Source organism: Hoplias malabaricus, chromosome 11 (assembly GCF_029633855.1).
Source record: "Hoplias malabaricus isolate fHopMal1 chromosome 11, fHopMal1.hap1, whole genome shotgun sequence".
NCBI lineage: Eukaryota > Metazoa > Chordata > Actinopteri > Characiformes > Erythrinidae > Hoplias > Hoplias malabaricus.
The window spans coordinates 7336560-7440277 of NC_089810.1; the positions used below are offsets into that span (position 1 = coordinate 7336560).

General features: G+C 43.1%; 2 protein-coding genes and 1 long non-coding RNA gene across 4 annotated transcripts; 1 reads left to right on the plus strand and 2 right to left on the minus strand.

Moving 5' to 3' along the window:
* The first annotated feature begins 17410 nt into the window (after positions 1-17410).
* Positions 17411-35037, plus strand: rgma (repulsive guidance molecule BMP co-receptor a). Its single transcript, XM_066684857.1, has 4 exons — positions 17411-17874; positions 22510-22625; positions 27780-28294; positions 31608-35037. Exons 1-4 carry the CDS (start codon positions 17861-17863, stop codon positions 32310-32312), a joined length of 1350 nt encoding a protein of 449 aa, XP_066540954.1. The 5' UTR covers positions 17411-17860; the 3' UTR covers positions 32313-35037.
* Positions 35038-36935: 1898 nt separating this feature from the next.
* Positions 36936-78923, minus strand: chd2 (chromodomain helicase DNA binding protein 2). Of its 2 annotated transcripts, XM_066684409.1 has the most exons (39): positions 78413-78923; positions 77925-78040; positions 69600-69840; positions 66685-66771; positions 64870-64931; positions 63629-63754; positions 63061-63219; positions 62367-62503; positions 61506-61731; positions 60406-60506; positions 60234-60275; positions 59019-59188; positions 58568-58692; positions 57706-57922; positions 57528-57617; positions 56835-57025; positions 55752-55940; positions 55493-55652; positions 54506-54658; positions 53986-54057; positions 53440-53589; positions 53216-53364; positions 51910-52006; positions 51697-51789; positions 50093-50263; positions 48279-48454; positions 48147-48188; positions 47899-48038; positions 47676-47814; positions 46390-46540; positions 46179-46301; positions 45840-45962; positions 45526-45666; positions 45249-45365; positions 43420-43598; positions 40922-41021; positions 40641-40839; positions 40235-40484; positions 36936-38841 (listed from the first exon to the last, which is right to left on the minus strand). In XM_066684409.1, exons 2-39 carry the CDS (start codon positions 77984-77986, stop codon positions 38505-38507), a joined length of 5487 nt encoding a protein of 1828 aa, XP_066540506.1. In that variant the 5' UTR covers positions 77987-78040; positions 78413-78923; the 3' UTR covers positions 36936-38504. The 2 variants fall into 2 exon arrangements, with proteins under 2 accessions (XP_066540506.1, XP_066540507.1); XM_066684410.1 differs by lacking the exon at positions 63629-63754 and having other exon boundaries at positions 77925-78923.
* A 994-nt stretch (positions 78924-79917) lies between these two features.
* Positions 79918-89516, minus strand: LOC136709518 (uncharacterized). The gene is made up of 5 exons (XR_010804505.1): positions 89339-89516; positions 87792-87850; positions 87621-87677; positions 82750-82803; positions 79918-80193 (listed from the first exon to the last, which is right to left on the minus strand). It is a non-coding gene; the product is annotated as an uncharacterized lncRNA (long non-coding RNA).
* Between the last annotated feature and the right edge of the window lie 14202 nt (positions 89517-103718).

The following is a 103718-nucleotide window of genomic DNA, read 5'->3' on the forward strand; positions in this document are numbered from 1 at the left end:
CCTGTCTGTAATATTCTCACCTGTCCGTAACATTCTCACCTGTCTGTAACATTCTCACCTGTTTGTAACAGTCTCACCTGTCGGTAACATTCTCACCTGTCGGTAGCATTCTCACCTGACGGTAACAGTCTCACCTGTCGGTAGCATTCTCACCTGTCAGTAACATTCTCACCTGTCTGTAATATTCTCACCTGTCTGTAACAGTCTCACCTGTCTGTAACATTCACACCTGTCGGTAACATTCTCACCTGTTTGTAACAGTCTCACCTGTCAGTAGCATTCTCACCTGTCGGTAACATTCTCACCTGTTGGTAGCATTCTCACCTGTCGGTAACATTCTCACCTGTCTGTAACATTCTCACCTGTTTGTAACAGTCTCACCTGTCAGTAACATTCTCACCTGTCGGTAACAGTCTCACCTGTCAATAACATTCTCACCTGTCTGTAACAGTCTCACCTGTTGGTAACAGTCTCACCTGTCGGTAACATTCTCACCTGTCGGTAACATTCTCACCTCGCGGTAACAGTCTCACCTCGCGGTAACATTTGCACACCACTTTAGGCATTAGTTCTTCAAATTTTATACATTATATATGCTATACATTTTTTCTATACATATTATTCTATACATTTTATAATTAGTTAGTAAACTTTAAGATATCTCTAAATTTCTATCCTTTTCTAACCTGCTGCTTCCATCTTCTTTTTTCACACACTTGTACTTGTTTTAAGTTTGTCATGCATTGCCAGATGAACAGGCATTCGGAGGCATAAACTGAAGTGTGTAAATGTGTTAGTGAACACAAATAATAAACAACTAGAACAAAGACATTAGCCCTGAGTTTAACAGAGACAGAGCTTAATCAGGCACATTAGGAAGCATCTGTGAGCTCAGTGTGGGCGTGGCTGAGGGAGACAAAAGGGAAAACAAACACAAGGCAAACACAAAACAACATGGTAATAACCGAAAACACAGAACCAGAACAAGACAGTGATTTTTAAAAATGTAAATAAAACAAATGATATAATATCAAAATATGTTATCTTTTAATTCCAGAAATATATATATATCACTATACAGATATTTCACGCATTTCTGAATTTCTAAACTTATATCATCTGCTTAACTTTGAATATCTTCTGCAGCTTCCGCAAAACTCCCAAATAAACTCCCATTAAAATTATTTTGCCGAGTGGTGATAAATATAACAACTGCAATGTAGAAGGGTTCGCTACACAGTGATTCAGCAGAAAGTATAATGGGTTACGGCCTGCTCCTCTCTCCATGAAAAACAAATACTAATCGAATCAGACGTAGACCACTTTTATGCTGGATTCTTTGTGTATGTTTGTGTAATGGTGTATGTTTTATTCAGTAGGACCCTGCACACATTTTAATTACATTAGGACTTTCACGAACATGAGCGTTACGAGCTTGCAGCTGTCAGCACTAACGAATTTAAATGGCATTGACATGTTATGTGCTCTAAATTCAGGACGGCTTTTAGTGTTCCCATTCAGAAACGTGGCACTAAATAATCAGTGTGTGTGTGTGTACTTTCTCTAAGCAGGCGCATTCAAGTGCCTAGAGTCTGTTGCTTGTTTGTGCTTTGGTTTATCCTCGATATCAATGACTCTCTTGGAGACCACATACTAGCACCCAGTGACTCATTAAAGAGGACATTATTTAAAAATCCCTTGTTCAGTGCCTGTGCACATCAAAGTATGGATCTGGAGCCCACCAACCCACACACTGTGAAACAACACCACCCAGATTTCCTGTGTGCTCCCTATATATATGCTGTTGATATGAAGCACAGTGTATGACATGTGCTACATAAATAAGCTCGCCTTGCCTTGCCTCGCCTCATACACTGAGCTTTCTATATGTTAAAAAAATAATACATAGCCGCCCTCCATCCAAGGGCACTGATCCACCTTCATAACGAGCCTGGTGCACCGTTCAAAGCGGCTGCCATCTCCTATCTGCCCTCCAGAGGAGCTGTGAAGAGATGGTGAAGGGCTGATAATTGGCTTGCAGCTGTAGTAACTTTAGCTGGGTGGCTCTCGCCCCTTTAGTAGCTGGATACTAGAAAGGCTACAGATACTCGCCGCCACAGCTGTGCACACAAGCCCACTCCACAGGACCTTCCTCCAGTCCAACAACACGGCCATTAGACGCTAGAAACAAAGACAGACAAAACGCGAGGGGGTGGGGAGAGCCCCCTCACATGAATCACAGCCTTGTTGCTTGTTTTTTCTCTTTCTAATCTCTGCTCGCCAGATGTCTGACCATCAGATCGCTGGTTTGGGACGAAATGACCGCTCACTGCCAACTAGAAGGTGGACAGGAGTTGGTCTATTTCCATTGTCTGGGTGTGTGACTAACCTGCGTTCTCCTGTTGGAAAAGCGCCTTAGAAATCTCACTGATAAAATGATGAGTTTGTATCTCATCAAATCTTCACATTGGAGAGCCCTTAGCAGAAGAGTGAATGTAAACAGGGACACAAACTCTGTGCCAGAGAGCAGAGGGATCACTGTGCTATTTAAAACTGCACTTTTACTTTGTGTATTAGCATTTAAGTATTATTTAATATTCTTCTTTGTAAATTGACAAATGTCATTTCATTAAAAAAAAAAAAAAAAGCTAAAATTGGAGCCGTGTGGAAAGTGAAGAGTTTATTGGGCGCTGCATTGGTTCTGAGCTCCAGAGCTGCAGAAGACTGTGATGGTTTTGTTCTGTTTTTGGGGACAATACTGTGTCCACTGTTTGAATGGAATTTGATTTGAATGATTTAAAGATGGCGGTTTCAGTGTTATATATAACCATTGTTTTGTTGTTGTATTTTTTTTCATTTCACTGTTTTCATTCATTCATTGTCTGTAACTCTTATCCAGTTCAGGGCAGCGGTGGGTCTGGACCGTGGGAGGAAACCAGAGCATCTTGAGGAAACCCACACAGACACAGGGAGAACACAGACAGTCACCCGGAGCAGGACTCAAACCCGCAGCACCACCATGCGTCTTTAACTAATTTACCTCTTTAACTAATTTTATAAAGCATTTTGAATTACTGTGTATATGAAAAGTGCAATATAAATAAACTTGACTTTCCTTCCTAATATCATATCGTCGCTGTCCAATTAAAAACATGCATCTCCCAAAATAGTAACTTCACAGGAAAACGACAAAAACCTTGTTAACTTTTAATAGAAGTGAATGTAAAAAGAATTCAGAGTAAATTTGGAGCGTTTCTATTGGTCGTTCATCATGAAGTTTACACACAGTGTGAAGGACAGCTGCTGTGTTCAAATGATGCAGTAACTACACACCCACACACACGGAGATATGGGTTTTTAACTGGACAGAGACAGCACTGCTGGACATAAAGGGTATGTGTGTGTCTCATGATCTGCATTTGCATTATGCTAATTACAGCTATTATGAAGAGCATCTTCAACATGTAGTGCACCATTACCCTGCGCTCCATGAGGGACCTCGAACTTGAGGCTCTGCCAGATCCTCCATACAGAAAATACATTTGGTTGTAGACACAGCTGCCTGTTGCCATGGCAACAAAGCCCCGACTGGACAGAGAGTCATCGGTGAAGACATCTTCACGCCATGAGTTGAATCTCTGAGTGAGATCCCCGACGTGTCACTCCATCACAGGCCTGTCCTGAACTAAACAAGCCACTAAACATGTCCTTAAATATCTGGACACCTGCTCGTCCGACACTTCTTCTGGAAATACTTTAAACAAGACATAGGAACATTCTTGTGAGGATTTGATGGCACTCTGACGTGGTGGTGGTGTGTTAGTGTGTGTTGTGCTGGTGTAGAGTGGATCAGACACAGCAGTGCTGCTGGAGTTTTTAAACCCCTCAGTGTCTGGTCTGAGAACAGTCCACCGACCAAAAACATCCAGCCGACAGCGTCCCGTGTCACTGATGAAGGACTAGAGGACGAGCGACACACACTGTGCAGCGACAGATGAGCTACTGTCTCTGACTCTACATCTACAAGGTGGACCAACGAGGGAGGAGTGTCTCACAGAGTGGACAGAGAGTGGACACAGGGTTTAAAAACTCCAGCAGCACTGCTGTGTCTGATCCACTCTACACCAGCACAACACACACTAACACACCACCACCACGTCAGTGTCACTGCAGCGATGAGAACGACCCACCACCACATCACACCTGCTCTGTGGGGGTCCTGAGCGTTGAGGAACAGGGGGAAAGGGGGCAAACAAAGTATGCAGAGCAACAGGTGCACTACAGGGTCAGTGGAGCTGAGAGAATGGACAGTGAGTGCAGATTATTTTAATGTTACGGCATTTAAAAAAGCAGTCGTCTGGGTCTCTATCACCTTCAGAAACTTTGCAGTCGTTCACCACTCTCTTGTCCATTTGCAGTGCAACTAAGGCACGTCTGCACCGCGGAGCAGCCCTTTTCAATTTGATCGTCCCCCATTTTGCCTCCGGGATAAATTGTAATTGCTGACCGCGCTCCTTTGCTTCTCTCTGAAATGCATGAGGGGAATTATTCGGGGCATTTAACGCAGGACAAATTGATACGTCTGCATAAGAAGCAGCTAGCCTTTCCTTCCCCTGCGTTCAGAGGGAGACTGTTTATGTAATGAGGCTCTAAACTTTCCACTCCAATCTGCCTGCTTTAAAGGCCTGTGCTCTCCCTCCACGCTCCTTCAGGCTGATTCTGATGAAGTCTGACAATAATCGCAGCCCTCAGGCCTGCCCAGCGACGTGCCGTAAAAAGCTCTGGACAGCTCTTCACTCAGGGACAAGCTGCAACACACCCTTAATTGCCTTGATCACAACCCTATCGAGCGCTGTCCTGTGGGTTTGAGAAGTTTCTAGAAGTCTGTCACGGTACACTGCAGTATTCAAATGTAATTAAAAGGGATGTCAAATGACTAAACAAGGACACAATGTGTCATGGGTGTTAAGCACTGAGGAGTAGCCCTTGTGGGATATTTTGGTTAATGTGAGGGAGCGAGTGAGAGAATGTGTGAATGAGTTGTGAGGCCGTTCCACATTTGGAAAATGGGATTTATCGCATTGTGTAGTTAAATGTGATTAATTGTGCAAAAACTGCATGAACAAACTGGACGCAGCGTTCACAATTCTGGAGATCTACTGTTCTCACAGCAAAACAAACACCTCCTAACATCAGTTTTTAAGGTGAAGCTGTGTGAGTAAGAAGTGACTGTATCTTTTAAGGCGGAGCTATGTTTGTGAGTAAGAAGCGACTGTATCTTTTAAGGTGGAGCAGTGTGTGTGAGTAAGAAGTGACTGTATCTTTTAAAGTGGAGCAGTGTGTGTGAGTAAGAAGCGACTGTATCTTTTAAGGTGGAGCGGTATGTGTGAGTAAGAAGCGACTGTATCTTTTAAGGTGGAGCGGTGTGTGTGAGTAAGAAGCGACTGTATCTTTTAAGGTGGAGTGGTGTGTGTGAGTAAGAAGCGACTGTATCTTTTAATGTGGAGCGGTGTGTGTGAGTAAGAAGCGACTGCATCTTTTAATGTGGAGCGGTGTGTGTGAGTAAGAAGCGACTGTATCTTTTAAGGTGGAGCAGTGTGTGTGAGTAAGAAGCGACTGTATCTTTTAATGTGGAGCGGTGTGTGTGAGTAAGAAGCGACTGCATCTTTTAAGGTGGAGCGGTGTGTGTGAGTAAGAAGCGACTGTATCTTTTAAGGTGGAGTGGTGTGTGTGAGTAAGAAGCGACTGTATCTTTTAATGTGGAGCGGTGTGTGTGAGTAAGAAGCGACTGCATCTTTTAAGGTGGAGCGGTGTGTGTGAGTAAGAAGCGACTCTATCTTTTATTGTGGAGCGGTGTGTGTGAGTAAGAAGTGACTGTATATTTTAAGGTGGAGCAGTGTGTGAGTAACAAGCTACTGTATCTTTTAAGGTGGAGCGGTGTGTGTGAGTAAGAAGCGACTGTATCTTTTAAGGTGGAGTGGTGTGTGTGAGTAAGAAGCGACTGTATCTTTTAATGTGGAGCGGTGTGTGTGAGTAAGAAGCGACTGCATCTTTTAAGGTGGAGCGGTGTGTGTGAGTAGGAAGCGACTGTATCTTTTAAGGTGGAGCGGTGTGTGTGAGTAAGAAGTGACTGTATATTTTAAGGTGGAGCAGTGTGTGAGTAACAAGCTACTGTATCTTTTAAGGTGGAGCGGTGTGTGTGAGTAAGAAGCGACTGTATCTTTTAAGGTGGAGTGGTGTGTGTGAGTAAGAAGCGACTGTATCTTTTAATGTGGAGCGGTGTGTGTGAGTAAGAAGCGACTGCATCTTTTAAGGTGGAGCGGTGTGTGTGAGTAGGAAGCGACTGTATCTTTTAAGGTGGAGCGGTGTGTGTGAGTAAGAAGCGACTGCATCTTTTAATGTGGAGCGGTGTGTGTGAGTAGGAAGCGACTGCATCTTTTAAGGTGGAGCGGTGTGTGTGAGTAAGAAGTGACTGTATATTTTAAGGTGGAGCAGTGTGTGAGTAACAAGCTACTGTATCTTTTAAGGTGGAGCGGTGTGTGTGAGTAAAAAGCGACTGTATCTTTTAAGGTGGAGCGGTGTGTGTGAGTAAAAAGCGACTGTATCTTTTAAGGTAGAGCGGTGTGTGTGAGTAAGAAGCGACTGTATCTTTTAATGTGGAGCGGTGTGTGTGAGTAAGAAGCGACTGTATCTTTTAATGTGGAGCGGTGTGTGTGAGTAAGAAGCGACTGTATCTTTTAAGGTGGAGCGGTGTGTGTGAGTAAGAAGTGACTGTATCTTTTAAGGTGGAGCAGTGTGTGTGAGTAAGAAGCGACTGTATCTTTTAATGTGGAGCGGTGTGTGTGAGTAAGAAGCGACTGTATCTTTAAAGGTGGAGCAGTGTGTGTGAGTGAGAAGCGACTGTATCTTTTAATGTGGAGCGGTGTGTGTGAGTAAGAAGCGACTGTATCCTTTAAAGTGGAGTGGTGTGTGTGTGAGTAAGAAGCGACTGCATCTTTTAATGTGGAGCGCTGTGTGTGAGTAAGAAGCGACTGTATCTTTTAAGGTGGAGCGCTGTGTGTGAGTAAGAAGCGACTGTATCTTTTAAGGTAGAGCGCTGTGTGTGAGTAAGAAGCGACTGTATCTTTTAAGGTGGAGTAGTGTGTGTGTGAGTAAGAAGCGACTGTGTCTTTTAAGGTGGAGTGGTGTGTGTGAGTAAGAAGCGACTGTATCTTTTAAGGTGGAGCGGTGCGTGTGAGTAAGAAGCGACTGTATCTTTTAAGGTGGAGCGGTGCATGTGAGTAAGAAGCGACTGTATCTTTTAAGGTGGAGCAGTGTGGGTGAGTAAGAAGTGACTGCATCTTTTAAGGTGGAGCGGTGTGTGTGAGTAAGAAGCGACTGCATCTTTTAAGATGGAGCGGTGTGTGTGAGTAAGAAGCGACTGTATCTTTTAAGGTGGAGCGGTGTGTGTGAGTAAGAAGCGACTGTATCTTTTAACGTGGAGCGGTGTGTGTGAGTAACAAGCGACTGTATCTTTTAAGGTGGAGCGGTGTGTGTGAGTAAGAAGCGACTGTATCTTTTAATGTGGAGCGGTGTGTGTGAGTAAGAAGCGACTGTATCTTTTAATGTGGAGCGGTGTGTGTGAGTAAGAAGCGACTGTATCGTTTAATGTGGAGCGGTGTGTGTGAGTAAGAAGCGACTGTATCTTTTAAGGTTAAGATAAGGTTAAGACTGTATCTTTTTAGCTAAACAGAGAGCAGTAAATGGCGAAGACACATTCTCTGAATCATACAAAAAAACACATACTGGATTAAAACTGTGAACATTGACCTAAAGCGCCATGTGATCTCCAGAGTGCACACAGCCTCTATTTGCCATCACCAATGAGTGGTGAAAGCAGCTGTGGTTTCTGGGATTGTAGCCACCTCAGTCTCACACTGGTTCATTATGCTAGGTGCTGCACACTGAACACAATCCAACCTTCAACAATCAACCACAACATTAAAACCACCTCCTTGTTTCTGCACTCACTGTCCATTTGATCAGCTCCCCTCATCTCACTCGCTGTGTTCTTCTACAAGTAGAGACTAGAGTCCATCTGAGATGGTGAAACTCCAGCAGCACTGCTGTGTCTGATCCACTCTACACCAGCACAACACACACTAACACACCACCACCACGTCAGTGTCACTGCAGCTCTGACAATGATCCACCACCACATCATATGCTTTTCATACTGAAGATTTACATAATATACGTAACCTGAATTAACAACATTCCTCTCTCTGTGCCACTGTCAGGAAATGACACAAAGGCTGGTCTCAGCTGAGAGACTTTCTAAGGAACACTTTCTCTATGAGCTGTGAGAAAGAAAGCAAATTACAGTGTTCTTTTATTGTAAACGCTAGCTGTGACTCCTGAGGTTTAAAGGATTGGTGAACTGTCTTTTTATCTGCTCTCTGTTTGCTCCCAGGGTCATGTATTTCATTTGGAGTTTGATTAGGGAGGAAATTACAGGCTGGAGTGTGTAAGCTGGGGTGACAGCAGCGCTGCACAATGATGGCTTCTTTCCTTTCTAATCCCACAGACGCTCCTGATGCATAATGCATGTCTAATCAGATATCTACAGAGGTTCTTAGCACACAGAAACTGAGTGTGTGTGTGTGTGTGTGTTATATATGTATATATATATATATATATATATATATATATATATATATATATATATGCACACACAAACAAATCTCCTCACAGACCCAATGCGAGGATTGAACCCAGGACCAGACATTGTGTCAGATGAGTATCTCAGGGTACAGTCTGAAAAATAAATTTTTGCTGTTCAAAGTAAAGCATGTATTGCCACAATATAACTTTACAAGAGCAGGGACAAACCTTCTCAACCTTCACTGGAAGTCAAAGTCGATTTTATTCCAAGTAAATTTGGAGCGTTTCTATTGGTCCATTTGTTATGAAATTTACACACAGTGTGAAGGACAGCTGTGGTGTTCAAATGACGTAGAAAACTAAACATCCACAACACGGGGATACATGTTTTCCTTTGGAAAGAGATGATGTACAGAATATAACAAGTAGATACTGGCTGTAACCCCAACATTGAGAATAATCCTCTACATCTACCACCTGGTCTCAATGTTAAATGTACATATATACACCCGGGGGAAACCCACACAGACACAGGAAGAACACACCACACTCCTCACAGAGATTCACCCGGAGGAAACCCACGCAGACACAGGGAGAACACACCACACTCCTCACAGAGAGTCACCCGGAGGAAACCCACGCAGACACAGAGAGAACACACCACACTCCTCACAGACAGTCACTCAGAGCAGCACCCTGGAGCTGTGACAGAGACACTACCTGCTGCCCCACTGTGTCGCCCTGGTTCTCCAAATACCGTGTTCTCGAGTGTATGAAAGCACAATGATATCAATCCAAATCTCAGTTCAGACCGACTCTTTCCCCTTTCTTTCTTTAGTTTTTTATAGGGCGACGAAGCCCTTTATACGAGGCAAAAATGTCATCAAGATTACCCCAGTATCCTGACACATTTAAATCAGACTGTTCAGTAACACAGACCAGACACCTTCACACATCCCCCACCATATTATACAGTCTGCACTGGCTGTGTAACACGTGACCTATTGTCTACAGAATACTACACTTTCCTTTCTGTAGCGTAGTTTAGATGTGGGGCACCTGCATCTCTGCCAGTGTGTAGACCTGTATATTCTAGCGGAGCACATTGGGCGATACGTGAAGACACAAACCCCAAAGGCCTTCCACATGCTTTCCACATGCTTTAATACAGGTGGAGATGCAGGGTCATCTATTGATTTAAGGCCGTTCTAACCTTCTGCTCAGCAGCACTGTCACCGACCAAAAGCCCCTCGCTCTTCCCCTCAATGGAGATGTTAGTTCAGGTCTGAGATCTTCAAAAGAAATCATCTACAGCCGTTTGCCTCGGGCCGGTCAAGCTGACAGCAGTGTGAGGGGGTGGGGGGTTTGAACGATTTCCTCTCGCCGTATCGATTACACACAGATCCTCGAGGCATCGTCCTTGTCTGGGGGGCTTTGGACGCACAAATGGCAGCTGTAAATAATGAATGAACGAGGCTGTGCTTTGTGTACACGCGCCGTTCAGAGGGGGGAGTTTATGACGATCACGAGAGATAATGAGGCAACCATATCCCTGTATTTACACACACAGTCCTACCTGAGTAATTACAGTCAGCTGACATCCAGCGTCGAGGGCTGACTGGATGCATAATGCATGAGGTCTTAAAGGAGAGCGGGGATTATCCTGTACTCGTCTTTGCTGTGGGAGAGACAGATAAATGAGGGGGGCTTATTTCAGTTGGCACAGCAACCACAGGTGGGGGTGTTCTTCACAGCAAAGGCCTGGCGCACTTGTCTTAACTCTGTCTGAAGGAAGTAAGAAAGCGCCGTGGTGTTATTTCTCGGCTTCTGTTGCTGAATCACCACAGCAGCAGGAGATGCCAGGCAAGAGCTTGTTGGAGATCGTTAGGGTGATAAATTAGGGTGCACTTTTCAGGGATGATCAGCGTTTCAACACCACGGTACGCCTCAAAAATAAAGCTTTACTATGCGATGTTTACAGAGAGTCTGTAAACACTCCGTCATTTCACACCGTACAATTAAAAGTGCCTACAATACACTGACAAAAAAGCAAGGGTGTTAATACCTGGATTGTCCTCTTTCTGTTGCCATAGCAGCATCTACTCTTTTGGGAGGGGTTTACATGCTGAGTGCACCTTTTTGTTACAAAAACAAATTTTAAAAATATTATTTCGTTTAAACTCAGAAGAATGATTCTCCACAACAGTGTTAGTCATTCTCTAAACTCTCTGATGCAAAACCATTCGTTCATTCATTCATTCATTCATTCATTCATCTTCTCTTACCACTTCATCCTGGTCAGGTCTGCGGTGGGTCCAGAGCCTACCCCAGAAACATTGGATGCAAGAAAGAAACACACCCTGTACAGAGCATCATACACTCACTTTGTCACTCACACACACACACACACCCCATTATGGACAGTTTCACACACTCACTTAGTCACACTCACACACACACACACACACACACACACACACACGTGGACAGTTTCACACACTACCTCAGTCACTCACTCACACACACACGCACACACACACGTGGGCAGTTTCACACAGTCACCCAGTCACACTCACACACACACACACACACACGTGGACAGTTTCATACACTCACTCAGTCACACTCACACACACACACACTCTTTCTCTCTCTCACACACACACACACACACACACACACACACACGTGGACAGTTTCATATACTCACTCAGTCACACTCTCTCTCACACACACACACACACACACACGTGGACAGTTTCACACAATCACCCAGTCACTCACACACACACACTCTCACACACATGGACAGTTTCACACACTCAGTCACACTCACACACACACGCACGGTGGGCGGCACTGTGGCTTGGTGGTTAGCACGTTCGCCTCCCAGCACTGGGATCTTGGGTTCAAGTCCCATCTGGTTGGAGTTTCCATGTTCTCCCCGTGTCTGCGTGGGTTTCCTCCGGGGGCTCCGGTTTCCTCCCACAGTCCAAAAACATGGAGTGAATTGGCTTCTGTAATAACTGTCCTGGTTTGTGAGTTAATGAGTGTCTGTTTGTGTGAGTGAATGTGTGTGTGCCCAGATATGGATTGGCACTCTGTCCTGGGGGAAATCCTAGTGCCCGATGCAGTCCTCCAGGTGGACGGTTGTTTCTGGTCGAGAGTACGGTGTGCGCGTTTGGCTGCCGCTTCTCACCAGTGTGTGTGTGTAAATTGAGTGTTCTGAGCAGTGTAGATTGTAAAGTGTCCTTTGGTATCTAGAAAGGCGCTATATAAGTGTAACGATAACTAACTAGCTAACTAACACACACACACACACACACGTGGACAGTTTCACACACTCAGTCACTCACACACACACACACACACACTCAGTCACACTCACGTGGACAGTTTCACACAGTCACCCAGTCACTCTCTCACACACACACACACACACACACACCACTGTGGACAGTTTCACACACTCAGTCACTCACACACACACACACACACACTCAGTCACACTCACGTGGACAGTTTCACACAGTCACCCAGTCACTCTCTCACACACACACACACACACACACACCACTGTGGACAGTTTCACACACTCAGTCACTCACACACACACACACACACACACTCAGTCACACTCACGTGGACAGTTTCACACAGTCACCCAGTCACTCTCTCACACACACACACACACACACACACACACACACACACACCACTGTGGACAGTTTCACACACTCACCCAGTCACTCACACACACACACCTGTGGACGGTTTCACACACTCACTCCACCAACCAACACATGTTTTTGGACTGTGGGAGGAAACCCACTCAGACACAGAGAGAACACCCCACACTCTTCACAGACAGTGACCCGAGGACAGGAGCCCACCCAGGACCCGAGCCCCTGCAGCATCACGGTGTAAACAATTCCTTTCCCTCCTTTAGACCAGCGAGCCGTGTTTTCACCTGATTTTAACTCTCAGAGGTTAATGCCTGCCTCGACTCTGTTTGCTTCACCGTCCTGTGCATACAAATCACTGGAATGTCCCTGGAGCGAAAAGAAAGCGCTGTCAGAGAATGTCAACGAACCTGAACTCATCAGTTCTGTCTTCAGCCGAGTTACGAGGAGCGACGAATCGACAGTGATGAGAAACAGGAATATAAAAAAACAGATGAGCTGCGTTCTGTGTCAGGAGCCTTAAACAACATGCAGCGTCCAATCTCCAACAGTGTGAGTGTGGATTCAGATCTCAGAACGATGGACTGGCCACCCCTGTGCCCAACCTTCAACAATCACTCATAACATTACATTTCAGTGTGTTGCAGTGCTGCTGGAGTTTTTTAAACCCCTCAGTGTCTGGACTGAGAACAGTCCACCGACCCAAAAACATCCAGCCGACAGCGTCCTGTGTCACTGATGAAGGACTAGAGGACGAGCGACACACACTGTGCAGCGACAGATGAGCTACTGTCTCTGACTCTACATCTACAAGGTGGACCAACGAGGGAGGAGTGTCTCACAGAGTGGACAGAGAGTGGACACAGGGTTTAAAAACTCCAGCAGCACTGCTGTGTCTGATCCACTCTACACCAGCACAACACACACTAACACACCACCACCACGTCAGTGTCACTGCAGCGCTGAGAATGATCCACCACCACATCACACCTGCTCTGTGGGGGTCCTGAGCGCTGAAGAACAAAGGGGGGGAAAGGGGGTGATATAAAGTATGCAGAGCAACAGGCAGACTACAGTCTGTAACTGTAGAACTACAAGGTGCTCCTGTGTGGTGAGACACTGTGTGGAAGAATGAATGATCATTAAAATATATCGATAATGCTCACACCATGTCAATACCCATGGAGGTCAGATGTAACTCTCCAGGCTAAAGTAATGGATTCAGAGCAATGAATACATGGATTGGATATGTGCATAATAATACTGTATATTTTAATGGGACGCCTTCTGCATGTGAATGGGCCTGACACGCTTATTCTTTTCTCCTTTGTTGTTATTCCAGCCTCCCGTCCCTCCCTCGTTACTGTTGACTGTGCGCCACTGACAAGGTGACACTCACAAACCAGTGACTCTTCTCAAGCCATGTGCACTTCATTATAACCGGCTGGAGCTGCAATGAAGATAACATGGCGACGGCGCTGTTTAATTCTCCCAGCCACTGTTTGGAGAGCTTAGTATGGATATTCACAGACACACACACTGATGCTGATAAGTCCGTGCCTTCACAAAGAGGCAGAGCGCCAAGCTAGCCATTCTCTAAGCTTATCTACCTAATTACACTGCGCACAATGGAACTCAGATAAAGCCTCTTTGATCGCGTCGCCGGCATTGTTGTGGATTTCCTTCCAACGTGTGAGTAAACTCGGGATCGTAGCGGCCTTAAAAGCGGTCCCCCAGTGCTGGAGGTTCATAAAATAAACATCTGACGGAGTCAAGCGGCCTTTCACGAGGCTGTGCTCGATCCTCCGCCTTTTCATAAAGCAAATTGGAAAATAAATGGTTGTGCCCAGATCAGGAGCATGTGATATGGCTCTGTAATTATTAGCTGCAGTGCTCTACTCTCTCCCTGACACCGTCAGCCTCAGACAAATCCCAATTTCACTTTCAGCTGCTATTATAGAGGCCTGGCTTTTAACGCACGACTAGACCCGCCGAGCCGTACGTAATGGATTAAATGAAACATAATGAGATTGGCCTTGTCACTGTTCTGTGCTGAAGGCAAATGAAAGGAAATCACAGGGTGCAGAGATGGTGTGTGCGTTTATTGATTTCTGCTCCGTGGTGTGACACGACCGATCGTATCGGTTTTTGAATCGTAAATAATGACCACGGAACTGCTCAGGTCCACTTTCCAACCGTAGACGACATTGTAGACAAACATAGCTTTAAATCCCTGACAAAGAGCCCTTAAAGGTGATGTTCACAATTTCAATCTAACGTTTAATGCAGTCGGTTTGTGCCGGAAAAAGAGCTAATGTGTTTACGAAGCCCCAGTGTCTGTAAACGGGAAAAAAAAAAAAAAAAAAAGGGTCTCGGTTCGGTATGCTAGGCCTTCTCTCTCTCTGCTCTTGTTTAGACGGCAGAGACTCGTTCAAATGGTGAAAATCATTAAAAGAAATTAGGATATTGCTATGTTCCTGCTCCAAATGTGGTAATATTGACTTATTTTTGCTGTTACAGTTACATTACTTAAGGTGGAACTGACTCTAAATTCAGGAGAGCGCTAACTGCATGAAAGTAAACGCAGAGCGAAAGTGCTACAAAACTAAACAGCTCGAGTTACAACTTAGAGATCAGCTAAACTTTCGATTTTCCCTTGAATGCACCGTTCCACCTTAAAAGACATGAAGCTTCTGAATGTAAACAAATCAGAGAGAACAGCAGTTCCCCAAAATCATCAAAGATGCATTAAAGCAGAGGCCATCCACCTTTCAGGAGCTATTTCTGGAGAATGTATAAATCAGAAAAACAGAGCATGACAATGAAAAAGTTAATAAAACACATAAAAAGAATATGATACATAACAACCACGCAAAACCTGGTAGACTATCAAAATGGCCACCATCAGATAAACAGCACTTACCTCTTATCTCTCTCTCAAAAGTGAGAGCTGTAAGAGATAAGGTGTGCATTCTCTTCTGACCTAAACACATCCAGAAATGTTTGTCTGGACTTACACTGGTGCAGAGTGTACAGAGTTTATAAACCCTGAGAATAGCCCACTAAACCAACAGTGACCTCTGGGCGTTGTCCTGTGTCATTGATGAAGGACTAGAGGACGAGCGACACACACTGTGCAGCGACAGACGAGCTACTGTCTCTGACTTTACATCTACAAGGTGGACCAACGAGGAAGGAGTGTCTCACAGAGTGGACAGAGAGTGGACACAGGGTTTAAACTCCAGCAGCACTGCTGTGTCTGATCCACTCTACACCAGCACAACACACACTAACACACCACCACCACGTCAGTGTCACTGCAGCGCTGAGAATGATCCACCACCACATCACACCTGCTCTGTGGGGGTCCTGAGCGTTGAACAACAGGAGGGAAATGGGGCTAATGAAGTATGCAGAGCAACATATACACTACCGTGAGTTATTGTAGAAACAGTGCTCCCGAATTGTCAGTGAAGCCTACTCTATCCCATTCGACACACAAACATCATCCAAACGTGTGTGTGTGTGTGTGTATCAACTGAGTGCGGCTCTTTAGTGGGCTTTCTCCATGTGCCCTTACGACCCCCTCCTTTCCTCCGCCCTCCAGCTGTGTTTGAGGTGGAGGTCTAGCCCCCGGTTCCCTCTGAAGCCATTCTCTTCACACCAGGGTGGAAGCTGCTCCCAGGGAAGCTGCCAGATTAATGTGAATGCAGTTCATCTCATTCATCCATCACGGCCCTGCCAGAGGTCCTACTGCTGACAGGAATAACACGCTAACTCCCAAACCATGATACGGAATATGGTTTAGTGCTGGGAGAGAGCATGGGCAATAAGCAATAATCGATCAGAGCCTGAAAGAGTGGGTGAATATGTTTTTCAAAAAAATGAGCAATTTAGGTTGTGTTTGAGCATGAATCCATCAAATTTGAGCGCATCGGCCCAAAACAGATGTGTGTGTGAGGTTTGATGTGCAGTGCTCCTTTGTACAGATCCGTGCAGTCAGAATGTTTAATAACGTTGTTTATGGGAAGCAGATATTGTCTGATGTAACATCATTTTTTTAAAGCGTTCTCGTACAAATTCATAGCATGGAATTGTTATAAAAATTCAGTGCGATGCCTGAGAAAGGGTTGAGATACGGTTTTGCTCCAGAACATTTTATTAATTCATTCACAGCAGTGATAAATGGAGGGTGAAGGCAAAATAGTCCCCAGATAATATCTTCTATACCACAGTAACCAAAAGTAACAGTAGCGCATGCCGTGCTCATGTCATACTTTGGACCTGCATGGTTGTATTTTCAAAAGAATGTGGAACAATTCAGACACACGTTACTGCTACAGACGAAGGAGCCATGACCTTAAAGGTTCATGATGAATTAGTTTGAAATGATGCATCACTTAATGTTCTTAGTGAAACGTCTGTGACCTGCTTTGGTCCAAACCCCACGAGCCCCACAGCAGTGTTCTCCCCCTGTGTAAACAGCCCCTGTTCAGAACGCACCTGTTCCTTTAAATGATAACGAGCCGCTCGCTGTTCACCCCGACCCCGAGCGCACAGCAGTGAGGAGCGAGGAGCAGAAGCTCTGGTCTTTAGCCGTTTTCGCTCTATTCTCTTTCTTCTCTGTTTTTACTCAGTGCTCTTATTATCCACACTCATTGTGTCTGTTTTGTTGAGTTAAACCTCGTCTTTGTGCTCTCACATAAACGCAGGTCCTGCGCTGTGATTGGACAGACTCAGACGAGGGGGCGGGGCCATTCTAAAGTCACTGCACTTGACGTCAGAAGCAGAGCAGAATCACATCTCGTTTTCTGATGTAGGCAGCACACAGGAAACTGACCAGGGGTTCTTGTTTTACAGTGTGTGGGTTGGAAGTCACTGTAAATAATCAACTGAATGTGCACATACAATGAACAATCTAAAATGCATATATAGTCCAATATATCTTTTACACACGTTTTATAACGTTGTACTCTCAAGCGAGGTCTCCCAGTGGCCCGTGTGTGTGTGTGTGTGCGTGCGCGAGGGGTCTGAGGCGGCGTCACACAGCGCCCCTCATTATGTCTCACACTTTCTACCGACGAGCCATTTCCCACCAGCGAGGGGGAGGAACCGAGCCGCGCCATCAGCAGCGCTTCACTCTCTCTTTCCTTCCCCAAAGTCTCAGCGCCACACCGCAGCGGAGATGAGGGAGAAACGGGGGGACGACTTTTCCTCACCGTCCACGACCTCATGAAGACAACCGAGGGACAGAGAGAGAAACAAAGAGAGAGAGAGACAGAACACACGCGGCTTCACACGGAGACACCCAGCGCCTTCCTCCTCAACTCTCAGAGACTTTTCTCAGCGGAGGGGAAACGCACACACAGCCCTCTCCATTTTCTGGAGGAGCCGGCGGAGAGGACGCGATGCGGGGTCCACGGCGGTGTCTCCCCCCGAGTTAACCGCGCTCCTTCGGGATTTATTGATCCGGCTGAGCTCGGTTTCGCTTTAAAGAAGCCCGGATTCCCTCTCTTAACTCACGGAGGAGCTCCATGCATTTCCACAGGTCCGTGCTCGTCTCTCTTTTCTCATTGTTAGTCTCAGGGTCGGAGACAGCATTCGGTTCCAACCCGGCCCGTAAGGGTTAATGACGGTTAATAACGTGTAATTAGGTTTAAATACGATTTAACGAAGCCGTCTGCAAACACCTGTGCGGAGCCCTTGCGGTGACATCTCTTCAAAATCGTATTAAAGCGTGGGAACAACTTAATTATATGTGTATACGAATTAAAAATGTGTGGGAATAAATTAACAATAACGTAAACGTCTTAATAATAGGTGAGAACAGCTTAATAATTTGTGCGCACGGTTTATAAATATAGCGATAATTAATAGGAAAAAGACACCCTTCCCAGTCCTTGTTGTCGTTCAGCTCTAAATATCTCGACTCCACCCTTGTTAAATTAAATCGTTCGCACGCCTTAATTGGACGGATGTCACCAGCAGGGCTCCAGATGCTGATTAAAATAACAATATAAAACACTATGGAGCCCTGCTGGTGGCATCCCTTGGAAATAAAAGTAAAGAATGAAATGACCCAATAATGGGTGCAGATGTCTTATTAATGTGTGGGAACAAATTAATAAAGTGTGCAAACGATTTAATAATGCACACAAATGTCTTAATACTGGGATATAATTATATCATTTAATAAAAATTGGGAGTGTCCTGATAACGCTTAGGAAGAATTAATAATGCGTGCAAATGTCTTAATGTGTGGGAAAGCGTGGGAGTGAGATATTTAACGAGTGGGAACAAGATCTGATTCAAAGTTGTCATAAATATCTAGATCACATGCATTCATTGGTTCACACACAGTCATCGTTCCCGACTTCACCTTCAGGGCTCTGTAGATTATTAATATAAATCATATCATGATATGATTAAAGTGTGAGAATGACTTAATAACGGAAGGAAATGAAGATCCGAATAGATGAGTATGTGTAGGAATGACTAAGACAGGCCTGGGAACGAGACATTACAATACACACTGAAGATCTTGTGCCCATGCTTTATGAAAACTAATTATGACGGGATGTCAACAGCAGGGCTCCGTACACTCCAGCCCAAAAACGCTGCTCCAAACAGATCCGATTCCAATGTGAACGCTTGTAGCTGTATCGTGTGAGGTGTCGACCCGGTCAGTCACGTCTCTGTGTTCCTGGGTCTGGAACCGGGTCGGATTAGCGACACTGCTGTTGTCGCTATGGTGCTGTTTCTTGCCAGTGACATTACTTCTTCATTAAATAAGGTGTGGGAACAAATTAATGTGTGATTTTATTACGCCGTCCCCACACTTTATGATGTATCCGAACTACTTAATAATGTGGGAACAACAAAATAATTGCATAGGAACATCCTAATTAATAACGTGTGAATACAAATGATTGACGTGTGAACAAACAGGAACAAGACCCCCTTCCCAAGGCTTAGTGTTGTTCCCATTGTTTAAACATGGGGTTCATACACATTATTAAGTTGTTTGCAAGTGGTTTGAAAAAAAGACGTCACCAGAGGGGCTCGGTGGACACTGACTGAAGGAACGTGACTTTCATATGAAAAACTATAAGTCTCTGCTGGTGACATCCGTTCATAATTAAATTAAAGAGTGCAAACGACTTAATGTTGTGTGGGAACAAATAAATAATGCATTGCAATGGGAACAACTCCCATGCACTAAATCTCTAACTCCAGGCCGCTGCAGCTCGGCTGTAGTGATAACCCCGGGAGCGGCCGAGGAGCGGCCTGTTATCTCTGGTGGTCGTGGGAGTGTGTGAGGCTGCAGGCCGAGACGTCAGTGTCAGGTGTTGATCTGCTTCACTTTAAAAGGTTTGAAGGCACGGGAAAAGCAGAGAGGGGTCAGAAGTGTGCAGCGTAAATTAGTAAAGAGCTGTGCTAATCCTCACAGGGCCATGAGCATAGAGCTGACCTCCACAGTTCAAGCGCCATCTACTGGACACTTGTGTTTTTACAGGATGCTCGTGTGGGTTTTGGGAAACCTCATTAACTCTCGGATCTCTAAACCTTATAGTGTTATATAGTGATGACAACGTTGTGGTGGTGGGTTGTGTTTAGAGCTGCGTGGTCAGTCACTCTCTCAGTCACCAGGAGAGAGGAGCTGATAAACGTTGGATTTAGGAGGAGCACTGTCTTTAAAGGGATATTGTGGATGTGTAGACTGCAGGTGTGTACGTCTGTGGTCTGTGGCGTACAAAGAAAGGAATGGTATAGAATAATATCACACTGTAAAGGGCTGATTATTGACCTTCAAACTCATATCAGCCGCCAAAACAACGGCCTGGATTCATGGATATAAAGTCCAAGTCCCAGAACCCTGTTGAATGGACCCTAGATGACAGGGGGGGGTATCAGGTCCAGTGCTCATGGGCTGTTTGATACTGTTTGATTCTCAGATTACCCGCTGTAGAACACAGTTCCTTATAAGATGGCCTAATAAACCTACTCCGTATTGAAATAATCACATGGTCCCTAATCCCCTGGAGAGTTAACAGGTAGCTAACGCAACCTCCCTTTACTAAAGGTATCTTTACTACACATGATAATGTAATATTCCCCTGTCCTGAGCTCACAATACAATCATCTCTATGCAGCAGTTAACATGCAGGACTATTGACGATCCCTTAATTTATAGTCTTTAAGGTGTCATATTGTCCCTCTTCTCCACAGTGGAACACAGTTCTGTTTCTTAATGAAACGTCTGTGTCCTGCTTTGGTCCAAACCCCACGAGCCCCACAGCAGTGTTCTCCCCCTGTGTAAACAGCCCCTGTTCAGAACGCACCTGTTCCTTTAAATGATAACGAGCCGCTCGCTGTTCACCCCGCCCCCGAGCGCACAGCAGTGAGGAGCGAGGAGCAGAAACTCTGGTTTTTAGCCGTTTTTACTCAGTTCTTTCTTCTCCGTTTTTACTCAGTGTTCCGCACTCATTGTGTCTGTTTTGCTGCGTTTAACCTCGTATTTGCGCTCTCATGTAAACGCTGTGCGCTCTGATTGGACAGATTCAGACGAGGGGGGGCGGGGCCATTCTAAAGTCTCTGCACTTGGCGTCAGAAGTGGAGCTGAATCAGAACAGCTCGTTTTACCCCGTGTTTTTGTATTTCGCTGGAAAGCAGTGTTGAGATGGCTTTGAGATGCTTGCTGTAACCACATCAGTTCGAGAAATAAATAATGCAGATCAATTAACGCACAGACTGGATTTTCACACAGAGAAGGAAGCCGAGTGTTTAGACGGGTCGCTGTAAGTTCTGTTAAAGCCACAGGAGGCAGTCAGCCCACTTTGCTGGTTGCCAGTTTGTAAACACGGCGGTTTATTGGGTTCTCCTCGACTAATGGTCCTAGTATTCAAAACCTGTGGGACAACACTGGAGCATCACTGGAGGAAAAGGACCGCCCTGATCTATGGATTCCTTCGCGTTAGCTTGTCTGTTCCTGTACGTTCATCTGTGGACGCTGCAGAGTGACGGCGGAATGAGTTTCATTTGGGTTCAGCTGTGTCCTGGGGTCAGTTTGTTTGAAAATCTTGATTAAACACAGGAATGAACATGAATATAAGTCGTAGGACTGTAGAGGTCGTGGGGGTCATTCTGTCTGCCGTTTAAACAGATCTCCAACGCGGTAGTTTTCCTGTAGAGGTGTCTTCACTCGTTAATGCTGTAATAAGTCAATCAATATCACACTAATTAGTAACTAATACAATAATAACAATAACAATGAGAAACCATCAACATACAACAATAATAAAAATAGACGATGTATATAAGGAACTAAAATTATTATTATTTTTTAAATTAATTTAAAAAATACATCCCTAAAGACCCCAAGAAGAACATTTATTAAGTGTGTATTTGTGTGTGTTCTCATTGAAGGAAACGCTGGGTAAAACTGCTGAGAAACTCACGCACTGTGTGTGTATACATACCGACATTAAAATGGCCTCCTTTTTCTACATTTAAAATCCACTGAGTGCATTTTGTGGCAATGGAAACAATATAAATAAATATAAATTGTATGTTGTCACACTGCTTTTTATATATTTATTATTTACATTTTTTATTGCTACATGTAGGTGTTTATTTGTTTTATCTAAATAATTAAACATGAATTTCGCTCTCATGACGTAATGAAAACCTGCAGAACCAAGGCTTTTTAAGGCTATGGTAATTGTGTAACGCCTCAATGTTGACTTTTCTGAACCAAAAAAATGCATTACGAATTTTCCACTAATATTCCAAACTGTTAAAGTTGAGAAGTGATGTCCCACTGAGCTCTGAAACTTTCCCTGGTGTCCAGAACATGCTCATTAGCCGTGTCTAGACCGCTGCTATCTTCAGGATCTAGGTTCAGTCCTCCAGCGCGGTGCAGCCGTGAGGGAGAGTGGTTTTTTAAAGCGAAGCAGTCAGTCATTTGAGCCCGCCGAGAGTGGGAGGGGGCAGTGCTTGTTCATTGGCTCTGCTGGAGCTTTATAAACACGCTGAGGAATTTCACCGAGGAGACGTGACCACACTGCAGCACTGTCCCACACTGGAGGCATGCTTTCGGAGCTTTCTTCGCAGGGAACAGCTCTCCGACCTGGAGCCAGTCGTCTAATAACCGGCCTTTCTTCACCTTGCTGTTTGTGAGCAGGGAGAGGAGAGCAGCGCTGCCCCGTGCTGGATGGATGGTTATGGGGAAAGGAGTGCGAGCCTCGGCGCTGGAAGTCGCCAAGACCCTCTTCGTGTGTCTCTGCTTCTTCCCGGCGGGTGAGTGCCTTCTCTGGAGGCTAAAACCAGACCCCTTTCTTCTCCTTTACAGAGCTGAGGGTGTTCACGTTGGCTTCGGGTGCAGACACTGTGCCTCATGCTGTCTGCGGAGAACAAGGGAGTACAGGAGGGCTCCTGCTCAAATGGCTGCCTACTCTCCTACATAGTGCTTGCTGTGTGTTTTGAAAGTATGGCTTCCACACTCAGAGTTCACCAAATGCTAGGGACAAAGTCTTTTAGCTAATGGTGTGTGTGTATTAGCCATTGTTGGATATGTAAAGTGCAGATTCTGTGCCCTGCAGTGTGCACTAAATAGGGAGTTCGGTGCCAATTTGAGACTGAGCCTAGTCTTCAACAGTTGTGTGTTGTTTTCACATGTCCAGGGCTGTCTACCCGAGCACCTTCAGCTTTATCTGTGCATTCAGACACTACACTACACACATCCTTAGTGCTGCTCTGTGAGAGCGACATTCAAAAGCAGGCGAGGACACGAAATGTGAGACAAGCTTTTAGAGCTGAGACGTGTCCCACAAAGCAAGATTTTTCAGTTTGACCCGAAAACCCAAGACTGAGAGTTGCCCAGTTCTTACGTCCCCTACGTCCCTCACCTCTGGGCTAAACTTCGCTGAAGTCCTGCTCCTTGGACAACACCCCCACCCCCTTACCCCCAGTCTACAAATGGTGGCTTACAACACACAATAAAACCCTGTAAACCACTCCAGTTGAAAGGCTTTGCCTTGGTTTGCAGGGATTCAGAGCTGTCTGTTGAATAGTGGGCTTCTGCATTCCTCCACTGCTGTTTTGTTTGGGGGAGGGGGAGGTCTGGACTCTTCATCACAATCCTCCATTTCAAACCGTTCTGTTCCTTTCCAAAAAAGCCAAGCAGAACCTGCTATCAGTTTGGGTTTTAGTTTGAAACAGGCAGAGCACTAACACCGTGTGGCTCATGGAGCCTGAGTGGGGCTGAGGGGTCTGTCCTTCATGTGTAATCAGCCCTCACACCTTATCACAGCGCCAGTGATGAGACTTCACACCAAACAAAAGCCTCTCACACCAGCGATAGCCGTTGATGTTGGAGATGAGTTTATTACTGTATATCAGAGCCGTGATAAACACCCGGTTTGAGGGGGAGGGTGTGAAGAGAGGGTGGCACTAACAGGCAGTAACTGGAAACTAAAGAAGCCCTTAAGACCATGTTAATAAACATATATATGATATAAAATCATAATCACTGACCAGAATTAACCCCCACAGTCTGTGTGACACTTGAACACAATCACACACCAAATAAACACAGAGCAGGGCTCGAAAACAGAGACGAAGAAGCGACATTACCAGCGACATTAGAAACATATATCCCACCTGGAGTGTATTTACAGCACTTTGTCAGTGACAACAAACAACAAGAAAAATAATCCTTCGTTAACCATAATCGAGGTAAAATGTTTAACTAATCGTGATATAGGTGTGTGCTCATATCGCACAGCACTGGACACATCCCCGGCTCCACAGCAGCTACGGTGACGTGTGGGATCTTCAGGAAAATCCATTAGGTGCTGCGTAACCTTCAGGACAACGTCAAATAACGCAGGATATAATTAAACTGCACTCTCTCCAGGGTAATCCTTCAGCTCTGTAGCGAAGGGAAAGTTCCCCCCTCATTATTGCTTTTCAAAAACCCTGACCACATCTTATGTAGCAGGTATTATACCCCTGTGGCAGCCCCTGAAATCCTATACATGTTTGAAATTGCATTTGCCTTTGATTGTAGGCCTTTTTTTCTGTGGTGAGCAGGTGGCTATCTTATATCCAGTTTGACCTGTGGGATGGTGAGAGCTCCTCTCTGTTCTGCCCTCTGGTCCTGGAGCCAGTTTCTCTCCGGAGATCCTGTTTCTTTAAAAAAGCCGTCGTTAAACCCCCGCAGCCCCCCAAACACCCCACCCCACTCCCCCACTCCGCTGGCCTGCACGCCTGATGAAACTCTACCTAATCCCTTTACACAGGGCTAATTTATGACTCTGCTGGTCTCTTCTCAATGGCAAATTGCATTGTCTTCATTCAAAGCCCTGAGACCACCCCCTCCCCCCTTTACAAACACACACACACACACATCCAAACCTCTGCCCCCTTCCGTTAAACCCAGCAGTGAATTCTTTAAGAGGAGCATTTGTCCTCCCCTTTTGAGGGGGGGTGGTTGACACCCGCTGTGTTTTTACTCACAAAGCCCCCCTGGAAATCCGCTTAGCAATGCAGAAGAGGGCAGAGTGGGGGTGTGGGTGTGTGTGAATATGCGGGAGGATGATTAGCTCCCATAACCTGTCCTGCTAATTCAGGGTCCGTGGAGGACCGTAAATAAAAACCCAACGTACTTTAATCTTTAATCCCCGGCATCCATCAAAACCTCTTTCTGTGTGCGAACGCATGGTGAGGTAATCAAGTCTCAGATGATGCCGTAGAGCGCAGTGATCTCAGTTTAAATACCTGTTGCGTTAGTTATTTCATATCGCACTAGTCCGGGGACTGCTTTAACGCAGACGTAATTAGACGTCGTTGGCCCGGTCGCTGATCCTGATTGATTGATGAGTTCAGTGCTGATGTTTTCCTTAGATTATAGATTACAGCGGACCGATTTCGGTGTAAGAGCACTTACTCTTGGTGGATGTTGGCAGAACAGAGCGTCTTGGGGGCAAGCTTTCACTGGAATGTTTGCTTTTTCCATACTCTTAACTGCGTTTGCACGATGAGGCCCACAGTTCGCTCAGAAACTGCACAACAGCAAGAGATTGTGACCAGGTTAGTGGCATAAAATATGAAGTGCGTAAATAAACAGAGTGTGTGTGTGTGTGGGGGGGGGGGGGGGGGGTACAGTGAAGTCTTACAATCCTTGACACAATCTAATGCAAGAAAGTGTATTAAGACGAATTAGAAAGTTGGGTACTTACATTAACACAGTCTTAGACGGCTGCAGGACGGCAACATTCATGAAGGGAGTGAAGTTAGAAATGGGTCCACTTTAGAGGTGGGCGATATGGCCCTAAAATAACATCACGATATTTCAGGGTTTTTTTATTTATTTTTTTTTTCGCGATAATGATTTTCTTGGTGATATGAACAATAAAAATACTTGTATTAATTTTAAGAACACACTAATGCAACCATTTTAAATTAAATACATTTAAAATATAGTAATAGCATTACATGGTTTTATTAATTAAAAAGCTTTATTTTATTACAAATGTAACAGTTTCAAATATGACAAAGTGACAAAAGAAATCAATCAACATTTTGCTTATTTTGTAAACAACAGTAATTTACCAAGATTCAGATTTTGTATAAAATAATGTCGCATAAAAATGTAGCACACAGTGTAGTGTGAGAATAAACAGCAAAAGGAAACAATTATACAAAAAGTAACTTCACAGTAAATAACAAAACAAACACAGAATAGTGCTGAGTCATTATGCAAATAGTCAGAATATCACCGTTATCACGATATTGATTTTTTATCGTTTAAAAGAATATGACGATATTATCACGAACGATACGATACGGCACAGCCCAAGTCTGAAATCATATCACGGAATTATTCCAGGCAACACAGCAGCTGTTCTTCACTGTGTGATAATGTCATGAAGAATCGACCAATAGAAACGCTCCAAAACTACTCTGAATAAAATCTTTTTACACTGACTTCCATTGAAAGTTAAGGGTTCTTTCCTTCTCCTGTGAAGTTGCTACTTTGGGAGATACCTGTTTAAAGAGGGTCCCACCCCCACCCCTACTCCCCCCTGTCATTTGAACTATGTAAATGAGCTGAATACAGACATAAAAGAGTAGATGAATTTAAATCTAAATCTGTAAGAACAGATCACAATAGACTGAAAGCTGTAACAATAGATTTATTCCATCAATTGTGGAGTTTACCATGGTGCACAATTACTATTTAAAAGTCTGCAGTTTTAATTCCAGCCTGCGTTCCGAAGAACAGTGTCTTGTGTTGTAAACGAGGACGTGTCGCTTCTGTAACAGAGTGCGGCCAGTCAGGGGCAACAGGACAACAGGGGGCGCTGTAACCAGGTCATAAGTAAATGTAAACATGCTTTTGTTTTCATTGCACAGTGTATATGAAAAGTGTCGGCATGTCACAATAATTACGTTAGCAACTTATCAAACACACGTAGACATTTCTTAAATCTCGCCCATTCTGTTTACTGCCGTGTTTGTTTACGTTAAATAAAAAAAATATTATTTATGCTGTGTTTATTTAAACCTTTGTTTTATCCCAATTCTAGTATTTTAATATCGGAAGTATATTTAGCTAATAATAAATAATATTTGCTAAAATTTCACGGTTCTTTAAAGGACTGTATTGCATTATTATGCTGTTATACTATCATAATATCAGAGGCTTAAAACGACAGTAATATAATTTATCACATTTATTTATAGGACAATATATCTATGTTAAAAAAACCCTGCATTTAACCAACCACACACACACACACACAGGAAGCAGTTGGATGTTTGGTGACTTTTGCGAGGGCACCTCAAACGTGGATGTTGAGAGTGGAGACAGTGCTGTTCCTACACTCCTCCCATCCCCAGTTTTCCTGCCGGTCGAAGGCATCAATCCCACTGACCTTCTGGACCCAAGCAGGTTCCCTAACCATTACCCCCACAACGTTGGCTCTGAAAGAGGCAGGCTCTGTGAATCACCAGGGTGGGATTCGAACCCACACAATCCCCCCACACTAAACATTGCACTTATGCTCCTCTACGATCAGGGGTTTTAATCTTGTGGCTGATTGGTAGTTATTACACTGACCAGTCACTGGTTTATGAACACCTACATGGTATCTGCACTCACTGTCCATTTGACCGGCTCCTTACCTGCTCTGTGGGGTCCTGGCCATTGAAAAACGATGAAAAAAGAATTTTTTCTTTTTTTCAGCAGCGCTGAAAAAAAGCTGATGAAATGGAGGACGAATGTATCGTGGAGTGTATGTTAGGTGTATTTTATTTATATTCTGTTATACTGTGAATACATCAGTACTGTGATTATGGGTACATCTGGATCAGGTCTAAATGTATAAATGAGGTGTGTCTGGGTGCTCATGTCCCCCCTCTCTCTCTCTCTCTCTCTCTCTCTCTCAGTCACTCTGCAGTGTAAGATCCTCAAGTGCAACTCCGAGTTCTGGGCGTCCTCTCCGACTTCAGGTCCCAAGGAGGAGTTCTGCACGGCGCTACGAGCCTACAGCAGCTGTGTCCGCCGTACGGCCCGCACCTGCCGAGGCGACCTGACCTACCACTCTGCTCAGCATGGCATCGAGGACCTCATGACCCAGCACAACTGCTCGAAGGAAAGCCCCACGGCGTCCCCCCGTGCCCGCACCCCACCACCCCCGGTCCAGCTGCCGCCCACTGATGGCAACGTGGCCTCGGACGGCCCCGAGGTGTGCCACTACGAGCGTAGCCTCCCGCGCCACACCGCACCTCCTAACTACACCCACTGTGGCTTTTTTGGAGACCCACATCTGCGCACATTCAACGACGACTTCCAGACGTGCAAAGTGGAGGGCGCATGGCCGCTCATTCACAACAAGTACCTGTCCGTGCAGGTCACCAACACGCCGGTTCTGCCAGGCTCTGCGGCCACAGCTACCAGCAAGGTGAGTGCCAACACTACTGCTGTAGCCCCTTTGTCTGAGTCTGTCCAATCATAGCGCTGGACCCACGTTTATGTGAGAGCGAATAGAAAGAAGAAAGATAACCGAGCGAAAACAGCTAAAAAACCAGAGCTTCTGCTCCTTGCTCCTCACTGCTGTGCGCTCGGGGTCGGGGTGAACAGCGAGCGGCTCGTTATCATTTAAAGGAACAGGTGCGTTCTGAACAGGGGCTGTTTACACAGGGGGAGAACACTGCTGTGGGGCTCGTGGGGTTTCAGTAAGGACCTGAGAACTGTCCCTTTGTGGAGACTTTAAAAATGAACAAAAGTATAGTCCAGTAACAGCAGCAGTAGGTTGGCTACTTAAATGGGTTGATAAGACACTACTTAACTCAAATTAGTTACTGGTGAACAGCTGTGTGTTTACTGTGTGTTGGATGAGGTCAGTGTGCGTGTTAAAGACTTCTACGTTAAAAACTGATGTTGTAAATAGTGTTGAAATGCTATAAAATACTGGTTTTCATCGATGGATGCACGTGTAGCTATGACACTATTTAGATTTTAGAAATGTAAACCAATTGACCTGATTTCCAAACATTACAGTGTTCACACAGCTGCAGTTGGACTTCAGCAGTGAGTGGGTTAATGGTGTGAACGTGGCTTGGTCAGCAGAGCAGACGGAGTTTGTGAGTGCAGGGTCTGGATAGTATTTGGATCTGTTCCCCAGCAGATGAAGCTGCGATAAACAGAACAATTGATGAGGCCTCGATAAGGCTTTTTTTTTTTCCCTAGCAGGGAATGCCACCAGCGAAAGTGTGCTAATAACTCTGAACGTTACCAAGCTCCAACCCTCATGCTCGTGTCTTGTATTTTTTATTATTTATTTTTTAATTCTGCCAAGACCAATGTTACTATATCTGTGGCGGTCGTCACAATTGTTTGCATGTGCATTAAGGGCCTTGTTGTTTCAACTAAGTGCTCAGTCCATGCAGGAAACGGCAGATATTTTCTCCGCATTAGCTGGCCCCCGTACCTCATAAATTATCATTGTTTTGCTTTACGGTACATTGGATGGGGGCACGGAGCCGCCTTGGACTCGTCCAGCTGTCGGACCCCGAGGTGAAGGCGCAGAACCGGGAGTCTGAGTGCGTCAGTGCCGGCGGCTAGTTCATTTGTTTTTTAGGACATCCACATCCAATCGCAGCTGGAATCGCGCGACCGCTGGCCGCGTTGCTCCCATGTTGTCCCTTGTATGACTTGTTGTCTTAGCAGGACGGCAGGAAAGGGAAGCATAAGAGAACATTTTTGGCTGAGGCCACATTTAGAAACAGACCAATTTTCCTTCATCAAGATCCGCTAATGATGCACCATTAAGTCGATTGACCACAGCTCGTTTTTGGAGAGGGCTGCGGGGGATGGGGATAATGACATTTCGGTTAAGTTGTGCTCGGAAACAAATGGCAGGTTTGGAGGCGGCTCAGGCCTCGACAAAAGGTAGAACGAGACTGTGGGCAGATGCCACCTGTGCAAACAAAGACGTTGCTGTTTATTGATCGGCCCCTTTTGCCTTAACTAGCCTCCTGCTGCACCGTGGACAACTGGTCAGCGCTGGAGGCTTACAAGTGTGATTGCAGAGTTATTTGGGTGTCAGCCTCACACTTCCCTACCCCACCACACTCAAAGAGATAAACACACACACACACACACAGGATCTGCAGTCCTGGGGTCACATGGTGACAACAGCCCTCTGCACCCTCCTAATGAAAGCAACGCTAAGCAGAGCCAGAGTCAGAAGCAGCCCTCCCTAATTAGCCCCAGTGCAGGCTGGGCGCTCTCTGGCCTGGCGCGAGTCCATTCCCTGGAGCCGACTCGAGGGTTCACAGGCCGGCCCCCAGCGCCATGAATGGATCGCCTTTGTGTCTGCACACTGAGGCCTGCTGTAACAGACTGGGAGCTGTGTTTCTCCCAAGTGCGTTTACATTGGGCCCCCCCCCCCCCTCCGCCTGGTGAGCAGTGGCTTAAAATTTTGACATTACAGAGTGGGCTGGGGGTTGTGTGTGTGTGTGTGTGTGAGAGCATTTACGCTGCACAAGCTGGTGGTTTTCGTTGAAGCCATGACACAAAAACAAGACTCCAATTTCTCGCCATATGCAGCAGAGCTGTGGGATTCACTTAAAACCCAGTGAGGTCCAGTTCCTAAACGTCGCCTCAGTGAAGGATCTGGGCTTAAACTTCACATCGCTGCTCTTGATTAATGCCCCGCCTTGGGACTTAGTAAGAGCCCCTGGTTTAGAACTGACCACAGGAAGAATGACACTCGCTTTTCAGCATTACGTTTCCTGAACTGGCCACACAGGGTCAACAATCAGTTTGACTGGCTCAGCCGAGTGAAGCTACTGCTACTGCAGTAAACAATAACGCTTCATGGATATATTCTTATAAATGGCCACCAAATCCTCAAATTAAATTTATTTTTATATTTCTGATGGAAGAAACCTTGGGGACCCATCCTCCTCCATCACTCCAGGTCCAGATGTTGTTGATGTCCACAAAAGGACATTAAAAGAAGTAGACTTGATGTTCTCTGGCTCTGTCTGTGGCTGGTTTGATGTAACTGACTCATCTTAAACGTAAATAGTTATCAGAGAAAGAGCTGTATGTATATAACGCTAACCGGGAACATATTTGCATGTGTTGAGCTGTACATTTACAAGATGTATCAGTTATGTATCATATTTGCATTTACCTTGTTCCTCTATTCTTGAGCACTTTATTGTTCCAGAGCATGTTGCTGGACTTGACCTGCAGCTTTCTTTATCAGATGACAGATGTTTTACATATATCCATAGTATTTTACCAAAGTGCTTTTCAGTCACAGTGATGTTTTCTAATAGTTAATCTTCTCCACGTGGGAGCACAGTTCCGTTCTAAATCAAACGTCTCCCCCTGTGTAACAGCCCTGTTCCTTTAAATGATAATGAGCCGCTCGCTGTTCACCCCGACCCCGAGCGCACAGCAGTGAGGAGCGAGGAGCAGAAGCTCTGGTTTTTAGTTGTTTTCGCCCAGTTCCATTTCTTCTCAGTTCTTGTTTTCTCCGTTTTTACTCGGTGCTCTTTGTGTATGTTTTGCTGAGTTTAACCTCGTCTTTGCACTCTCACATAAACACGGGTCCAGCACTGTGATTGGACAGAATCAGATGAGGAGGCGGGACGATTCTAAAGTCTCTATCATATGTTCTTTTAAAACATGCATGTGCCTACTCTACTTTACAAACTTCATCTTCAAACGATCTGCTCACAGTCTTTTCTCTTTTTCAGTTGACAATTATCTTCAAGAACTTCCAGGAATGCGTGGATCAGAAGATGTATCACGCCGAGACGGACGAGCTCCCAGCGGCATTTGCTGATGGATCCAAGAATGGAGGTGATCGACATGGAGCCAACACCCTTCGTGTGGTGGAGAAGGTTCCTGGCCAGCACGTGGAGATCCAGGCGCGCTACATCGGTACCACCATCGTGGTCCGACAAGTGGGCCGCTATCTCACGTTTGCCGTGCGGATGCCGGAGGAAGTGGTGAACTCTGTGGAGGACCAGGAGAATCAGGACCTTTATTTGTGCTTGCATGGCTGCCCTGCCAACCAGCGCATCGACTTCAAGACCTTCCGGGCCAGGGCCACCGAGAGCCACGGCTTGACAAGAGCCAGTCCCGAGGGTCCTTCCCACGGCTTCACCTACCAGTCAGCCATGGCCAAGTGCAAAGAGCGCCTCCCGGTGGAGGACCTTTACTTCCACTCTTGTGTTTTTGATCTGTTCTCCTCTGGGGACATCAACTTCAGCCTGGCTGCCTATTACGCCTTTGAGGATGTTAAAATGCTGCACTCCAATAAGGAGAAGCACCACATCTTCGAAAGGGATACAGGCATGTTTAACTCCACCCCTAAGCTGTCTAGCTTTGGCTTTCTGATGCTTCTGAACCTTGTGGCCGTTTCCCTGTGGACGGAATTATGTTGCTCTTGTCTGTAGTTGTGCGTGGCTGTCTTATTTCATCTCATGATTGTCAGAAAGCTTTGTGTTTGCGGGAACACGGCTTTCTCCATTGTAGCGTCCAGAGGCTGAACCCGAGGGCTTCCAGTCTCGTGTGTGTCTTCACACCCACCCCAGCCATGGACTCATCTGTGTGTTGTCATTGAGCGGACATCCTCTGAGCCAAAGCAGAAGCAGCTGTGGAGCGACGAAGGATTTCATCCCACAGGTCTCAGGACTGCTCTGGGACAGACACAGGAGCTTCTGGAGGCTTGAAGCGGGATTAAAAACCTGCAGACTCCTGCTTTCTGCCCGTCCCTCGTTCCCACCAAATGCAAGAAGCTGCTGGGGCTGAGGGCAGAGAGTCGAATGCTCCCCTTGCAGAAAGATTGAGAGTTTGGAGTCGTCCTCCAAGCTGTCTGCTGCCAAGAAGAGAGACCTTCGATGCACCTTCTGGAACAGGACTAGGAGACATGACATGAGCTTTTATTAACCTCTGTTGAAGAGGGAATTCTGCAGGAGCTCCTCGTCTTTGATGAGGCTCCAGCTTTTTCTGGAAGACTCCCCTCAGCCAAAGCAGTGTCATATCAGTGAGTCGCGTCGTCTGTGTTGGGATTAACGGGCCACAACGGCGCGTCTTTCTTGTCGTATGTGTGCGAGTGTGTGCTGTGTGCGTTGGTGAGCTGGTGAAGTGTTAGTGTGTGTCCTTGGGAGCTGTAGGAGTTTAGGGAAATACTTCTGAATGTTTTTATAATGCACCCAGAGTCCTGTTTTGCTCTGGCGTGGTGGTCCATGGGTCACCAAGGAGATATTCTTGCCGGCCGACAGCATTGCCAGGCAAGCTTTAAGTCCCATGTCGCCGTCTCTGTGTCAGTCAGTGTCCAGTAGATTTCAAGCCCACCTCAGTGCTGAGGCATCACAATCCGGAGAATATTTAAAACCTTGTCCGGTGTTGTATTGGCTGTCCGAGTTCATTTGGACTCTGTTTGATTTCACTCCTGAACACAGCCCAGAATTAATTTGAGGGCACATAGCTGAGCAAGTCTCCCAACCGATGTGTTTACTGCATAAATGCCATTGTTTAGATGGGAAAGCTTGTAGCGGTCCAAGCCATACATTTGGCGCAGGATTAGAGGGACTTGTGTTGAGCACATGTTCTTCGGAGGGAAAAATAAAATCCAGCTCAGCTGGCAACTCCACAGCCATGAACATGTAGCAGAGGTGGAGCTGCCTTGCCAAGAGGCCAAAGTTTGGCGAAAGAGATGGGACCTACAAACCCCCCACAGGCCGAGCCATCCGTCATCTTGACTGCTCTTTAAAGAACAAAGCCTCGCTCTACTTTTTCGAAACGGGGTGTCGACGTGGCTGCGCTGTAGGGCCTGTTTCTAACTCTCTGTAGATCTGTGAATTTACGGCAGCGGCCTTTTGCCAAAAGAGCGAGCCCTGGTGCCAGCGATTTCCCCGAACAGCTGAATTCTCCCACTGCGCCCCTCGTGGGACGTTTGCGGTTCGCTCAAGCATTTGGATTCAAACCAGACGGCCTGGTTGTGTATAATACTGGAAGGTGCTGCTAAACTAGGACGGGGCGGACCGACTTTTCCAGGGCAGGGGGGCACAGGAACATGCACCGTGTGTTTCCTGTGACGGGGGTTGAGCGAGGAGTGGTCTTCACCTATTGCTAAGATTTTTCTGGATGAACAAATACACACAAGAACACCACCACTAGTTTTGAGGGGGGTTATATATATATATTTTTTTTTTACTGGATGGTTTTCCAGGTCTCATTGTTGCAGTTCTCAGAAACACGAATGATTTTTTAACAGTTCTACTGTATTAGGGTTATTTATAACATTTTAAACCATAGTGCATCAGCTTTAGCCCCCACAAGTCCAGCGCCTCAGAGAGTACATCACCTACTTTCATCGGCTCCAATGGTGTTTCGCTTCAGGATATTCCTGTCCTATAAGACATAACATCGCCATTTCTTCTCAACAACTGTCGAATGTGTTCCTTAACAGTGTTTTGTGGGTTTTTTTTTTATTTGAGCTCAACGAATGGACTTCAACACCGTAACTTATTCCTACACTGTAAAAGCTGCGCAGGCCTGGTGCAGTTCGTTCAAGACTTTCAACGAAATCCTCAAACAAAATACGCAGAGGCGTCCGACCTTGTGTTTGTGTGCTCGGTGTCGTCAGTTCTCTATAGCTCAGACTCTGTAATGTGAGTTGTACATATGTTTGTGAGGTGTTGATTTTGGCCAAGTTTGTGTTTGTGAATTTTTAAAATCCTACTTCACTTTTGGATGTGAGTGGACTCTGCGAATGTTAGCCTACCTTTTGTTACAAAGGGAAACCGTGTACATGAACACCTCAAACACCACCACCAACATCGGCAGCAGTGCCCTAAAGACCCGAGCGCGTTCGCTAACTCAAAGACGTGAGATACCGTGCCGTTCTGTGGTGTTTGTGTTCATTACAAAAAGCACTTTATGTTTTTTATGCTCTTCTAGCTCTTATTTGGTCGAACTTGATTGTGAATAGAAATTGATCTCACTTGTAATGTTACGGTACAAAACGAGTGAATGAAAAGGTTGAATTGTATTAATGTTGGAACGGGAGAAGCCAGAGAGATCAAACTGGTTTTGTATGTAGGATTTAAAAGGTGCCGTGTCACCTGTAAATACTGTAAATTATTTATTGAAGAACAACAACAACAAAAAAATACAAATAAAAGTGTCTTGTTGAACTGTTTTGGACCTGTGCCTCCTGAGATGTGTTCATGTGCTTGGCATTCTTTAAGCAAAGTTCACCTTCACTCAGTTATTACATTAGCGCCCCCTACTGGCCTTTACACAGCACTACACTACTCCCTCTGATATAAAAGCATCTGTAAAGGGGGCTATGGCTTGAAACTACCATCTAATGTGTCACGTTAACTACATTTACGTTAATATTTAGGGGACAGTAAGTTGCCCAAGTTGTTTTCCTCACGTGAGCCAGATAGGCCCAAAATTAAGGACTGTCCTATGGGGATTACCACTTTGTTCAGTCCAGGGGTGTATTCCACAAAGCAGGATTTCTCAGTAAGCTGGATAACTTGAGCACAAAATCAAGCCTGCCCAGTAGGAAAATAACAAAGTGTAATACTCACCTCCCAGGTTCTACACTCACACTGACCCCACGGGAGCACTGTAGTTCTACAATTACTGACTGGTCTACCTGCAGCTCTGCATACTTTACCCTCCTTTCACCCTGTTCTCCAATGGTCAGGACCCCCACACAGCCGTGGATCAGACACAGCAGTGCTGCTGGAGATTTTATAACCCCTCAGTGTCTGGAATGAGAACAGTCCACCGACCAAAAACATCCAGCCGACTGGTTCCTGTGTCACTGATGAAGGACTATAGTTGCAGTGTGTGTTTCATACACTCACCCAGTCTCTTTCACACTCACGCTCACCTGTGGATAGTTTCATACACTCACCCAATCTGTCTCTCTCTTTCTCTCACACACACACACACACACACACACCTGTGTGACACACAGGGATGCAAAGGGGTGGAAAATTTCTGATAAATTTCCAGTAAATAACCAGTAACTTTCCATGGGAACTTTAGTTCAGGAACTTTGGAAATTCCAAAATGTCCATGGAAATTTGGGGGACTTTGGTGATTTATTGGAATTAAGAGGAAATATTGGATAATTTAAAATAACTATATCATACATTATCATCAATGTACCGTTTTTTATGTCAACAGCAGAAGCATGGAGGCATAACAATACAAATAACTGACACATCAACACGTGGCATTCTTCTGTTGAATAAATGAATAAATAAGTGTAAAAACACTAAAGCTAATGGTCTTCAAAATGTAAAATAAATAAATAATACACATTAATTATTGGTTACAGAAATCTGTTGAGGCAAAAAAAAAAACAAAAAAAAAAACAAGTAGCTAGCCTTGGTAAACTAACCTCTTGCTAGCCTGCTATCCTTGGTAAGCTAACCTCTTGCTAGCCCTGGTAAGCTAACCTCTTGCTAGCCTTGGTGAGCTAACCTCTTGCTATCCTTGGTAAGCTAACCTCTTGCTAGCCTTGGTAAGCTAACCTCTTGCTAGCCTTGGTAAGCTAGTCTCTTGGATGCAATTACTCATTGAGCTTTTCTTATAGCAGATAGCAACTGTGAGATTACACCTTGATTTAATAGTAGTTTAAATGTTTCAATGCTTTTACTGTCAATAAAAATACGAACCTCATGAAAACTTACCTGACTTTAGGTGGTGCTGTGGTCCAAATGTGTGCTTTCAGTGATGGAGGAATTAACAGTGCAGGGGTGGTCTCAGTAGTCCTTCAGTGTATTGTGACTGGGATTGAGGAGTTTTAGCCAAGATTATGCTTCAGTATATTTTTTTTACCAACTATATGCAAGTTTTTCACCTTTAGCTTTGAATATTCCCATTTTATTCCCATTAATTTCTCATGGTAAATTTCCCAACATCACTAAAGACATCAGTTACACTGCTGTAGGATCAGATCCAGCTGCGGTGATCATTTTTAATGTTAGACTCGACACACACCTGAAGGGTTCATCACTGCAGGGGCATGAAAAAGCACAGACACGCTGCATGATGTAGGAAAGTTTAATACATACAGATCTATAAACAGTATTTACAGCACAGTTCATTCCAACAGTGGCTTCTTTTTTTTTCCACAAATATAAATTACTTTAACAGGCTGGCCTCGAAGAATGAACACAGGTCCGTGAAGTGGAGGCTGCAGCCACAAGGGGGAGGGAGAAAGGAGAGGTCCTGTCTCCTCATAACGCATCCCCAGTTCCTCTGAGGAAGAAGAATCCTCCTCCCTCCTGATGCGGCCGGCCGAACCGTTCCTCATCGGCACGTCGTCTTCACTCCGACTTCCTTCACATCATCACAGCCTAATACTGCACAGTCTGTGGTTAAAGACCACGCAAATACTCCACCGGAGAGTCCTCAGACACGAGAATAAGGCACAGATGGAGGGAAACAAAAAAGAAAACCTGACCGATCTCATTCAACAGCGCTCCAGTCTGGGGTTTGGCTCTGGACGCCGCTGAACCAAAAATAGCTGGATGTTCCCGCTTCCTTCTGTTCCAACACTCACAGCGCCAGTCTGTCCGTTTATATACGTCAAACATTTCCAACATGTCACTACACTCACACAAAGGGAGAAATAATAATAATAATAATAACAAAGAACATTGTCCATCGTTTTACTCTGAACAGCTGGAGACGTGTAGAGTCAAATACTTCTAGTGCAATACCAAGGTCCCCATCGTGTAGCGTATGAGCTCATCATTAGCGTCATTTCACTTACCGACACGACTGGAGAAGATTAACAATACATCTTAAAACTATAAAAAAATATAGCTTCTGGGCTTTACTTAGCTAGTGTTCTGACAGTAAGGTCCATACTGACCCTGAAGTTGTGTCCAGCTTTTGAAGAGCAGTAATCTGTGCTGTTCACTGCAGTGACACTCTTATTCACAATGATTTCATGAGACCAAAAACAGGCAAACACACACACACACACACACACATTTAGTCACAACCGTTTTTCCTATGAGCATGATGCAAGAGCAGGCACAACCCCCCAACCCCCAGGTATCGACCAAACGATGGCTGAAAAAAAGATAAACGTGGATTAAAAGCTAAAGGTGCGGAGGAAGATTCTTTATCCTCATAAAGACGTTCATGGACTGATCCTTTTATTCTGCACAAAAGAAAACGAAAAAGAAAAGAAAAGGAAATAGACATCAAAGCGACGTCCGCTTCGGGAATAAACCCTTTTCTACTAATGAGTCTCCGAAACAAAAAAGAGGGCCGAAGACATGAGGCACTTTCAAGCTTCAAACTCGGTCGTACTTCAAAGGCTTCACGAAGTTCATTCATGTTGTAGAGTAGTCCACAGGACTAACTGGGATTCTGCCGTTCCTTTTTCACGTTTACACATCCCGACCGCACCTTCCATTACGTCCAGGAGCAGCTCAGTATCGGATCTTCTTTTATTTAGTTATTTTTTTTAACTCTAAAGCAGGGGATTTGTTGGTGGCTGGTCAAGACGGCCCAGTCTCGCCCGTTAGAGCCAGAAGGTGTCGTCCCTGCAGTGTCCACTCCGCAGCGTGGACCGTCCCTGAAGGAGGGACTCACCTAAATCACGTCTTCCTGTAGTTCCAGTTGGCTTCTGGACTGGGTTTGAGCTCCGCAGTCCTCTCCAGGGGCGAGAGGGACTCCAGGGGGGATTTCTGAGCTTGGGGCGAGCGGGGGTCTATGAGCGGAGGGGGTTTGTCTGGGTGAAACGGCCGGAAGTGGTCAGGGCCTGCTGGACCATGGTTCCCCGGGGTGCCCCTGTGATCAGGCATCCTCCTGAAGTCCTGAGAGTAACCTCCTCCTCCTCCTCCTCCACCACCACCTCCTCCACCTCCTCCTCCACCCTGGTGGTAGTTCGGGGAGCGGTACTCGTCCGATCGCCTCCTTTTGGAATCCGGGTGTCTGAGGACAAAACAATGAAGGTGATAAAACTTTTGCCCTCCCTTTTGCCCCTTTCACACATGCACACTGACCCAGAGATGTTCCAGAGTTGTCCCGGAGGAGCTGTGTGTGTGAACGAGACCACCTGCAACATTCGTCCCGGACATTACCCAGACTTTATCCTCCTAGCGCCCTGGTAAAGACTCTGGGTAAAGCCTGAGTCAGTTCATGTGGGAACAGAGTGGGAAATGTTTTGGAGTTTCTCCTGCACACGCTATACAGGCGCTACGCCACGACTAAAGCACACATATGATCTCCCACGGCAAAAGTGCCTCGGACTCAGAAAATATCCTGCTGTGCACTGCATACTTATTTTACTTTAAAGTTTAGATCAATAAAGTGTTATCTTATGTGCGAACGGACTGCTCTGGCACATCTCCGGACCTGAGACTCCGGACTTTCTCAGAAGTTCATATGTGAATGAGGCAACAGAACGTTTTTCGAAAAAGTATCCTGCTGCTGGATTCGTCGATGATGTGCAGGTTTATCTTTTCTAGGTTCAGATAAAGGTCTGTTTGATTTAGCAATTTTCCAAAGTTGACGCTGTGGGGCTCCCAGTGCGACGATACGAGACGCAGGGAGCTCTTGACCAAGCGGAAAACACTGACGAGTTTGGAATGAGGATGTGTTGCCTGTGTACAGCTGGATGCGTTTCATTTAATTTGACTGATTCTCAACCATTTTTCATTTAATTCATTTTTTCTTACCGGAACCAACCCTGTAACAGGTTTCCAACTAATCATCAGCGAACACATACCGATAATTATTTTCACGTGGATAAAGGCATATTCACATTATTTAAATTAGGCGAGATTGGCCTAATGTGCATGTGGTGATCTACTGATCGATTGTGACCAACGCGTTACTGATCTCAGCAAAACAACATGCTCAAAAAAAAAAACTCTTTATACGGCTTTGTCCTTCACTTTGGGAGTAAACCTCAGTCCACAAGGAAATCTGAAATTCAGTGCATACACATCAGAATTCATCAAGAATCCAGTCAGTTTTCTGCGTTAACTTTCATCAACACAGGGACTCTAGAGGGCATAAATATCACTGTGATGCTTAATTGAGATGTAACAGGGAGAACAGAGCCTCTGTCTTTGCAAATCTGCTCTCAGCACTGCAGAATCTGCACTATGTCAACTTTTGGTGGAGATTATGTAGCCACCCCATCCCTCCTGGACCCCGTAGATGTCAAAAAAGGGCTGTAAAAGTGAAATACACTCTGTAACTCTAAGGGGAGCCTAGTGTTCTTGCCTAGTGTTGCTTTAATAGCACGGAAAAGTAAGTTCATCGTAGGTTTATGATTAGGAATGGTCCTCAGTTCATACGCACTGCTGCGTGTTCTTACCGATCGTAGTAATCCCGGTGCCCCCGGTGGTCTCGGTCGTTGCCGTACTGGTCGTAGGGCCGTTTACGAGGAGAGCCGGTGTTGCGGTAGCCTCCAGGGTTGCGGTACGAGTCCCCGTGTGGACGGCGGTCGCCGTAGTGGTGGTCCTTGTACCTGTGAGGCTCGTAGGGGTGATGGCGGTCGCTTTGCCAGGACTGGTTACTGTTACCTGGGTAGTTGTATTTACGGTCCCTCTGCCATTCTCCCCGATCTACAGGACACCACACACAAATACATAGCAATGTTAGTGCAGGGGAAAGAGGTACAGTCTCACCAGAAAAACACCTGTAACCTATAAACCCACTGAGCCCTGGTCCACAGATACTCTCAGGATATTAACACAAGAAACAAGCCCAGCTCCTCTCACCGTCGTTGGGGAAGTGTCTCTTGTTGGACTGGCTGTAGGGCTCGCGATGGTGTGAGTGTGACGAGGGCCCACCGGGGTGGTTCTGAGTAGGGTGGGGCTTGGATGAAGACTGCGTCCCAGTGGAATCCCGGCTCGATCCAGAGGGTTCGGGTCGGAAGGGTTTCTTCCGGCTGGGGTCATCTTTCTTCTTATGTTCTTTCTGAGAGCAACACACACAGGGGTCGCGTAAGAAATTGAGGAGATTCTCAGAGAATAAACAGCCTTCTCTTCGCTACACTTACCTCCTCCTCCTGAGATCGCTTCTTCTGAGCCATCTTATACAGCTTGTGCAGCTTCCTGGCTCCGAACTCGGTGAACTTAGACACGAAGATCCAGAGATTTCTAAAAGGAAGGAGAAAATGGAATGAGTGGATTTAACTCCCAGAAGAATCAGAAGCAAAATCTTCTCAAAAAAGAAGTCGTCAATATGTCAGATACAAACATGTCCTAATTCAATAACTATTAGAAACAGCACAAAAAACCCAGAGTGGATTCACATGACACACAATGTTACATTAGGATGTGTCCTTATCTTCAGAGTGCAGAATTGACATGTGAGATGTTTATTGTTTTGCGTACTGATCTCTAAGCAGCGTTTAGCACAGGCTGTGACATCACGGCTGACACTACGTGACTGCAGTGAATCCTAAGCAACCTTTTACTGAATATTCATGAATTCAAAACAGAGGGAATATAAGCCACAGCACAAACAGTAAACACAGAGGGGAAATACCCAGGACGCTGCAGGAACCGTAAACTTATTCTGGAAGCTACTGCTTTGCTTTGCATTTGAGAAATGTGTTAAATTTTGTGGCAGTGTTTGAGTTTCTGAACAAGTCTCTGGACCTGGTCCTTACACAATTTACTCCATCCAGCTCCTAATTCAGAGCAGGAATTGTCTCACCTTGTGACTGTGAGATCGGATTAAATTCACTGAGAGCATGCATTAACGCAGCCCACATTAAGTTACCATCTAACTATCGTCTAACACTAGTCTCTCAGGATGCAATCCAAATCGCCCCCTACTCCCTGCACCATGAATTAGGTGAGCTACAAAATAATATATTTTTATTCACAAAAAATAAAGCATAGCGTCACATGAGGAAGAATGAAATGCTAAAAAAAATAAAGCACAAAACATTAAACTTAAAGGAGCAATCTGTAGGATATTTACTGCACTTAATCTATGATCACGCCCTGGACATTTTCTGACTAAGGAAACAGTCAAAGCTAAAGCACTGCTATTTCTGAGAGCACTGCTGAAGCAGTAAATTCTCTTTAAGAAGTGCCCAGTCCAGGGCGGAGCCCTGTGATCCCACCCTCCGAGGTCCTGCCTGTGTCCCGCCCTCTGTCCAATCACATTACAGTCCAAACCCGTGTGGCAAGGTCTACAAACAGAGTCTCAGCCATGAAATGACCAAGTGAACAGAGCTAATGTTATATTTTATCAGACACAAAAAGCCCCACTGCCCTTCTACAACAACTCTCCAGGACCAGACCAGAGTGAAATGAGAGGAAATGTTGTCCCTGTGTTTGAAAAGTGGAGGTAGTTTAAATGCAGCAACACCACAGAACAGAGCCAGAGCTGGATAATTTCCTCCTGAACAGGTAACACCTAATCATTTCTGAAAAAAATATAATAGTACAGACGCCTATGAATAGGTTAAAAGGAGTAAAGGCCATAGTTTTTTTTTTTTTAAATACAAAGAAAGTGAGGCATAGCGATGTGTGAAAGGGGTCACGACTGTGATTTTTGTTTTATTCGAAGAAGGTGAATAACAACATGATTGAAAAGTGTAAATACCTTTGTTTGTTTTAAAGAAATTGATGCAGATTCATGTGTTCCTCCATGGTGTGTGTTTAAACTAAGAACTAAAAATTGTGTTTGAAAAGCCTTGCGTATTTAAGGTGGAATTGAGAAATCAAGCTTGGGAGTACAGAGCAAATATAAGCGTTTTTATAGGAAGTAGATTTTTTAGGTGATTTTGTTTTTAAACGAATAAAATGGGGAATAAACGAGTTTCAAAACGAGTTTTGTTTATAAACCTATCACTAACTTCGGCTCTTAAGGTGGAACAGAGAATTCAAGAACCTGGCGAGTAACACTCGTAAACCGACACGTACGGTGGAACAACATGTTTGAGTGCGAAATTGTGGATACACCCTGCCTCTTAAACAACATTTAAGGTGCAAAGGAAAATGGATAAGTAACACCAGCCATGTCTAGTCGAAATATTTAAGGTGGATTTGGACAGAAAAGACTTGTAAATGCAGGGAAATGGCGGCCGCATGTTCACATTTTTGTAGGTAGATGTTTTAGTGAAAGGCTTTTCTGTGTAGATATGCTGATTATGGCACATTCTTCTTAGCGATTACGGCCCAAGTTCTTAAACTTGTCTCTTGTTCGTCCAGTTTTCTTCAAACTCGCAACTAGTTTGAACTTCACAACTGAGGAGGAGAGGGAGGAGCTAGACGGCTCTCTCCACTGTCTGAAACTGTATTATAGTTCTGATTTTAAACGCTTGGCCTTAGTATTACAGATGGCTCCTTTAATATAATCTTACAGGGAAAAAGACGGAGAAAATGAAACATATCGTCGCATATACATTTTATTTATAATATTTTTTTTTTCGGAAATATTGATTTTAAAAAACAAATAAGCGGGGACTTTAAATCCTGGCTAATCTTTACACCCCCATACTTTCAGAGACAGTTGTGTGTGTGTGTGTGTGTTTGAGACCTGCGCCACGTCTTGACGTGCTCAGGATCGCTGTAGGCTTTAAGGCACTCAGTGATGCGGTCGCCGATCTTCAGCAGACAGGCTCTGGTGTGCTGCAGCTGTTCCTGCACTGACAGGCCTTCGTCTGGCTTATCCAACTGCTTCAGAGCCTTCTTCACCGGCCTCATCCTCTCCTTACACTGGATGCACACACACACAGAGAAATTTTGTGAGTTACAATTACAAAACCAGGACTACACACTGTGTTGCTTGTTAAGCAGCTTGCAAAAAAAAAAAAAAAAACGCAGAGGGCTACGATACCAAAGTGAACACAAACAGAGCATCGCATTTTTAATCTGCGCTGTCATCAGCAATACCAGGAATTACAGATGTGTGCTCATCAAGGCTTTTGTGTGATTAAACAAACATTGTGAGCCAGAAGAAAACAGGCCAAATATAATCAAGATCATGTACTTTTACTTTCAAAAAAACATCTGTATGCACTTTACAAATCATAAATAAATAAATGACTAAATTCTGTGCAAGTTTGTACAGGCACAGAGCGCTCCAGGGGACAGGGATTCACGATGATATCAGAACCACATGAGTATCGTCCCCTGTTTGCTTTAAAAATCACACAGGCTTCAGGCTAAAGTTTACATTTGAGCGGTGTGTCAGACAGATAGGAGATGACTTGTTTTGCGTACAGTGGAAAAGCACAAGCTTTACATGGTGTGCTACAGCGTTAAAGTCAAGGTGAGATGGCAATACAACAAATTAATCAATAATATTACACAGAAATATCAGCAACAACACTGCACTAGCTCACAGTCCGTACTCTGAACAACTCAGAGTCGACTCCTCACCACAGAAACATGGGCAGGAAGCGTGTGTTTGGTTTTTCTACCAATGATCATGAGCCCTTTCCCTGAAACGTCACAGACACGAGTCTGGGGGTCCCATACGCTGAGGAGGCTGATGTAACAGACGTTCGAGGCATTTCATGCCAGACCCGTTCAAGTATCTCACTGAATATCAAACAGGATTCATCCAAGTGCTGTATGTGACCGATGAGGCTGTCCCTCAAGGCACATTGTGGGACGCTCGCCTGGACCGAATAACGGCAGGAAAAGTGATGTCAAACCTAAAGCCTTAAAGTTAACTTTACACAAAACAGAGCGAAATGGATCTGAATCAATTTAATCTGACTCTGACTCATTTAAATGGACAGCTCCTAAGAATCAGTTCAAGAAAATGAGTCAAACTCTTTTGAAACGCTGGCTTTTCACCATCCAATCAAATCTCGAGGGATGAAATCACGTCCCGCTCACGTTAATTCCAGTCCGATCGTCCTGTTTATTAGGGAAATATATGAAGCATTTTCATTTGCAGTCATCCTTTAAAACAGCATCGCTGTCCAATTTTAAAACATGCATCTCCTAAAATAGTAACTTTACAGGAGAAGGACAACCCTTCTTAACTTTCAGTGGAGGTCCATGTATAAAGATTGTATTCAGATTAATTTTGGAGCATTTCTATTGGTCCATTCCTCATTAAATTTACACACAGCGAGGAGGACAGCTACGGTGTTCAAATGATGTAGCAAACTAAAACATCTACACACACGGAGATACGTGTTTTTAACTGGACAGCGGTGATATGCATTCTGTATGCTTTCATTTTACTGAACTGGTAACTCTATAGAAGTAGGCAGACACAGTCTTGTTTCTACGTGTTATAAATGACCTGGCACTGGCGCTTACAGATATAAAACTATCCAATACTGCACACTGCCCCAGAACAGCAGAGAATAAGACTGATACGAGTAAACCTGAGAGCAAGAGACTCACGATGCTGAAGGTCTCCTGGTCCAGCTCATCATCCTCCTCCCCAATTGGGACAGGCTCGCTGCCGGCTGTAATGTGCACCGGGCCCTGAGACTTCTTCCCTTTGCCTCCTGGTTTAGCCTGAAAAAAACACTCATATCAATGTCACAAACACATTACTGTATTCATATGTCTGCTTCAGTCCTCAGAGCATAATCACTACAGACAGAAACCCGGCACTTCAGACACATGTCGAGGAAATGTTCCTCGCTGACACCACACCCCAGGAACACAAAGCTACCTTATCCTTCTTCAGCTTGGAGCGCTTTTTGTCCTTGTCGCCCTCCTTCTCTTTCTTCTGAGTTCCCTGCTTCTCTTTGTTCTCCTTGTTGTCCTTCTTCTTCTGTTTCTTCTTAGAGGGGGATTTTTCTGCTCCGTCGTCCTGGAAGAGACACACAAACACAGGGAATGGTTCCCATGAGAAACGTGAGCCGCCTGGTGCACGGGGTTTCTCCTGGAGGTCAGCGGAGCTTGCTCTGAAAACAACCGCAGTGTTTTCGTTTGTGTTTCCGTTCTGATGTGGATTTGATGCGCTGTCTGCGTCGGGAAACGTACCTTCACTTCCCCGTCCTCCGAAGGGAGATCAGACAGACGAGGAGAGGAGATTTCATTGGCCAGCTCCTCTTTCGGGGCCTTGTTCTCCTTCTTCACTCGTGGTTTCCTCTTCTTTACTTTGGCCTGGAAGAGAGCAGGCCACCACTGAGTCAATGCCACAAACCAAACTAAGGCTCACGAACACCACAAACCTGTAAAGCTGTGCATTGTATGGATAGCGCTTAAGCAGAAATCACTCATCAGAAGAGAGAGATGTCTACAAATGTTTGGACTGACGGTGTCTACGGTTCATCGGTTTGACCGCCGTCCTCAGAAGACGACCAGCACAGTTACACTCACCTCCTCTCCGGCTTTGGAGACATCTTTGTTCTCTATATCCTTCTTCAGCGTCTTCAACAAGTAGTCCGCCCTCATCTGCAGCTGTTTGCCTTGTGGTTTCTTGCTAGGGTCATCAGGGAGGATCTGTACGGGTCAGTGGGACAGTGTTAGCGCATGAAACTGCAGAAACCAACTTTATAAGCTCCTCAAACTCATCAGAGACTGGACACACCTTTTCTGAAAGCTTAAGATCGGGATCGGTCTTGATCAGGTCCCAGTTGCCGTAGCCGTGCTCATAGATGCCCAACAGCAGCTGTGTGTCATCGTGGATGTCCCAGTCCACGTCAAAGTGAGGGATTTTCACACGGCATGTCAGCTGGAATCTAGAGAGTCGAACAGGTGAAATATTAGCAATTTATTTACTGTAATTCATTTGTATCCAGTCCCCCACCACACACAAAGCTGCAAACACTAGGAGGGTGTGAATAAGCACCGAGAAGTGTGATGTCTGCTGATACGTCGTCACTGGACAGCCCAACAGACTGGAGGAGAGCGCCAACTGCCCAGGTCTGTCACATCAGCCAGCCATTTGTTTCTGGCATCAAAAAGTAAGGGCATACCACCCACACAGAAAGAGCAAGGCCAGCTGTGTACCTCTGTGTGTATGTACTGCTGGTTATAATTACGCCATTGTGTGTTAATGCCAGAGGACTATGATGTAAAGAGAGAGAGAGTTCTCCACGACACAAAGGAGGGAGATAAAGGGATGTAAATTTGAAAAGGAAGCTGAGAAGAAGTAAGAGTGAAGTACATGCGCGCTGTGAATATTGCAGCCCTCTCTACAAGGTCCGAAATGCAAAAGTGAGCTATGTTCTTCCTTCGTGTGAACAGGGCTTCATTACAGCCTTCATAACAACGACGACACACAGCAGGTAAAAGTGGCCCATATCCGTTCTGTGAGAACAGCACGAATCACACTGAACCTGACTTTTTTTAACATCAGATTCGAGCCACTTTCTCATGTGATGTTGAGATCTGATCTGTGGAAATGCGCCAGATCGGAATTCATGTCACATTTACGTAACTCCAGCCGTTGGGGATGATCTCGGACTCCAGACCAAAGCGTTTTCATTTTCGCTCGAGGTTTTTAGAAGGTGGAAACGTCCTGGTCAAAGCATTTACGTTTTAATAAAAATACTAATATAGGGAAATGAAAAGCTTGTTCCTGTCTCTCATTTATGAGAAAATAAAACTTGTGGACATTTGTATGTGTTTTACACGCAGTTCTTTGTCAGTTTTGAAGCTGTATAAATGTGGATCATGGAAATATTAAAACTTCCTTCATTCAGAAATAAAAGTGCTTTGTATGAAACCGACGGATGTTTTCTCCTTTCTCTAGGTCACTTTATGTGGACAGTGTGAACAGCAGAGAACAGTGTGAACGTGGCGTAAGGCTGCATCAGGAAACCAGAAGTGACGTATTAATAAAAAGGCTTTAATGCAGGAGCTTGTACGTACTTGTTCCTCTCTGAGGGGTTGGAGGGCACGGATTTATGAAGAGATTCAAACTCTTCCTCGTGCTGGATGATGGACTTGGCATTGACCTGAACCCCGGAGATCTTGATATTGATGCCACGTCTTTTCCCAGGACCTTTGGCTGAAGAGTGAACAAACGGCAACGTTAGAACAAAAGCAGAGGCCTCAGGGTCTGATCTATCCCTCCAATCCTCCTCACACACACCTTCTGTGGGGTTCTCCTTCATTTGCTCCTCATGCTCTTGTATTGCAGTGACACATGTGGTGTGGACCAGCTCTCCCAGTCTCTTTAGGTCTGCTATGGACTTGTCCACCAACTCGGAGTCTCGCGCTATGGCCTCCAGCCTGGAGAGAGGACACAAAGCCAAGAGTCAGCGTGGCTGTTCAAATGTACAAGCAGCTATCAGTCATGAGCTCTTAAGCTGGTTTGTTCTGTAGTGTTTCAGTTGATACCTCTCAAGTGGAGCTCCAAATTTCTTGTAAGCCTTTATGAACCTACAAACAAAAGCAAATTTTATTTCAATGAAACATCTGTGTTACAACTAAACACATGATAAATCAGTCGTGGCGGAGTGTGAGCGATACCTGCGGATTTCTGCGTCAGTGAAGCCCTCCACGTTGTTCTTGCGCGCACGTGGCCGGCCTCTCCGCTTCGGCTTCTTGTCGTCCTCACTGTCGTCCGTCTCACTCTCTGAGCCCGAGGAGCGATTCTTGAGTTTGAGCTTGGAGCCGACGTCGCTGTCACTGTCGTTGGCCTGTGCCTGAGGAGCACAACACAAGATCTATCACACCTTCTGAGGGGAAACCCAGACGCATTTCAGGCCAAATCTGATACTTCTGGCTCAGTTACAGCGCTGGCGTGTGTCGTGAGGCGCGGACACGGTCAAATCTCCAAATCGGACCCATGTAAAGTGGAGCTGTGGCTGAGTTGAGGCAGCACTGTCAAATGTGGTCCGTAAGAGAACAGCACGTATATCTCTACCCTTAGTTATGGGTCATGTTCCTGGTGTTTCATTTACTCTTGGACTCTGAGAAATTGAGGACTAGGAACCACCCTCTGTGTGTGTGTGTGTGTGTGTGTGAGAGAGAGGGAGAGAGAGAGAGACATCAACTACAGTGTTAAGACATAAGCTGAAAGCAAGTTATTGCACTTTTGTGTCACTAGGGTTTTCATTTCTTTGTGTGTGTGTGTGTATGAGTGTGTGTGTGTGAGTGAGTGAGTGTGTGTGTGTGTATGAGAGTGTGTGTGAGAGGTTGTGTGCGTTTGTGTGCGTGTGCGCGTGTGTGTATGTGTGTTTGTGAGAGAGTGTGTGTGTATGTGTGTTTGTGAGAGAGAGAGTGTGTGTGTGTGTGAGAGTGAGAGAGAGAGAGTGTGTGTGTGAGTGAGTGAGTGTGTGTGTGTATGAGAGTGTGTGTGAGAGGTTGTGTGCGTTTGTGTGCGTGTGTGCGTGTGTGTATGTGTGTTTGTGAGAGAGTGTGTGTGTATGTGTGTTTGTGAGAGAGAGTGTGTGTGTGTGTATGAGAGTGTGTGTGAGAGGTTGTGTGTTTGTGTGTGTGTGTGTGACAGAGAGAGAGAGAGTGTGTGTGTGTGTATGTGTGTTTGTGAGAGAGAGTGTGTATGTGTGTTTGTGAGAGAGTGTGTGTGTGCGTGTGTGAGAGGAGAGAGTGAGTGAGTGTGAGAGAGAGAGAGAGTTTTATCTGTTCTGTGTGATTACATTTACTAATCACTGCTTTTGATAATAGTTCTTCACAAGGAGGTAAACATATGGCACCAGCGTAATCAGCCTCTCGAACCTGCAGCAGCAATGTTCTGACACATTACTGAATGGGTTTCTCACCAAAAACCAAACCAGCTTTTAACGGCATCAAACTGGAGGACCTTGTGAGGAAGGCTCCTCTTCGATGCTCCAATATTAAATCACCTCCATCTCAAAGGAAGTGTAACGAGTGTGTGGTTTAGCGCATGCACAGGACCGATAACGCTGGGGAACCTGCTGTGCCATAAAACTCACAAACTCATTACCTTATGATGCCGTAGACCTCACACAGACACACACACCTAGCACAAAGCTATAAACTCTAATGAGTCATTACTGTCTGGGAACAAAAACGCAAGTGAGAAAAAAGCCTTAGGGCGCACTTCACGTTTCCATTTGCTGCATAAACACATCCATAACATCGCTAGTAAAACGGTTGTGTTCACATTAGTGTCTCAAACCAAGACAGTCCCAATCCAGTTTATGATAATGAGGTTAAAAACACTGAGCACTGACAGAAAGACATCGCCCTACACCCTCAGGTCTGCAGCATTCATTACTGTGTTACAGGTGAGGGAACCGCAGCTGGAGAACCGATCTAAAACTCAGAACCCACTCGTGTGAAGGTTTTCAGAAGCTTACTTTCTTATTGGAGCTCCTGCTCCTGGGCAGCATGTAGATGTCCTCCATCTCCTTCTGCTTCTCCTCTTCCTCCACCTTCCGTCGCTGGTCCTCGGGGATGATGTCATCCCAGTCCCTTATGGGTTTCTCCTCCAGATCCGGAGTGCTCTCGTCCATGGTGAAGTTGGCCACCTGCCCGGACACACACACACACACACACACACACACACACACACACCCCTCAGTTCTCTTAGGCCGTAATCATAATAAATCCCCATCTGCATTGTTACTGCATTTGTCACCCACTGTATAAAGCTTAATTCTGGAGTGATTCTGACGCCCCAATGATTTCTAACAAGGCATTTGTAATTTCTAGTAAACATTACTGATTAAAGCAACAGTAGGTGAGATTTGGGATGCTCCTTGGCTCCCCCTACAGCTGCAGAATATAATGTACAGCAGTGACCTGAAATCAAATGGGGAGACACTCCTCCAGAAGGCACACAGTACAGTTTCTGGAGTGCCGAGTGAAGAGTAACAAAGTCAGAGGCTCTGTCCTCCCTTTTACAGCTCAGTGGAGCACCACAATGAATTTGAAACTGTAATTTTAAAAGTAAATTACTACATACTGTTGCTTATACCTTCCGCTGAATGTGCTCCAAAATATATTCTGAGTGCCTTGTCACTCAGAGAGAGAGAGAGAGAGAGAGAGAGAGAGAGCTGTTCTGTTGTTAACCACTGTTTTATTCTTTTTATTCACAAGGAGGGAAAACTGACGGCAGAAAACAGCAGAGGAAGAAAGCTGGTGAACCTTAAAGCCCACAGTAACATCCTGAAATTTATTTAACTCTGAAGAGTCTGGTGAAACACAGCTAAATGTGTTTTTTTTGGCTGTTTAGTAAACCGTTTCCCCCCAATATAGAGCTACATAGTCTGCTTCATGTTTATCTACTAAAGAGCCGCAGAAACAATCTCTAGTGAGATAAGAATACACCCACAGACACGCCCCCTGTAAGATAGACATGCCTCCTATTTTTAATTGGCTCACAGTAAGATAGAACCACCTCTTTTTAATTGGCTCACAGTAAGATAAACACGCCTCCTCTATTTAATTGGCTCACAGTAAAATAGACACGCCTCCTCTATTTAATTGTCTCACAGTAAGATAAACACGCCTCCTCTATTTAATTGGCTCACAGTAAAATAGACACGCCTCCTCTATTTAATTGGTTCACAGTAAGAGACACGCCTCCTCTTTTAATTGGCTCACAGTAAAATAGACACGCCTCCCCCTTTTAATTGGCTCACAGTAAGATAGACACTCCTCCTCTATTTAATTGGCTCACAGTAAGATAAACACGCCTCCTCTATTTAATTGGCTCACAGTAAAATAGACACGTCCCTGCTTTTTAATTGGCTCACAGTAAGATAGACACGCCTCCTCTATTTAATTGGCTCACAGTAAAATAGACACGTCCCTGCTTTTTAATTGGCTCACAGTAAGTTGGAAACGCACCACTCTTTCACTGGCCCAAACGTTAGTCACAAACAGAGAAATCTATTCTCATTTCAAAGAATTTTAATCTCAGACATGGGGCGTGCGACTGTTAAACTCTGGTAACTACCTTAAACTGTGACAGGAGCTCATCAGTGGCACTGGAACCTTGGTCACTCTCTCTGGTCTCAGCCAGACGCAAGATCTCATCAATGTCCATCTCCTTCAAAACAAAGCACATTGTTTTATTTTAAAAAAATCTACTACACAGCAAACCTTCCAAAGAAACGTCACCCAAAACCTGCTAAAGGACGAGCTCAGGGAAGTGGAGAATAAAAAATACCTGTGGTTCTGACTCCTCCCCCTCAGGCTCTTTAAAAAGCTCTTCTGCTCCAAACTTCAAAATCGCCGTGAGCTCCTCCTTGTTGAAAGGGTTGGAACTGGAAACAGTGGTTCAGTTACAGTTAGTGACTACACATCTACACAAGGTTTCATTACACAAGGAATACACAAATCTACAGGGAGCTCCAACTGAAATAGGGCCGATCAATTTGGGGGAAATATCTTACTTTTGTTTCTTTTTTTTTTTGACCAAAACTCTCTGGCGCTCGTGTAGAGCCCTACACTGAATATAATTGTGGTTGTAGTCATATACACTGCACAGATTTTAGTTTTCTGTGACTTCTGTGATATATAACTCTTCTAACACAGAAGCTTCACTGACATTTAGACATTGTTCTAGATAATACAGGTTCTAATTAAAATGGCAGCCTTTGAAGTTTGAAAATTGCACACTTTTAAATTGTGACTGTGATATATCAGGTGTACAAAAGAGTTTAACCCATTTTTTGTGTTACCTGTGATTGTTATGGTAAAATAATAAATTACTGCCGTTATTCGCCAGCTTCTTCAACTCTCTGTTCCACCTTAAGAGCTGAAGATAGCGGTAACTTCTCAAAGTGTTTGAAAGTCTCAGGTCATGGAGAGTTTTGGAAGTCTGGTAAAATCTATCATCATCTCTATTCGCATGGTCCCTTCATGGCTGAAGGACGCCAAGTTTGTGGACCTGGCAACCCAGTGGGTTTGGACTGTAATGTGATTGGACAGAGGGCGGGATCTCTGTCATTAGAACACCAATAGAGCTCCGCTGGGGAATGGGATCATCTCAAAGAGAGCATCGTCGCTGTCCAATTAAAAACGTGTATCTCCCAAAATAGCAACTTTACAGCAGAAGGAAAAAACATTAGCTTTCAGAGGAATTGAATGTAAAAAGATTTCATTTTGAGTAATTTTGGAGCATTTCTATTGGTCCATGAAAGTTTCACAAAGTGTGAGACAGTTGCAGTGTTCAAATGATGTAAACTAAAAATTGACATAAATGGAGGTACATGTTTTTAATTGGACAGAAATCATATACTGCTTCAGCAGTGCTCTCAGGGAACACAGCGCTTCAACTTAGCCCCGTCTCGTTAATCTATGATCACACAGAAAGTACAGTAAACAAATTACAGACTGCTCCTTTAATACCTTGTTTATGGGTTGTATTTCATTAAACAATATGCAACCATTACCGTAAAATAAGAAAAGAGCTGCTTACTTATACACCTAAAAAATAAGATTCATCTTTCAGTCCCTTACTGAAAACTTACTTTGAAGTTCCTGAACTGTTATCCAGTACTGTTCGCCCAGTGGTGTCCATTCTCTGAATGACAAGATGGTCTAGAACCATCTTCTTCTTTGCCCTTTCAATAATGTCCTCCTCTACAGTCCCTTTCGTGACAAGACGGTAAATATTGACCTAAAGAAAGAAGAAAACATTACTCCAGCTCATTCTCATCAGAGCAGTACCCTTCTGGAGGAACACGGCACTTACCTGTTTCTTCTGGCCTATCCTATGGGCTCTGGCCTGGGCCTGAAGGTCATTCTGCGGGTTCCAGTCAGAATCAAAGATGACCACTGTGTCCGCTGAGGCTAGATTGATGCCCAGGCCTCCGGCGCGAGTGGACAGGAGGAAACAGAAGTCCTGCAATGGGTGAAGAGTGGAACTGAGGAACTCAAGGCGACTTTCAAAACATGAAATGAACGCTAGCTGTTTTCGCTCAGTTGCCTTTCTTCTCCGTTCTGATTCGGTGGTCTTATTTCTCCGCGCTGTGATTGGACAGACTCAGACATGGGGGCGGGGCAATTCTAAAGTCTCTGCACTTGGCATCAAAAGCAGAGCAGAATCAGCCCTTTTTATTTTTTTTAAATGATATGTGTAGTTCATGCAGGGTGCTATTTAGAATGTGGTCAATACACTACAATGCGTTACGTGAAGACAAAATCCATGATTAAAATATGAACGCCATGGATTCCTAGGCGCTAGTTTCAGTTGCAGAGACGTCCACGCCCTCACAGCTGTGAAGATTTTGGTACATACCTCAGAACCCTCAGCATTAAAGTGGTCCAGTGCCTGTTTCCGGATCTCTCCTTTAATGGAACCGTCCAAACGCTACGGGAAGAAGTGGAGAAAAATAGAAAAACGAGGTTAAGGCTGATGACTTGTCTTGAGTATCCGTGTCCTATACGCTGCATGCCCCCAATCTGCGAATAACTGTTTGTTTTTGAGAGCAGCTGGTTATTTCTCCTAATGCAGCACTGAGAGACATGTTGTCCAAGACAGAACGCATCGAAAAATAACCGGTAGATAAAAATAGAGGCAGGACACCAGCGCTCTGAGCCAAGATACCACTGCAGCTCTGACACCCGAGTCCAGCTCCAAACAGTCCCACCAACACGCTGAACTTCTCACACAGTCAAAACAAACTAAACTAACAAGCACAGAGCTTTAAATACAGATGGGAACCAAGCAGAAGGAAATCAATAAATAATACCACTCTCAGTTACTCCTCACTCTATACTACGACGAATACTGTGTGTGAGAGAGATCTGGAACATACCTGGAATGGATAGCGTTTGATGGTCAGGTAGTCAGCCAGGATGTCCAGCATACGGACCATCTGAGAGAAGATGAGCACGCGATTGCCCCGTTCCCTCAGCCGGGTCAGGAGTTTATCCAGGAGGACGAGCTTCCCACTGCCCCGCACCATTGTCTGGACCAGAGGAAGAATGCATTCCTTAGTCTTGCGTGTGATATAATGATCTGATCGTCCCTCCACAAACTCAATATCAGGACATCCACAGATTACAGTGACGCTGATTAAAATCATACAGGAGTGTGTTCAGAGAATGGCTGTGGATGGGTCAGTTTTGAGGTGTTCTCAAATGAAGGGACGTGAGCCCAGATCGAGGCGATAGACTGAAAACTCCATTAGTCTGCAGCATAACTGTGGCTAACAACAGCTAAAAAACACAAAGCTTGTGTGAAAACAGCACCACTTTTCTGAGCGTGTCGCTGAGAGTAAATGGAATAAATGGTGGAGTGTGATGCCCGGTTGTAGAGGCAGCACTGGATGATCTGTAAGAGTGACCAGGCTGCAGATATTTCTTTTTTTTGTGTGTCCTCACACATCTGTAGTTTTCTTTATTTTGGAACACAGCTGGAAAACGACACCCATCCCACTGTTTGTGACTGAGCTGATTTGTAGACATGTCAGATGTCATGCATCCTGACACACACCATCATTTTTGTGTGTGTGTGTGTGTCAGGATGTTTAACACTTTTGGGCGATTACACCATTGTCAATCAAAGGTGAATCAATGTTAATGTAATTAATCCCAAGTCAGACACTCTCAGAGTCTCATCTGTTAAAGTTGCAGCACTCAAATCTAATGGCATTATGGGTTTACACAACCTCCACCAACAGCTTTGCTACTCCTCAGTTCCATCTGTGCTCTGTAGTCCAGTAAAAGCATAAGAGCAAATACGGATACAGCTAAAAACAACAAAGTGCCTTAGCAGTCCTCTTCAATGCTGCAGCACCCACCTGCAAACGCTCCACAGGAGTCTCAAAGTCCTCCTCTGAAAGCTTGATGAGGAAGCTGTGGTTACAGCACTTCTTCAGCTCCATGACGATGTTGAGGAAGCCCGAGGAGCTGCCCCTGTTGCCTTTGGAAAGGGCTTTATAATTCCTCGTGAGAATCCACCTTTAACGACAGATCAGATTCAGAGCCACAGAGATAACAGTTTACATCTCTGAAGTGTCTCAAAACGACCCTCGTCATCAGACGTAGAACAGGACCTACTTGTAGAACTGTTTCTGCTGCGCGGACATGTCCACTCTCAGGATCTGCTCCACTTTGGCCGGCAGGGATTTCTCCACGTCTTTCTTGACCCGGCGCAGCAGGAAGGGCTCCAGCACTTTGTGGAGACTCTGGTATCCGTTTTCCCTTCCTTTACCGTGTTCGTCCTCAAAGTCCTCCCAGGACTCAAACCTGAAGACGAGAAAAAGAGAAAGAGTAAGCAACAGCACAAACGTGCTTCAGGATCTGATTTTCAAAAACCCAAGCCGATCTGTTTTTTTCTAAAACTGGCACCGATTATAAAGACTATTTATGACACACTGAGCTCAGATGTTGATGCCTTATTTTCAGGCTCCTGCTCTGAAACTCATCATCACTTGGTTCCAGTTTAGTGCTGATATCTTGCTTCATTAATAGAAAAAAAAAAAAAACTGCTTGTGTAACAATCAACAGAGCTGTCTACACTGTGTGAAACGTGGTGCGTTGTGTTTGACAGATGCTCTGTTTATGTATTTAATATTGTGCTGTGGTCAGGCCTCATGCTAAAACTAGTCAAATATAGATCAATGAGAGCTGACTGACCCTTCCTCTTATTTTTCACAGGATATTAACCAAAGTCAGACTGCTAGTGAAATTCCAAGGTAATCATACCTCTATTATTTTCAGATCAATGTTACGGACAATGCATAATGGTTAGACAAGAGGGCTTAGGACTGAAGGGTCGCTAGTTCGATTCCCACGACCGGGAGGAAGAATTAGGGGCGGTGGGAGCTGAAGGAACAACATAGTTCTCCTCAAACCAAGGCTGAGGGGCCCTTGAACAAGGCACTGACCCTTGAACAAGACATTTTATTGTACGTTTTTAAATGACCAATTTATACATGCATTGCCATCTCAGCACACGCCCCTGTACAATAACTCATCTCTAGATCACTGATCAAGACTAATACAGTGAAACAGCTGTTTCTGAACCAAAACAAAGGGGGCACACAACAACCAGCGAAGCGAAGAGTGCCGAGACACTGAGAAACACTGTGTGAAGACGTAGAGACGGAGACATGACTGTGGAAGCCACGCTGAACGTACTTGTCAGGCATGAGAAAGTGCAGGAGGGACCACAGCTCTTTGAGGGAGTTCTGCAGCGGGGTCCCGGTGATGAGCAGCCTGTGGTTGGACCTGAAATCCATCAGTGTTTTGTAAAGCAGCGAGTCGTCATTCTTCAGTCGGTGAGCTTCATCCACTCCGAGAAAAGCCCAGTTGATGTTCCCCAGAACACCCTGAATCAAGGAGGACAGCAAAACCTGTACTGAGCGTTTCATTCATCGTTTTAGTTAAGGACTAATAGACAGAACACAGGCTTTTACAGTCACAGGTGCGGCATTGGTTTCAGGCTTGAGTTTCTCGTTCAACACAAAATTATGAAACCCCTCTTAGCGAGAATGCTGCGTTTTAAACAGCTCTCCTTTCAGAAAACCTCAGATGCAAGAGTAGTACCTGTGGCCTTGTTATTCTTTCATAGCAGTCACCTACCACTGCCTCGTCCACTGCACTCACAGTTCATTATTAAATACACTGCAGCATCTCGTCATGAGGGGGCGCTGTTCTCACATAGGCTGGTGCTTTTTGTTTTTATAGATGCTGTTGGCCACTGTCACGCATAAAACTCACTGAGACTTCAACTCGTTCACTCAGCTCCCCTCTCACTCTGTATCACACACACACACACACACACCTACAGAGAAGTTCAGATTTAACAGAAGGTCATTTCACCCGTCTTACCTTGTCTTTAAGTAAAATCTCGTATGTTGTCAGAAGAGCATTGAACTTGATTCTCTTGGTCTGCTGGTGGATCCACTCATAGTCACGGATCTGTTAACATTGAGAAATGAAGCTATTTTCAATAAGGATTAGTTACAAACACGGAAACGCAAACATCAGACATCAGAGCGCTCCGTACCGTCTTTCGGCTCATGACGTCGCCCAGATAGACCACGACGTTCATGTCAGGAGCCCAGGTGGTGAACTCTCGCTGCCAGGAGGTGAGCGTGGAGAGGGGCACCACCAGGAGGAAGGGGCCGTATAGCTGGTGTTGATGGAACAGGTAGGAAAGGAAGGAAATGGTCTGGATGGTCTTGCCCAGGCCCATCTCATCCGCCAAGATAACACTGTTACACCTAGACAACACAAGACACACAAATCAGAGGGGGGTTTAACACAGCAGCAGGATCGCAAGCAGCCAGATAAGACTGTTCCGCACTGTTCCTCAGATACTCAAGCTTGAATTTGAGCTTATGTTATACAGTTAAACTGAGAACACCTGCTCAACTGGGATTAAGTGGGATTTAATAACTCATGTAGAGCACACATCAATTGGTGTGGGGTTTAAACAGCCCATGGTAGCTCGAGGAGAGGGTAAAATAAACCACCCCAGGGTATCATGAGATGCTAATACAGTGACCTTTATTCACCCTGGAGTAGCACAAGTAACAGGTTGAGTGGTGGTGCCAATAAACTTTTGAAAAATAAATAAAAATATAGGGGGAGTTCCTATCTTACTGGGAGCCAATAAAAAATGTAAAAAGGGGGAGTTCCCATTTTATTGGAAGCCAAAAAAAAGAGGGGGCAATACACTTAAAAAAAAGAACTGTAAAAATGAGAGGGAAGTGTCTCACTGTACTTTGACTCTCCTTGTGTCTTTGGCATTTTTGTGTGGAACAGTAATTTATCATGTCAACATATTCACATACTGTCACCACTGTGTCTCACCACACAGGACAGATTTTAAAGTACCCCTCAAAAAGATAACACAAGTCTTTTACCTGCACCATGAGTGCGCGAGCCAATTCAGTCCGGCTAACTGATAGTCTCTGAGCTCCAGGTTCTCGTCCCCGATGTAAGACGGCTGCTTCTTCAAAGCCACAAACCTCGGCCTCTGTTTTAACACCTTCGTGGGTTTAAAGCAGATTACAACCAATGACTTTAATAAAACTGCCCGTGACACAGCAGATTTTTAGAAAGAATTTAAACATATTTAACAAACAAGTGCTGTAAAACTAAACCAAACTGACATTAAACCTCATCATAAATCATTCCCAGTTACGTAACTAAAGACTAAGGAAGCCCTTTAAGCCGAGCTCAAGCAATGCTTCAGCACGACAGTTAAGAAATAAAATATTCACACCGGCCTGAAGCTACTATCACTACGACTTCCCATCAGCACCCTCTGAGCAACTGAATTATGGGAAGTACGTGAGTGAAGACGTTTCTCACCTTACAGTCTTTGGAGGGCACCGTTTTACAGACGTTCCTGTTGTTGAAGCTGTCGATACAGGACTGGAACTTTTTACCCAGCAAGGCACCATCCTCCCACGTGCACTCGGCGTAGGGCAGGCCCATCCACTTACACAAATACTCCGGCTCGTTGGAGGTGGTCTTGTGAGCTGCGGCAAAAGAGCAACACGAAGGATGTTAATATTCTACAACAACACGGAACAAGTCATTTATCTGTTAGCTGAATTCAACGAACAACTCGTCACACTCCAATGACACTGAAACACATTAAAGGAAAATAGAGTATGTTCTGAGTAATACGTCGCAGAACAGACGATCTCCTACTTAGCATTTTATTCTGGGGGAGGCTCCCAGGTGTTGCTTGTACCATCCAGGTACTCGTTAGGAGGTACTTTTTTTGTATTGCTTTGTCTCCGAGACTCCTCAGAGACCCAAGATAATCTCAAGCACTCCTCACACTTTCCAGTTTCCAGATTTAAGCAGGAAGGAGTCTGGAAGTAGCCTTCTCCACCACGGCCCAAACTTGGGGAGCAGTTTTCCACTGGACATTAGGGAACATCATCAGTGGCTACTTTATGAAAGTAAACAAAATATATTCTATTCGTCGCTCTGTGAGAGCAACGTTTTATTGTTGTTTTGTGTTTGGAAATGTGTCTTCTTTCATACGATCTTTTTGTGCATCGTTATTTATCGCTCTTTTATGACTCTCCTTAAAGTTGTTATAATCCTGTGGTAAGATATTTTGGTGAGCACTTATTTTTAATGCTAGATCAATATAATAAACTTTGTAGCGGTAAGATCTGCTGTTATTACCGGATGGCTGTTATGGCTATGTTTTCACTAAGTAGTTTCTTTAATATACCAAGTAGTTGCTGAGGCAGTTGCTAAGGTGTTTCAGGTGGTTGCTATGGCCAAATCTGGTTCAGAGTGTGGGCAAACGATGCTGTTGTAACCCACAAATATACTTGTGCCACAGTGATGTTGCACCCTATTCACACGTACGGGGGAAAACCTTATTTGGTTTTGGATTTTTCGATCAGAAAGCGGTGTACAATATCACAATAAAAACCATCTGTAGCTGGAGCCGTGCTGAAATCTCAAAAATATTGAATAAAAATAAGACAAATAGAGAACAATAATATAAATCGGACAACAGCGTACTCATAAAACCATGATTGAAGGATAGAAACTTACAGGGGAAATCAGAGGGCACCTGTGACTTGCCAGTTTTCACTGCTATAAAAACAGAAAAGACAAAATCAGAAGTGGAAATCTACCACAAAACACTAAACTCCCTGTCATTTCACCGTCTGTTTACAGCGGTTTAGACATAACACTTTAATTGTAATTTAAAGGCTGTACTTACCAATGACTCTCTCCACGATCTGGAACTGTTTATTCAGATCCGCGGTGAGCTCCTGCTGGCAGTTGTAATATTCCAAATCCTCAGGTGATGCTCTTCGCATCCTGTGAAAAACCCAGCACTGGAGTCACCCAAAACAATCCTTTCACTAAGTCCTACAAGGCTTTGAGTCAAACACAGCGTGGCTAAGGCCTGTCACAGTAATTACAGCATGGGCTTATGGTAGAATACATGGACATGACCTCAGTGCTGTCCGCTGTGTTTGTTTACGTAAAAATGAATGTCACTATTATTTTATTCACTCATTTTATTCTACACTCCATTTCCAATGTCTGAATTAGAGGCGGGCGATACGGCCCTAAAATAATATCATGATATTTCAGGGTATTTTGGCGATAACGATATTCTTGACGATACGAACAAAACACTGAAAAATACTTGCATCAATTTCAAAAATAGACAATTGCAACAACATCAATGGTACATTAATATGAACTGTATTAAATCATTCACTCATTCATTGTCTGTAACCCTTATCCAGTTCAGGGTCACGGTGGGTCCAGAGCCTACCTGGAATCATTGGGCGCAAGATGGGAATACACCCTGGAGGGGGCGCCAGTCCTTCACAGGGCAATGTATTAAATCAAATATATTTAATATATATTAAGTATTCGTTCATTTCTAACAAAACGCCATTGTTTATTGTACGTCTGATAGTTTGGAACCGAGCCACCTCCACAAGCCACTCCCCTTTTTGGAGCGAATTCCTCTGCCTCAGAGCCACTTTCCACCGTACTTCACTGTGGATAAACGATTCGTAAAAAACGTATGCCGTGTTACGGGTAGCTGTATGATGTCATTACGTAAACAAGTCTGAATATCACTAATATCACGATACTTTCTTTTAATATCGTTTTAAAATTTATGATGATATGAGAGGCAGAAAATGTTTTTTTAAAATTGACAATATCATTTATCCAAATCATTTCTGAAACAATATATCGATCAGTAAATTAGCCACTGTGCCAGGCCCCATTGTGACTTGACCAAGACCCAACGGGACGATGCTGAAGTAAACAAAGACGTGGTTATAACATCCTCACCAAGCGTTGAGCTCATCGTTCTTCTTCTTAAAATTCTCCAGCTTCTTCATCCCTTTGACCTTCTGCTGGGTCAGAGAGTCTATGCTCTCCCACGTGTTGTGGATGTAGGACCAGCCCTTCCACTTGATGAAGAACTGAGTCTCGCCCTCCTCTTTCTCCGGGTCGAAATCAGCCGCAGGGTCACCGTTCTCCTCCACGGCGTACAGGGTGGTGGCCGCTCCCGTGGCTGTGAACGAGGGAAAATTCCATGGCTCAATTCACACGGATCAGCCATAACATTAATACCACCCTCCTTGGTTCTACACTCACTGGCTTAACACAAATGTGTAGCTCTACAATGACTGTTGCTCTGCATACTTTGCTTGCCACTTCGCCCTGTTTTTAAACAGTCAGGACCCCCACGGAGCGGGTATGATTTGGGTGGTGGGTCAATCTTGTGCAATGAACACTATAGGTTCACGAGCACCTGTAGGACATTAAACAATGGCATGCACTGGCACTATAACTGGACTCATACATCTGTGTATACATGATAATGTTTATGACACTGTTCTGCACTGCCACCTGCATAATATTTATGCAACCTACTGCACAGGCTCTTATTCATGCTTTATCCATCCAGCCGACAGCGTCCTGTGCCCCTGAGGGACTAGAGGACGACCAAAACACACCGATACCGCACAGTCTGTAATTGTAGAACTACATAATGCCCCTGTATGGTGAGTGGAGCTGATAAACTGGGTAATGTGTGTAGATACAGGGCGTATGTTTCAGTATTAAGGCTGAAACCATCACAACGTGTGTTGAGCATCTTCACCAATCAAAGACAAAGAGGAGCGTCTCCCTCAATGACTTGCTCACCTCCTTTCCTGCCAACCCTGGTGTCTACGACCTTCTCGATGGTCTCACTATCATCGTCCTGCATATCTTCAGTGCCCTCGGCCATCTCGATCAGATCATCGGAGTCAGTCTCAAAATCATTCTGGTCCTCCTTGTAACTGGAATTGCAGAGAATATCACAGGGGGATTTTATAAAAGTCTTGCTCGAGGTTCCCTCTACACTGTTTTGAGAGCAGGGGGTAGATATTTCAAAGCTACTGATGTCATCCAAAGAGCGTCATCAAACATGAGCAAAGCAGGAGTGAAATATCATACCGCAGAATTAAATTTAAAGAAGACACATGGAAAAAGAAACAAAAAACAACACTTGTTCAGTGCAGGTGCACATTAATGTGTGGATCTGGAGCCCACCAACCCACACACTGTGAAACAAGACCACCCCACTATAAAACACAGGATAAAACGAGCCGTTCTGATTCTGTTCCGCTTCTGACGTCAAGTGCGGAGACTTTAGAATGGCCCCGCCCCCTTGTCTGAGTCTGTCCAATCACAGCGCTGGACCTTTATGTGGGAGATGAAAGAAAACCGAGCGAAAACGGCTAAAAACCAGAGCTTCTGCTCCTCACTGCTGTGCGCTCGGGGTCGGGGTGAACAGCGAGCGGCTCATTATCATTTAAAGGAACAGTGGACGTCCTGAACAGGGGCTGATCCTTACCTGACTTTAGTAGCCGCCCTGCGACGTGTCTGTCTCTTTGGAGTGTCCTCCTCGTCATCGTCATCATCATCGTCTTCCTCTTCGGACGACTCCTGTTTCCTTTGTTTCCGTCCCTTTTGAGACGGATGCTGCTTGGCCGTGGACGATTTGGTCTGAGGTCTGTAAAGGTTGCATAAAGGCGTGCGAAAAACACACAAAAGCATACGTTCAACCACCAATGAGAGCCAAGGATCCCTCAGTCTGCTTCCCTATCCCCTGTAGGCTAGTGTAGCGATTCATTATCGCTCCTATGAGCCTGACTGGTGTGCCAGTGGCCTTGAGACAGCTTCCAAAGGGTCAAACCACCTACAGTCAGAGCAGGAATCAAATCAGGAGTCATGAACAGTGGTAGAAACCAAAAACGTCACCACCCAATTCATCTCAAGCACATGAAGGGGGAGGGGGGGGGGTCACTCAAGCCAAAACATGTTAGTGGTCTTTGCTCAATCATGATTAATATCGATAAACGCTCATCTCATGATCAAGCTGGGATGAGCTGTCTGAAGGCCAGGCTTCGCTACACTCTTACCTTCTAGCAGGAAGTCGTCTGGATCTAACTTTTTTTTCTTCCTGCTCACTCTCTGAACTGCTGGAATCTTCCTCATCATCATCATCATCATCCTCGTCGTTTGAGTCATCATCTTTCCAGGTATTTCTTTCAACACAGAAATACCACAAGTTCACCCATGAGGGGCTAGTAATAGCTTTAGCCAGTATGCTACCATGTGCTCGCTTCACCGAGCAGAAACACTGAGCATCTAATGCACCTAAGGTCTGAGCTATGGAGCGCTTAATCGTACTTACCCCACAGGTCGTGTTTCATTTATTTTCATGTGATCTGTGAACAGTTTTGTGAGATGTTTGGGCCGTTGCAAGTGTGTGTTGCTGTAGTCAAAAATATGGAAAGTCATCTGTAGAGTGTGGTGTGTCCATGGCTATGTTCACACAGCGGATAAAACCGACTGAAATCCGATTTGTCAGTTCACACTCCTGAACTGACCCAGGTGTAAACACCAGCGTTACCCTCGCTGAGCACAGGGAGAGGTCCGTACTTTCCGTTCCAATCACTCTGGTTTTACACCGAAAGAATGAAAACAGGAACTGAATCCAAAGTCAGTGCTAATCCATAGGCCAGGTGTGTGAATGATTATTTCTAAAAAGTGTAAAAGTATGGTGAATTCCACCCTGACAGTCAGATAAACACTGGATTCCAGTACTGTGTCTGAAATGGGGCAAATCCCATAACAGATCTGTGTCATGCATGGAGAAGAGCGGATTTGGGCCACTGTTTACAGCTGTGTGATCATAGCCCACGTGAACTGGGATGTTCAGGTCCAACCTGCCAGAAGGTCCCAGGTGGATGTGAATGTGGAAAACTGGTCCATGCCACAAACGTTTAAAATAAAAGAGTGAGTGTAGTGGGGTGTAGGGGTCAAAACGAAAAATGCAAACTCAAATGTACAGAGCATTTACACACTGCTACATCTACTGCTACATGACAAATTAAAGTGGAAACCTGATAGAGGCGGTTCTGTGTCTGGGATGGCATGCTGAAGTATGTGTATGAAACTGGTGTATGTATCTGGTGTAAAATGAAGTACTGTATGTGAAGATAAATGTAAAATAATAAGAAAACAAGGACTAACACACAAACCGACAACGTATGATTGATTATGTGAACCTACAGCATCAATACAATGTAGAAGACACAGATGAGAACAAAAGAAACATGTATTAATTCATTCATTCCTCTGCTCTATGCATACTCACTGTTTCTTCTTCTGCTGTGGTCCTTTGCGTTTAGGGCTTTCATTCTCAGAATCACTGCTGCCCTGTAAAACACGTAAAAGACTCACTGAAGCACTGACTGACACCTTGTTACATTTTGACCTGAAGATGGCAGCACGCTCTAATATTTCATCCCCAATAGCGGCCTCACGGGGGCGCCAGACTACAGCACTACGTCAGAGACTTTCTCACAAGAGCAAATCTGTCATTCATTCAAGTTTCCCCTTAGTCCAGATGAGCAGAGAGTGAGCAAAGAAGCCCAAGGGTCCCCCTCAAGCTCCTCCTAAGGGATCCCCAGGCGTTACCAGACCTGCCGAGAAATATAATCCCTCCAGTGAGCTATAAGCTACATGCTACGCCTGGTCTATCCCCAGCAGGTGGTGTCCAGGGGGAACCTTTATCAAATCTGGCTTCTCTTAATTGGAAGGGGCACCTCTGCTGATCACAGGAAATGAGCCCAGCAACTGGAACAGTCTCATCTCGTTCTTTTTGTCATTATCTAAAGCTCATGAAGATGGGGACATAGACCTACAGGTAGATTGAGAGCTTTGCTTTATGAATTAGCTTCCACTATACGGCTACTGCCCAGTAAAACTGCCTTACTGCAGTCAGGGCAAAAGGTTAGCAACGGTACGAACAACAACCAATGCCCGGTGAGCTGGAGTAGGAAGAAAGACTTAGAAGGGAACACACGGCATGGATCTCAATAAACCTTCTTAAATTCCACTGTGTTTCACAACGACTTGAAACATGCCACTTTTACACTGAGTGGAACCGGCTCGAGCCGGATCTTTTGCTTTTCCATCAGCAAAAACTGGTCCTGGTCCTTGTACATTTTAGTCCCTGCTCACATCTGGTACGAATTGAGCCGAGAAGGTACTAAATGTGACGTGTAAATCACCACAAATCACAGAGCTCCAGCACAAACTCGCCGCTTGTAAAAATCTCTGAAGTTACAGCAGCTTTCACTTTAGTTTTTATCCGACTCTGAGCAGCAGCTCGTAACATTCCCCCGAGGAGTTTTTAAAGAGGTTTGAACGCTCCTTGGGTCGATGGCTGAGGAAAATCTCCAGTGAAAGCTGAACGTGCGACAAGGAAAACTGATCTGTGAGGACTGGGGGCGGAGCCTGACTTTTTCTGACTTTAAGGAGCACGCAGTTCCCGTTAAAGATGGGGTTTTTACAACTTCACTGGCTCCTTTTCGCGTGGGAGTTGCGCTAGTGGAAAAGCAACAAGCTAAAAGCACGTCGAGCCGATCCCATGCAGTGGAAATCCTCAATACACTGATGTACAGAACACGTGACCATAAAAATCCAGAATACAATCTTATCAGAGGACTGTAGCATATTAATAACCTACTCCTACTCTTCCATTCCACATTAGTGTGGAGAACATTGTAAATGCACGGGCTGAGGAACCTGTGGGATGGCAGGCCAATAATCTAAACACACTGAACTACTGTGCAGCGTAGATAAAGGGTGTGAGAGGAGATATCACTTCTTTAAAAGGTGCCCACACAAATTAAAGAATGAAAAGGCTTCTAGAGCAAGTAAAGGCAGCCTCACAGAAGAAGTAACTGCTCTGTTACCTGACGTAGCCTCTCTTCAGTTGTGAATTTATCGAGTGGGTTTAGTAAATACAGAAAGCACTGTAATGGGGTGGACCCTCTAATCTGGTCTCTACCTCTGTTCCTGGTGTTATCAGGGGGAGGATGTAAGCCCAGGAGAAAGGAGCAAGGGACTGAGACATATGAAATAATCTGAGATTCCGTTTACAGTAAAAACACAGATGGCCAACCTCCGCTCCAATGTTCAGTCGAGCCGGTTCTGTTCTGCTCCGGTTGGACCTTCGGACACCATAAACATCTGGATGTTCCTCCCACATCTGTCAACATAAGATGACAAACACATCGTCTTTCCATTTTCACTTCACTTTACCACACACACACACACAGAGAGCCAGTACTGAATGGTGAATATTAGGACCACGTGGGCAGTGGACACACTTCATAAATCCATATAAATGTGAGATAAAACAGAAAAGTGTGTGGATATAAAGTTACAGAACTCTGAATCTGAACCGAGCGTACAGAAACAAAGCAAAGCAAGTGGTAATGAACAAATCAGAAGCAGGCCCTGTCCACATGGATCCGTTTATGTTTAAAAAACTGAGTTGTTCTTCTCTTGGTTTTTTGAAAATATTCCAATCCAGACGAATACAAAACCGGCTGCATTCTCATGCCAGTCCAGTAGGGGGCATAGTACCTCTTAAAGAGAGGCTTCAAAACATCCTGAAGCCTGAGAGAAACAGGTTTAATCCCAAACCACTACATCCTCCCTCTGTAGTGCACTACACACTGAAACAACTGAATCTAGAGGTTAACAGCGCAGTGTATATCTCTAACACACACCATTTCTATTTGTTCATCTGTGTGAATCTGAACTCTAGTGCTGTCTGTGTGTGTACAGTGTATTTTATTGATTACTGTACTCCACTACAGATGGAGTGAGAAAGTTTTTGAATTCCAGCCAGAGACCGACATGCTGTTTGACCTCAGCGTTTCCAAATAAAAAACGTTTTTCTTTCGTCCACACAATAACAGTGTTGATGCCCTTGTGGACGAGGCCTTATATCGCTATCGGCTGATGTCTGCTTTTTTAAAGATCATTGGCATTGGGCTGATGTTTTGATTCTGTCGGTATTTCCAACTGATCCTTTCTGACCCATTTATGCCAGAAAAAGACTGGGCCACCCTCCTGCTCAAATATCTATTAATTTAAATAATAAACAAATGAATTAATAAATAAATGTGATGAATTGTGTTGTTTAAGAGATGCACTGCTAACGGTCGACTGATATTTCCGTGTTTATTCCTCTGCTTTATGAATTGTTTATATTAATTTGAGATGATCTATAATCTAAAAGAGAGAGTTTAAAGCTGTGACTAATGCCACTAACTAAACCTGGCTTTTATTGTTGCGTTACATTAATGCAGAGTAACACATACATTGTGAAGGCTATAAAGGTGTGTAATCATCAGCGTATACGTCCAAGTCTATTACCGCATATCGGCATTAGTCTAGAATTCCCACATCGGTCCCGAAAAGCATGTTAAAATACTTATCATTACACGGGAATGGCGTACACTTACATTTCCGAATTAAAGAAGTGCAAAACACACTCGACGCTACACTACCCCACAGTTACACGCTGGGGTTCCAGCCAAAATGTTCACAAATGTTTTGCACAATAAAGAAATATTGGCAAAAAAAAAAAAAACGTTGTAGGTATGTTTACATTCACTTTTGCGAATAAACGTCAGATGACGTAGGCTCCATGATCGGGACGATCTCAAACGAGGGACAGTTGGGGGGGAGTCTGTTAAAAGCCTGTTGTCGTGGGGTCAGTCCAAGGCTCTAGGGGGCGATGTGTGATGTATAAACCAGCAGAAACGTCACTGTTTATTTTAAAAAACACGTTTCCATTGCCCGTTTGTGCTTTAGTGATGTTCAAATTTATTTTGCAATTTTTTTTTTTGTCCTTTTTCCACTCAGTAATTTTTTATGCATATTTTCATAATTTAGTGGATGGTAAATCCTCTGGGGTTTTGTACTTTTTCTCTGAGAACAAGTGTTTTATTCTTTATTCCTCTACAGTTCATTCAAGAGAAACGACCGGGGAGTCACTGAAAGTCTCATCTTCCAATTCCTCCTCTTTGAACTGATCTTCATTAAGACTCTAACGCAAAACGCCAACGTGCCGGGGCATCAACCGCCTGTGAACCGCCGGTACTGACCTCAGACGTTTAGCAAATAAAAGGCCAGGCAATGACCCAGTTCCCAGTCTTCTCAACACAAAACGTACTAAGAGGTCGGGTGAAGTGCTGGAGCGCCACTGCGCTGCTGAATATGAAGTGGGGAGTGTCAGAGAGAGAAGTAAAAGCGATGAGTTCAGTCGGTGCCACAGCAGAGGTGCCGTTACGGACACAGACCCTAGATCCGGGGCCACCTCAGTAAAGAGCAGACACTCGTTTTGGCTCTTTCCAGCATAAGAAACAACAAATAAACATCACTGAGAAGTAAGTACAACCTCGTTAGGAGCCTTTGAACATGGTCACGTGGGTAATGTCGTTATGCTAAAAAAAGGTGCTACATCCACTGTGACCTCTGTGAGAACCTCTGTGACGCCCATATTTAGAGTGTGACATCAACAGTCAGTGAGCTCCTACAGCGCCCCCTCCCTGTGGCTCTCTTAAAGGCACATAAATGAACTTTGACCTTGTATTTAAAGACACAGAACAGAAATTCAACACCTCACACACGTCATAAATACCACCCTCGTTTTTAGAGACCATTTGCATTTTTAAATACCGTGGTATACATTATCACAGTTATACCGCTCAACCCTACTGCGGAGTCGTTTTTGTGTACTGCTTTGTGTCTGTGTAGTTGTGTTTACATTGTAGGGTTAGAAACAGAAACTGGGAAATGGGTTGTTCATATTTCTATTGCACTGAAATGAAATGTATGGCCCCAAACGGACATTAACAACAACAAAGGACGGTCCCTGACCTTAGCACAGTCCCGTCTAATATGACCCTGTGATGTAATGTATGAGGCGGTGTGTTTGCAAGCACTACCATCCACCTCACAGGTTGTGTATGAAACAAACATGAAATAGGGGCTGCTTTGAGACTAATCTCTGGCCGTTACCTTCTTTACTTCCGCCAGACTCTCCTTCTTCTTGACCCGTTTGTCTTTGGACTCAGCTTCGTCCGGTTCAGCCTGGTGGGTCTTGGAGCCGGACTCGCTCTCGGACTCGGAGTGGCTCTCTGACTCTGAGGAACTGTTGGACTCGAAGTGGTGGGAGGGCGCTCGCTCACTGCCTTGTTCACTCTCTGACTGACTGGCCGAGTCCGAGCCAGAGCGGTTCGACTCCTCCGAAGCGGAGTTGCTGCAACAGCAGAGATGGACATGTTCAGGACCAGAGAAGAGCTTGAAAACAGAGCGCTTACAAAAACAAAACACACACAAGAATTACCAACACTCTTCCTCCTCTACCACCAAGTCATAGACGTTACTTGAACGCAGGAGACGCCCTCAGAGTGGTGCGAAACATTCATGACTTAAATACCTTGGAATAACGACTCTAGCATTAAAAAGGGACATATTTTAAAAAGCCACCAACACAGACACTGAAACACGTCCACCGAGTTTTCTGTGCACTGCCATAGTCAGAAAACAAGCTGCTGATCCTGCTCCACTTCTGACGTCCAGTGTAGAGACTTGTGTGCAAAGACGACATTAAATCTGAGGCAGAATGTCTCATTATTACCTCGTTTTCTGACGTTAGCAGCCCAGAGAAAACTGACTAGTTGGGTGTTTTTTCACAGTGTGTGGGCTCCAGATCCACACACTAATGTGCAGATGCGTAGGAGGACTTCCTCCATTTTCCATACAACACTTCACAGTTGGATTAAGAACTTGTTTAGGGCTTAGGGCTGAAAGGTTGTTGGTTCAATTCCCACGAGCGGCAGGAAACCTGGGGGCGGTGGGAGTAAAGGAACAGTGCTCTCCTCCTCCCTCAACATCCACGACAGAGGGGCCCTAGAGCAAGGCACCGAACCCACAACTGATCCCCGCTCTGGGTGTGTTCACACTGCCTAGTGCACTAGTGTTTGTGTGTGTGTGTGTGTGTGTGTGTGTACCACAGATGGGTTAAATGCAGAAGACACACTTCCTTGTACAATGACAACTGCACATTAATTTAAATGAAATGTTAATTGAGTTGGGCTTCAACGAGTTGGGCCTCGATAGTTGGATTATAGAACGCTAGATGAGACCCTGATTCTAATTTCCCTGTTTCACAGCTACTTTTCTGGAACAGGTTTTGCACATTGCCTCGTCCGAGTCGCCTGGCTCTCCCCTTTCATTTGGTTGAAAGCTGAAACGCTCCCAAACTCACAAAGCTGCATTTGGGTTTGTGACCAAGTTGCTGCCGTTGTGTCCATTTTATAAAACGAAGACTGACACTCAGCCGTTCAGATGCCAACAGTTGGGCAAAATTACACTCCTAACCTTTTAATGACTTTTAAACAAATTTACACACCAATGTGTAAAGCAAGAAACTTGTATACACTGCGGTGGTGACGGTTCTTGTCATTCATTGCGGTTGGTGGGTCACTAGTGCGGTATTACGACAGCCCTATTAGGAGTCTGCAACGTGAGGAATGATAACAACAACAACACAGTGTTACTGATGCAGGACACTGTATCGCTGAATAAAATAACAATCTCTAAACAGAAGTGTGAGAAACAACGCTCGTTGTGGTGCAGCAACTGTGTGTGTGTGTGTGTGTATGAATGAGTGTGTACCTATATGAATGAGTGAATGAGTTACTAGCCAGTTCCAGGTGGTGAATGACATCTAAAAATAAGTCCACACTCCTCCCTGATCGATCAAGAGCAGTCTCTATTAGTTAGAGGTTAATAAGATAAAGGCTAGTGAATAATGAAATATTATATTTCTTCAGTCAGTCATTCATTTTCTGTAACCACTTCGTCAGGATAATGTGAAATATTAATATTAACACAATCATAATGCACATGTTTGGGGAATATCTGTGTGTTCCATACACCACTAAAATGAATAATGAATGTGGTGAACTGTTAAATCCCTACAGTTTCATGTCATTATTCAGTAATATTTCATGAATGAGTCTATATAAGTAAGTGAATATGTGGAAGCATGTACGAGTATTGAGTGAATGAGTATGAATATGTATTTAAGTGAATATTTGGACGTGAGCATGTATGAGTGAGTGAGTGAGTGAGTATGTAAGTGAGTGAGTGTGTAAAATGTGTAAGTGATTGAGTATGTGAGTGTGTGAGTATGTAAGTGATTGGGTGAGTGTGTGAGTATGTGAGTGTATATGTGAGTGAGCGAGTGTGTATGAGTGAGTATGTGAGTGTGAGTATGTGAGTGAGTGTGTATGAGCGAGTATGTGAGTGTGTATGTGAGTGAGAAAGTATGTGAGTGAGCAAGTATGTGAGTAAGCGAGTATATGAGTGAGTATGTGAGTAAGCGAGTATGTGAGTGAGTGTGTAAATATGTGAGTGAGCGAGTATGCGAGTGAGTATGTGAGCGAGTATGAGTGTGTGTGAGTATGTGAGCGAGTATGTGAGTGAGTGAGTATATGAGTGAGCGAGTATGTGAGTATGAGTGAGTGAGTGAGTTACAAGCCAGTTCAATGAGGTACTAAAAGTAAACAGATGAAGTGGAACTCAGTAAAACAGTAGATCCTTGCTTTCACACACTGTAAATGTAATTTAAACTTCCTCAGACTCACACCAGTTCAAATGACTCCACAGCTTCTTAAGAGCATTTAACAATAAAAGCACTGAAGTATGAGAAACACAGATCTGATCACAGTACTTCACTCTGAGTCATTTCTAAAGCTAAACCCTGGGCACGGTTTATTTTAACCCTTTGTTCTGGCCGAGTAGCTTCAAAGACGTTTTGCATGTGGTGAGCTCCCGGGCGTCTGCGGGTACATGGAAACAACTTGGTGGTTTCTTGAAGCAAGTGCCACAACAAACATCCAGATTCATCTTCCTGATAAACACTAAAACTGAAAGTGTGTTAAAGGTAGGTGAAACAGGACTCGGGCCTGACACCAACTCCGAGTCCTAACAGCTTTAACCCATTAGAGCCCATTCTATTGGTCATTCGTCATGAAGTGTTCACACAGGGTGAAGGACAGCTGCTGTGTTCAAATGATGCAGGAACTAAACAGATTTTTAATTAGACCCCGGGGATATGTAAAATAATCAAGATAATTGGGACGCCTCTCTTCAGCGCAGGCTAAGGGTCTACTCGGGAATAAAATTACAGCAAGCAAACTTCAGTCTGGATACGAAAATTAAATACACACTTCATGCCATTTCTCCAAGGCTTGTGTATAAAATTATAAATTATTCACAATGTCTTGAAGTACATGAAAATCTCAGTGTGAAACACCCACCCCTTTATGTTCTTTAACAGGTCACTGCACAAGTAATTTTTCAGGTCATAATTTGTAAAATAAATAAAATAATTAAATAAATTATATATATAACAGACGTGTGGAAAATCTGACTGTAGATATGATGTTCAAGAGCTGCTTGATATTTCAACAAAGGGGTTGTTGATCCTACAACAGCTCAGACCCATATGCAAGATTAACGCACGGATATGTATTTTATTCTTATGGGAGATCAATTTCCAATACATCATTTCATTTCAAAAACACTCAACTTCTGAGTCACTTTACATTTTACGTGTATTTCAATGTGCTTTTTCAAATGAACCCTTTTGAAACCGCTTAGAACTGTTTAAGCAGCTTAGTCCATAATAAGAGGCCAGTAAATCAAATGCCCCGTCCCTTTAAGAAGAGTTACGTCTGGTGACATATCTTTAACTCCCAATACACTCCGTACTTTTAAAAACTATTGTATAATAATAATCATCATCATAATAAAATAGTGTTAATGATTATTAATGCGATATAATATTAGCCTTTGAATACTCTGTGTGTAACACTAATCATGAGGGTAAAGGGGAACTGAACACTGAAGAATAATTATGTGAAACATTTAATTACATACACAAACAACTCAACTGGACACAGTGAATGAATGAATGAATGAATGATTAAACTAAGTATAACTAAGCCTTTTGTCCGACGTTGATGGCTAGTGAAAGCCCCTTTCTCAAAGTTTCTACAGCTGTTAAAGTATAAAAAAATACAACTGATAAAAGCAGGACAACTGACTGAAATCTGTACGTGTTCATCTCTGTTGTATTAAAGACCCCACACACAGTGGCTCCTCCTCCCTCGTCACCTTCACTGAGCTGAAAACAGGTCCACTAGGAGTGACGAGAAGAGACGTGATGCCTACGAAGGAGGACACCCCTTGGACAGTCTGCTTTTCAGCAAACGACATTGTGCTTGGCAGTAAACGTTGTTCACGTTGGTCTGGTACTGTTGTGTTGTAATGTAACAGCTTCTTGTAAATGGGGTCTTGTAATGTTGTAGGTTACATGGACGTGTGTGTGTGTATATATATAAATACACACACGCTACAGAAACCACTATAGTTTCTTAGATGGGGAGGAAATATGAGTTTCCTGTGGTTCAGATATTTCTCCTGCCTCCTTCCATTTCAGTTGAGATCTCAGTAAAGTCTCACCCATATCAGAATCCTTTAGGTAATTAGAATGCTGATGTGCAACTTAACATCAGAAATCATAATATATAGCCTACCCTCAAGCATTTTTTTATTTCAGAATTGTAATGCTGTTAATATTACTGTTTTATCTGCAATGAACGTAGTGTGTATTTTGTCTAATCCCATTTATACTCCATAATATCAGAACAATTTAAGTGTGAAATCTAAAGCCAAGTAATAAATCTTACACACACTGCATCAATCTCCTTTAAAATATCTTTGGGTGAAGCCTGTAATCTGTGGTGATTGTGTAAGCGAGGGTTTAAAGCAGGCCCTGTGAGGGAATGCACTGCCGAATCCACTCAGCTAGCAGCTGCTGACAAAGCACTCTCCAGCCAGACAGCCCGCCCTTACAGCGTGACGTAGGCCGGGGGTGGAGCCAGCCCCTCTACTGAGCCACGATTGGCTGCCGTGTTGCTAGACTGAACAAAAAGCCAATCAGAATTCAGCACAGCAACTTCTGACCCTTACAGCACTTCCTGCTCTCCCTTCCTGTAGTTCCATGCAGCCTTTATGTAAGCCCGTGTAACTCATACAGGGCTCTGCAGCACAAAGCAAGAGCCATTTTGTGACTTTCAACTGGACTTTCAGCCATTTAATGGCACAGATTTTACACTTAAGACATGGCTGAGCTCTAGTCGGTCCTCCTTTAAATGATTCCCACACTGAATATGAGTCAGATAAAAGAACTACAGCCCTGAGGAGGTCAGACTCACTGTGTTTTTAGCATTTTTCTGCCTAACTGGCTGAAAAATATGTTCAGAAAATGGCTGCCAAAGGCCTACAACAGAGTCCAGTCACCTTCCTGAAGGACACACTCCTATATAAGTGCATGCTCCTTGGTCAGAATAATAAAACTCATACAAGGATAACTTCTAAACCACTTATTGAACCTGTAAAGTATTTAAAATGTACTCTCTTGGCATGACAAAGTCTTATAAACATTGTATAAATCCCTTAAACAGTGTATTCTATTTTTTCAAAATAAAAGCCACTACTTACAACAAATTGTGGCTGAATTTTGAAATGGTTTGTGTTCCCATAGCTTCCAGATGTCAACAAATATTTCGATGTCAGGAATCAGATAAAAGCACACCACATTAACAAAATAAACCTATAGAGTCTAGTCACCACTAAAAAAGATGGTAAGATTTTATTCAGATTTTATTATGTTTTTCATTACAAAAGAATCACAGCTGCCTTAAACACTGTACATATATAAATAAAGGACCAATACAAACCTCCAACATGTGCTTTGAATGAAATTATGTTAAATTAAAAGTTCCACCGTGTTGTAATTGCAAGCGAAGAGAGTGAGATACATGTCTGCATCTGCGTTGCTCCACAACAAATGCCAGGTTACACACATTTTAGTTTTAAGTTAAGATTTAGCAGTAGTTGATTTGCGTGTAGGAAGATTGTGATGCATCGCAACGCTTTGCTGTGTCACACGCTTGCAGTTATGACAGAGGTAAGAACACATTTGCCTCCTCCTGTAAAGTTATGACGCAAGTAAATTTTTTAGGGCTCTCAACGACCAAGTACCAATAACATCCAATCCATGTGGTCGTTCACTTATCTTGCCCAGGCCCTACTTCAAATGATTGTAAAACAAATGAATGAAGGGGGGGGGGGGGGGGGGGGGGGCAATAAAGATTGATTCAATCTGTTTACAACAAAAACTATCCCATAATTCATTATTACATCAGAAATAAATAAATATTTCTGTTCCAGATTGAAATTCTGAAGTTCACCACATCAAGTATCTTGAAAACACTTCAGACAATACCCTTCCCATTGACATCTTAAATGAAGGTGTATTCATTGACTGATTTCATGAACCTGAGGAGTTCACAATTAACACACCTGCCTCTTAAATTCGTTACCCGGGTCAGGTGAGTTAGATTAGGGCTGGAGCTCAACTCTACAGAGCTGTAGATAATCAGAAACAGGAGTAGCACCCTCCAACCTGGAGATTCTGTTTTAAGGCCAAAAAAAAAAAACACAGAAAAGATGCCCTTTTAAACAAGGTAGGAATTTGGGCACAAACACATCAATTTATAACAACTCACTTCTTTACATCACATAAAAATTTTAATGAATTGTTAAAACCCATAAAGGCCATATAAAACATAACACCGCTGGCGTTAAATACTTTTTAAGGTATTTTAAGGCTAATACAGCACCCACAATTCATTATTATAAGCGCAATGCTGAAGAAAATCGACTGATGGCTGCCAAAATAATGTTTCTTTAGAAAAAAGAAGTTTTAAGAACCTACACATAAAGGTAAGGGTTTAAATAGAAACCTGAGATAATGTGAATGACTTTTACATAATTGTGATTTTTCTCACAACACAAACCTCTTTAAAACAAGGTTCTTCAAGAAACCAAGGGGCTCTTCTATGGCACAGGAAGAACGAACTCTTTGTGACTTGGGAAAACCCTATTAACAATTAAATGAATGAATGAAACTGATACTTGTCATCCCACATTAAAAAGGTATCCAGATAGATCCATACATTTTGCTGAAGAATAGAGTGCTGCCGTTAAATCAAAACATTATTAACTGTGTCAAAAAAAAAAACCTTAAATGGTCCCAAAAAATGACTTGGAATTAAAATACCGTTAGATAACAAAAGTAGCCTTTGAGGCGTTTTCATTTCCTATGAGCTACGGTTTCGTTACAGCAGCAACAATATTTTTAACTAAAAGGGGAAGGGCTCTAGGGTCAGAGAGCAGGGTCAGCGCCCCTGGAGCAGGCCTAGTTCAGAGGCCCAATGGCATTAATAAAAGACAGGACAGTGACACCAGTACCCCTCCGGCTATGGGCTCACTCCTGTCAATCTCCTGCCAGATATGGGACCTTCAACATAAAATATAGAAACACATGAAACAAAGAATGCTATTAGTTTTTTTTTTTTAAATAATCTTGAGTCTGAGACAACATTCAATTTTTTTTAAATAATTCACCAACAAATCAGTGCTTAGAATAAAAATAAAAAAGGAAATCAGGAAATCAAACATTTCTGTAAAAAGGAAAAAAAAAACAAAGTTGTGCCATCAGTTCTTACACATTTCTACTAAACCGTACCAATTATTAAAGTCAGAAAAACAAATATTATTCAGTGTTTTAAACATACAGGAAGCCCACAGAGCAGTGTTGTTGCCAAATCAAATAACTGCATCATAAATAAGTGATTATTTTAAAGAAAATGTACAATATATATTTTATAAATTAACATTTAGTCTATATTGATTAATTAATATCACTCATACGCTTGGATCAAACCAACAGGAGGGCCTTAAACTCATACCCAACACCATCTGATTGTCTATTAGACATATGTCAATCAATCTAAGACATGGCTTCAAACACATGAGTGAAAATCAGCTTTATTAGCATTAAAGTTACACATAAAAATGGTGCAATGCAGCACAAACTAATCAGGCAAGGTCATATTTACAGGATTGCAAATGAGGGTGAAAAGGGGAAACAGGGCAGTGGTTAATTCAGAGGTTTAGGGGGTGGTATACACCGGGGGTCCAGCTTCTTTAGACAGAGGCCTGGTTGGGTGCTATTCGGTTTCAGAAATGCCTGTAAAATCAGGGTGTGGCTATTCAACTATCCCAAGGTCAATGGTCTAAAACCAGTTCATTTCATAGAAACTGTGGTTCAGATCTGTGCACAGGTGATCGACCATGCCTGTCAAGGTAAACAATCGAGACAGATGTGAGGAGGGGGGGATAAAGAAGAAAGTGTCGTACCTTGAAGCATTGCTCTGAGTCGAGCCGTCGTCTCCTTGCTTTTCTTTCTTGCTCTTCATCATGGTGTGGCCTCGGTGCTGGGTGTTGTTAATGGTGAGGGTTAGTCCAGGTATTAACTGTCAAAAGTTGAAAGTGGGGGGTGAACCATCACACGAGTCCCGGTGGCTTGCTTTAGCTTTAAGGACGGCACAAGTCCTCCTCCCGTTGCGACACGAGAGAAAATAGCAGCCTCGGCTCGATGCAGGCTCGGGCTAAAATGCGTCAGTACTGTTTAATTTTGTTTGTTTATTAACAATAACTGTAAAAGCAGCTCGGGTTTGAGAGGACACCTGCTCGATAGGGATCCATAGACTTTCAACGCGTTAGATCCAGCAGTGCCACATGCATAAATTCTTACTGCGTCATCAGAGACAAAGGACGATTGAAAAGAGGATAAAAAAATCAAAACACAGCAGAAGGTAGAGGAAATAAACACATTGGACACATACCTATTCCACAGACACGTAGTAGAAATACAGCAGCACGTTCGAGGAAGAAAAAGACGTATGTGCTGGTTTATTCCTCCGGTAAGAAAAACGAAAAACGGATTCAAACGATCTCAAAAGAAATAAGAAGACGTAATAATATTAGAAAGCGTTAAAAACAATGAGAGAGATCGCGCGGTGGCCTCCTGAATGAGCGAGTGAAGATCTGAAGATCACTAAAAATGGAGGACGGCCAATGGCTGCCAGCGCAAGGCAGAAAACAACGACTGTCTCCTCTCCGCTAAAGCGCTACATGTTTCTCTCTCGACGAAACAAAGACGCGAAACGACGCCTGTACGTTTCTAAGACCCTCCGCGACATGTACGGACCGAGTCCGTTTAAAACGGAGACCCGAGGCGAGAGTTAAAGTTGGGGAAAGTTGAGGGAGAAGTACTGGAGGGAGCCTGGTGTGGCTCAACGCGCTTCTCTTCCCAACACTCATCCGCCATCTACAGCTCCTTCCAGCTAGCTCGCTCGCTCTCTCTCTCTCTCTCTCTCTCTCTGATTGACGTCCTCTCTATTTAGCCCCACTCAGGTGATGCACTCAAGACCCACCCCCTTTCATTTTAAACCAAAAATACTACTTTTAAATCACTAAAACTCTAAACTTCAACCCAAAACTAAACACTGGCACAGCACCCAGAACACAAACCCAGCCTTCACAGAACAACTCTGTAGGTTTTAAGGGGTTATAAAAATGTATTTCACTAAGCCATCTCTTCCTGCTCACACAGGAAATGTGATATCAGCCATTTTAGAGTGTTAGGCTGAGGGGGACACCATTTTAGGAGCTGGTCAAACTCTCGACACAACATGGGTCAAACTCTCCATAACTGAGATTAACCTTAATAATCTATGACCTGGCACTCGAATCATCATTCACATTACAGTAAGGGGGAAGAGTGATTGGTGTCAGGATAAAAGGAATTAAGAGCTAATTCTGAAGTCTTCTGTTTATATTAAACTATTTAATTAAACAATTTTAAATATATAATTGGATGCGCCTTACGACAAGCTAATCAGGCTTTTAAATGGTAACGCGCTGAATTAGAAACTCCATCGTAAATTTGTACAGATCGCAGTCAATTTTGTTGTTCTCTCAAACAATATACTTCACGTAGCAATGCGAAAATGTTTAATGTTATTAAACACAATTTATAGCCACAAGCTAGTGTGCCTGTAAATCTTCATAGCTCAATATTGACGGTATATTTCAGATCAATGAAAATAAAATCCTTATTTGAGCTGCTCGATAGGATTTGGGACTTTTAGAATCTAAATTAAGAGGGAACGTCCATAGTGCACAACAAATTCAGTCATTTTCTAGACCGATATAATTTAAGAAGTTATGAATGAGTGAATACCATTGGAAAATTCTTAAGAAAATCTTCAGGAATGTTTTTCATTGAAAAACTCACTTCAGTTATATATTCCCCAATTTAATGACAGCAAGTCAAAATTGTTCCAAAACTAAACTTTTATTTATGTTAAAAATATAGATTCAAATCTGAATCATACATACATACAAATAAAAAATTGGCTTAGACAAAAGTTCAAGATTTAACAAAGCACCATCAAACATTAGCAAAACAAAATGCGATTAAAATCAAGATGTCCAAATAAACAAGTTCACCACAGCAGTCAACATTACAGCAATGTTCAGTCTTTACAAATCCAAAATGCACAATTAGAGCCGCCATCTTCCTGATAAAGCTGATTCTCCATTCGACTGTCCAGTAGGGGGTCTTAATGAAATCAAAAAGGAGAAGGGAAAACACGTAAACCTCAAGAGCACTGACCAAGACAGAAGAGCTTGCTCTAAAACCTAACTCTTAGCATAAAGCTAACTAAAGAGAATGCTAAAAATGAGCCAACATTTCTGGGAAAATCTTCCAAATTACGCTACTGTGGGTTAACTAGCTCCAATAAGAGCGATCAGGAAATTCAAAAATAATCAAGTGGAAGATGTAAGCCTTAAACACAGGGCCAAAAAGAAAAAAAATAAAATAAAATCAATGCTTAATTTAGGAAATTTAGCAAAAAGCATCAACAGCTGCATACCATATCCATCTCAATATAACTGATATCATTTACACAGTACCTCACAGCATGTTTTATGCGTTATTACAAAAACGTTTAGTAAAATCGTAATGATCCAATTGTCAAATTGCAAATCTCTCTCAAAAAAATTGTCAATTACACTTCCTCATTTCATAAATAAAAAGTACTCAACACAGCTTGAAATTTTACTTAGCATAAAAGTAAGAATTTAGAATCATCACGCTACAAAACATGCACATTTTAAGGCACAGCTGGTTTCACGTCATATGTCTGTCATTGTATTTGTTTAACGCAATGTACATAGTGTTGCAGCCTCCAGGTTTGATTAGATTAATAACTGAACACAGAGGTTGTAAACAGTTGTAGAACCAATGCACCAGTAATATTTTCCTACCCCAATCAAATCTCGTTGGATAAAATCATGTTCTGCCCATATTCTCTTCCAGTCAGAAATGGATTATATCATGGAAGTAAAAGCTTTCTGATTTGTTCTAACTGATTTGTTAACTGAAGTTAACTAATGTTTGAGATTCTGCTGTTCCCCTTGTTTAATTAAACCATTTAAGAAGTTACATATACTTAATTTCATAGCTAAAAAATTAATGGGATTCAAGTATCAAAAATGAACAGTTTTGTAATTTTTGAAACTTAATATAAAGCTTTCTTGGTTAATGACCAATACTGACCTTAATCACTTGGTGAGTTTGAAACAATTATGCAAATAATACAATCCAAGAAAATTGCCAATTAAATATCCAATTGAAATTTCGTTTTACTATGATCCAGAAAAGACTCCCCCAGTAGAGAGAAAAAAATTAACGCATCATGGGGGTACCAAAATGTTTTGGGAACACATTAGGCATCACAAAGTAATAACATTTTAATTATATAATTGTTCATTATCCAAACTTAACCATGTAACACTTTTATGATATAATGATTTATTATAACTTAAAGTAGGTTAACTAGGGTTTCTGCTCCTGGGGCACCCCCTTGTGTAATTCACATTTACAACACTGCACTGAAATCAATGAGCAAGGGGAGGGAGAGGGTGTGGCTTCCTACCCCCCTCAAATTTGCATAGTGCAGTTTCTGCAGTGCTGATCCCAGAGTAGCAATGACTAAGTCTGTTCTCCCTATTACAGCTCAGTAGATGAATGATTCTTAAGTTGTAACTAAGTTAGAAATATTAGTGTTTCTTTAAATGGTGTGTAAGGACTACAGCTCCTACAATGTATGTTGTAGCATCACTGTAAATATTTACTGCACATAAATCTTGATTCTTGCCTAAACTCTAAACTGCCTGAATTTAAAATCATACACAATTGACCGTGTTCTAATTTTTCTAATTTATGCAATAAAAAATGTTGGAATTTGTTGCAATTTCTTGTGACTGAATTAAGTCATCTTTTTAGACTAGATAATATTTAAAAGCCTTTTTGAAATTCCTATGATTTGTTTTGACAGGACATTAAAGCACCGAATCAACACTGAAGGTAAAGGGGCATAATGAAAGTAACAGTGCTCCAAGTTATATGAGTTGAGTGTGTAGAATACAAGTATAAATCTAAGGCAGTCAATAACAAATGGAGTTAAGATGCACAGTGAAATGGAAAGAACTATCACACTCATGTTGGTCTAAATTTAGACTACTGTGTTAAAAGTAGGTGAACAAGGACCAGTAATCCATCTAAGAATAATGGATACTGGCAGTAAAGTGAAAGTGAAGTCAGCTGAAGACCAAGATGATGCTACACACATCACAAGAAAGCAGAACAAGCTCCACGTTGAGACATCACCAGTCTCATTTAAGTTTCCATAAAGAATCAGATCCATTTAGGAGTAATGGAGGAAGGGCAGCGCCTTGAGAGGAAAGCCAAGCAGGCATAAAGAGCTTGTCATAAAACTACAAAAATCCTTTTAAAATCTCATCAGACAAAGAAGTTGCAACAAACCTATTCCTTTTAAATGTCTTTGCTTCTCAGGAAAGGGAACTCCAAATACTTCTAAATAACTATGTAGTAAGGTTACATTTTTACATTATGTTAAAGATATTTCACGATAAAACATTTTTGAATGTTTGTATTTTGTTAAATTTCTCAGCTCAGGTTAAGCCTTTTAGACTCAAATTCAAATGAATTTTCCCGAATAAAAAGGACCGCTGTGTATGTATTTACCACTGTTACAATGACAGACATATGCACTATGATACAAAGACAAAAACAAAAATGTGGACTTACCATGCTGCCTTCTGTTCTTGTACGATCATGAGGATGTCCCCGGATGGGCCTCTTCTAAAAGGGAGAATAAACATAACACTTAGTCGGAACCAAAACCTTTAAAAGACTTTATACTAGAGAGTTGCAAGCAAGAACTGAGAACCCAGCAGTACTCCTGTGATTTCCATGAGAAAGATTTCCATTTATTAATTTAGCACTCAATAATGACATACTGTCGGGCTAAGAACTGTAACCAAAGCACCCAATGTCAGGTCTTGTGTACCATCTGTAAAGTTCACCAAATGGAATTTTATCTGAACATACAGCTTGTCCTTGTAGACTAAACCTGAACAGAAATACTAGTTAAAAAAAAAAAAAAAAAAAAAAAAAAAAAAAAAAAAATTGACTGTCTGCAGGCTTTCTGCCATAAACATCACTGTGATCCAAATTCAGTAATAAAGTACTAAATGAAAGCAGCAGAGAGCCATCTGCCCGAGTACAAATAATTACCATTTAATTAAATGAGATTGCTTCAAAGGATTTGTTCACACTGCAGTGCAAACATAATTTTTGTTGAATGTGATTCTTAGGCAGTGTCCAAACTGCAAGATATCCCTAAGATACACTGGTTGTCACATTAATGATGCAGGCATGGCCTACTGAAGTACAGGTAAGGGTGAGCCAATTACCAACATGGACACCAGAGTGGATTTTGTTTTTATTTAAAGGCAATTTCCAGTTCTGAATTATTAGGCTCAGAGCACAACAGCACAAAAGGAAAATGGCAGCATGTGCCATGTTTTATTGCTGGCATCACTACAAGCAGTACAGTTGGGCAAAGAATCTGAACCAGTAAGAAATCCACAATTGGTGTCTGGGTGCCTTCTGATGAAGACTAATGTCCAGATGCAGATGGAAATATTAGAGCTGCTCTGTGATCTTTTACGATCCAGTCTTGAACACTGAGAAACAATCTGAAGGCAACCAGTTTGTGTTGAGAATTTGTGGCAGTTGCATTTTTTGGTTTGCAAGCAAAACCATAGCTCACCTGTCTGGGGCAGGGAAAAGACAGTCTTGTGTAACTATTACGTCTTCACCTGCACCGCAGAACTTGAATATCAAGTTTCCAGGGGGTAAATCACACCCGAGCTCCTTCATGGCTTTAGAAAAAGGTGGTCTTTTCTTTGGTGTTTAGGGACATCACATGGAATAGAAAATTATATATGTATATATCCTTAAATCAGACTTCCCCCGTCTAGCCATGATGGAAGTTCAGAAATTCAAAATTTCAACTACTGAAAATTCTTAAATTAAACATGCAGAAAAATCCGAATTTGATGTTCAGTGAGAAAAAAGCCTAATATTTAATCAAATGTAGAGAACATATTTTGCATATGGCCCTGAACATTGACCAGTCCACATACATATTTGTTCTAAACAAAAATATTGCCAAAGCAAGCTTAAACATTTTTTTCTTTATTCATTTACTACAGATTTCATTGATAGACAAAAAATAACGTGGCTCCAATTGTGTGTATTCCATTTATTGAATTAGGTTTGTAGACTTCATATTTAACTTTAATTTGTATTATTTGTATACATTTAAACCAACCCTCATAAAATTATTCTACAAAAGGTAAAACGTTAATACTCAATTAAAAGAACTAACAAGTAATGTTCAAGGTAATCAATTAGAACAATGAACAATCACATATACAAGTATTATTGTATTGTATACAATTACAAGATTGTCCAAATAAATATAGATACCGACTAAACCTAAATTAACAATGCACAACTTCATAAGCCGCAAATAGCTACATTAAATATAAAAAAATTTCAGCCTTTACTGTTACGAATGCTTATGCTGTTCACATGTGACCACAAGCATTTTCTGTGCATTCCTTTGTGTCTAATTTGTTCACTGCTAATTAGAAACTCAACTGCATATTAAATTATTTATCCATAAGCTAAAATGTATTAGCCCCAATGTCATGGCAGATGGCACTATTCACTGATTTGTCATATTGAAATATTCAGATATTTAAAAACGTGAAAATCAGAATTGCAAAGACGCGAGCTGATTTTGAATTAATGCCCATGTTAGAGTATTTTTTAAAAAGTTGTGAATTTGGAAATTAGTAATTGCATTCTGCACAGAGGAGTACTTTGCTATGAACCTTGTCCCCGTGTCGATTAAACGTGAAGTGCATCAACACAGTTCATTATAAACTTTGTAGTGAACATGAAAGTAAATTTTCAATCCATGTCTTCATACCACAAAATCCAAATCAACAGCAGGACCAGGGCAACGGGGTTTTAGATGATGTTCCCCCTCTAAAGAAAATGAATGCTACTGCTCTCATTTATTTAAATAAAGAAAAAGTTCCTTTGCCACACACCCAAACTGCTGTGATAGCTAAAGTCATATTATTTTACTCTTCAAAGTATTTATTAGTGGCCATGATGGGTTATGCCAAAATCATGTTTCGCTTTATGTGAACTAATCCAATCATTCACCAATTACAACTTAGTATCTATAATTCTGAAAAAACTTTAAAAAAGTATAAACGTTAACTGTGCTTTTGTTCAAAACAGCTTGACCATATGTGGGATGCTGTGTGGTACTTATGTATCAAATATAAAGTCCAATTTCTATATAAATTTAATATTACGATTAAGATATGGATTGGCGCTCTGTCCTGGGTGAAATCCTAGTGCCCAATGCAGTCCTCCAGGTGGACGGTCGTTTCTGGTTGAGAGTACGCTGTACGCGTTTGGCTGCCGCTTCTCGCCAGTGTGTTTGTGGATTGAGTGTTCTGAGGAGTGTGGATTGTAAAGCGTCCTTGGGTATCTAGAAAGGCGCTATAGTGTAACGATAACGAACTAACTAAATTGTAAGTTGGTTCTTCTAAAACAGCATTTTGAAATGTTGAATTTTAAAGATAATTTTTTTTGTTTGGAACCTTAAAACTCCAGAGGACATCTAAACAAAATTTACCCGTGCTGTTCTTGAGTGTTAGTGAAAAAATGATTGAAGAGTTCAGCATGGTGTGTAACATCGCTGATTTCAATATGGCAGGCTATGGTTCAAGAATTCTAAACACTAAGGTTATCTGCCTCTAACTATTAAAATGGCAAATCACTCTAAGTGTTGTGTACTAAATACATATGTAGACAATGTACTTTTTTTTTTTTTTTTAAACAAACAACTTTAACTATTAAATTACTTCACGCTGCATAGTCGAACACAATAGGGTACTTCCACAAATGAAGTTGTTAAACACTATTCCCATTTTTCAAACTAATTTTACTTTTTTTTTTAACACTAATTTGCTGTAAGATAAGGGTCATAGCTGCCTTAGAGTTCATAAATCACGTTTACTGACTAGTGAACATACAGTAGTATTTACAAAGCTTTAAATCCATCTACGCATCTTTTATTTTATCTGAGAAGTTGGAAACCATTTCTCAGTGTTGCAAAGTTAATTTTGTTTTGCAACGTTAACATTTCTTTTACACACCTTCGGTACAGCAGTATTTGACTACGAATTAACAAATCATCCATGTCCCCAGCTTATATATTTTTGTATGGACTGCTCCCAGTAAAACTTTGATCATACCTTGGGTAAAAGTTTCCACTAACTTGACTTGAGCAAGGAAACTTTTGTTGAGTATATATTATTATTTTCAAAATATGTGAGCACAGACCTACCTTCTGGTTTTCTATAGGCTCGCATTTTCAATATTTGTGCATTCCGTTGGTTCAAGTTCACCTGTAAACTTTAGGAAATTGGCACTAAAATTACACGCCAAAGGAAGGGAATTCCGTTTTTGCGTTCCCGTTTCTTTTTCCATTCTAGAGAATTTTTTTTGCCAGAAATCCTATTAATTAGCCAAAAATGTGATTAATGCAGTAAACTTGACTGTAAATTCCCCAATGTCAATGCAAATGATACACCATCTTCAGTTATGAAACTTTATTATGATAACTTAAATCTGAAGTAAATGTTTTCTATTTGTGAGCATCCAAGTGTCTACAGACAACGTTGTGGACTAGTGGCGATGCATAAACCAAGAAGTCCCATCAACACTTAGGTTTCTCTTTGTTACACCATGACAATGATTCCAAGACATCACTTGGCAAAAGACCCACCCCTTGTAAACCCCATCTCATGCTAAAATCAAATCCTCAAAACAGAAGATAAACGGTTCTGTGAAAGTAAATTCGATGTACGCAATTTACAAATATCCAGCGAGTAGTGTCCTGCACGGAACATGCGTAATTTCCTTGTCGAGCATATCCATGATATAAACGCTACATAAAGCTTACAAAGAGATGACATATGACGATCAGAAATATCCTGTTTCAGGCATCTGCGGGGTCTCTTGGTATCCCCACAGATATGGGTGAGCTATTGTGTTAATTTTATACAAACAGTACTATTTCACAATCAATCAGTTGTCTGAAGTAGCATCCATTTTCAACGAGCAAATCTCTTTAGATTGAGTGGGTGTCACCCATTTTGGATGCTAACCAATATGGTAGCTAGTAGCTACCTTAAAAGGTTCCAAGGCTTGGTTAGCAAGTTGACAGTTGTTGCCTGTATTAATGTGTACAATGGAAAATACATGTTTGCGCTTCTGCGAATCTTAATAGGCCAAACGCTAAATCTTAAATGATCGCTAAACTACGTGTTAACTACTACAGGATCAGGTTGCATTTCTTCTTGCGGCGTATTCAAACATTACCCTGCATTACAGTCTACATAGCTAAATAACCGTCTGTATCCACAGCTATAAGCCAGTGAAAACTGACATATAGGTAACTTAAGACCTGACAAATTTAGGTTAACTTTACGTCTATTTGTTCCTATACGTAGAATACTTACATGTATCGTTTCCCTCCCTCTCTTCATCCATCGCTGCTTTTCCGCAGACTAGGGTCCCTTGAAGATGAAAGCAAATATTAAGCATGGTTAAAACCAAACATTTAATATGCATTACTTACAGCACACCCTAGTGGTCGCAGAGTTACTAAAGTGTTCTGATAAAATACTTACGTCCTGAACGTATAGAGTTGACGATCCTCTCATCATGTCTTCTGCAGTGCCTCAGAAACCTGTAGGAAAGATTTGCAAATTATTAGTTTACTAAGTTGGTAGCTACTAAATAATTAAGTGAACCATGTCACCAATTAGACAATAACTGAACACTTGACCTTAAGCATTCGAACTGAAAGTCCAATTTCCAGAAAACGTGTTTCAGATTTTATTATAAAATTAAACCACGAATGATTAGTAAGGTATGTCAATTTCAACACCACAAGGTCTGAGGTCAGTCTGCAATAAAATATGTAACCATAGAAAAAAAATACGTTATTACCCTTTTCTACTTATAAATACAAGTTTGGGATTTTTAAACAAACAGGACTTGCCTATAGCTTCCATGTACTATCTTTAGGCAGAAATCTCTTGAGAATTCAGTCCTGTGTTTAGTTATTTAAATATATAATAAGCAACCTAACACTATCTCTCAATGTATATTAAGACTATACAAACGTTTTGTTTGTAATTTCCTTCCTGGTGTGGGTCTTGGGACAAAAACATCTTCGAACACCATGGTGAATAACCATGTATACTAAAATTTACTTCAATTTTTATTCTTTTTAGGATTCTTAAGAATGATAACTCTTCAAAATCAGATGGAAAATGTACTTCATACAGCTAGCATCAAGAAAAAGAAAAGTCAGATATATTTGTGAAATAATAAACAAATTAAAGAATAATGGTAGTTTTCTGCACCACAAAGGGTTAAAAGCCAACACCCTGTTATTTAACATGGAAAAATACAGCATAAATGTTAAAAGCATAACAAATGTAAGTAGTTACACAGTCTTTACATTCTCAACTACAACAGAAAACACAGAATACGTCAAAATAAAATAAGTCACTACAATTGTAGCAAACAACAAAAGCATAAATTTACAAATAAAACACAAAAATTACATTCTGCTTCTAAATTATACAGGAGTTGTACACAGACCGTTTTTCAGACATTTATTCAAAAATAAATGACATTTGAATGAAAAAAAACGATTTTTTACATTAATTAATACATGAAAAATAAATAAAAAATAAATCTAAGTACGTTCCTCTTTAAATAAACTTAAATCAACAGAATAACAATCCAAACCTTCCATTTAAACAAGTAACATTGGAGTTTGAAGTTTTAAACGTAGATTTTTAAAGATTTTACCCAGTATTTTTCCATTCTCAGAACTGGCAAGGACGTTAGTCCTCTCAAGGACAAAGCACAATTTAAAATGCGTAGTCAGTAAAAACTCGGCTTTCCTTTCGACCTTCTTCGGTCCTGAAACGCTCAGCTGCTTCAAATCTCTAACATAACACGTTTCTGGTTATCTTTTCTCCGTTTTCGTGTTGATTTTGTTGGTTTTTATCGACTAAACTGTTTCTCGACCTTTGGCGCTGGCTTGTCGTGGCCATTTTACCAACAGTATCCGAGCCCTCTCCCTTCTCCTCCATGTTGGAGACTGGAACTAAACACTTCTGTTCGCGGTTTAACGGCTCTCAGAGCAACGAAACCTTACCGAGTTCCGAGAGCAGAGCTCGGCTTTTCCTCCCGGAGCTCGGGTCATTGCTGGCGTCGCTGGTTTCGCCGTTTTGACCATCTTTCTCCGCTGCGATGTCTCCACTCTGGCGGTAGGAGCTGCTCTCTGTGCTGAGCGCTGAGAGCTCTGAGTGGAGAGGTGGGGAAATAGTGGAGGAGAGAGAGTAAAGCATGGTAGAGAGAGGTGGGGGAAGAGTGGGGGAGAGAGAGTGGAGAGTGGTAGAGAGAGGTGTGAAAAGAGTGGAGGACAGCAAGAGAGCGAGCGAGGGGCGTGTGGGTGGGCTGCCCCTAAGCTCTACGTCACAATACACACACCACAACTTCCTCGAGCTACTGCATTCTGGGTAGAAGAAGCACGGCTTCCATTTTAACACTTATTCACATATTGAACCTGTAAACCCCACAACCATTATATTTATATCACACATACACAGATCAGCCATTACATTAAAAATGATCTCATCCCTCACTGTCCATTTTAAACACATTGTAAGTCTACATTTACAGACTGTATTAGTGTTGCTTTGCATACTTGTAGAGCAGGTGAAAGCTGACAACTTTTCAGTTGATTTTTGAGCTTGGAGTGAGACTGGGCAGAGGGGTGATACAGAACTTGTATTAACCATTCTCCAAATAAATAACTAAAAACAGCTGGTTACATAAACTTTAACAACTGCATTAAATTTAATTGCAAATGTTGTTTATTTTTTCTATTTGTAACTTGGTGTAACATTATTACAAATAATAAGCTAAGGTAAAATTAATGACCAGTACTCTTCAGTTAATTTAATATTATAAATTAAGTTAACTTAATTACTTTAGCCAAGTTGCTTATTGATTTATTCATTCATTAATTGCCTGTAACCGCTTATCTGGTCGCGGTGGGTCATGAGCCTTCCCAGAATCATGGGCGCAAGGTAGGAACACACCCTGGAGGGGGCCCCAGTCCTACACAGGGTGACACACACTCACACCAAGGCAGGACTTATCTCCAGGTTCATTATATTACACCATATTAGGAGGTGGTATTTATAATGGTATTATTGGTTATTATTATGTTTATTAAAAGGACCTTGAACCTTCTGCTGTTTCCGGTGGGAGTATGTTAGGCGTGTTTGTTGCTGCTGGTTCTCACTGGATTTATTTTTTCTGGATTTATTCTTGCCTCTACTTGTTCCCCGTCGCTTTGGGATTACTGGACTTTATGCTTTCTTGTTCAAGATATGAATTAATCTGTACTGCATTTTCTGGCTGCTCAGTGCTTTGTTTACATCTTTAACGCCGCCGCTGGTTCAGCTGTCACCCTGGAGGGGCCCCAGTCCTTCACAGGTCGACACACCTACCAACGTGTGTTTTTGGAGCGTGGGAGGAAACCAGACTTGTGCCAGCAAAATAGAAGCTGTGCGTAACTACATTATTCAAAATTAAGGTCTACGTGTTGTTGCTGTTCAGATTAACGGGTCTAACTTAACCAGTTGCTTGATTTTGAATTAGACCTAGGCCTATGTTCTATTAAGAAGAATTTGATGGAGTTGGTTTTTGTTTGCACTGTGCATTAAGTGAGATTTCAATATGCTGTAGCACTGTGGTATGACACGTCTTTAATGAAGTCCAACTTCAGTGCACTGTATTGTGAAGTCCTATAGGCTGTGACTAAAAACAGCTCCATCACAGTTAAAGGTTTATTTAGTTTCTGAACTGAGACACAATGGTATGTGACATGTCTTATATTTGAGACTACAGCTCTCTAATATATTACAGGTCCAAGTTTGTGTTTTGTAGTTTCAGTATTACTGCCTGGAATGTGAGTAAATGAAATTCACTTACAGTTATTTTACAGTACATTGAGCATAAAATGTTTTCACAGTTTTAAATGTAACATGTCAATTAAATATCCTTATTTTTTTTACATTTACACAGATAAAAAAATGCAATTAATTGCAATAAATATAAAAAAATTTGAGATTACTTGCGAAGAAGGTTTAAATTATTTGACAGCTCTAATAGCAATAAAAAGTGGAATGTTTATATTAATCATCATTCACTCTTAATTTTCAGGTTTTCTGTAACCACATCATCCGGAGCAAGAGTTGGGAGCAAAGGCACATGTGCGAAATCACTACTTGAAATGGTTCTGGATGCAGCCTTTAGAAGCAGAAGGAACATATTTGGTTATCAGCCAACAAGTGAGGATGAATGTGATTGGGTGGAGATTTTCAAAGCACTGCCTAGACCCTCGTGTTTGCCTGCTTTGACGGACAAAACAGACTCTAAAAGAAATATATGTGCAATATAACTTTCTTTAAACTTAAGTGTTTAAGTGTTTAAATCTTTTTGGACCGGGGTGATAAACGGAAAAAAATAAGCCGTTCTGATTCTTTTCTGCTGCTGACGTCAAGTGCAGAGACTTTAGAATGGCCCCGCCCCCTCATCTGAGTCTGTCCGATCACAGTGCTGGACCCATGTTTACGTGAGAGTGAAAAGATGAGGTTTACGCAGAAATAAGAGCACTGAGTAAAAACGGAGAAAGAAGAAAGAGAACCGAGCAAAAACGGCTAAAAACCAGAGCTTCTGCTCCTCGCTCCTCACTGCTGTGCGCTCGGGGTCGGGGTGAACAGCGAGCGGCTCGTTATCATTTAAAGGAACAGGTGCGTTCTGAACAGGGGCTGTTTACACAGGGGGAGAACACTGCTGTGGGGCTCATGGGGTTTGGACCAAAGCAGGTCACAGACGTTTCCTTAAAAAACAGAGTTGTCCTCCTCTGTGGTAAAGGGATAGAATATATGGATGTCAGGGATAAATAAAAGAACAATGTGCCCTTGTTTGTTTACATTTATAAGCTCCACGTATTTTAAGATGTAACAGTGTGTTTGAGGAAAAAAAAACGACTGATAGTTGTAGGTTGAGGTTTAACTTGTCTGTACGTTTTCCTTCACTGTTTAAATTATCATGTAATCTCGAGCTGTTTAGTTTTGTAGCACTTTCGCTCTGTGTATACTTTCATGCTGTTAGCGCTCTCCTGAATTTAGAGTCAGTTTGAAATACATAGTGTGACAAGACATGTCCTCTTTTTTAGACTTAAAAAAATGTCCGGGCGGAATTTCACAAACGTCCGGGATGTTGTTTTTCTAGAACTTACATAGAACTTCGAGAAGTTTCGTTCACAAACTAGTCCCGCCCTCCCCTACTCCGATTTGTTCTCTTGAGTGAGAAGGGGGCGTGGTGAAGTAGCCTAAAATCTTCTGATTGGACGGTCTGACTGTAGAGCTACCGTTATTGGTCGATAACCTTCTCTGTAAACATTTAATTGGTCAGTCTGCACGTCAGTAGTCCAACCCCCCCTCCCAGACATGTCCTCTTTTTCACCATCTCAGATCTGGTCACCCTACAAAACAGCAAAAAAATAAATAAATAAATAAATTCAGTGCCTTCATGTTTACTATGAAAACAGTGGTGATAAAAGTAAAAAAAAATCAGATGCAGATGATGATGATGGATATATTCAAGAATTTGAATTTCTATTTTGCATCAAATAAAATTTGAAGATGTTGCTTCTCTTTATCACAGGGAACTAAGTTAAACAGAGGAGTCCTTTGTTTAAATAATTCAGTGGAAATACTAAGCCTTATCACTAAATTTTAAAGTGCTAAGGACCATGTTTAGACCGTACACAACAGAGGGACTCTCGGTAGACGGACAGACAGCTAGACATTGACAGCTGGACAGACAGATGAACAGATATTTCATTTGATGGATCAGTGCAGACTGTAAAAAAACACTTATTTACCAGGTCTAGGCTTTGTGCGAGAGGAGAGACTCATGAATAATCAGCATATAGACGCAGGTATAAGAGCAGGAGGAGAAATCTACCCAGGGTACATTCCACAGACTGTGTCCTAGCAACAGGAACTGGATCCAGTATTTGAGCCCTCCCCCTCTTTTCAAAATTCCTGCCACGTAGTCAGTACAGAAATATGTCCGCTGCTTATGGCCGGGGCACTGCAGACACTACAGCGCAATGGTCCCTTTTCTGGTTGGAATACAGATTTAACCAAGGCCTATTTCTGTCCCGTACACTTCAGGAGAGCGGTGTTTGATTAATTTCACTGGTGAATGGACTGTATGCACTGTCCCCTTTAAGGACTAAAAAACAAAGGGTTAGGTTACTTTTACAAACCACATTCTCATAGGCGACCACCTCACTGGAAAACACAAACCAAACAGTTTCCTATGGGATATATTCATCCTTCTGTTTTATATTTATCTACAATTTTACTTTTAAACATTCTTTTAAATCTGAAAAGTGAACAGTACAATGGGCGGCACGGTGGCGCAGCAGGTAGTGTCGCAGTCACACAGCTCCAGGGACCTGGAGGTTGTGGGTTCGATTCCCGCTCCGGGTGACTGTCTGTGAGGAGTTGGTGTGTTCTCCCCGTGTCTGCGTGGGTTTCCTTCGGGTGCTCCGGTTTCCTCCCACAGTCCAAAAACACACGTTGCAGGTGGATTGGCGACTCGAAAGTGTCCGTAGGTGTGAGTGTGTGAGTGAATGTGTGTGTGTCTGTGTTGCCCTGTGAAGGACTGGCGTCCCCTCCAGGGTGTATTCCCGCCTTGCGCCCGATGATTCCAGGTAGGCTCTGGACCCCCCGCGACCCTAAAATTGGATAAGCGGTTACAGATAATGGATGGATGGAACAGTACAATTTTAAACCATTGTCACAGCGGTTGAACGCCTGTAAACATTATACGTCTAATTTAATTCGTACCTTTTGGTTTTTAAACATAAATATTCATCCGGACTGTGTCTAGACTCAAACAACCCCTTAACAGAAGTACATTATTATTTATTATTATATAAATATATTACTTTATTATATCTATTTTTGTATTTATAATGTTCTGCAGTATTGAGGTCAGCTCAAAGCCAGTAGAGTCAAGTCTAATCCCTCTCCTTCACAGAAGAATTTTATTGTGTTCTTTTATTCTCCACAGTTGTATAATGAAAGATTACAGAAACCCCCCTCTCCTTCTGGAGAAGAGAATGTAATGAACCTTTAGGGAACACAACTGGACTCTAACACCACTGCTGTACCTTTAAAGATACACTCCACTGTTTGTAGCTTCAGTGACAGTGATGGCTCTCATGGCCTGAAGCAGCTGAGGCCTATAGTGTGGAGAATCGAGTTTGGGAAAAGGGTGTTTTCGTCCCCACAGCCAGCAGGTAAACAGGGGACATCCACCGCTTAAGTGCCCTTGAGCACCGCATCTAACCCCCAACTGCTCTCTGGGTGTTGGGGATGGCTCCCCTCAGCTCTCTGTGTGTGTGTGTGTGTGTTCTCAGTGGCCCTAGTGCAAATGTGTGAGTTCACAGAGGGGTTAAATGAGGATGATGATTTTGAGGTACTGTTGTGCAACGATAATAAATCTTTACATTTACCATAACCGCTGTTTTTGGAGCCTCATCCCTATTAATTATTAAAAACGATCAAACGTATAACCACAGTTTCTCATAAGGGCTCAACACAGACAACACAATGACCCGGGATGATGGCGCTGCAGTTTGGAGCAGAGAGAAAACACATTTGGCTTCACTTTCTGAGGGTGTGATAAGAACAGGGCACTTACCATTGGGCTGTTGAGTGTTTCAGCGTGGCGTTCTCCTGAAAGCGTGCTGTTGCTCTAGTGCAGTGGTTCCCAAACGTTTTCTGCAGCAGACAAAAATAGTTCTGAGCCCCCTTCCACTCAGTGCTCAGTCAGGCCTCTGTGAGCACTGTGTCTGTGGAGAAATGAAGTTGAGATCAAACGTCTCAGAGGAAACTTGGTAAAAGCGTGTAATCGCAGCTGGGGGATAAACTGGCTAATGCTTTAAAAGGGAGAATGGGGTTCAGAGGATACACACGGGACTAGAGAAGGTTCTGCTCTGATACGACCGACACTGGGCACGTCAAACTCCCAACTGCAAAACATGGTGTTAGCAGTAAATCAGCACAGGGTTCCTCTCCTCTGTAACACACACCAGAGACGGGCGCACACACAGATTCGGAGCAGGTTTCCTAGGGTCCTTGCATCGATCAAAAGTCACTTCAAGTCCCATCAAATCTGAAAGACCAGTGGGTTTTCAGAGACAGAACAGATGATGAATCCAGACGATCCAGGACCACAAAGAAGACTCCACACTGTAATCACATACACAGTACAGGAGGGTCATACATTACACATGCTTTTTCATGCATTTCTCAGACTAGAAAACCACATCACATCACACCAGAGTTGGCCACCTGTTTCTTTTAGGATCAGCCCCTACTCGGCTTTAAATCTCTTAATGGTTCACCTCCTACACACATTTCTGAGCGTCTGATTATGTTCTGAATAGTGGTTTAAGATCATCTAGTGCTACCTTCTCCATTCCACACAGGAACCTAAAGAGAGCATAAGAGATAGCTTTCTGTTTTCATACGAAAAACATCTGGAACACATCCCCAATAAACGTCCGTCAGAATCATTCGCTCGACGTTTTTAACACAAAAACGTATATTATTCTCTTTATTTGAAGCTATTCTTTATTTGAATTTGTAAATCAGCACCTTGAGCTGCATTTGAATGATTTAAAGTTGCAATATAAAGGTTATTATTATTAATATTAATATAATTATTAAGTTATAATTCATGCACTGCACTTTCCATTTCACTATTTCTTCCGAAAACTAAAAACTACATAAACACGGAGTGTGTCCCCACATTATTCCTGTGTCATGTTTGTGTTTTGTGTTTGTTTCACATTGCGGTCTGAACACTTTCCAAAGCCAGTGCAGACTGTTTACATTAGGGTCTCCAGCCAATCTCATGTAATATATCAATTCCAGCAGGATTTATCTTTAAAAAGTCAGTGCAGAGTGCAAACCAGCTTCTTTCTTCACCCAATTGCAGCTCTCAGAAATTACAGAACAATTAACTCAAATATATTAATGAACAATTACAGAACATTAGTTTTTTTTTAGCAATTCTATATTTTATTTTATTTTACTGTGTTCATCCACCTCTTATCTGACAGCTGTACTGTGCACTTTAACCATTAACCACCTGGTATTATACCTTCCAAAGTGTCTGTGTCCATTTTTACAGGTGTGTGTGTGTGTGTGTGTGTGTGTGTGTGAGAGAGAGAGAGAGAGAGAGAGAGAGAGAGAGAGAGAGTGAGAGAGAGACAGAGAGAGAGGAGAGAGTGAGAGAGACAGAGAGAGAGACAGAGAGAGGAGAGAAAGAGAGAGAGAGAGGAGAGTGAGTGAGAGAGACAGAGAGTGTGTGTGAGAGGAGAGAGTAAGAGAGAGAGAGGAGAGAGTGAGTGAGAGAGACAGAGAGTGTGTGTGAGAGGAGAGAGTGAGAGAGAGAGAGGAGAGAGTGAGTGAGAGAGACAGAGAGTGTGTGGGAGAGGAGAGAGTGAGAGGGACAGGGAGAGAGATACAGAGAGAGTGAGAGAGACAGAGAGAGTGAGAGAGAGAGACAGAGAGGAGAGAGTGAGAGGGAGAGAGAGAGATACAGAGAGAGTGAGAGAGACTGAGAGAGAGAGAGGGAGAGAGACAGAGAGAGAGAGAGAGAGAGAGAGAGAGGAGACAGAGAGAGAGAGAGAGAGAGAGAGAGAGAGAGAGAGAGAGAGAGAGAGAGGAAGAGGACCTGGGGTGGTGTGGGTGTCTGTGTTACTCTGATGTTAAATGTGAACGGTCTGTTTCTGATCTCTTTGAGCTGCTGTAAAACAAAAGATAAATACTTGTTTACACAAACAGAGTTGTTCAAGAGACAGCTTTTTTCTTCTGATTGTTGCCCTCGGTGAACTGTCCTCGGGGGCAAATATAAATATCCATAAAACGAAGGACAAAAGACTGGACAAAAAGCCCTGTTTGGGTAGAATTAACATATCTTCAAAAGTTCACACTAGTGCCCCCTGGTGGACAAACAGTCCTCTTACTCACGACGTCTTAAAAACATGTCCGTCTTGCTTTGCCTGCCCTTTTTAAAACAGGTTCTTAAAGGGTTTCTCAGTAAACAGTCTTAAAAATAAAGGTGCTACAAAAGGTTCTTTGAGCGAAACCATAGAAGAACCACTTTTTGGTTCCATAAAGAACCATTCTGTTTGTTCAGTCTTCAGTCCGTTCAGTCTTTACCTATTTAAATATATCAGCAAAAATGGTTCTTTATGGAACCAACAGTGGTTCTTCTATGGCTTCGCTCAAAGAACCTTTTGTAGCACCTTTATTTTTAGGAGTGAAGGTGATGGCTCTACCTAGAACCATCAGTTCTCTATAGAACCCTGTGTATAGTGCATCATTGTTCTTCAGTTCTTCTTTACAGCAGCTCTTTAAAACGCTCCCAAAAATTGATTTTATTGCCACCAAATCCATGTTGCTCCTGTGGAACCTGAAGCTGGAGCAGAGCGGCCTTGCCCTAAAGCGTGGGAGTGTCTCGAGAGACCATCGTTTACTCGCCAGAGGTGGTGTCAGATGTGAGGCATCCCCTCCCTTAGAGGCAACCCAGTAAACAATTAGCCGTTGATTCAACGTTGAAATAACGTAATGACTGCCGTCTAATCGACGTTCTCTTAAGGTTGAAAATGAAAGTTGAAAAGACGTCCAAACACAGACATTGAAAAGACGACTATTAGACGTATCTTGGACGTCCATTGACGTTATTAATTGTTCCTGAAATAAATTACTTGTATAAAACGCGTTTTGGACGTCCACTGACGTTATCGATTGGTCACCACTTAACTAACTTATTAAGATGGATTTTGGACGTCCATTGACGTTTAAAATATGTCCTTGAAAGACAGACTACTTTTAGACCTATTTTGAACGTCCAGTGACGTTCCTTGTTTAATGGGAAGGTCTTCCTGCTCCTCCACGTTGGATTTTCTCGTCTCCAGATCAGTCCTTTTCCAGTTTCCAAATTTCAGAGCACCCTTGGGGCTGAATCTGTAGAACAGTGGACCTACCCGTGTTCTACCCACATTTAGGGCTCAGGCAGGTCTTCTGTACGCAGTCCCAAAGCAGTAGGATGTAAACAATACGGATACACAGCACCATCATGTGGTGAAAGTGCAAAACAACCTGCCAAAAACGACTAAAAGGTTTGTGAGAATGTGTCATTGCTTAAGAGGTTTACCCAGAATTAACGTAGGGCATTGTAGAGGAAACAATAACAACAGAATATAACTGTATCCCCATCCACTCTCTCGCTAACAGCATTGTCACTCGCACTCCTCCCTCGCAGCTGTTTTCGTCATCACCCTCTCCTCTCAGGTGCCTCACTATGCAGTTTTCATTTCCAAAAAAGTTGGCTGAGCAAATTGTGAATAAAAACAAAATGCAAAGACGTGTAAATCATTTAAAGGAACGCTATGTAATATTTTGACTTTAAGATTACAGCCTGAAAAATGACTGTGATGCTCCACTGGGCTGTAATAAAGAGAACTGGGCCTCTCTCGTTTGTCCTCCAGGAACTGCACTATGTAAATTTCAGAGGAGGGTAGGAACCCCCCCCCCTGCATTCTGTTTTTATTTAGAGCTTGCACAGTGTCCGAACTTTTCTGGAAACAGAGTTGTATTTCTGAACGGTTAGATAGTTTTAAAATGAGTGGTTGCCTAGGAGTACAAATATTTTCCACTCCCCGTGTTGACAGCCATGGTCTGGACACCTGTTCTCCACATGTGCTCATCAGACACCTCATTCCCTGAGCACGGACATTAACACGGAGCTGGCTCCTCTCTTCCAGCCCTGAAAAGACAATACAAGGACATCAGTGAGGTCACTGCTGGTGTTGTGTGATAAGATCTGGCTCACAGTCAGAGTGAGGTCAGGGCTCTCTGCAGCAGTCAGCTTCTTCCAAACTGTTTTTGTGGCCCTTGGTTCGAGGACACGATCGCCGCAGCCACACATTTTCAGGGTTCTGTTGTCTACAACATTTCCCCTCCTGTGGCAGTGAACACACACTCACACTCACACTCATAAACTGTGTAAAGATGTTAAACCAGTAGAAAAGTGAGATGACACCGACCGCCCCCCAGTCAGTCTTCTGTGTGCTGCCCAAGTCTGAAAACACTGGATAAAACGAGCCTTTCTGATTCTGACGTCGAAGTGTAGAGACTTTAGAATGGCTCCGCCCCCTCGTCTGAGTCTGTCCAATCACAGTGCTGGACCCGTGTTTAAGACGAGGTTAAACTCAGAGCGCAGAGAAATAAGAGCACTGAGTAAAAACGGAGTAGAAAGAGAACAGAGTGAAAACGGCTAAAAACCAGAGCTTCTGCTCCTCGCTCCTCACTGCTGTGCGCTCGGGGTCGGGGTGAACAGCGAGCGGCTCATTATCATTTAAAGGAACAGGTGCGTTCTGAACAGGGGCTGTTTACACAGGGGGAGAACACTGCTGTGGGGCTCGTGGGGTTTGGACCAAAGAACCAGGACTGTGTTCCACTGTGGAGTAGAGGGAGGGTATTTAACCTGTAAGACTGGAACTGTACGCAGATAAAGGTTTAATGTTGTTCCTTTGGGTGAGTCCACAGCTGAATGATGTGGTCAGTCATCTTTATAACGTTAACCAGATCCAATACTAGTTTTATAAGCTTTATTTCACTGTGCTCCTCTCCTTTTCTTGGCATCTGTCCACTGTTTACGAGCTCAGATTCTCAGAATTCTTTAGGAGTGTTGCTACTGACTCATAGAGGGGTGTATGTTCTGTTCTGTAATGGCTGTGCTCTGTGTGGAATTATAAACACAAGCACTGAAATGGTGAAAGGATATTCCCCGTCATTCCCTTCACTAATGTGAAACAGTCCACTTGCTTTGTTTACCATTATAAATAGCCTCCGCTCAGTGCATTGTAGATCCTGTGGAAGTAACAGGTTTTTCTGCATAGTTTTGGGATAAGTGTAAAAAAGTGTACTACATGGTGTACTACACCATGTCCAAGAGTCATTTCTAGACACCCTTGACCTTCCCTCTGGGATCAGTGAAGTAAGTAAGTATCTATCTATCCATCCATACCATTCAGTTCCATTAGGACAGGCTTGGAGTTGTGTTTGTGATCTGATCTAATCACTGCCTCTGACCTCTCAGACGCTCTAGTGGCTGAAGGCCTTCAAACACTCTCAGAAATGCTGGCGTTGGTGAAGAAATGAGTACATGAAGCGGTACGTATGTGAGTGAGTGAATATATATGTGAATGTATAAGGTACTTTTTATATAACACTATGTTCATAAAAGTTTAGCAATTGTTTATTGCTGATTATATATGATTAATAAATCTGATTATTAATGGTTATTTTTTATGTTGTTAATACTTTAAATGTGATTAATAATGGTTTACCTCAGATCTCGCCGAATACTGACCTCACTGTGTCTCCTCCGTCAGTCGACATTAACCCCGTTAGCTCAGCACAAATTTGTTAATGAGTTAATAACTCTTTAATGAGTTAACCACCAATGGAGTGTCTTTATAAACGTCAGTGATAATGTGATGTGGACTTTAACGTGTGAAAAGACTAAACTCTCATTCTCAGGTCTGAGCTTGATCTTGAGTTCTGACACTTTCAGTATTCGAGAAAAAAATAAGTCACTGTTGCACTTGTCTCTGTGTTACAAATGACTGTTAATGACAATTAAAGTGTTTACAACTGAATTAATAACCAAGTAATAAACAGGCTTGTAGTTCATTTCTAAACCTTTCGCTAATTCGCTATGTGACTGAGTGAATGTGTGAATGTGTGTGAGTGAATGTGAGAGAGTGAATGTGTGTGAGTGAATGTGTGAATGTGACTGAGTGAATGTGTGAATGTGTGTGAGTGAATGTGAGAGAGTGAATGTGTGTGAGTGAATGTGAGTGAGTGAATGTGTGAATGTGAGTGAGTGAATGTGTGTGAGTGAATGTGAGTGAGTGAATGTGTTAATGAATGTGAGAGAGTGAATGTGTTTGAGTGAATGTGTGTGAGTGAATGTGTGAATGTTAGTGAGTGAATGTGTGAATGTGAGTGAGTGAATGTGTGTGAGTGAATGTGAGTGAATGAAAGTGTTTGAGAGAATGTGAGTGAGTGAATGTGAGAGAGTGAATGTGTGAATGTGTGTATGTGAGTGAGTGAGTGAATGTGAGTGAGTGAATGTGAGTGAGTGAATGTGTGTGAGTGAATGTGAGTGAATGAATGTGTTTGAGTGAATGTGAGTAAATGTGAGAGAGTGAATGTGTGAGTGAATGTGAGTGAATGAATGTGTTTGAGTGAATGTGAGAGAGTGAATGTGTGAGTGAATGTGTGTATGTGAGTGAGTGAGTGAATGTGTGAATGTGAGTGAGAGAATGTGTGAATGTGTGTGAGTGAATGTGAGTGAGTGAATATGTGAATGCGAGTGTGTGAATGTGAGTGAGTGAATGTGTGTGAGTGAGTGAATATGTGAGTTAGTGAATGTGTGAATGCGAGTGTGTGAATGTGAGTGAGTGAATGTAAGTGAGTGAATGTGAGTGAGTGAATGTGTGAATGTAAGTGAGTGAATGTGAATGAGTGAATATGTGAATGTGAGTGAATTACAGGCCAAACACTGTGAGCTTGTGTATTAACTTCAGTCAGTGTAGAATGATCTAAAGGCATGGACGTATGAGTGTGGTGATCAAAGCCAGTATCAAATCTTCTTTCAAAGGAACACCAGGCTCAGCACTGCAGAAACTGCACTATGTACATTTTGGAGGAGGGTAGGCAGATTTCTGACCACTACAAGTATATTTATTTAGTCGCCTAGTGCACAGAGATACAGACCAGAGACTCTCGTGATTCGCCCCAACTACAAAACAAATGCTTCTGAACAGTCACTCAAACATTTACTTCATCTCAAGGGTAAACTTTCCCCTCCATTCACTCCCTGGAGAGCAATTTCCAGAAGCAAAGGCAACCTCAGATCATTGAGGAAGGACAGACCCGACAGGCAATTATTAACATAGCTAGATGTCAGTTGTATCACTGAGTTCCTTGAAGATCTAACATTAGCACAACACACTAGAAACGGGCTCGTACTGCAGTGATTTTAATGCCATAAGGATGCAGGAGGTTCCTGAGGAGACGTATACTCTCTTTCATTACTGACTTCCCACTGAGAAACTGAGTAAACATAGCCCCTGTTGCCAAGTTTGGAGACGCTAAGCATTGCCAAGTAAATGTCAGACTTTGGCTGTGCCAGAAAAAGAAGGCTGTGCTCTCTACGCCTTGCTGCCCGAGCAGTGACATGAGTAAGGCACAAGGCAGCATTTCCACATGATACCTGTAACCAAACTGTGGAAATCAACAACACGTCAGGACACTGACAGTCCAACGGCTGTGAGCCCGAACACTTAGAGTTTGGAGATGACGGGATACGGGAATATTTCTGCTCAACTGTTAGCTTCATAATATAATAAGATTAATCTCCTTTCCATTTGTTAAAAAAATGGAGCTGGCTCCACCACATCTCTATCACTGCAGGTATTTTCTTCTGATGAATGCTGCTGAAGATGCAAAGAATTATGGGAAATGTATGACAGCAATGGACACATCTGCACTGCTTTCAGAAATCGGCCAAATCAAGGAAACTGAGGAGGCAGTGGTTGTTATAGAGACACGACTTGGCGCCTCTGCTTCAGCAGACAGTGTTTACGGTGTGGGTGTGTATGTGTGTGTGTGAGAATGAGAGAGAGAGAGATAAAGGGAGTCATAAGCTAGTTAAAGAGATTAACTCTGCTTATGTATGGTGTGGTCTCACTCCTGTTTGGGACACAGTCACATATCTTTGTTTTTGTTTTGAACAGTATCTGTTTTTCACTGAGTTCATAATGTTAACATAACATCACTATGTTCCTACTGTAAGGTGACAGTAATAGTAATTTCAAAAAATTCCTCATTTCATGTGAATTTACCAATAACTAAATATCTGTCTCGACTTAAATGTCCTTGAGAATATTAAGATAATTTAGACAGAAGGTGGTGTCTCTGTCACAGCTCCAGGGTCCTGAAGGTTGTGGGTTCGAGTCCCGCTCCGGGTGACTGTCTGTGAGGAGTGTGGTGTGTTCTCCCTGTGTCTGCGTGGGTTTCCTCCGGTTGACTGTCTGTGAGGAGTGTGGTGTGTTCTCCCTGTGTCTGCGTGGGTTTCCTCCGGGTGACTGTCTGTGAGGAGTGTGGTGTGTTCTCCCTGTGTCTGTGTGGGTTTCCTCCGGGTGACTGTCTGTGAGGAGTGTGGTGTGTTCTCCCTGTGTCTGCGTGGGTTTCCTCCGGGTGACTGTCTGTGAGGATTGTGGTGTGTTCTCCCTGTGTCTGCGTGGGTTTCCTCCAGGTGACAGTCTGTGAGGAATGTGGTGTGTTCTCCCT

Excerpts from the sequence above, each read along its gene's own strand:
- rgma (XM_066684857.1), top strand. Across the intron at positions 22,626-27,779 it reads TCTCTGCTTCTTCCCGGCGG|TCACTCTGCAGTGTAAGATC; the intron begins GTGAGTGCCTTC and ends TCTCTCTCTCAG. Across the intron at positions 28,295-31,607 it reads CGGCCACAGCTACCAGCAAG|TTGACAATTATCTTCAAGAA; the intron begins GTGAGTGCCAAC and ends TCTCTTTTTCAG.
- chd2 (XM_066684409.1), bottom strand. The coding sequence starts at position 77,986 with ATGATGAAGAGCAAGAAAGAAAAGCAAGGAGACGACGGCTCGACTCAG. Across the intron at positions 60,507-61,505 it reads AACGATGAGCTCAACGCTTG|GATGCGAAGAGCATCACCTG; the intron begins GTGAGGATGTTA and ends GGTTTTTCACAG. Across the intron at positions 54,058-54,505 it reads TCAAACGCTATCCATTCCAG|CGTTTGGACGGTTCCATTAA; the intron begins GTATGTTCCAGA and ends TTCTTCCCGTAG.